Source organism: Rhinoderma darwinii, chromosome 7 (genome assembly GCF_050947455.1).
Source record: "Rhinoderma darwinii isolate aRhiDar2 chromosome 7, aRhiDar2.hap1, whole genome shotgun sequence".
Classification (NCBI taxonomy): domain Eukaryota; kingdom Metazoa; phylum Chordata; class Amphibia; order Anura; family Rhinodermatidae; genus Rhinoderma; species Rhinoderma darwinii.
In genome coordinates, this window is record NC_134693.1 from 37,875,907 (window position 1) to 38,006,131 (window position 130,225).

The 130,225-nt window shown below is 42.4% G+C and overlaps 2 protein-coding genes and 1 long non-coding RNA gene across 4 annotated transcripts; 2 read left to right on the plus strand and 1 right to left on the minus strand.

The window, feature by feature from the left end:
• Positions 1–6,930: 6,930 nt before the first annotated feature.
• F3 (coagulation factor III, tissue factor) lies at positions 6,931–20,237 on the plus strand. Of its 2 annotated transcripts, XM_075833182.1 has the most exons (7): positions 6,931–7,160; positions 11,666–11,777; positions 13,161–13,348; positions 14,023–14,210; positions 14,753–14,903; positions 15,884–15,927; positions 16,968–17,092. In XM_075833182.1, exons 1-7 carry the CDS (start codon positions 7,097–7,099, stop codon positions 16,995–16,997), a joined length of 777 nt encoding a protein of 258 aa, XP_075689297.1. In that variant the 5' UTR covers positions 6,931–7,096; the 3' UTR covers positions 16,998–17,092. The 2 variants fall into 2 exon arrangements, with proteins under 2 accessions (XP_075689297.1, XP_075689296.1); XM_075833181.1 differs by lacking the exon at positions 15,884–15,927 and having other exon boundaries at positions 16,968–20,237.
• A 22,384-nt stretch (positions 20,238–42,621) lies between these two features.
• ABCD3 (ATP binding cassette subfamily D member 3) lies at positions 42,622–87,252 on the minus strand. The gene is made up of 23 exons (XM_075833183.1): positions 87,100–87,252; positions 71,557–71,593; positions 67,545–67,643; positions 67,342–67,430; positions 65,489–65,558; positions 63,391–63,488; positions 62,401–62,524; positions 61,128–61,184; positions 60,900–61,042; positions 59,464–59,533; positions 59,056–59,125; positions 58,209–58,306; positions 58,032–58,123; positions 55,961–56,052; positions 55,804–55,876; positions 52,317–52,380; positions 51,333–51,410; positions 49,441–49,506; positions 49,242–49,331; positions 49,051–49,170; positions 48,468–48,572; positions 46,635–46,691; positions 42,622–43,622 (listed from the first exon to the last, which is right to left on the minus strand). Exons 1-23 carry the CDS (start codon positions 87,201–87,203, stop codon positions 43,545–43,547), a joined length of 1,974 nt encoding a protein of 657 aa, XP_075689298.1. The 5' UTR covers positions 87,204–87,252; the 3' UTR covers positions 42,622–43,544.
• An 81-nt stretch (positions 87,253–87,333) lies between these two features.
• On the plus strand, positions 87,334–105,454 carry LOC142657801 (uncharacterized). Its single transcript, XR_012849981.1, has 3 exons — positions 87,334–87,671; positions 103,277–103,356; positions 105,042–105,454. It is a non-coding gene; the product is annotated as an uncharacterized LOC142657801 (long non-coding RNA).
• Positions 105,455–130,225: the final 24,771 nt, after the last annotated feature.

Sequence of the window (130,225 nt, forward strand, 5' to 3'; positions counted from 1 at the left end):
CTGTGCCGATGGTCATTTTTTTTTACGCGCCGCTGTCGAAAGGCGGCGCGTAAAAAACTGCCTGTCACTTCTTCAGATGTAAATGGAGCCGTTTTCCATGGACTCCATGGAAAACCAGCTTCAATTACTTCCGTAGTGGACGCAGCAAAAGACGCCTGCACATGCCATTACGGCTGAAATTACGGTGCTGTTTTCTCCTGAAAACAGCACAGTAATTTCAGCCGTAACAGACGCTGCCGTGTGAACATACCCTCAGGGCTTAAAATGTCCGGGAAATAGCCCCAATACATATGTGTCCGCCCCAAAAAAAAGTGTGTGTATAGGAGACAGCATAGCATATCTATAGCACTACGACCCTATAAACTATGGATAGGATTAGATACAGTGGCTGAGCAGACAGTATCACACATGATAGGATTAGATACAGTGGCTCAGAAGGCAGTATCACACATGATAGGATTAGATACACAGCTCAGCAGACAGTATCACACATGATAGGATTAGATACAGTGGCCCAGCAGACAGTATCACACATGATAGGATTAGATACAGTGGCTCAGCAGACAGTACCACACATGATAGGATTAGATACAGTGGCTCAGCAGACAGTACCACACATGATAGGATTAGATACAGTGGCTCAGCAGACAGTATCACACATGATAGGATTAGATACAGTGGCTCAGCAGACAGTACCACACATTATAGGATTAGATACAGTGGCTCAGCAGACAGTATCACACATGATAGGATTAGATACAGTGGCTCAGCAGACAGTATCACACATGATCGGATTAGATATAGGGCCCAGCACAGTATCATACATGATTGGATTAGATACACAGCTCAGCAGACTGTATCACACATGATAGGATTAGATACAGGGCCCAGCTCGCTGACATTGCGGCTCCAGCGCTGGACCCAGGAAAGGTAAGAATAATAATTTTGCTTCTTTATGTGTTACTGATTATTTTTGTGTGTTTGTGTTTTTTTTACAGGTTCGGTTGTTGGACTTCGGATACGAGGACTTCAATGACGGCGTTTTTTTTATTCTCAATAAAATGGTTAATGAGGGTTGTGTTTTTATTTCAATAAAAAAAATTTCTATGTGCTTGTATCTTTTTAAACTTTATTATCACCGCCTTAGTAATGGCCGCTGGCTGATTGACAACCTCCATTACTAAGGCGAGGCTTAATGTTAGCCGGTGCAGAGTCTACACTAACCCCCATTATTACCCCGGTACCCACCGCCACCAGGGGTACTGGGAAGAGCCGGGTACAAACCAGTACCCGACCAGCTGTAGTGACGGGCAGGCACCGGGGTGGCCGCAGGCTGGTAGTATTAGGCTGGGGAAGGCCAAAAACAGTGGCCCTTCCCACCCTTGTAATGCTGCCTGCTGCTGCTGTGTTGTATCTGGCTGGTTATGAAAATTGGGGGGGACCCGACATCGTTCTTTCCAATTATTTTTTAAATGACGTGGCGTCCCCCCCATTTTCATAACCAGCCAGATACAATAAAGCAGCAGCAGCCTAGCATCACCAGGGTAGGAAGGGCCACTGTATCTGGCCTTTCCCCTCCTGATAATACCAGCCTGCGGCCACCCCAGTGGCCGACCATCACTACAGATGGTCAGGTACTGGATCGTACCCGGCTCTTCCCAGCACCCCTGGTGGCGGTGGGTACCGGGGTAATATAGGGGGTTAGTGTTAGCCTCTGCACCGGCTAACACTAAGCCCTGCCTTAGCAATGGATGCTGTCAATCAGCCGGCGGCCATTACTAAGGCGGTAGTAATATAGTTTAAAAAAAACCACAAAGACATAGAAAAAATATTTTATTGAAATAAAAAAAAAAAACACAACCCTCATTAACCATTTTATTAATAAAAAAAAAAGCTGTCATCGAAGTAGTCCTGGAATCCGCCGTAGTCCAACGACCGAACCTGTAAGAAAACACACAAAAAATGATTAGTAACACATGTGTTAGGGTATGTGCACACACACTAATTACGTCCGGAATTGACGGACGTATTTCGGCCGCAAGTACCGGACCGAACACACTGCAGGGAGCCGGGCTCCTAGCATCATAGTTATGTACGACGCTAGGAGTCCCTGCCTCGCTGCCGGACAACTGTCCGGTACTGAAAACATGATTACAGTACAGGACAGTTGTCCCACAGCGAGGCAGGGACTCCTAGCGTCGTACATAAGTACGACGCTAGGAGCCCGGCTCCCTGCAGTGTGTTCGGTCCGGTACTTGCGGCCGAAATACATCCGTCACTTACGGACGTAATTAGTGTCTGTGCACATACCCTAAGGCTTAGATACAGGGCCCATGTGTGATACTGTCTGTGGGACCCTGTATCTAAGCCTACCACAAGGTAGGCTTAGATACAGGGTCCAGCAGACAGTAATCTTATACAGTATAAGATTACTGTGTGCTGGGGCCCTGTATCTAAACCTACAGTGTGGTAGGCTTAGATACAGGGCCCAGCAGACAGGATCACGCATGGGCCATGTATCTAAGCCTACCATGTGATTGGCTTAGATACAGGGCCCAGCAGACAGCATCACACAATCTGTGATCCTGTCTCATGGGCCCCCTAAGCCTGCTACATCGTAGGCTTAGGGGTTGTGCAGTCCCTAAACATTGATGGCCTATCCTCAGGATAGGCCATCAATAGCTGATGTGTCGCCCGGGACCCGCAAATCAGCTGTTTTGAAGGGGCCGCAGCACTCGTACGAGAGCTGCTTCCCCTTCATTTCACTACTCGCCCACACTGTGAATCGCCGAAACCGATTCACAGTGTGACCGGAATGAAGTGACAGGAATGAAGGGGAGCAGCTCTCGTACGAGTGCTGCGGCCCCTTCAAAACAGCTGATTGGCGGGTCCCAGGAGTCGGACCCCGCCAGTCAGGGCTATCTTACCTTCCTCTTCGGCCGCGGCGGGAGTTCTGTAGTCTCGATGCTGTGCGCGGCGGCATAGCGCTGTGACGTCATGCGCTGCGCACAGCGCCTGACGTCAGGACCTCCGCTGCGATCCGGAACCAGGAAGGTAAGTAAAGTATGTTACTATAGTAACAGGGGCCCGCGGCCCGAGTTACTATAGTAACTTTTTATTGATGTGGTGCGGGGGGCCGTGGGCCCCCCTGGCTTCGGGGCCCGGTCGCAATTGCGACCGCTGCGACCCCTATAGCTACGCCAGTGGTCCACGGGCCTCTGTCTCAGTCCTCAGCATCGCGCAGCTGAGAACTGAGTCGGCCAGCAGAGGAACGGGCCCCCTTCCCACGCGGGGCCCTTGTGCAGCTGCACCGGCTGCACATGCGGTATGTCCGCCCCTGGTTGGTAGTTCCTGTGATTTGATTACTTATATTTTAGAAAGTATAAATGCTCCTTTTTAATGCAAGAGGAAATGTTTTTTTGTAAACTTACATATTATCCTACTCTAAACTGTTAGGAATATAGAAAAAATATAAAGTCTGGCTCTCTCAAAAAATATAAAATGTAATATAAATAACAATATATTTTAAAGATTCTTACTAATTTTGATTAAAAAAACCATAATGATTGTTATTTTTGGTGGTACTAGAACAAAAAAAAATGATATTCCAGTTTTCATACTAGCCACTGGAACACACAATGACTGACATATCCAGTTTACTGCAAATCCCTTTTCAGCTTTGCTGTCTAGACTGGGACAGAATCAGCAGAGTTATCTTCTTAGCATTAGAAGATGGTAAATATAAAAATAATAAACATTTAAAGAAAAAGCACATACAATTTGTGCAACATACAGTAGGGCATCATCTCACGTTAAATAGGAGAGACAGAAGAGTGAGGGTGTACACTTACCTGGTGTCTTCGTGCTGGAGGCACCACAACCTGGAAGTCAAAAAGATGTATATATAGTCCAAGTGCTGGTTCGGGAAACTTCTAGCCACGGGTCTTTCTGGGTTAAGAGTTTGTCCCAGACAGAGAGTAAGCAGTATCGAATGTTGAGATCCCCCAGGATATTCTGAGTGAAGACAGCGAAAAATGACCCTTTATAAAGGTGCTGTTTGTTCCCTTTGCGATATTAAGGATGATCCTCTAAAGTCATGCAAATGTTAACCTTTTATTAATACGCAGTGCATCTTATAATATTGATAAAAGGTTAACATTTACATGACTCCAGAGGATCATCCCTAATATCGCAAAGGGAACAGCGCTTTCGTTAAGGGTCATTTTTTTTTGTTGTCTTGCATGCAGAATATCATAGTGCATCTCGGCATTCGATACCGCTCCAAGATTAACATTTAACATTCATAGCATGGCTGTTCTCTTACCAGGCAGAGGGTTTTTAGGCCAACTTGGCCACTAATTGTACTAATTCAAGTTTAATTTTCTGTTTTTATAAGATGTTCATGGCTTATAAGCGGGAGAGCATGAAACCATCTTTAGCCATATTAGATCATCAACGTGCTCACATCAGTTCAAAGAATTTCAAGGGATGACTCCGCTCGTCTTGTGGGGGGTGATGACCAGTCACTCATAGTTGAGGGAAGGGATGAAGTAGAAACCAGCAATGCACTGGCAGGAACAAGGTCATCTGAAAGCAGGGAGTAGATATGAATAGATCCTTTTACATTGATGAGTCACAAGCAACAACATATATAACTATAATAACTGTACCAAAGAACTGTAGTGTAAGGAATAAAAACTACAATTTAATTGAATTTCAATCATTCTGCGTTATAGTCTTGTGGGCTAATATCTGTAAAAACCTATTCCCATTAAAATGTAATATAAAAGCCTAATTATAAAAGGGGTATGAGTAGTAAAGTAAACATTGGGACTCGGGAGTATGTCTCAACTGGTAAGCAAGTGCCCTGTTCATACCCATTTATAGGAAATATACCAGGAAGATTTCATGCAAACCACATAGGACCGTTACCAGCTAGAAGATATTGGTGCTGGAGTTCGGTCAGTATTGTTGTCTTGCAGCACTGGACTTCTAGGTTTAAATCTGCCCCAGGGCAAAATGGGCATGATGTTTGTATATTCTCTGTACTTGCATAGGTTTTTTCTGGGTATAAAATAGACATTTTATGATGCTAGGAGTCCCTGCCTCCCCGCGGAACTGCTGTTCCGTATTGTATCATTTTGTTCAGTATGGAACAGCAGTTCCATGAGTAGGCAGGGACTCCTAGCATCATAAAATGTCTATGATGCCAGGAGTCCCGTTCACCTGAACTGCGGTCGGGCCGGGAAATGGGTCTAAATTTTAATTCAGGGCATTTACAGATGTGTCCACCATTATATTTTCTTGATTAAAGCGGCTCTGTCACCAGATTATAGATGCCCTATCTCCTACATAATCTGATTGGCGCTGTAATGTAAATAACAGCAGTGGTTTTTATTTTGAAAAACGATACATTTTTTAGCAAGTTATGAGCAATTTTAGATTTATGCTAATTTGTTTCTTAATAGACAACTGGGCATGTTTTTACCTTTTACCAACTGGGCGTTGTGGAGAGAAGTGTATGACGCTGACCAATCAGCGACCAATCAGCGTCATACACTTCTCATTGTTCCAGCCCATTGTTACAGTGTGATTGTGCAGTGAAAGAAGCTGGGCTGGAACAATGAGAAGTGCAGGACACTGATTGGTCACTGATTGGTCAGCGTCATACACTACTCTGTACAACACCCAGTTGGTAAAAAGTAAAAACACGCCCAGTTGGTCATTAAGAAACGAATTAGCATAAATCTAAAATTGCTCATAACTTGCTAAAAAAAGATTATTTTTTTTCAAAATAAAAACCACTGCTGTTATCTACATTACAGCGCCGATCAGATTATGTAGGAGATAACAGGGCACTTATAATCTGGTGGCAGAGCCTCTTTAAGTTATACATTTTGTCATGACACCAATTCAATACAATGTTGCGCCATCCAGTAAAAAAAGTGTACGTTAAACGTATATACGTTTTTTAACATGGGAGTCTATAAGCGTCGAATGGCTGACGGATGGCATCCGTCACAGCCATCCAGTGGAAAGGTATAAAAGGTATACTTTTTTTTAACAAGGAATTCTATGTGTGACGGATGCCATCCAGCAGACATGTGTCGCCCATAGACTCCCATGTTAAACAAAAGTATATGTGTAACTAATACTTTTTATTACTGGATGGCAGCGAAGTATACATTTTTTTAATATGGGAGTTTATGGGTGACAGATGACTGAAGGATGGCATTCGTCGGAGTCATCCATTAGAGGTATACGTTTTCTTTTTACATGTTTGTTTACCATCTCGCGCCACACATTTTGGGTTATGTTGGACTTAGAAAGTAACAGAGAACATATCTGTGGATTCATGATACATCTCATTTTAATTGGCTTCCAAAATTGTTATTAATGTGTGTGGGGACAGGGACTATGTCTAGTAATGACAACCTATGTACAGTGCTGCAGAATATGTTGCCGCTATATAAACAAAAGGACATAAATAAATATCACCGGCAATATCCATTAACCACATATAGAACATTCACTTAATGGAATATGATAGATAGATAGATAGATAGATAGATAGATAGATAGATAGATAGATAGATAGATAGATAGATAGATAGATAGATAGATAGATAGATAGATAGATAGATAGATAGATAGAATATACAGTAGATAGACACATGAGGGTCAGATACATAGTCACAGTGAGGGCAGCGCAGACATATAATTCGCCCTGTTTCACCTCTGACCACTGTCTGTTGTGATTAATATAAAGCTGTTACAGACGACTCTGGTGAAACCTCAGCAATTTGGTTCAGTGATTAGGGCGGCCTCTAGCGGTACAGGGCAGTAATGACAGGGAGAGCAGTGCAGTGAGTCAGTGCAGGACTCCCCTCCCTCCCACTCACCTATGGTTCCGGCTCCCAGCGAGAGGTGACTATAAAGGAAGCTGCGGGACACAGCAAGTCACACACAGAGCACTGCACACAGGAACAGCCCGACATTATTTATTATTTATTCTGCACTGTAAACATCTGATCCCCGGATTACCAGAACACTAGTTACGGGAATACATCTCATTACCTCCGGATTATATCACATAATGCGCTGTCTACAGATTGTGCTGCTTGTTGCCGTCTGCTGCTGGCAGAGGAGCTCTGCACAAGGTAAGGCAGCCGTCCTCCTGTATTCACTTTTTATAATGGGAGAATTAAAACCCATTTGTGTTTGTTGGCTTTGGTATTTTTTTCAATATAATCTATGGTGATGACACTAATGTTTTTAGACCTGTTTACAACTCTTGGTATATTTTACATAATCTGTGTTTATCTGAGATTAGATCAGATGGATTTATTCATCATCAGAACATGTCCTCTACCAGAATCACCTACACAAACATTGCCCCATAATCTGAAAACGATTATTTGTAAGAAATCACTGCATTTAAATGGGGTTTATTCTCCATTAGAAAATCTCATCCAATAATTACATTCTATTAAATGATTGATCAAAGTTTACAAATTATTCAACAGATTGTCCTCAAGTGTTTGTCATGAAGGACACACAGATTATCAGGGATTATCAATTGTATTGGGAAAAAAATATCTGAATGTATGACCAGTTTCATATGACCAAGTGGGGTTTTTGGACTAAGCAAAACAAGAATAAATATATAAATGAGAGTGTAAACTGTGTTGGAAAGTTATAGGATTGTAAATAGTAAAGCTATTATAGAGTTATAATGTACAGAGTGCTGTGGATTATAAGAATATCTGAAGATCCTTATATAAAATCATGCGGCTGAAGACCTTGTATGTGACAGGACACATGGATGATGGGTGTATTCATGATAGAGATGGGTTCGGAATGCACTAGATCAGAGTAGGTGCACGAATAGGGTCCCAACCCAATCGTATTGTGAAAAAGTATTCGGCACACTGAGTCGTAAATATCAATTTCTTGAATTTTTATTATAATCGATGCCAAGGGTTGGTGCAACGTTTCGGTCAAATGACCTTCGTCAGGCACTCGTTGCCCTGGTTACTTGTGTCGGCGCTGTATGTCAGTATGGCGGGGTTCCGCTCCTTTTTGGCGCTCAACCCCGCCATACTGACATACAGCGCCGACACAAGTAACTAGGGTAACGAGTGCCTGACGAAGGTCCTTTGACCGAAACGTTGCACCAACCCTTGGCATCGATTATAATAAAAATTCAAGAAATTGATATTTACGACTCAGTGTGCCGAATACTTTTTCACAGTACGATGGGTATATTCAGCTATGACCTCGATATAATATAAATCATATGTAATAAATCTGTATTTAGTGGCATTTATATTACAATGTGGAGAGATATCCAGCAGTTATTATAGAAATCAGAAGTCCCCCACCCCCACAAACACCACTCCATCTTCAAGTGCCACCTGCCTTTTATGGTACTGCTGCCCCCCTATGTAGCAGAGGCGCTGTTGTGCCTCACAGACACCAGGGCAGGGGGCTACCACAATCTCTGCACTCCTATAGTTACACATATGCTCTGCAGAAAATTTACTTTTCTTATATGTTCATAGAATAATTATACACTAAGACTAAATAAGGCGAACTGCGTCAGGCAGCGTCCCCCGAGCTCCTGACCCAGAAATCAATGTGAAGAGCCCCATCCTGAAAGCTGTGAGCTTGGACGAGGCTGCAGCAAATTTAGGCTCCATCTCAGCTGCACCTCCCTCCTCTCCCCATTCATTTAGATCTGCTTCATAATGAATATTAAGGTCAGTGCTTTATATGCTCACATGGTTTAGCCCGGCGTAATATTGGGGTACAATCCCTTCCATCTTTATATCACAGGAAGTTTATAGCAGCACATTACATATAACAGGAGGTCACAACTTCTGTGATTTATTGCGGATACGGTAATTCGGGGTCATTTCTGCAATGTTAAACACATGCACATGGACTAAGATCCTGTAAAATGGTCTTTGAAGTCAGAGCCACATTCTCAGGAGAAGAGATTGGTTTTACTGCGACCCCCTAATTGACTCGGCATGTTTTACGTTTACAAGCGGAAGAGAAATCCATGGAGAGAACGTGACACAGACCATGGTATCCCAAGGTGCAAGCTGACGTGCACAATGATTCTATGAATAATATCCGCAGATGTTTACTCCTTTATATTTAACATTGCATTGACATTTGTTGTATAGCTATGGGCATGCTATTGTTCTGTGTTATCAGCTATTTCAGACCAGAGAGGCTGAGTTCTGCTTTCTTCTCTGGGATTACTGGAAGGCAAGTCTGTTGTTGTGTAAGAAAATATATCCCCTTCAAGATCAGATCCTCCTGTCATGAATAATTGTGAATACTACATTAAATTTTTTATATCGGTCATTCCCCTTTAAAAGCGTCTGTTGAACTTATCTGCGCTCTCCAATTGTACTTTGCCCTTAGTGGCCTATTTACTGTTCTTGGCTCTTGAAGAATGTTGACATGCAATTTGTCAGATTTTATCTGTTTGATTTAAAGGGGTTTTCCACTTTTTATAACTTTGGCGCAAATTAAGACAGCATCAAAAGTCATCATCATTGTAATGCTAAAAAAGTGATCCTTGAGCCAAGCTCTCCTGACCATTGCTGTATAAGATCTCCTGACCGTTGCTGTATAAGATCTGATCGTTGCTGTATAAGATCTCCTGACCGTTGCTGCATAAGATCTCCTGACCGTTGCTGCATAAGATCTCCTGACCGTTGGTGTATAAGATCTCCTGACCGTTGCTGTATAAGATCTCCTGACCGTTACTGCATAAGATCTCCTGACCGTTGCAGCATAAGATCTCCTGACCGTTGCCGCATAAGATCTCCTGACCGTTACCGCATAAGATCTCCTGACCGTTACCGCATAAGATCTCCTGACCGTTGCCGCATAAGATCTCCTGACCGTTGCCACATAAGATCTGACCGTTGCCGCATAAGATCTCCTGACCATTGCCACATAAGATCTCCTGACCATTGCCGCATAAGATCTCCTGACCATTGCCGCATAAGATCTCCTGACCATTGCCGCATAAAATCTCCTGACCATTGCCGTATAAGATCTCCAGACCATTGCTGCATAAGATCTCCTGACCATTGCTGCATAAGATCTCCTGACCATTGCTGCATAAGATCTCCTGAGCATTGCTGCATAAGATCTCCTGACCATTGCTGCATAAGATCTCCTGACCATTGCTGCATAAGATCTCCTGACCATTGCTGCATAAGATCTCCTGACCATTGCTGCATAAGATCTCCTGACCATTGCTACATAAGATCTCCTGACTATTGCTGTATAAGATCTCCTGACCATTGCTGTATAAGATCTCCTGACTATTGCTGTATAAGATCTCCTGACCATTGCTGCATAAGATCTCCTGACCATTGCTGCATAAGATCTCCTGACCATTGCTGTATAAGATCTCCTGACCATTGCTGCATAAGATCTCCTGACCATTGCTGTATAATGGCTTAATTTACTTACCTGTAGCAAAAATTAATATGTGTGTGTGTGTGTGTGTGTGTGTGTGTGTGTGTGTGTGTGTGTGTGTGTGTGTGTGTGTGTGTGTGTGTGTGTGTCTGTGTGTTGAGAAATCTGGCTAATTATTAATTCAGTTTAACCTTTTCTATTTAATAAATGAAATGAATGCTCGTTCCCGATTATTGGCTCGAGTGAACAGGGCAGCGATCAGCTGGCAAACGCTCGTTCATTGACTGATCACATCTTTCATGCAGCCTGTAAAATCATTGTAGTCGGCAGCACACCACCCCATCTAAACGGGGGATGTGCTGCCGACAATGATGGAAACAGATGGGGACCCAACGAGCATATTAATGATCGTTCGTCCCCATACAGCATACCATCATGTAAAAGGACCTGATAACGAGTGCCAATCAACTTGTAATATGATCGATCGGTGCTCGTTATGGGCAGAATCGTGTAATACAAAAACAAAGGTAATGTTAGAAAGGTCATGGCATTGTGTAGGATGACATTTTCTTTCTCTCACTGGTTGGAGTTGTAGTTCATAATTATTCTATTCTTACTGATTCTATTCTTGCTGTAGAGGGATATTCTCTAGATGTACTGACTTTCTGGTGTGGTTGTGCTCCTACACAGCAGCCAATCTGAAAAAACCGAGCTGCAGTATAAAACATTGAAAAGAGACAGAGCAGCATTAGCCTCTAATGAGAAAAAATGGTTGTTTCAGACTAATCCAGACCACAGTGGACAAGGCAGCTGAGCTGTAGTCACTGATCATACCTATGATTTGGGCATTTGTAATTATAAAGCAGGACAGCCATTTCCCTCCATAGTCCTGTATATACATCAAACAGTGCCTGTGTTTACTTAATGTTTGCTTCCTTTGAGGTGTTAAAGGGGTTGTCCATGATTAGAAAACATGGCAGTTTTCTTCCAAAACAGCACCACACCTGCCCATGTCTGGTATTACAGCTCAGTTCCATTGTAATAAATGGGGCTAAGCTGCAATATCACATACAACCTGTTCAAGGGGTGGTTCTGTTTTTGGAAAAAAGCAGCCATGTTTTTCTAATCACGAACAACCCATTTAATTAAAAATGAAGTATCCCTTGAGACAGAAGTTAGTGGTGCTAACCAATATAATGACATTTTTATTTTGTAGGTGTGAACGTTCCTACAGCAACTGACATAAAGTGGTCATCAATCAACTTTAAAACTATTTTAGACTGGAGTCCTAAACCTACAAACTATACATACACAGTGCTGTTAAGAAGGTGAGTGGTATATCCTCTATAGGTGATGGAACTAATTTTTCCCGTTTTTAAAAATCCTGTTTAGCTGGAAAGCTGGGAATCATTAGGATCGCCGTTACAGCTCCGAGGGGTTGTCAATCAGATTTCCCAGTTTCCTGACCTGAAGAGTTATCCAGTGATCCCCCTCTTGTACATCTGCATAACCAGGAACAGTGGTGTTTGGGAACGCTGGATGCCAACCTTTGTGGAGGCTGCAATGGTCACTTTGTCAACCACAGGGGCACCCCGGGGCACTATAAATTATATATTAAACACGGTTGCATATTTTTGCAGGCAGAATTAGCTGACAATATATGTAGTATTAAATATTATGCCCATGGTTTCCTGGAAAAGTTGGACTGCAGTTACTTAGATCTTTGCTGGGTTTGCTTCTTAGGGTGTGGAACATTTTTTCTTGCTTATTCTGTGTACAGACAGATTTGCTGATAGTGGAGGTATTGACATAGGGGATAGATCTGCACTTCGTCTGTTCTTGTTCCTGCATGTACTATGTGATCTATGTCGCATGCAGTTGTGAAATTTTACATTGCAAGGAATGAGAAGAGCTTCAAGGTAATAAGTTATCACATTCCACCTTTACTCCAGATTTATGACTTTAAGATTTATGAATTTAAGGCACAAAAAAAAACCTGAAAGAAAGTTGGTTCATATGGAATAAAGTAGGTGCAGTAATATATATATATATATATATATATATATATATATATATTACTCCTATTAGTTTATCATTTTAAGGCTACCTGTAATTATAAGGGGTATTCTGGTTACAACAAGTTACCCCCTCTCCGTAGGATAAGGGGTAACTTGCTGATCGGTGGGTGTCCGACAGCTTGGACCCCCACCGTTTACGAGAACGGGGAGCCCGAAGTTGCCCGAACCCCAAGTTTGAACAGAGCGGCAGGCCGCTCATGCGCACTGCCGCTCCATTCATTCTCTATGGGAGCGCCGGAGATAGCTGAGTGCAGTGTTCGGCTTTTTCCGGCGCTGCCATAGAGAATGAATGGAGCAGCAGTGCACATGAGCGACCTGCCGCTCTGTTCAAACTTGGGGTTCGGGCAACTTCCCGTTCTCGTAAACGGTGGGTGTCCGAGCTGTTGGACACCCGCTGATCAGCAACCCTTACCCTACGGATAGGTGGTAATTTGTTGTAACCGAAATACCCCTTTAAAGGGATCTTTTCTGGCGAAAAGTTCCTTTTAATATACTGATTAGGTATATTTAGCCTTAGAGAGGATGCCCGAGGGTGTCTGGCAGCCCCTATATACATAACTCAATAGTGGATGCAAACTGATTTCACCAACAAGGAGCTGGATGATAAAATCCACATATGTTTTGTCTTTTTAGTCCATTGTTTGAAGACTGGAAGAAGAAGTGTATCAACACCAAAGACACGACATGCGACGTTACAAATATTGTGCAGGACGCCCAAAGCACCTACGATGTTCGAATTGTTTCTGAAATAAAAAACACTGAAATTAGTGCTGAGGAATTTCCTTATGCGGAGGGCCCTACATTCACACCTTATGAGCAAAGTACGTGGCATTCTTTATATTCTCCTTACAGGGACATCATAGAGGTGGGGGCAGGGCAGAAAAATGGAAATGTATGAGAATAAAACCTCCTATGACAGAATTGTTTTAGTGAAATATTTGAAGGGTCTCTGTTCATCATTTTATTTAACTTGTGTTTTATGTCTTGTTTTAGTCCAAATCCTGAACCACTTGTCTGTTGGATGTCACAGATAAAACAGGGCAAATCATTATTGGAACACCAGCTTAAAGACTTGTCCAATTTTTTAAAATGTATTTTAAATGTTAGGTTCCCCTCTGATAAAAAGGGGGGTTACTTTTGGGATCTGCATATAATATGTTTTTGGTAGGACAGCTGGGATGTCTGTGCTCTTCTCTTTAGCCGCAGGGACTTCCATGTTGTCCATTGTTTACAATGTGTGAAGTTTTTGTCTTCTATTGCGGATCTCTATGGCTGTGCTTCCTAAGAAGGTCCTGTATGGGGATCCCACCTTTATTAGCTAAACATGTCCTAAAAAAAAGTGGCAACCCGATTTGCACCAGCAGTTCTATATCAGTGGTTCATTGGCATACTGGTGGACTGCCAAAACATGGAATGTATTTAGTAATTATCTGTATTCTATAATATTTTTAGTTTCCATTATTTATATTCTCTTTTATTTCCCCTTTATTTGTAGCAATAATTGGAAAACCGATTATCCAAAATTTCACACTCAACAAAGACCAGAACAGTCTCACAGTAGTTGTCAAAGATATCCCGACGCCCTACAAATATTCTAATAACACCCCGATTACTGTGCGGGATATATTTCAAAATGACTTCACCTATACGCTATTCTACAGGAAGGCTTCTAGCACTGGGAAGGTAAGCGCAGCCCCTTCTCTTCATATCACCATTTTTCTCTTGTTACGTCCTATTGGTCAGTTTTAAACCAGAATTTATTTTAATTTATATTTTTGACTCTGATTAAAATTCCAGTCCGCCAGTCTCATTCTTAGAAACTATGCAAGGCTTGTTATAGATAGTCGACTGCGCTATTGATTCCGTCAAAAAAACGGAAACCTGCCGTAATGGTGACAGACGGAAACCATTAGCAATGTTTCCATCACCATTGATATCAATGGTGATGCAAATGGAAGCTAAGGTTTCCGTTTGCCTTTCCGTTGAGGGGTTCTCCCGACGTAAACCTTCCGACGGAACCCCTTAACGGAAAGCCAACGCTGATGTGAACCGGCCCTTACATGTTGGCCTACAGTATGTAAATTGTTTTAGAAGATAGTTGTCGCACTGGTATTTTAATGAAGGCCATTTCTCTGCCTGTGACTTGCTGATAAGATATAAACTATAGATCGATGCATGTGAAAAGGGTCAAAATCTCACAGTTTATTTTTTAATTGTTTTTACAGAAACAAGAATCTTCTGCCACCAATGAAATTGTCATAAATACAGAGAAAGGAGAAAGTTACTGCTTCTTCGTTCAGGCATCAGTTCCATCTCGCAAACAAAACCGTGTGAGCCAAAACTCTGATGAACTGTGCATCTCATCTGACAGTGGAGGTATGTCTCCAAACATAACCGCTATCAAATCTTCCGCTCAAAAAGTAAAAAAAAAAAAAGTGTTATAATCATTCTATACTGATAGATGTTGCCTTTGCCAATGGTGTGCCATTCAGGTCTTTCCATTAGCCTTAGTAAAACGACTGCCATCAGCTTGGGTCACATGACTGACAATGAAAGTGATCCATAATGGAATGTGCCAATGAAACCAAGGCACCTGGGTATGGTATCAGGATCATGTTAGGAACTATTTTTTTTTTTTTTCAAGGCTAGACTTACAGGTGGAGTAGTATTATTTGCATTTTCTAGTTCCACCTAACTATATCATGTCAATTGAATAATTGGATATCAAATCTTTTCCATTGAAGAACAATAATCGTAAACCCAACCGGAAACAAGATATGATCTGGAAGGAATGTTTTTGTCAAAGTAGATTTTTTTTTTTTAAATAAAAATAAAAAAATGTACGTTTTTTTTTTATATAGCCCACATTAACTGTAAGTTCACCTTGATATTAGGGAATGGCTTCACTCACTTTATAAGCAGCACAGTTCAGATATACCTTTAAGGCCTCATGCACAAGGCAGAGTACTGTACGGAAGCACGGAAAAGTCCCCATGGTTCCGTACTAGGAAGCCATAAGCACTCCATGTGCCACCTTATGGTTCTTCCATATTGCCCTGTAATATGTAAATATGGCCCCGTATAAAATCGGACCCATACAGAGGTACAGTTTAAGCCTATAGACCTCAATGGGTGCTATATTACAACTTGGAACTTGTACGAAGCAGTGCCTGAGCCTAAATATAAACAATTGTAATTCCTTGTGACGATATTAAGCTACAAATGATGTAAAAATTCCTGAAAAGTGTTTTATAGTCCTTACAATTTCATGAATACTGGTTTTGGAGAAGCTCGTATACCTGTATTGTATAAGCCATATAAATATCATAGACTCTGAACTTGCTTTTGCTTTCCAGCTGCCAGTGGGTTTTTACCCTCCACTGGAGTTTTGTGCCTCAGTGTAAGTTGACTCCTCTCGTATGACTTCTGTAGACATGTGGGAGTTGGGTCTTTTTGCGTAACGCTATTAATTCTTTGCAGTCCATTCCCACGCTATTAGGTCAATAAGTCAAATGTACTTCCATATAGATTCCTATCTGTTCCCACAAGTCCTACTTTTTCACTGTCTCCTATTATACCAACACATTACTTGTAATGTGTTGTGACTTTCTATGTCGCTAACTTGTGAAGTTATTAACGGCGGTGTCAGATGATTAACACTGAGAAGGAGCAACAACTATGAACACAAGTGTCTTCCCATCACAGACAATTATGTCATATCCACAGGATATGCCATAAATATTTTATAGATAGGGTCCTCACCTACAAGTGCCAACCTATCTATGGAAAGGGAGTACCCTGCCACATCCCGCCTGGCAAAGTAGTCACATCCAGACAGAGAACGAATAGAAAGGTGGCGGTGAATGTGTGCAGCTCTCTCCATACAAGTTTTTAGTAGTGTTACAAGTTTTTTTTCCAGTAACTTCCATAGATATAAATGGAGATTGCCCCACACTTGCGCAGCCACCTCTGGATTTAGTCTGCACCTGGATTTGCTGTCTAGCCTGGCACGACATGGGTCAGGGGACCCCCTTTCTGATAGGTGACAGTCTCATAGGGGGACTCAGCCACTTTTTAGACTTTTATGACATATCCTGTGCATATCCCATAATTGTCTGGGATGGGTAGACCCCAATAATGGTTCCCACTTCATGAAGGTCATAAAATGTAAGGATTGCATTATGTCCAGGTATAGCTTTTCCTCAAGTGACAGAAGCTTCAAAATGCGTCTCTGGTGACTCAAACTATTTTAAGTGCTGCTTTATAGAGTATCTCCGACTAATAAGAGGTGGGGCTTTGGTGAAGAAGGAAATAACCCCCATATGTATCTTGACTGCACATGAGATACATATATTTACATGCTATATATAATGCATGCCTATATGATGAATTATTTTGTATTTCATTTAATTTCATTTCGTCTTGTTTTTATCTTTCCAGAATTTGATATTACTATATTGGTTGCTGTAGGAATATCCGTGGCACTTATTTTATTAATAATAGTGCTGTCGGTGATCCTTTGTAAATGCAGAAATGTGAAGAAAGAGAAGACAAAGGAGACAATGCCACTGAATGGTGTATAGAGGACTGCTGTGCGACGACTATATGCATCGACTACTGCAACCATTGACTCCAGTGCACACTACATTCTGCTCCTCCAGCAGCACAAGGCATTCCTGGTTTCTGTGAAACTTATCAATCTAATATTATCTCTTGATCACGTCAACATTTGACTGGGTACAAGTTTAAGTTGTTTGATTTTATAATGACAGTAGGCATTCCTATTATTTGTAACACTACATGATGGATGTTTTGTTGGTTGAGTCTATTGGGTATTGTCAGTGCTACTGGATTTTGCACTGAATAATGAATTCATAATAATAATAATATCTATAGAAATAATGTTATGTTCAAAGCACTACCAGCAAACACTAAGAAGGGTACGATGAATTTGAGTATACTATATATGCATTCATAAGCATTCCTGATTTCCTAATATGAGTAATGCAGCGCTATGCTGACCATAGACATTTTGTTAAGGCTGATTCAGTTATTTCTATGGAGGAGGTTACCAGTCATCCATGGCGATGCTCATCTCTAGGAAAACAAATCAGACAGGAAAAATTCACCAAGTACACTAATTTATTCTCCGAACATTGCCAATAGGGTGAGAATCTGGCAGCCCATTAGACTGTTATTGGACGCTGTGAATCATCACTAAGATATGTCACTCTTGATCTCATAATTTTTAACAAAGCATTCACAACTACAGATACATGGGAGCGAGTACAATGAAAGAGGACAATTGGGGTTGACATTTTTTGAAATAACCCTTTGGTTTGCCGTTATTCAGTACTGGGTGTAAAGAGATCATTCACAAAGAAGATCAATATAATGGGTTATGAGAGTGGAGTATGAATACTGGGAAGTTCAATCCAGCACTCAATTGAGAGTGACCTGAATATCTGAGACGGACTGGTTGCTAAGGAAGTCTTGCCACGCCCATATTAAAAATTAACGCTGTCAGGCAGTATGTCCCTAGGAACCAGACTCCTATGATAAGTGGTTCCTGAAGGGTTGGTGCATGTCATAGGAATTGAAGGACCTCCAGGGAGAATACTGGTACTTATGTCATCCACCGCCCCTTCAGGCCCTGCAAGAGACATAACACAGTGGGGCAGATTTACTGCTCAAATTGAGCCAGAATTCTGTTTTACTCTTTTTGCGTTTTTCTCGCCAGGGGGTGGGGCTTCTTAGGGAAATGGGCGTGCTCTAACAGAAAGCGGCGAGCTAAAATGCACCACAGTTCACCAAAATTACTGCAAAATTTTAGTACAAAAAAGTGTTGATATAAGAAGAGAAAAGTGTCTTACATGTCTAGCTAGATGCGCCAAATTTATCATACAGCATTCACCACTGTTATAAATTTTACACTGTCTAATGCAGGGGGCACACGGCTATGTCCGTAATCACGGCCCGTGTTTACAGGCATGGCCAGCCGTGGACAGTCATCTGCATTTTCGAGCCGTGCTCCCTTTATAAAGTATGTCCGTGGGCAATAGTATGGGTCCGTAAAATGCAAAAATAGGACTTTTCCTATTTTTTGCGGACACGGGAACATACGGGAAGGTGTCCGTGGGCAATAGTATGGGAGCATGGTCGGTAAAATCCAAAAATAGGACATGTCCTATTTTTTGCGGAGCCTTTCTGCTGCCCGGACACCTTCCTGTAAATATACGGGAAGGTGTCCGTGGGCAATAGAAATGAATGGGTCCATACTTTTGGTCCGTAACTCTGCCCCAATGTATCTGTCGTGGTGTGTTTGTTTAACATGTACAGCTTCACTTGTAAAATAATGATCAAAAAGTATACAGATGTTTCAGCCTTGTCAGTCCTCATCAGTGTATATATGGAAATCCTGGCTCTACGGAGTAGAGCTTGGGAAGCAACCAGACTTAGGGTATGTTCACACGCAGTGATCCAAAACGTCTGAAAATACGGACCTGTTTTCAGACGAAAACAGCACCTGATTTTCAGACGTTTTTGTAGCAACTAGCGTTTTTCACAGCGTATTTTATGGACGTTATTGGAGTCTTTTTACGTGCCATATTTTGACAGCGTCGCGTAAAATTACACCGCGTGGGAACAGAACACCGTAAAATCCATTGCAAGCAATGGTCAGATGTTTGTAGGCGTAATGGAGCCGTTTTTTCAGACGTAATTCGAGGTGTAAAACGCCCGACTTACGTCTGAAAACACTGCGTGTGAACATACCCTTAGGGCTCATGTATGTGGCAGAGCCCTGTGCAGGGCGCTTGTACTGTATGTACGGCAGTGCACTAGTGCTTCTAGAGGAGAACACCCCTATACATACGGAGTCCTATGGAGCATACCACCATTTTTTTTCTGTCGGATCCGTACAGAATCTGAAAGAAAAAAAACCTTTGTATGATTCCGTATGAAATCGGAGGCATAAGAAAGGTACAGTAAATGGCTATTTAAACCTCTATGTGAGCCCTATTACGGCTCCGTTCAACATAGAACCATAATATAGCCGTGTGCATGAGACCTGAGTCTTATTTGCTATCCTAACTTAGGTACTAATACTGAAAAATATGTGTATGAATATTACAAAGCTGCTTTAACAAGACTTTCTATTTGGGAAAGATATACTGTAAGAAACACACTACTGTGTATTACACTGCTCTTCTATAGATCCTCGATACACTACTCTAACTAAAAATTACTGCCTTCCGATGACGTAGTGCAGAATTTTATTTTGCTTGGGAGATGTACGTACGTACGTACGTACGTATGTATGTATGTATGTATGTATGTATGTATGCTAGAGACAAAGCACTTATCAGAAGAATTTTGTATTTTTATAAAGGGACGTCTGTAAAGATTAAGGTTTTGGATATTGTTATGTTTAGTGATTACTTTTATACATTGACAATCGGGTATTATTTATATAATATATGATTTTTTTATGAACATGGTTGTTATTATTAGATAATAAATGTATATGTATGTAAAAGGAATAACTTATTTTTATAGGATTTATTTTCATAATAAAGGTGAATGGGAAATAAAGTCTTGTAGTTGATTTGTGCTAGGTAACATGCTGTTCCATAAAGTGCTGTATTTTTATCAACATCCTGTGACCAATACTTTCCAATAAAGAAGAATCTGGTGCAAGCTTGGAAAGTGCAGCGGATTTTGTCGTTCTTCTTGGAGTGTATACGAAGCCTTGGCGCTGTTTCTGCAGAACACCGATATAGCACATCATATCTGATCATAAGGTTCTGCGTGGGACATTTGGGACAATGCCATCCTTCTTCTATCTCATTTTACGGCTGTTCATTAAAAAAGTTGTCGTATAAAGACAACTTATCTTTAAAATTAAGCCGGCAGCCTCCCTGAATTATAGCATTACATCAAGGACATTCATATGAATACAGAGCGGCTCTCCATTCTAGCACATTCTAGGCTACGTTCACATCTGCGCCAGGGCTCCGTTCCATCAGAGCTTTCCGTCGGAACGGAGCCCTGACTGACACAAACGGAAACCAGAGGTTTGATTTCAATGGTGACAGATCCGGTGCCAATGGTTTCAGTTTGTCTCCGTTGTGCAAGGGTTCCATCGTTTTGACAGGATGAATACTGTAGTTTGTGTCAGTCAGGGCCTGTTCACATCAGCGTTGGCTTTCCGTTCCGTTGGAGGTTTCCGTAGGGTGAACCCTGCAACAAAAAGTCAAACTGAAGCCACAGCTTCCGTTTCAGTCACCATTGATATCAATGGTGACGGAGACATTGCTAATGGTTTCCATTCATCACAATTCTGGCAGGTTTCTGTTTTTCCGACGGAATCAATAGCGCAGTCAACTCCTCTATTGATTCCGACGTTAAAACGGAAACCTGCCGGAATGGTGACGAACGGAAACCATTAGCAATGTTTCCGTCACCATTGATATCAATGGAATCGGAAGCTGTGGTTTCAGTTTGACTTTCCGTTGTGGGGTTCACCCGACGGAAACCTCCGACGGAACCCCGGAACGGAAAGCCAACGCTGATGTGAACAGGCCCTCAGGGCTCCGGTCCGACAGAAAGCTCAGACGGAACGGAGCCCTGACGCAGATATGAACATAGCCTTATTTTGCCATTTTCATTTATGATGCACTGGTTTCAACCCCATGCAGTGTAAAATAATCTCCTGTTACATGTAAACAAGATCCGTCAGCTGTTCTATAAGGCTTCCCTTTCTGTATGCCCTATTAGAGCATACAGGGGTCATAGAATGCAGTCCCGGGCGCGGCATCCTCTATTAGTCAGTGCAGCTAACCACAAACAAATTGCGTCTCTTGTTCCTGCGGAAGTATAGATTATGTATTTCATGATTGACCATTCATATGAATGGACGCTATGTATGGTCAGATACAAGTTTCCATGGCAATGACAACTGTTCTCCGTGGGTTTCAGAAGCCAAAACCACAGCATTCAGCTGAGCGCTTGGTCACTACGGCTATATGCATAACTGTAAAATAAATAAATAAAATCCAGAAACAACAGCCAGCCTGCTTGCTGATCGTTTCCATAGTGTACCATATTTTTCAGCTTTGTATGGAGCAAAAACACTGTCTGATTTTAGATTTTACATTTGCAAACTATATAGACAATGATAATTAAAGGAAGTTTGTCACCAGAAATTTACCTATTAAACTAGCAACAGGGTAATATAGAGTAGCTTCACCTTTGAACGCCATTGATATCATTGACTATAGCAAATTCTTAACTCATCTATATATGATGTACCAAGGCTATAACTTTCAAAATGAAAATCAACTAATGGTGACAAGAAACCTTAGAGGGGAATAGACAGAAATCTGACAATACACTTGAAATACAACATGCCCGATCCATCTTTCCTCTGATATCTGCCATCGGGGTCAAATCGGGAGGTTCCCACATACATGAGATTATCGGCCAATCCCAACAAACTCGGCGGGTTCGACTGACTTTTTTTATAAGTATGGCGAGCTTCAGACAATAACTTATTATCAACGCACGGCAAGTAAAGTTACTTAGCCGTAAATGTAGATTATGTGTAGAAAAGGTGTCCAAAGGTGAAACGCCACTTTAAGTTAATTCTTATGTCTTGTACTGTCATAATTCACTCTGTCCAGTCTTAGGCTATGTTCACACGGAGTATTTTGGGGGAGGAATATCTGCCTCAAAATTCAGTTTGGAAGTTTGAGGCAGATATTCCTCTCCCTGCACGCCGATTTTCGCGGCAATTATCGCACCGTTTTTCGCCCGCGGCCATTGAGCGCCGCGGGCATAAAACATAGAGAAATACGCTTTCTCCTGCCTCCCATTGAAGTCAATGGGAGGTCGGAGGCGGAAGCGCCCGAAGATAGGGCATGTCGCTTCTTTTTCCCGCGAGGCAGTTTTACTGCTCGCGGGAAAAAGACGCCGACGCCTCCCATTGAAATCAATGGGAGGCGTTCTTGGGCCGTTTCTGCCGAGTTTTGCGACGCGGTTTCCACGTCAAAAAACTCGGCAAAATACCCCGTGTGAACATAGCCTTAGTTCGGCACCATTATTTATTGACATAACCATGTTTAATAACAGCAATATTGACCAATAAGATTATAATTCCAGGTCCTTCATTTATTTAAAGAGGATCTGTCACTAGTTTAGTAATGCCCTATATCCTAGTTAATCTAATAGGCGCTGTCACACTGATAATGCTAGTGACAATTGTGTCCTAAAAAGTTTAATATTTAAAAGTTAAGAGCTTTTTTCTAAATATGCAAATGAGTCGTCTATACTAGACAAGTGGGTGTCAACACCAGCGCTTCCCCTGAGGTGGAGCTACCTCACAGTCGCTGTCCTATTAGCATGAAGCTGCTTCACACAGTGTGAGAGACTGAGGCTGGAGGGAAGGGGGATTACTTCAAATAGCCAAATCTCTGGCTGTGGACCACCTAGAACATATGAAAGAGGAGATTCTAATCTTTCATTAGACACAATGATTGCAGTTTTAGCAATCACCAGTGATATCACCAGTTGAATACACAGTCGGGAATGGACGCTGTAACTATATGATCACGCTGTGTTGCTGGGCAGGGAAGGGGGAAAAGCTGTATGCTGATTGGACAGCGTCATACAGAAAACATTACACTGAAAAGAAAGAGTCCCCTCCTATAGGTATAAGTAGTTTTTTAGGCATCATTTAGTCGTACTGCTATTCCACCAATTTTTTTTTCTGCCGTTCACCTTTTACCATAAATGTATAAAACATATTGAAATCTTTTTGTACGTGTTGTTATGGTTATGGGGATACCAAATGTGTAAATGTTTTTAACCATTTAGTAATTTAACTTAAATACTAAAACAGCTGAGCTGGGAGCTGGGAGTATTGGAAAAATCCTTTGTTCTATCAGGACAACCCCTGTCTACATAGGGCATATGGACGTCATATAGGGGGGTCTCCCGTTCGGCATTCCCTCTATGAGCCACTGGCGGACTCAGACCTTCCATGTTTTACATTAATCTGATAATTGTTGATGCCTGTTATTCAAAATGATCAGGCAATGACTAGTCCGCCCGGCAAAATTCCAATTCACACAGTTGCATATGTCTGGGGCATGGATTCAGCGGCACTTCTCAAAGTGCATGCCAGACCGTGGGAGTGAATTTTAGCATTATGTAGCTTATTGGAAGCACTGCATTCCCTAACGTCTCTTTAACCCTCTATTGCACAACTTAAGGAGCTGTTCACACGCCGCACAGCCTCTATTATGCATATCTCCCTTCAACCAGTTCTTCTTCTTCTTACAACCACAGTCCACTGGTTTTCAGTGAAATATTTCAGACATGGGCGATTGAACCCATCCTAGCAATTTCACAAGGACAGGTTTGGGCAGTTTGTGCATTGCCTGCCGGAAAGCTTGTCCTGTCATGTACCTCGTACACCAGAAAATCACAATGTAGAGGAATGGGACCAACTCCCCAGGGGCACTGACAGCTTCTGTTATGGCTCAACCAAGCAGGGGGAGGGTGATCAGCAGAGGACATTGCATTCATGTATTAGCAGATGTGTACTATAATATACATGATTTATCTATCAGCTACACAAGAAGTTTATCTTCTGCATTCCTATCATTTCTATTCTGCCACTACATTGCCTTTAACTACAGTGTCTTTTCCCATGATTTGTTTAATTGTTAATCCCGTAAAGCTGCATGTAAACATCTAGAAGTTATTTCTTGCCTCGTGTGAAGCAAAACTGATAAATTTGGGACATCAATATGGCCAGTTATTCTACACAATGTTATTACGCCCGCGGTCCGTGCTTTTTTAGACACAAACTCTGGTTGTGTTTTGGAGGATTGGTCGTTTTTTTTTTTTTTTCAGGTATGCCGTTTTTTTCGGATGTTTTTCTTGATAGGCTTCTCTATAGAACTTTAAAAACAATTGTACAAAATGACATTAGATTACAAACACCAACTAAAATGCAGGTAACAAAAAAACACTATAAAAAAATGCATGTTTCATTTAAAAACCCTGTGGTATTGTTTTGTGTAGTTTAAAACTCCAGACAAAAACTTTATGTGTAGGAGACCTGAAGTAAGTTTTGCAGTTTTTTGAACCATAGCTAGAAGTGGATCGAAAAGAAAGAAAGGGTTTTGAATTATTATTTATTTTTTTTCGTACACTCCTGTTTTTAGTACAGAAACTGCACCAAAACCTGCATCAAAACTGCATGTGTGATCCTGGCCTAATAGTGGTTGGAGATTCAAGTGAATGAGGCGAAACTGCAATACCAGATACATCCCATGAAAAAAAAGTGGTGCTATGTTTAGAAAAAATATAAAAGCCTTTAATCTAATCTCATACAACCCCTTAATACCGGCTTAAATGGTCAGCAAATGTAAAATCCTGCATCTTTGTCATTTATCTTCATTCATTTTTTTCATTCTTTAGGTCTCATTCACACATTGAAGATTTGGTCAGTATTTTGCATCAGTATTTGTAAGCCAAAATCAGTAGTGGATGCAAAGAATAGAAAAAGTATAAATCTTTCCTTTATATTTCCCCTGTGATTACGATACAAATACTGATGCAAAATACTGACGAAATCTGCAATGTGTGAATGAGGCCTTACATCTCTTTTGGTTGATTCACAGCTGGACACTATTATGCACTCTATTAAGTACTTAAAAGGGGTTATCCAACTTCTGAAAAATTATAACAACAGCAAATGTAACAATACTGTCCTCTCCAATTCCCTGCCAATCCAGCGCAGACGGCTCCAGTCTTTATTTACAAGTGGCCAGCACGTGACTGCTGCAGCCAATCAGTGGCCTCAGCAGTCATGTGCCGTACTACTATTAGCAATGGGAGCCATGATGGGAGCAATGATGCCAGTAATACGGCATGTGACTGCTGGGGCCACTGATTGGCTGCCAGGGTCATGTGTATGTGTTGTAAACAATTCTGCATTGGATTTGCTGCTCTTATTATTATCATCGGATAACCCCTTTAACCCCTTAATGACCAGCCTATTTTGGACCTTAATGACCAAGCTATTTTTTACGTTTTTCAATCGTCGCATTCCAAGAGCTATAACCTTTTTATTTTTGCGTCGACATAGCGTTATAAGGTCTTGTTTTTTGCGGGACAAGTTGTATTTTTTAATAGCACCATTTTTAGGTACGTATTATTTATTGATTAACTTTTATTAACTTTTTTTTGGGGGGGAATAGAAAAAAATCTGAAATTTCGCCACTCTTTTTTGCGTCCTAAATCTACGCCGTTTACCGTGTGGTATAAATAACACAATAACTTTATTCAGCGGGTTGTTACGATTGCAACGATACCAAATTTGTATAGTTTTTGTATGTTTTACTACTTTTACACAGTAAAAACGCTTTTTTTTCAAAATGATTTTGTTTTTGTGTCTCCATATTTGAAGAGCCGTAACGTTTTTATTTTTTCGCCGATGCAGTTGTATGAGGGCTTTTTTTTTGCGGGAAGACTTGTAGTTTTTATTGGTACCATTTTGGAGTAGATGCGACTTTTTGATCACTTTTTATCACATTTTTTTTAAGTCAGTATTCACAGAAAACAGCAATTTTTCTATAGTTTTTTTTTTGTTTTTTTTTTACGGCATTCACCGTGCGGGTTAAATAATGTAATAGATTTATAGTCGGGGTCGTTACGGACGCGGCGATACCAAATATGTGTAACTTTTTAACTTTATTTTGTTTTTTTAATAGTAAAGCATTTTGTAAGGGGAAAAGCTGGGTTTTTCATTTTTTTTCACATTTTTTTTTAAATTAACTTTATTAAACTTTTTTTTCACTTTTTTACTAGTCCCATTGGGGGACTATAATATGCGATTCTGCGATCGCATTTATAATACACTGCAATACATCTCTATTGCAGTGTATTACTGCCTGTCCGTTTAACACGGTCAGGCATCTGCTAGGTCATGCCTGCGGCATGATCTAGCAGGCATTCACTCCAGGCAGCCTGGGGGCCTTTATTAGACCCCCGGCTGCCATTAGAGACACAGACACTCGGCGATCGTATCGCCGGGTGTCGGTGGGAGAGAGAGGGAGCTCCCTCCCTCTCTCCAAAACCACTCAGATGCGGTGCTCGCTATTGAGCACCGCATCTGAGGGGTTAAACGTGTGAGATCGATACTAATATCGATCTCACACGGCAGAGCAGGGACGCTCCCAGCCCTCAGCTGCCTCTGCCAGCTGAGAGCAGGGAGATTTGACAGCTCCCTGCTCTGTTTACTTATTCCGATGCCGCGACGTAAAAAGTCTATGGCATCGGAATAAGGCCCGTTAGTGACCGACGTAGAAACACGATGGGCCGGTCACTAACGGGTTAATAGAGACACTTAATAAGATAAACAGATACATCAACAACAGCTTGCTGGTGGTTTCCATTTAGCAATGTGGAGTTTCTTCTGGTAAAAATTAATTTAAAAATAATTGAAAACTGGAAAAAATTTGGTGTAGATTACTAGATTTTTTTATTCATTGAATATGTTACTGATCTGCCAATTCTGTCTGGCATGTGAATGGTCAGATTATTTGTATGAACAATCCAAAATAGCACCCATCTTCAAAAATATACCAACGATCAGCAACTCTATTGCTTAAAGGGCCCCTAAACCTAAAGGACAAAATAAATCTTATAAAAAAAAAAAAGCTGCTATTATCTTACAACATATAATTATGTAAATGTTCTTGGAGGTGCTCAGAACGGGAGATATATTCTGTGAGATAAAGTAGTGACCACTGGGGAAGACATTTTTCTGGACTCCCATTGAAGAATATTACTGTCAGCCACTTCCCAGTTGAAAACGTGTATTTACAGTGAGCACTAGATTATATTCACCGTGCAAAAAATGATGATTGCTAACAATATTCGTTAGGGCCTGTTCACATCAGCGTTGCCTTTACGTTGATGGGTTCCATCTGAGGTTTCTGTTGGGTTAACCCTTCAACGGAAAGGCAATCGGAAACCTTAGCTTCCGTTTGCATCACCATTGATCTCAATGGTGACGGAAACGTGGCTGAAGGTATCCGTTTGTCACCGTTGTGACAGGGTTCTGTTGTTTTGACAGACTCAATATCGCAGTCAACTGCGGTGACAAGTGGAAACCATTAGCAACGTTTCCATCACCAGTGAGATCAATGGTTATGTAAACGGAAGGTAAGGTTTCCGTTTGCCTTTCCGTTGAGGGGTTAACCCGACGGAAACCTCCGATGGAACCCTCAACGTAACTGCAATGCTCATGTGAACACAGCCTATATCTACTGGTACTGAAAACATCAGTACTCAGTCCAACCAAGGGAAATTTGCTCTATTGGTCGAAAAAAAATAAAAATATTTAAACACTATTTAAATCAGGTGCAAATTTTTCCATCTATAGCCAGTTTTAGGTTAAGTTCCTATAACTTTAGTTTTGGGCTTTTTTCAATGGTAAAATAACATTTTGTGTCAGACCATTCTATAGTATCAGAATCAAGAACATGACTGCAAGCTCCTAATATCCTAATGCTGCCATGCGCTGGGACAACCCACCTTTTGTGTTGTTTACATTGGGCAGGTTGATGCAATTATATAGGTCCCAGGATGGTTGACTTTATCCAATAAATGAATGACTATATGCCAGTATTACCGGATTTATCACCAAATATGGCTGTATAAGCGTCAAGGGTTTGTTGTACTTTCAGTTCCAAAATAAAAAGATTAATAGGCATGTCATGGCGGCAGTTACCTCCTCTCCTGTTTTATCTGCTTTTTTTGAGATATTAGTAGTAATTGCACAGCATTATACTGTTGAAAGACATAACACGTGTGTGTGATCTCAGTGGAAAAAATCCAGCCAAGTGCAATAAATGTGAAGAAAATAATAATGTTTTCCTCATTTATCGGGCTAGACTTTTTTACTTTTTTCCATCATAAAGTATCAAAAACAATTGCATTCGGAGCTGGATATGGACCCTTCTGAGGAGACCCCCGGAACTGTCCCTATGACCATATTGATTTTATTTTATAAGTCACATATTGACTATGATGCCATCTCCATTAGATACCTTTTATAAATGAAGAGTGGATTGCGGCAAAGAAAATTGAAATCCCTCTAAGAATCTAAAGTAAAGAGTCATCTTAAAGTTTACCCACCATAGACATATTTCTAGAATGCCTAATGTTTTGGGGTCTGACTAACAAGAACTAAGGGGCACTCGCTACTTAACGAAGTTGTCAAGCCACATTTTTTTTAAAATAGATATATATATATATATATATATATATATATACTGTATATATAAAGAGCTTACAATGCTAAAAAACAAAAAAAGTACCGTAATACTCACCTTACCAATCCTGTACTGACGCTTAGCGCGTCCAGAACCAGTCTTTAAATTTTCCGCAGCAAATCCGCTATGTGTAACACAGTTTTGATACAGTTTTTGTGGTAGTTTTTGGCTCTGTCTTTTGAGCCTAGCACAGAAGTGGACACAAAGGACAGAAGATGTGCATCAGTCTTTTCTTTTTACTTTTCCTTCTTTTTGGATCCACTTCTGGCTTTGGCTTAAAAAACGGAGCCAAAAATTTCACAAAAACTGCATCAAAATTGTGTGTGTGCGTGCGTGCGTGTTTTCCTGGCCTAAAAGTACTCTGCCCTTACAAGTGTATTTTATATATACTTTTCTATGACCTTCTGATAATCCAGAATATATGATAATCCAGATCCTATCAAATCCCATTGATACTGCGTTAAATTAAAATGTATATATATATATTTTTTTTTTTTTTGCTCAAACGATCAAACTTTACATACTCGAATATTCCTCTTCTTAACATTTCAGTATTTCACGTACTATTAGAGTAGTATTTTGTGTATCGCAGCTGATCCTCAAGTCTATAATACATACACATCCTTCCCTGTCCATCAATTTTAAGTCCTATGTACAAATAACATTTCAATAGTGCATGAAGAAACATCTTTAGGAGACTCTTTGAAGAAATATCTGGAAATACAAAGTCTATTGTACTAGATGAAACTTAGAACATAGGAACCAGCCGGCTTTATACAATGCAGTTTTGGGTTATACATTACTACTCAGCTTTACATATGTTAATGTGGTTTACCATTTGGATTGTTTAAAGTTATCCAGGCTGAAAAGGGATATTTACAACCCTTCCTCTTATCACATCCCTTGTAACTTACATAGCCCTGGACTCAGGAATTTCAAGAATCCCAAACAAGAAGAGCTGTCATCATCCTTAGTTATTAAATAGATTAGACGGGAACTTTCTGCCCACCTCATCACAACACAATTCCTTCATCTGGGTAATGAATTCTCAGTTTGGGAGTGGGAATAAATACGACGCTGAGATAACATTAGAAAAGCTGCTCTATACATAGATCAAGGCAACGGTGGAGCAATGCAAGTGTTCAACCTCTGCCATTATCAGTGACCTACAGTCCTACATGACACATTAGCCCTAATACAGCAATATAGTAGTGGTGGATATATTGCTAGACGTCTTGTACATTAGGAAGCAAAATGAAGGCTGAATACACACTGCTTGGTGTATACGCTGAGAAAGCTCTCGGCATAAAGGTGAAACATATCCAAAAAAAAAGCCCAGACAGGACCGGTCACACACCACCGCCACGCTCCCGACGCGCGTTTCGCCATAGCTTCGTCAGGGAATGGCCTGACTAAGCTACGGCAAAACGCGCGTCAGGAGCACGGCGGTGGTGTGTGACCGGTCCTGTCTGGGCTTCTTTTTTGTCTCGGCTCAGCTGCATCTGCAGGTAATATATACATCAGGTTTCTCTCAACTTACCTTGTTCTGAGTGTTATATTTAAGATATTCATCTTTATGGCCTAGTATATCAATTAACTTACACTGTTATTTTGATTCATGTTATATCCTGTTGTACTGTGCTGGCTCTTTGTCTTGTTTGACTATATGTCTCAAATACCTGACTCAATATTGTATTTCACTGTGTACTGATTTCTGTATAGGACCTTGACACCGTCTATATAGTTGTTATGCCCACCGCACTTTTTTCTTTCTGTTTTATTGTGAAGGTTAAATATCCGATTTTATCTATTTGGATATGTTTGTATATTTTAATTGGATTAATTAATAAAATACGTGCTTTTTATTGTTCATTGAAGGTCGTGTCTTGTCCTCAATAGGTTCTATGCACTTTAACTTCGCTTGCACTGTCCGTATCGGAGCAGAGTATTTCATATGCTTCGTCAGCTGTGAAAACCCTTCTGGCCATATTAGGGGATTTTACAAATACGAACTAAAACCAAAACTAACTACGCTAATGTTTGAGTAATTTTTTTTAACCAAGAAAAAAAACCTGCTACTCCCAAGTGAGCAACGAGAATGGACCGGCGACCAGCGACCCTGATGTATTTGAAGAGTAAGGTAAGAATACCCTACTTACCAGGGGAAAGTCTAAATAAAAGGTGTCATTGCTACCTAATAGGGAACTCGGGCAGTGGGCAATCAAGGGATACCGCAGGGAGGATGGCGACCGGGTGCTGCGACAGGTGATGTGACAGTTGATGGCTGGGCACAGGTCACAGAAGGGCACTTTGGGTTGATGAATCAGATGACCAGTGGGCACCAAATGTGGTGATCACTGGTCAGTAGGCAGAAATTGGTCAGATCATAGGGTTTTATCAGTTCTCCACTTCTCTTATCTTCTCTTCACTACGACCGACTGACAAGCTCTCACACACAACAGAGCTTGTCAGAGCCAGCGATGCCTGTGAATCCTGCCTCCTATGCTATGATTGGCCAGTCAGTACTGACTGGCCAATCATAGTGCTTGACGACACGGACCATTCAGGGCAGGACTCACTGGCACTGGACCAGTCACTAACAGTTGCGGTCAGGACGCTGTCACCGTGTTACATAACACAGTGACAGTTTAAAGCCAAGACGTGACTGTATGCCCGTTTGCAGGAAGGGGTTAAAGAGGCTCTGTCACCAGATTATAAGTGTCCTATCTCCTACATGATGTGATCGGTGCTGTAATGTAGATAGCAGTGGTTTTTATTTTGAAAAACGTTCGTTTTTGAGCAAGTTATGAGCAATTTTAGATTTATGCTAATTCGTTTTTTAATGACCAACTGGGCGTGTTTTTACTTTTGACCAACAGCGCGTTGTACAGAGAAGTGTATGATGCTGACCAATCAGTGACCAATCAGCGTCATACACTTCTCATTGTTCCAGCCCAGCTATTTTCACTGCACAATCACACTGTGCTGTGGATCATGCTGGGCTGGAACAATGAGAAGTGTATGACGGTGATTGGTCACTGATTGGTCAGCATCATACACTCCTCTGTACAACGCCCAGTTGGTAAAAAGTAAAAACACGTCCAGATGGTCATTAAGAAAGTCATTAGCATAAATCTAAAATTGCTCATAACTTGTTCAAAAATTATTGTTTTTCAAAATAAAAACCACTGTTATCTACATTACAGCGCTTATGTAGGAGATAGAGCACTTCTAATCTGGTGACAGAGCCTCTTTAAAGATATGATGCCGCCTTCTAAATGATGAATCAACACTGGCATAGGACATTCATTCTGCTTACCCATCTGGAAAAGAACATAAGATTGTTTTTAATCCAAAAATCAATTGCCTCAAATCACCAACAATGGTGGGACGATAAGGACAAGTTTAGCAGCATCTGGAGCCGCATTCTTCATGTAGTACTTTGTGTTTCCCTTAAATCATAACCGGCGCTGTCACCAACTTCAGTGTCCCATAGATAAAACTTTGTATTGGGGATACTTTTTAAAGACGGAATCAACATCTTACTGTATGTCAATGAGACAGAGAAGATTACATATGTAAGAAAGATCCATTAGCCATAAGATAACAAGGGCAGACAGTAGAGCCAATTTTACCCATTCTAAATAATTCAGTGAAATTGTAAGATTTGCTGAAAATAATTTTACTTGGATAAGGCGGTCCCTGGCCAAAATCAATTTATGGTTATTTCGGCTTGGACTATTTGTAAATATAATTAAGATGTATTAAAAAAGCCGTCCATACAAAATAGAGCACTACCGCCTTTATTAGCCATTAAAGGGAAATATGTGTCTGTCTTTATACTCTTATTTAAGGCAATTTATAATCCAATGACCCCACCATATGATACCTTTTATGAGTTGTATAAATAAAATATATAAATTTAATGGGCCTTATACATATAAAAAACATCTAATTGTCAATGTTAGCCATACCAACCAATGAAATCTCTGCTTTAATTTTTTATTTTAAAACCTGCTATGAAAATATATAAGCACTTACCCAATTGGCTGTTGGTAGTAAAGCAACAAGCACAGTGATGTCACACTGCTTCTGGTGACATCATAATCTACCTCCTGAAACATGGTCATAGACAGAGTGCTGTTGCAATGTTTTTTTTTCTTTACATGTATAGTTTGCAGTCACTTGCATCTGTACTTTTTCCATTTCGCTAACATATGCTGACTAACTTTCTTGTGTTTCAAGTCAGGGACTAGACACAAACGCATCTCATACACCACTTGCTTGTACCAGACCTATCTATCAACTACAACAGAGAACAGGGGTATATCTAGACATATTTTGTACAATTTTGGGTAATTGGTAATGAAGGCCATATTTTCTAACACTAAAAGTAATAATACACGGCTAGATTATTTTGCCCGGTAACAAGCGCCGAACGTCAAAACAGCCGTTAAATCGGAGATAGCAGGAAAACAACGATTAGTCATAGATTAGAAGTCTTTCCCTGTTCACATTATGACATTTCTGGGTGTGGCGTTTGCTGACAAACATTATATTGAATTTATATTACTAAGGGGAGATACAGACGGACGTTGCGTTTTTGCACGCGCAAAAACCATTTGACAGCTGCGTGTGTCATCCGTGTCTGATGCGCGGCTGCGTGATTTTCGCGCAGCCGCCATCATAGAGATGAGGCTAGTCGACGCCCGGCACTGTCCAAGGTGCTGAAAGAGCTAACTCTTTCAGCACCCTCGACAGTGAATGCCGAACACAATATCGAAAAACCTGTAGAAAAAAAAGAAAAAGTTCGTACTTACCGAGAACTTCCCGGCCGTTGCCTTGGTGACGCGTCCTTGGTGACGCGCCTCTCGACATCGGGCCCCACCTCCCTGGATGACGCGCCAGTCCATGTGACCGCTGCAGCCTGTGCTTGGCCTGTGATTGGCTGGAACTGTCACTTGGACTGAATTGTCATCCCGGGAGGTCAGACTGGAGGAAGACGCCGGGAGTTATCGGTAAGTCAGAACTTCGTTTTTTTTTACAGGTTCATGTTTATTGGGATCGGTAGTCACTGTCCATGGTGCTGAAACAGTTTAACTCTTTCAGCACCATGGACAGTGACTATCTCCTGACGTCGCGTACCGATAATTTTTTTGCCGGGTTCGGCCAAAACGAGTTCGGCCGAACCCGGTGAAGTTCGGTTCGCTTGTCCGGTTTTGCTCATCGCAAAGACACTCCGTTTGGATGTTCGGAAACAGAAAAGCACGTGGTGCTTTTCTGTTTACATTCATCCTTTTGACAGCTGGTGCGCTGTTTCAGTCGGTTCGCACGGAAGTGCTTCCGTGCAACCTGCGTGGTTTTCACGCACCCATTGACTTCAATGGGTGCGTGATGCGCGAAATACGCAGTTATTGAACCTGTCGCGCTTTTTGCGCAGCAGACAAACGCTGCGCAAAATGCACGGACTGTCTGTACTGCCCCATAGACTTGTATTGGTCCATGCGTGCCGCGTGAAAACCACGCGGCCCGCACGGACCAAATACACGCTCGTGTGAATCCCCCCTAAGCTTTAGCCAGCTATAGGTGTCTTGCTCAATGTACTATTGTTTTTATAGCTGTAACATCCTTGCTTGTATTTAGATTTTATACAATTGCTCTAACACCAAGCTCATATTATATCTGTTGGCGGGGAGTTAAAGGGTTATTAGTGGAATGTTCACACACACACCCTGCTCTAAGGGTATGTTCACACGGCCTATTTTCGGACGTTTTTCGGGCCGTAAACGCCCGAAAAACGGCCGAAAAATCGGAAGCAGAATGCATCCAAACATCTGCCCATTGATTTCAATGGGAAAAATGGCGCTCTGTTCCGACGGGCCGTTTTTTTCGCGGCTGTTTTTCAAAAAACGGCCATGAAAAAGAAGTGCAGGTCACTTCTTGGGGCGTTTTTGGAGCCGTTTTTCATAGACTCTATTCAAAACAGCTCCAAAAACGGCCGTAAAAAATGCTTAGAAAATTGCCAGTGGCATAAAAAAAACGTCTGAAAATCAGGAGCTGTTTACCCTTGAAAACAGATCCGTATTTTGAGACGTTTTTGCGTTTGTGTGTGAACATGCCCTAACTCTTTTTAGTGCTGATCCACTTGAAATGGTATGTTGTTTCTTTGACCATGTGATATGACTAAGAACGCAGTTGGAGTTTGAAACGCATAAGCGTACTGGTCCTTTGTCTTTATGTGCTGCGTGGATTTTTAATTTTTATATAATAAAGTCCTGAGATTTCTTCATGAAGTGCTGGATCATACGTTTTGTTTGCTGCTTTATTCTGATATGCTTGGAGAATACGGATGTTGTCTTTATAATTGAGCACCTTGCATATAACCAGTAGTGGTCTTGTCACTCCAGATCTCTCTAGCCAATTCTATGCAAACATTCAATAACAAGAGTGGTTCCCGTCAAAGTTACTAATAATTCTCTTGGTAGCTATTGGGTAACAAATGAATTTAGGGTCTGGCCCTTAACTGATTCCGAATGGACACCAATCTGTTTTGAGATCTTCAACCTTTCCATTAAAGGATGGTATGGAAAGTACGGCTTAAATACTTTAGGCCCCGCTAATCTTGCCAAGGTTATCATTCCCGTCTTCAAAGTGGCAAATGTAGGTAGAGCCACAGGATAGCAAACGGGCATCTGATTGTGTTGTACAATCTCACTCAGCTAAGGTCCTGCAATGTGGAGATTTCGGCTCACCTGGCCTGCTTCTTCCAGATCGGGACACCCATATAAAATGCATGGTTTGTGTCATCTGTGTTAATAGTCAATAAATAGTAAGTTACACAGCAGGATGAGAAATATTGCGTTGGACTTGTGCCCTACATCTAGGCAGTTGCTTATTCTGCTTATCCCAGTCCAGCCTTGCCTATGAAATGTGGTGATAAAGGGCAGCTATTTCCCATCTTCTATGGGCAAATACAAATAAACTGAGAACACAAGAACTCCCCTTCTGTATATTTATCTCAGGAGAGCAGAGTACTCAGTGGCTGGAACAGTAAAGCCGGGCATGCTCAGTGACAATGGTTGTGATTAGAGAATTAAGAAAAATGCAGGTATCTGGGTCAATATCCTGTCGTTTGCCAATTAACATGTCCCCCAGCAAGACCTCTAGCATGAATTATTTTTTTTAATACCTCAGTAATACTAAAGTTGCATGTGCACCTGCCAACCAACCTCTAAAGTGCCCAAAAAGGTCTGAATAACAGTTTGTCACACACGCCATTTCCTCTGTGGACCTTCTCGGCCTTTCTGGGTTACATGACGCACTTCACCGCAGCCTTCAGCCCTTAGTCATATTTCTAAAGTGTCAATGTCCAAGGGGTTAGTAGGTGTGATTGTGCCTATTAGTGCAGATCTGTTTGGATGTCCTTATCTAAAAATAATGCAACCAAAGTTCAATTAATTGTCTTAATAGAGAAGCCCCATGTAGCTGAAACATTGTCATTCATTTTATGCTGCGTCCTATTGGAATGATAAACGTGAATATTTAACTTTATTATTGTGCCTCGTGGTATTGGCTGGATGAGACGTTGACTATTGACAGTGAAACACTAGATACCGCAAGCACAGGAGTTTATTGTACCCCCTTCTATTTTACAAACTGGATGTTATCACCTCATTATCATTAAAGAAAGTGCACTGCAGTGTGATTTTTCGAATCCACAGCATATCAAATTATACGGGCGTATTCTGCAGAGATGCTGCGTGTTTGGCCCATAGACTTCAATGGGGAGAATACATTTTGCACTAAAATTGGCAGGTTGAGTTTCGTTGCATTTTCTATAGCCTTTGCGCACTGGAAACGCATAAAAAGTGCTTGAAATCCACAGGTGCACATAAAGTTTGCTATAATCAAGGCTTGATAGTAAAGTCGTTGCGGAAAAGGGGCAGCGTTGCAATATAACCAGCAAAAAGGCAGTATTTGTTGCGGATTCCTGTCACTGAATTACCGGAGGTTTTTTTGTGATTCCGCTGCGTTTCCCGCCTATAAGAACATGCAGAAGCAGGGCGAAACACGTGTCGGAGTGTGTGTTACCCCTTCGTCTGTATGTTCCACTCCTGTATCTAAGTATTTGATTGGCTTATTGTATGCATTTTGCACTCTATACTTAACTCCTTACTGACCACCCACCATCTTTTGATGGCAGGCGGTTTGTCTACAGTGACGTCTTTTGGTGTGGCTGTAGAAGAGGCTGATGCGCGGTCCTGTGAGCGCTCATCCTTTAATCATGAGCTGTAACTTACAGCTGCCTCCTGAATACAGCTGGGATTGGAAAACATTCCGACCCCAGCTGTTTAACCCTTAGGCTGTGTTCACACTGAGTTTTTTGCTGGAGGAAAATTCCTCCTGCAAAAACTGCTCCAGTAGGTTTTTGCACAGTGGTTTGACAAAAACTCGTCAAAACACTCAAGGTTTTTTTTTCCTCTTTCTGACTGATTGAAATGGGGTTTTGGAGGCGGAAACCGCCTCAAGATGGGTCATGACGCTTCTTTTTACCGCGACTCATTTTTTTTACTCGCGGTAAAAAACTCGTCCAACTCCCATTGAAATCAATGGGAGGCATTTTCAGGCGGTTTTTGAGGAGTTTTTTGGTGCGGTTTCCGCGTAAAAAAACTCTGTGTGAACACAGCCTAAGATCGCAGCGGTCCATGACTGCAGCACGATCAAAGGGAACTCTCCTCTTTGATCGCATCACCGATGCCAATCCCTCATAGTCAGTCATAGAAAGGACCCTGGTGCTGTTTGTTCAGTTTGTTTGCTGTTAGGGCAGCACATAATGTGCCCTAACAACAGCCTGTGTCATAGTTAAACAGTGTAATGTATTAGTTTACAAGATTATGCTAATACATAAGTAAAAAATAAAAGTTATAAATAAAGTTATACCTTCATAGGATTAAAAGAAAAAAAGTAACAAAAATAAATTAAAAAAATGTCCTTAAAAAGTAATTATTTTGCAATAAATATACTTTATTGCCCACACATTATAGATAAAACCTACACATATTAGGTATCTACACGACCGTAATAACCTAAATAATTAATGGGTTACTAAGTGTGAAACATGAAAGAGATAAAAAATAAAAAAAACAGGGCCTCATACAGCCACATCAATAAAAAAAATATTAAAAAATTATTGCTGGTGAAAGGCAGGGAGGCAAAACCAACCAAAAAAAATGTAGCTGGTCATTAAAGAAAGAGTTTTCCCATCAGGGAAATTTATGACATATCCACAGGATATGTCAAATGTCGGATAGATGCGGGCCCCACCTCTGCGGCCTGCACCTATCTCTAGAACGGGGTCCCCTAAACCCCGTTCTACTCCTCTGTGTTGCGGCTGAAGCGTGCGATTTCCGACCACGAAGAAGAAAACCTCTGAGCTAAGCAGTTTCCCTAAGCCCCATTGAACTAAATGGTGGTTACGGAAACAGCATAGTTTAGTAGCGTAGGAGGTATATGATAAAATATATTATAAAAGTTAAAACATTGATGGTCTATCCTTAGGACAGGCCATGAATGTTTGATCAGTGGTTGTCCCACACTCGGGCCCCTTTCCGATCAGCAGAATGAAGGGAGAGACTCCCAGGACCCTTTCATTGCTCATACAGGCACAGAAGCTTGTCTGTACATGTGGTAGTTCCTGGTACTGCACCTCAGGCCCATATATATGATAAAAAGTATTTACACCCTTGGACGATAATATATAAATATATGAAATACGCTAATAGAACATGCACATTCATGACCAGTCCTACTACTGCCGTATACAAACCATTCCATCAGTAGCGTCTGTCCTAAATATAACTTAATCTGACTTTATTGAGATCATGTTTTTGCCTTCCACAAGTTCTCCTTGGTAGAGAAAGAAAAACAAGAAAGTGATCCAGTCATTAAAAACAGTGTCCTAGATACTAGCTGAGAAATAACCCCGGTCTGCTAATGGCCCGGACAGTCTGCTGTAGTGCGGGTAAACACGATCATAGCAGTACACACTGCTCTGTGTGTTTTTTAGGTGAAGCCTTTGTCCCAGCAACCTCTTGCATAGTTCAGAATGCCTCGCTGAAATACTCTAAATAGATGGCTACAGGGAGGCATGCAGCCAATAAGTCACTGTCCAATGACAGAGTATAATCCAGAAATGGCTTGATCAGTTTTGTATTCATATGAAAAGACTTTCTGAAGCTGCATAAAACCGGACATTAAAGAGAAACTCCAGCCACAAGTGATACTAACATCAGTGGTGCCGTGAAGATTGCAGATTTATAAACAGAAAAAAATTAAAAACAAACGATACGGAATATTTTTCGTCAATATCGGAGAACCTTAAATAGGTTATCTGGGACTTTTATAATGATGGCCTATTCTTAGGATAGGCTGCAAATACCAGAAATGTGGGGGGTTAAAGGCCCAGCACTCCCACCGGTCCGCCGAGTGAAGGTGCTGCGGTGACGAACGCCGCAGCCTCTTCAATGTTTACCAGACACAGAGCCGTACACTCCCATAGCGGCTGTGTAGCCCAGTGCCATTCACTTGGATGGGACCGGAACTGCAATCCTAGGCACAGCCGCTACGGGGGTATACAGTGCGGTGCCTGAAACTGGGAAGAGGCTGCGGCAACTAATGTCACAGCCCCTCCAGTCAGCTGATCGGTAGATGTGCCGGGACTTAGACCCCCACCGATCTGATATTTATGGCCTATCCTAATGATAGATCATCAATATAAAAGTCCCAGGGAACCCCTTAAAGAAGTGACTCATTTTGGTCTCAAGGACGCAGCATATTTTTTCAGTTTCCACCTCACTTCATTCCGAGAGCCAGTTGTTGCCACCGGCTATCAATCAAGCTCCGCGCGCTTTATGCCTGTGGCACCAAGGGGTTAACGATACTACTAACACCCACATGACATACGACGTACCATAATGATGAATCCTGTAAACAGAGGATTAAAATGGATAGAGGAACTTTTTTTTGTTATTATTATCTGTCTACAGGCTGTGATTTAAAAGGACTTGTCCAGGGTCTGCTTTTTTATTTTCCAGAAACAGCACCACTCATCTAGAAGTGGTCTCTGGATCTGAGCTGCAATGCAATGACATGTGCAAGGTGTCTACATTTAGAAAACATACAGGTATTAGGTTTAAAAAAAATGTAATTCAGAAATTTATTTACATTACAAAGTGTAAAAATTGTCCCGGAAGCAAAAGGGGTTAAGATTTCTAAGTTACTTATCTTCTCTCCACCCATATGAATCCGAAGCCATTAGCAGACTCCTTTTGATTTACTGGAGGAGAACAAGTAATATCATCTGCCACTTCAGAACTTTGGGTACGGACGCCGACAAAAGTTCAAATCCCAGGAATTGTGAGGCTCTCGTGCATTGGAAAGTCGATTTATAACATTTAGAAATTTGGGGGCAATTTATCAGAGGATTTACACCACTTTCATGGCATAGAAAAGTTGCAAATTATGACACGCCACATTTGAGCAATATTCTGTGACATTTCACACCTCTCGCCAGATTTCAAAAGTGAGCGGGCAAAACCTTCCAGTGATCAACAGATTTAATAAGAACTTACGCGAGAAATTGGTGCAAATTATGGCGCAAATCCACGGCTGCTCATAGCAGGGATAGATTTCAATTTCCAGCACATGGACGGTAAAATAATAAACTTGGGGCATTGTATTTCAGCACACTTCACTGTAAGACTGGGGGAAAGGAACTAAAGCAATGTGCTGAATCCCACAGCAAATAATGTATATATTATACACGTACATACATTAAATGACAAATGCACACTAAAATGAGAACTCCATGACATTGCTTAGAAGGAATGCTCCATCTAGTGGTTGTAATTGCATGTACACAAAAACAAATGTACCTTCAGCCCTGCTAATAATAATAATTATTATTATTGCTTCTTTGTGTTTATATTTTTTGTTTACGCTCAGTAACAAATTTTTTTGCTTATCGTTTCGCTGGAACAAAACTATATTTTAGCATTATGTTTTGTAAATTTCAATAAGTCTAACCATCAAAGGAGTTCTATGAGATTAGAAAAACATGGCCGTTTTCTTCCAGAAACTGCGGCTCCCTTGTCCTAAGCAGCGTCTAGTATTGTAGCTCAGCAACATTCAATTGAACAAGACTAGAGTGGTGTTTCTTTTAGAAAGCAGCCATTATTTTCTAATCTCATGCAACCCATTTAAATGCTATAGACCCCGTTCACATGGGAAAAATTATTTTAATGTATAATGCCACCGGATTAACAGCGTAAAGGGCCACTAAACCTGCAAACACAAACTGGATTACGGACAATAAATCCAGAAAGACCTCGTTCTCTATTTTCAGATTTGTCTGAGCTTCACGTATAGTGTCCATTGTTGTACTACAAAATGACACATTAAAAGGACGGGTGGCGCGAAAAAAAAATTTTTTAGAAAAATTTGCTTTTAGTGTTTCATTACAAAAACGTTTATTTATTTGTGTGTTTTACTTTTTTTTTTTAAAACTTTTTCTTCTCTATGGGGGCTGCCATTTTTTTTTTCATCTCTGTATGTGTCGATTAACGACACATACAGACATGGGATACGGCACATACATCCCCATAGTGAATGCGAACGGGAGCCGGTCCATTCACTATGCTGTACGCCGTCTTTGTGGGAACGGCGCATGCGTCGCTCCCACACAGTCCAAAAGGAAGGTCTTCGGCCGAGCGACATCCGGCGCCATTTTCTTGTGGACCGTAAGCCGTGGCCGGACAGTAAGAGGACTACTTCCGGTTGCGGCTTCTGGGCATGTGTTCAGAAGCAAGCGGAGGGAGCAGACGGAGCGGCCTCATTTACATTGTGTTGGAGGCTGTTAGGGTCTCCATTTCTGGTCCGGATGAAAACATGCTGCTTTATTGTTTCCAGTAAAACCACACACACTCAAACAGAAACCATTATAGTCAATGGGTTCCATCGGGCACCAATAGTATCTGTTGAACAAGTTTTCATACCTTTACAGAATTCATATATTTGTGTGTATTGGAATACACATTATTTTTGCCATTCATTCATCGGACTAAAACTGCTTAATGGCCACCTATGATGTGCAGACAATGTAACCGGAGAAGCTTCACTACAGCCCTTCCAGGACATTCCACACATCGTGATGTCACAGCTTAGCAGTTCATTGGACTTGGTGTTTGACAATCACACCATGACAGACAGAGCCGTGAGAGGGGATCTAGCGAGGTCCAGCTTAGGGACTGAAGGACAAAACAGCTTATCCATTAAGATCTTCATTATGACAAACACTTCTTGCTTCTAAATTACGAGGCTGGAGAAGTCTGTATAGAAAACCGCTGCATTTTTAACAACAACTTCACATTTACGGCAAAAAAAAAAAAAGTGCAGAAATACTGCAAAGTGTGAACTTGGCCTTAGTCACACATACTCGTTGGAATGATCTGTATGTAAGTCCCTTTGATAACCGTTTGTAGAACATTCGGCATGGCAGTGAGGACGTCCATATAAAATCTTACCTGGCACCGTGACCGTTGCATTGCAAAGACTCTCGGCCTCAGAACCTGTAACCGTAATGGAATTTATACCCAACACATTGTAATTGATCTCCCTAATAAAAAAAAAGGTCCAGCATGGAAAGTCAATGTAAATGAAAGAAAGGCTTCAGAAACACAGCAGAAGAGGATTTACACAGATCCCATTTATTGCATTACTCAGTGCATGCCATCGTGTATGATATTCCAATGTTAAAACTTTTCCAGTTAATGCCCTTACAGCCCAGTCACGTTCACAATAAATGGTCTGTTACCCAGCTCAGTGATCTCCTGCTAAACAGAAATAAATTCATCCTTAATTACAATCTTAAATTAATAGGTTATAATAAATCACATGGAAAATACACTGAAATCTGCACGAGGGACGTGTAAATCTGTTACATAGAAAATCAGAGACAGAAAGCATCGGTCCAGACATACCCTATGGAATACAAGTAGCCTACGTCTGCCTGCCGATCCTGGCCGAGTTCTCTGGGACGTGCGTAGCCTGCGTAGCAGACATTACAACCCGGCAAAGCAATAACCATCCAGTGTTTTTTCTCGGTGGTACCCCGGTCCTGCTTTTGGCATAATTATTACAAGAACCATCGTAAATCCTATGATTAAGTGCATATTATCCATTTTCTTCTGCATTATCTCAAACTATAACCTGAGATTAATTTAAAACAATAAAAAAAAAGGACGCTAAACGTGTTTTACTGCAATCACAAGAAACACCTCTAGTCCCAGGCTACAGAGCAGTCAATGCGGAGAGGGGAAGCTTAGGGACTTAATGTCAAAAACTAAGGGATAGACCAGACCTTTCACTCCTTCTTGGAAAACTGGACACATTATCCACTAGCCAAGCAAGTCTCAGTAGTTGATGTTTGTTTAGAGTAATCAGATCCGCTGATTTGAACCTCATGGAGGACTTCATTGTACCTTAGTGATGTAGTGTTAATAATTACATTAACATATTAGACTACAATTGCTTAAAATTAGGCATAAATCTGCTAAGAAAAATGGGTCAAAGTTTCGTTTTCCCACAAGTTGGTTCTGAATTAGAAGTTTTAAGATCCAAACTCAATTGTTTCATCTGTAATTGGCTTGAAGTCATAGTTGCCTCGTCCATCCATGTGGAGGTAATACTGCAAAGAGTAGAGAGATATTGTTAAAAAAAATTAAATCCAAACATCTTAGTCGTTTTACACATGAAGATACTTTTAAAACCGAGCGCAGACCGGCGATATAGCGAGTTGATAGCGGTCAAAAGACGTGGGCTTATATGTAATAATAACCGTATGTTCTTTGGAACTTCGATGGTTTGACATAGCTGGTCTTTCCTCCCGTTTCCTTTGCTTATGGCTAGCAGATGCCCAAGGAGATAGAACAGACATTTTTTATACTATCCAAAAAGGTCCTATCAACGAAAAACGAGACAATTCTTGCTGATCCTGAAATCGCTGAACATGTCTGCACTACCCAATGATTGGGAACATTCGCTTGATATAACAATTTTTTACATGATAATCATATAATGTAAAAGGTCCTTTATTATCATGATATGAACCGCGTAAAACCTTGTCTTAAAGGAGAACTAGCACAAGATCTACAGCACGGATCGGCATCACATTAGTAGTGGACAGGTGCCATGTAGATCGTGCGGGTGGTAATAAAATCAGTACTACAGAATTAAGTCTATTCTGCAGTATGGATTGAACACTGTCCGGTTAACTGGTTGCTATGGGGGCACCCTGGGGGAGCCCAATTACTCATGGGGGCACCGTGGGGGAGCCCAATTATTCATGGGGGAACTCTGGGGGAGCCCAATTATTCATGGGGGCACTCTGGGGGAGCCCAATTATTCATGGGGGCACTCTGGGGGAGCCCAATTATTCATGGGGGCACTCTGGGGGAGCCCAATTATTCATGGGGGCACTCTGGGGGAGCCCAATTATTCATGGGGGCACTCTGGGGGAGCCCAATTACTCATGGGGGCAGTATTGAGAAGAACTATTACTTATGATGGTGCTCTGGAGGCACCTTATTACTACAGGGAATATCCGGCGGACAACCCATACCAGTGATATCGTCTTACAGCGACCGTGACAAAGGCCGAGGTTCGGCCGAAACGTCTTTACCAAGTCGCTTTCCACCTCAACTTTACTATCTTTTGTTGCAATAAAACTTAAATTTGTTTGCATCTGGATCTTTTGCGTACCTCTGTGAGTGCTGGGGTTATATATTTTCAATATTGTGGGATTCTCGTCCCTACCTTACTAGCACCACGCCAATTGATTGAGGAGTGCATCCCAATATCTATTTTTTATTACTATTAGGGGTATTCTGGGAGCACTCTGCTTTACACAATTAGTTTTCAGAGCACTGCTTTCCAAAAGTATTTTTCGGGGCACATAGTAGGCATTATTACGGTCAGAACATTCATGACACCGGCCTACAACTATCAAGAAGGTTGAGTGACAACCTCCTTATGGGCATCCTTAGGATTGAGGACCAGCTGAAAAACAAATCGCAATGCTCTCCTTATCTTGAGGAAAGTATATTCATATAACACTTCTGTGAAAGCAATTTATACTTTTACCATATTTTTCAGACTATAAGACGCACCCAGGTTTTAGACAACACAAAATAGAAAAAAATTCCATATTTTAATACTTTTACAAAGAAAAAATAGTGGTTAAAAAAAATTATTCGTTCCGATTCTCCACATTCTGAGAGCCATAACTTTTATAATTTTTTCATCGTTTGAGCGGTGGGAGGGCTTATATTTTGCGGGACAAGCTGTAGTTTTTATTCGCACCATTTTTTGGTACATACGATTTTATCACTTTTTATTTCATGCTTTTTAGCGCTGTGGTGACCAAAAAACAAAGATTCTGGGGTTTTAAATAATTTTTTTCTTACGCCGTTCACCATGCAATTCAAATAATGCTATTTTGTAATAGTTTCGAACTTTTACGGACGCAGCGATACCATTTTTTAAAAAAAATATATATTTTTACATTGTGCTTGGGGAAAAAAAATGGGAAAAGGTGTTTTTTTTTTTTTTTTAAACTTGTAATATTTTTTCACACTTCAACACTATTTTTTTTCACATTTTATTAGTTCCCCTAGGGGACTTGAACCAGCGATCGTTAGATCGCTGGTACAATACATTGCAATACATGGATGAGTTACGGAAACAGCGTGACTCCCTGAGCTACACTGTTTCCGTAACTGAATAGCTGTTACAGAAGCAGCGTAGCATGCTATGCAGTTTCCGTAACTACTATTCAGTTCTATGGGAGTTATGGAAACAGCGTAGCTCAGCGAGTTATGCTGTTTCCGTAACTCGACCATGTACGCTGTTTTTGTAGCTACCGAGGTCCAGAAACAGCGTAGCTCGCTATGCTACGCTACGCTGATTCCATAACTCCCATTCACTTCTATGGGAGTTACGCAAACAGCGTAGCTCAGCGAGCACTCGGCTGTCTCTGTAACTCCCGACCACCTAACCAGAAAGTGGCCGGGAGACAGCGGAGCCAGGTAAGTTAGAACGGGGTTTAGGGGGCCCCGTTCTAGAGCTAGATGCTGGTCCCAGAGGTGGGACCCACATTTATGACATATCCTGTGGATAGGTCAAAACTGTCCTTCATGGGAAGACCCCTATAAATGCTGCGGTCGCTATTTACTGCGACATTTAACTAGTTAAACGGCCAGGAACAGCGCCATCGCTGTTCCTGGCTGCTAGAGCAGCGTGTCAGCTGTAAAACACAGCTGACACCTGCAGTGTATGGAGCAGGCTCAGCGCGTAAGACCGCTCCACTCCAAACATCATCCCCTCCCCGCTCCATTCATGTGCCGACACATCATGGGTCGGGAAGGCGTTAACTAAGAAGCGGTCAGGGGGCCAGGCGCTGCCATATCGGATGTCAGCTGTATATTACAGCTAATACCTCGCTCTAATGGCCGGATCGATGGGCAGAGGGCCCTCTGTGACTCCTTCGCTCCCTCAAGATGCGATCACGGGATGCTGATGGATCATCACAGCCAGGAACCAAATGAAGCCTCCAGGTCGGCTATATTGATCCTCCTACTAAGCCCTGTCAGAGACTGCTAAAAGCACAATACATTGCAATTCATAAATTACTTCTATATACCTCATGGTGTTTCCACAGGGACTTTCTATGGGACACAGTGAAAAGTGATATTCCAACCTAGAGAAAAAGAAGTGTTTATTAAGAACTATACAATGAGACAAAAAGAGGTTTCAGCTATTCAGTTAATTTAATGGTAAAAGTAGATTGAGTAGATAAAGTATTTAATCTTTCCATCTCCCAAAATCATTACTCTTCAATTGAAAATTGATTCTCTGACAAAGTTGCTGTTAAATTTCACATCGTATTGTAGGACAGAGTTAACTCGTAGTATTGTAGGACAGAGTAATATTGTGCCGATTTAATATGCCACCCTGTGGCCACTCTTATGGTGCCAGTCGACATGAAGCTACCGATGTGATGTCACTTGGCTGTAAGTGGTCGTTGTGCCAAGATGCCATGAGTGATCTGACCATTAGAACATCATCCCTTCTGAATTCATCATCTCCACAATTTGGAGTTTATGATTGTGGCAGTAGCTCCATCAACAGCTCATGAGACATTTAAGCTTAGTAATACTTATTCAAGGTGATTAAACATTATGATATACTCTCTTAGGACCTAAACCCTAACACTTGTAATTCCAAACCTAGTATGATGCAAGATGGGACTGGACAAAAAGTAAGCAGCAGGAAAACCATGACCAAACCTGACTAACACCTCACATACCATCACGGAAAGCTCATAACGGACAATGGACCACCCAGTTTCTCATAGACTATTCATTTTCAACATTACGATATCTTCTATTCAACCAAAAGAAAAAACGTAACCTAAAGTTGCATCTGAATAACAGAGGTTTATCTTATTTGTTCAGTGAAGAACATTAAAAGTTGTTGTCCGGTTTCAGCAAATTAATGTTATTTTTTGTGTAATTAAAAGTTATACAATTTTCCAATACAATCTCTGTATTAATTCCTCACGGTTTTTAAGATCTCTGCTTGTTGTCATTCAGTAGGAACATTATTTACTTCCAGTGGATGTAAGTCTGTCCATGGTCATGTGATGGACACACAGGTGCTGGGGTCGTTTTAAAGATACAGCTGTGATACACATACGGTGAGGCCTTATTTATACGAGCGCATTTCTTTATACGAACGCAATTCAATGGGACATCTGTTTATTTTCACGGAGCGTGTGTCCATTATGAGAAACTCACAGCATGTCCGATTATGGTCTGTTTTTGCGGACCAGACTCACCCATTAAGGGGTACGGGAAACAAAAAACGGACAGCACACAGACAACATCTGTGTGCGGTCTCTTTTTCACAGATCAGTTGCTAAAGAAGTGCAGGAAAAAAAAAAGCGAAACCAGGAAGTGCTTGGAGAGGAGAAAAACGTACGACACACGGAAACCACACTGACTTTCATATAAATAAAAAAATGGTGAGTTTTTATGGCTACAAATCGGACATGCTTGTGTGAATAGGGTTGTGCACCGGTCTGTCCATCACATGACCAGGACAGAATTTCATCCACTGGAAGTAAATAATAAAGGTCTGCATAAAAACAAGCAGAGATCTTGAAAACTGTGAAGTAGTAATTCAGAATGTTTATTGGAAAACAATAATTAGCAGAAAATCGGACAATCCCTTTAAAACAAATATCAGTATGATTTTGGAGTGGGGGGGGGGGAAACCAGGGTACCACCCGGAAGAACCTCACACAAACATGATGAGGATATACAAACTCCAGGCAGATTTTGCCCTTGGTTGGATTCAAACCCAGGACCACAGCACTGCCAGGCAACAGTGCCCCCACCGTGCTCTGGTCAGACCCCACCAATGTAATGTTTATCCCCTGTGATAAGTTTCTATATTCTGTATGTTCACTTACCTTCCTACAATGGCTGTAAATGTAACCTTCAACATCCACACTGACCGCGCTCGTGCACTCATCCAAGATCGCAAACTGGGGCTTGTGGTAAAATAACCGCGCCATCTGAAATGACAATTTGAATATTCTAGTGAAAAGACACCACATTATATTACCATATTCTTTTTTTACAACTAAAAAACACAGGACACGATGTCTATACGGGCCAGAAAGAGCGGTTAAAGTCCTGGATGTAGTTCTGGGACAGTGTGAACTTTTCTATAGAGGACTCCACTAGTAGAGAGAGGAAGGGAAGAGGCGGAACAAAAATCCATCTGGCCACACAATCCTACTAGACACAACCATGACCTCTTTGGGAAGACCCTGCTATTTGGTGACAAAGGTGAACTCCAAATTATTATTTTTTTGGGAATATATATCCGTGGTTCCATACTCCAGTCTGGTGGGGGAAATGAAGCCCCTAAAAAGGAAAAACTAGAGGACGGTTGATCATCATCCATGCTCCAGTGTTTGTCTATGACCACCAAGTTGGCCATACAAATAAAAAATAAAAGTACACATTAGACATGGACACATTACATACCGCCATCCTTTGCTTCTCTCCTCCACTGAGGACATCCATCCAATCCTGGACAATATCCCAGCCCCCCTCACGCTCAAGAATCTGCCCCAGCTGGACATTATCAAGGTATTCTTTCAGGACCTGCGTAAACATATAGAAGTTTAAGGAGGAGTCAAAAACACAAACAAGTTAATGCCGTGGAATGTTCTTACCTTATCGGATATGCCTTTGCTTTTCTGATCATCTTGTGTGTCTGGATAGATGACTTGGTCCCGTAATGTTCCAAGAGTCATATAAGGTCTCTACGTTAAGGAAATGATAGAAATAAAATCACCTTCTGCATAATGGAATGATTGTCACACAAAATACAAGATTTAAAGTAGTAAAGAATAAATGTGAACAAAAACTTACCTGAGGAACATAAAATAGTTTTCCCCGTTCAGGTTTTGTCAGAGATCCACCAAAAAGTGGCCATAGCTATGAGGGGGAAAAAAATTAACAGTTTTGCTAAGATTTGTATTTTCTTTGTGACTGACTCCTGAGGGTCACTTATTGTATAAATGAGAACAAACATAAGAAGTTTATAGTCCCACAAATAAATATAAATTTAGTCTTCGATCATGTACAACAAAACAAATTTTCAATTGCAATTATAAAAAAAAAAAAAAACTGTGTGTCTAGATATTGCTGTTACATGCCTGTTATTCCCTTTGTTGGGGTGTGTGAGGAAACCCACGCAAACACGGGGAGAACATACAAACTCCATGCAGATGTTGTCCTTGGTTGGATTTGAACCCAGGATGAAGTGTGACTACTATTGTGCAGGCCAGCCAATGCAGCTTTTTCTCACCAGCATTCGACACCTTAGATGGACAGTGTGAGAGGGAATCAAAAGAACACCAGGTGGCGCAATAACAAGTATCTAACAGCAATATCTAGACAAGAGCATCTTTTATATGATTCCAATTGAAAAAGTGTTCTGATTTGCATGATCTACCAAAGTAAAGATTTAATCTTGGGACAGCCCCTTAAAGAGGCTCTGTCACCACATTATAAGTGCCCTATCTCCTACATAATGAGATGGGCGCTGTAATGTAGGTGACAGTAATGCTTTTTATTAAAAAAAAACGATCTTTTTTCACAAAGTTAGAAGCGATTTAAGTTTATGCTAATGAGCTTTCTTAATGCCTAAGTGGGCGTACTTTTACTTTCGACCAAGTGGGCGTTGTACAGAGGAGTGTATGACGCTGACCAATCGGCATCATGCACTCCTCTCCATTCATTTACACTGCACTAGCGATATAGTTATATCGCTATGTGCAGCCTCATACACAAACCCTAACATTACTACAGTGTCCTGATAATGAATACACATGAAATCCAGCCTGGATGTCATGTGTACTCAGAATCCTGACACTTCTGACTCTTTTCTGTGAGATTCCGGCAAGTGACACCAAATCTCGTTTAGCTCCGAGATCTCGCGAGATTTCGTATCCGTTGCTGGAATCTCACAAAAAAGATTCAGAAGTGTCAGGATTCTGAGTACACATGACGTCCAGGCTGGATTTCATGTGTATTCATTATCAGGACACTGTAGTAATGTTAGGGCTTGTGTATGAGGCTGCACATAGTGATATAACTATATCGCTAGTGCAGTGTAAATGAATGGAGAGGAGTGCATGATGCTGATTGGTCAGCGTCATACACTCCTCTGTACAACGCCCACTTGGTCGAAAGTAAAAGTACGCCCACTTGGGCATTAAGAAAGCTCATTAGCATAAACTTAAATCGCTCCTAACTTTGTGAAAAAAGATCGTTTTTTTTAAAATAAAAAGCATTACTGACACCTACATTACAGCGCCCATCTCCTTATGTAGGAGATAGGGCACTTATAATGTGGTGACAGAGTCTCTTTAAAAGCCTCTTTAGTGTTTTTTAAAAATTAGATTTTTAGTTGGTTTTTTTTCTTTTCAAACCTTCTATTCCTGTATTAATTCATCTGAGGTTGTAGTTTGCAGGCCGCCCATGAGAATTAAAGATGCTCTTCTGAAAAGCAGCTTGTAACTAAAACTGCTAATAATTTGGCACATTACTGGGGTTTTCACACATTGCAGTCAAATCACGTTTTTGTGTAACCCGACGTTTTTGAAGGATGTATTCTCCCGTCAATTCTGCCATTCTTACTATTACAACTCACCTGAAAGTGTTACAAAAACTCAATATATGTGAGAAATGTATCTGTGTGAGCATGTGTGTTTATGGAGAGATACAATGAACTAAACCTTAATGATATGAAAACTCACCTCTCCTAAAACACGGAACAGGGAACTCTTCCCGCATCCATTTGGCCCACAGACAAGAACATTGGTACCAGATCTCACCTGTACGGAACAAGAAGTACAAACTTTTCGATAAAGTCAGGGACAAGTGTGTATATAATCAATATGACATTTATAATTTAAAAAAATACAACAAGTAAATGGTCACATTACAGGTGTCCTAGAGTGCGTTCACATCAGCGTTGGGCTTCCGTTCAAAGGTTTTGCTCTACCTTTCCGTCGGAGGAACCGGTGAACAGAAAGCCAAAACGGAGACCATAGCTTCTGTTTGCATTACCATTGATTTCAATGGTAATGCTTCCGCGTTGCAGTTGATTTCCGGTGGTTTCCGTTCTGTAAAGTTTCAGGTTTTTTTTTTAGCGGAAACAATAGCGGTCGACTGTGCTATGGTTTCCATGAAAAAAAATTAAATAATACTTTACAGGAACAAACTAAAACCAACTGCAATGGAAGCATTACCATTGAAATCAATGGTAATGCAAACAGAAGCTATGGTCTGCTTTTGGCTTCCCGTTCACCGGTTCCTCAGACGGAAAGGCTGTTCGAAATCGATGATCGGAAGCCCAACACTGATGTGAACAGGCCATTAGGTGAGCTTCCGGCTGTAGCACTTGCAAGGGGAAGAAACCCTTTAAGCCGGCAATAGACATTAAATTTTCTTGTCTAAAGGGTATGAGTCCCCCATTGTTGTCATTGGGGAAAATGGAGACAAAACAATTGTACCAAGATCAATTTTTTGTCTGTCCGATCATTTGATTTTCCCTGAAAGAAGCAGCACTAAGTGGTGTGGAGCCCCCCTATACCATCTGCTTTATTAAAGGGGTTGCCTCATGAAGACAACTATTGTCCATATGGAGGTCACAGGAGGAAGGGAGGGGGGGGGGGCGTTTAATATGAGATGGATGTACAGGTAACATTTCAGGGGTAAAAATAAGCAGCATTCTTTACCTCAAAGGTTAGGTCTCTGATTAGAATATCTCCATTTGGTGTTGCTAGCGGAACATGATCAAACCTAAAAATACAAAATATTTGCAAACACATAAGTACATCAAACTGATGAAACAAAAATATACCACTACATTATAGTACATGTGACTATACAATATAGTATAAAAAACCTGACGTGTGTGTTGCTCATTCCTGATCCATCATAGTGATGCAAGTTCTCCCTTTCTATTCTCACCACGCTGTAATCCCGTACTATGATCACATAACGCGATATTAAAACTTCTTGCACTTGGTCATTGACTATATTCAGGTTTCCCTACTTCTTTTAAATATTTTTAGGGATACAAATCTCTTAGATTGGATAAACGTGAAAAATTAAATGTAACCCCCTTATTAAAATGGAGGCATGGCGCAAACTGTACTTATTGGTGGTGGATAGAACCAATCTAATTAGGGTGGTTTGGACACCCCAAATATATCTACCAGATAATGCCCCCCATTTGGCACTTACAATGTTTTTACTACAAGGTTAATATCTTTCTTAGATCTATGACTTTATAATAAGAGCCTGGCAGTCCAAAATCCCTGGCTATATTATTTGGCAGCTCAACTACAACAGAGTTTTGGACAGGGATGATCACACAGATTTCTGTAGTTTGATTATTTAACATTATGTGGTCAGGCTTGTATGAGGCACCGGAAGATCACAAATTCAAGACATACCAAAAATGTGCCAGCCTTATATCTTATACATAGATTGTGGTGGCGTATCCGGTACATGCAGAGCTTGAAAAGTTGTACGCGATTTACAGCTATTTGGGACACTCCTTGGCTGCTCGGGTTGTAGGGCCTATCATGGTATGAAGACTGTAAGCAAGCTGGATTATGGCCATTAACTCTTGGTAGAGATCCAAGGGGTTAATTTGATCAGTTTCAAAAACAGAATATGGCCTGCCAGCTGCCCCATGCTTACACGGCTGAATCTCGAGCTCACGTTTTTACATTAGCCAAGAACATAATAGGCTTAAAGGGGTTGTCTGGTTTCAGAAAGTTAATGTTATTTTTGTATAATTATAAGTTATACAATTTTCTAATATACTTTCTGCGTTAAATCCTCACGGTTTTCAAGATCTCTGCCTGTTATTCAGTAGGAACATTCATTGCTTCGGGTGGATAAAATCCTGTCCGTGGTCATGTGATGGACACACAGGTGCTGGAATCAGTAAAAGACACAGCTCTGATACACGTAATGTAACGAGCCATTCACCTGTGTGTCCATCAGATGACCATGGACAGGATTTTATCCACTGGAAGTAAACAATTTCCTACTGAACAAGTAGTAGAGATCTTGAAAACGGTGAGGTTTGCTCCCGATGTAAAATTCACCCAGGAACTTTGCTCCTTATGATGTGGCACTGCCCCAAACGTCAGTGATATAGGAGGGTGGTATTGGATACGATAAACTCAATCTACAGTCTGTCGACAGTCCTAAGCCCTTTTTTCTGTATCTTAGATACATTGATTCCTGAGCATATCAGGCTAGCAGTAGCCATAATGCTTTACATGGCCAGAAAATTTATAGAACAAAAACGGGAGTGACAAAAACACACCTACCATACAAGAATTGAAAGCAAAAATTAATTGGCTGCTTAATATGGAAAAACATGTATACCTTAAATAGGGAATCAGGAATGTGTATGAAAAATGACGGGCCCTTTGGCTAGAGACACCTGGTTTGGTCGTCTCTTCACTCAATGGGGCAACATAGGTCCTTGATTAAGGGCCATTTGATTGCACTGGATGTTTTGCCTTTATGCCTTAAAAGGGTTTTCCCATGAGGGACATTTATGACATCCACAGGATGTGTCATAAATGTCAAATAGATGCGGTCCCACCCCTGGAACCCGCATCCATCTCTAGAACTGGGCCCCCTAAACCATGTTCTACCTTCTTCTGCTCTCGCTGCCATCCGGCCACTTCCTGACTATATGGTCAGGAATTACAAAAACAGCGTGGCTCGCTGAGCTACGCTGTTTCCGTAAGTCCCATAGTAGTGAATGGCAGTAGCATGCGAGCTACGCTCTTTCCGTAACTACTATTCAGTTCTATGGGACTTACGGAAACAGCGTAGCTCAGCGAGTTGTGTCTCCTCTTAATTTTTTGATTACCTTAAATAGCGTTGTGGACGTTTAAAACTAACTACAGACTATTAAAGGGAAGGTGTCGCAAAATTTTTTTATTTTATATAATATTGCTTTTAGTATGTTATTAAAATACATTTTATTTATTTGTGTTTTTGTGTTCTACTTTTTACTTTTTTCTCACTTTTACTTCTCTATGGGGGCTGCCTTTTTTTTTCATTTCTGTAAGTGTCGATTAACGACACATACAGAGATGGAATACGGCACATACAACCCCATAGAGAATGCGAATGGCAGCCGTTCCATTCACTATAGCGTACGCCGTCTGTGTGGGAACGGCGCATGCGCCGCTCCCACACAGACGAAAAGGAAGGTCTTCGGCAGAGCGAAATCCGGCGCCATTTTCATGTGGACCGGAAGCCGCGGCCGGACAGTAAGATGACGACTTCCGGTCCACAGCGAAAACGCAAGGTATAGGAGCGGAGGCGGCAGGAGCAGGTAAGTTATGTTCGTGTATGTGATGTGTGTATTATGTGCGTGTTATACTGTCTGATTACGACTGTATCTCATCCTCCTACACTGTGCATTCGCACTGAAAATGGCAGCACACAGTGTAGGTGGTTTGAAGATTCAACCACCTCCTTCTCCTGGCACTAGCCAGAATAAGGAAGGGGGGATTGTGTGAGGACACTAGAGCGAGTGTGTCTACCCCAAATTTGCAGCATAAAGCAATGAGGTTGCTTTACCACATTGCAATGCTGAAATTTTGGGAATTGCTCCCTCTAGTGACCAGCACATGGAAATGTTACAAATTAGAATCTAATTTATAATATTTCCTGACTTGTGAAAAAATTAAAACAATGTGTAATCACTTATATACTGTTTAACTGAAAAAAAAACAACTGAATATTAATGTTTTCAGAGATAACGAAGATAGCTTAGCAGCCAGTAATTCTCAAATAAAAGTAGATGAAGAAAGTGACAAAATAAATAAAAATGACCACCAACACATACAGTATTGCTGTATCTATATAGTTTATAACAGTGGAGGTACCCAGTTATGGCTGCGTTCACATCTGCGTTGCAGGTTCTGTTAGGAGTCTCTATCAGAGATTCCATCAAAAACGCCTGAAAAAATACTGTAGCTTAGCGAAAATGATGGACACCATGACGTTATGTTCCAATAAAAAAAAATCATAATCTGGCATTTCCTGTGTTGGTCTGAAAATATGGGCTTTTCTTCACCCTTGGTTTACCATGTGGTCCAATTAACATGCCCCACCATTCTCCTGGTAGAATTGCAGATACTCAGATGTACCTATGAAAACCCAACCCGCAAAACATACTTTATGATGTTGTCAGCGTTGATAACTTTTCCACTTCCAGGTATTAAGGTAATGCGGGGAAGACAATCAGACTCTGGAATTTCAAAGGAAATTTGTCATCACTGCAGGAGTCTATAGATTTGAGGACCTGTATTTATTACAACATTGGTTTATTTACCTTTATCCTGTTGAGTAACCATTGTTCGTTCATATTTCCCTTGATTTAGATCTTTTAGCACTTGCATGAATTCTGTGATCCTGGCTGTGAATCTATAAAGGGGCGACAGATACAATAATTACAGTTTATTCATCATTACAAGAAATATCTACTCTATTGTATATTCTAGAATAGAGCATATCATTTCTATAAAAGGGGACAGTAGGATAGCAGCACACGCAGTCACACATTAAGTGCACTCCAATGTGGAATCCATAACAAACCTTAGTATTCCTATTGAGATTTAATGTAAGTACAAATACCCGGCAATGCACTAAAAACTATTTTTGGAAATGTTAAATGGAGTTCTTCTGCGGAAAGTATTACAGATAAAGCAAAAAGCTGCCAGACTAAAGCTGGTCATACACATTAGATGAAATGGGCGATCATCATTTAAAAATTTTATACGACCGATGTCTCCGGAAAAAGTTATAAGTCAGATTTGATTTTTTCGACCATTTGTCAGTTAAAGCGGTGTGTATAGCCTGAAGCGGTGTGTATAGCCTGAAGCGGTGTGTATAGCCTGAAGCGGTGTGTATAGCCTGAAGCGGTGTGTATAGCCTGAAGCGGTGTGCATAGCCTGAAGCGGTGTGTATAGCCTGAAGCGGTGTGCATAGCCTGAAGCGGTGTGCATAGCCTGAAGCGGTGTGCATAGCCTGAAGCGGTGTGCATAGCGTGATCCGCCAGTTACAGGTGATTCTTCGCAACTTCCCGCAAACACTTTCTTAAAAAATTGTGGTTCTGGTTTGTCATTTTAGTCTGATATGTTGATGGTTGAACAGTTTGTAGAATTGCATCCGATACAAAATGTTTTTATTTTTTTTATTACATTTTCAAAAACCAAATCACAACGTTGTCCAGTCAGTACATAATATTGTGCAATAATGTAAAATCGGTGACAAAATCTCTAGATAAGACAACTACCGTAGTATTCCATTAATCATTTAGTAGTTCATTTGTTGCATGATCTTAGTGAAATTAAGAGTATGTGGTTTCAGCTTGGCTCAGGGGAACGCTGTCAATAGTTTTGTGGAGGGGGGCCCCCTTTGGGTTTCTGACAAGGTTAAGCCGAGTAACTTATACCAATAAGCCAATAAGTCCACCAGACGTGTAACATATCACCAGGGGTAATACCTCCAAAACAAGTTGAAGGGTAGCCGGGGGAGGACCGCATGAAATATGAGTTGGCACAAAGTACCAGCGCAATAACACTTTATAAGAGGTTTCTAGAACGAATGTATTTATGGGGCTACGATTAGTGCTTTCCCAAATCTGGAACCTTTGAGATTCAGGAAAACAAGGTCTTCTTCGCACCAGCGAGAATATGCAGGAAAGGTTAGAGACCAAGGTGCAAGGAGACATGAACAGAGGGTTAACATCAGCCCCGGGGCATATGGATCAGAATGACATCTTTATATAAAAGTAAAAAATAAAAAAGATTGGGAAGTATTTTTAACTAGTGTACCGAAGAAGCGTTTCAGTTGCAGATATTGAAACAGCTTATTGGCAGGTTGGTACTGCAGAACAGAAAATATTTTATTTTTGCATCGCCGCATTCCATGAGCCGTAACTTTTTTTTTTCCGTCAATGTGGCCATATGTAAGCTTTTTTTCTTGCGGGACGAGGTGTCGTTTTCACTGGTATTATTTTGGAGTACATGGGACCTAACAAAGGCCCCTGGCTGCCATAGCAACCCATTGGCAGTCGGCAATTGTGGGCTGCCGATGGGTGAAGGAGGGAGCCCCTCCCTCTGTCAAATCACTTAAAAATGCAGCGGTCATTTAAGGGGTTAAATGGCCGGGATTGGAGGTTTCTCTGATCCTAGCCGTTGCAGCGTGTGCCCCATTGGTCATTCGGGACAAAAGCCTGCATGATCACAATCGCTTACATGCACGACGGAATGCGCAAATGGTTACCGCTTAGGTGTTAAAGTAGTTCTGTGGACTTTAGCTGTCCTTTATTATGGCTGCTTTAGTGGAGACTTTAAGCTACACAGGATCATCCCTTACGTTTGTTATAAGGAAGATCTTACCCGGACAGCCTGGTCATTTCACGTCCTGCTAGTACAATCCTTCCGAGTGCCTGAGACATCCTTAGTAACATCCTCCCACTCTGGTAGTAATCCTTTCAGAGACAGACAAGTAATCAGACTCAGCAATCATCACACAGATGGAAAAGTCTCTCCTCATACTGATGACATTCATCTCACCTCCAGGAGCTCCGCATGTGTGCTGGTCAGATGTCGTGGGTGATTTGGTGTAAGGAATGGACGGCTGACAACCAGATAACCAACGACTGTTGCAAGATCTGCAGTAAAATGTATAAAGTGAATAACTAGAAAAATAGTAACTTTACGATTTTATAAATAACAGGTACAGAGGCAGCAAGCACTGCTTTTACGTGCATCAGTTGTCATGTCTGTGAACCTACAGACACAGTATAGTACGGATACCTAGATAAAGTAGCTATAGTGGTAACTTGCCACATGATAGCCATATTATACATTACACATCCAGTGTACCCTCACTTGTAATCTCTCGCCCGACCTGTGGAAAGATGCTCCTGCACGCTGGGTGGTACAGGTGTCGCGGAAACCATTCTACACTTTTGTGGACGGGTCTTATTTATTAGAATAGCACCCATGCATGATACTCTACGGGGTTGTTCAGATGTCATGTGTGTACCGCCAAGTGTGCAGGAGCATCTCTCCACACTCGATGCCGATGAAGGTAACATGCTGCCACAAGCGCGGGGTATCCCAACTTAGGTGGCCTGCATAATGGATTATAATCACAGAGTGATGTCAGTATTAGGGACAGGGCTGGGCTGCGACAACCGCTCACTCATTTTATTACAAAAACAAGAAAATGTCTATTGCTGTGCATACAAGGTGTGTGAATCTTGATCACTATCAAACCTTAAAGCAGCAATAACTGTAGTGCAGTATATATCAATACATTAGACTGTGCAGCGCAACTAACAAGTGTGTATTCTGGGTGAAGGTAGCCATTCAGTACAGTGGTAGATTACATAACCAGGTCCAGATTAGGACTTACATTTGGCAATAATGCTGTCTACAAAGCCCATGGAAAACCGGAAGAAAAGAAATTTATGCAAGTGCTCCACCTGTAGAATACAAAGTAAAAGTAATCCGATTATAAAACATTTGAGAATCTGCCACCCTTCAACTAAACACATACTAGTGTATGTACACCAAATAATCATTACCGTTTTCTACGGTTATCAGAACATGAATGTAAGCTTCCAGTTACCACCGCGGTTATTTCATAGATATATTTATTTAGCAGTCCTATAATCTTAAGAACTTAACCATTTTAATAACTGGATCTTTCTTGTAGTCAACAATGAGAGGTTCAATATCTATTACATAAAATCAGCAATGAAAGTTACCAATTTTCTCCAGTGAATCTAGAATTGGAAAGCCATGTTTGGTCAGTTCTTACCAATTTGTTAAAAGCAGAGTGAATGGTCAGTTTTTCCCTTTTGTTTCCATTGTAGAAGGCAATTTCTTCACTAGAACAAAAAATGAAAAAAAATATTGGAGATCTATATCCATGTATATATACCTCCATGTCTATCTAAAATCAAAAATAGGCAGCACTCCAAAAATGAGTGAAAAGGAGCTTTATTAGCCCTGGTGCTACGTTTCGGCTCAAAACGCTAGAGCCTCTCTCAAGAGCCTGAGAGAGGCGCGAGAAAGGCTCTAGCGTTTTGAGCCGAAACATAGCACCAGGGCTAATAAAGCTCCTTTTTCACTCATTTTTGGAGTGCTGCATATTTGATGTTTGTATCCAGAAGGGACATTAATCCGGTCCCTGGGATGTGCACCCAGGTCTGTTGTCGTACACTGGTCTTGGTGGACGGTGAATTTGTTATCTATAGATCTACCGACCCTCCCATATACCTCCAAACCCAAAGCTAGTCTAAATCTAAAACCATGCTGAGTAAGATGCTCACGCTAGGCGCAACTATGGCTGTCTGTGCGCCAGAAAGTCAAATCTACAACAGCCATGAGTTGGAGTAGATTTGCACTACCCCTTCGGCTAAGCTCGTCCCAAATTGCGTCATTTATACCGTATAGGACTTTTCTGTATCAGAAAACTGGTTTAGAACTAATCAATCCAACCCCATGTGTTTCATAAAAGTCAAACACAAAGGGCGGAATTTTATCAACCTTTCTACGCCACTGGCATATAAAAGTCGCAAGTTGCGAATTTTGCCCTTTTTACGTCAACCTTGCTACCTTAGTGGAAAGGGATCTGGTTTCCCAAAAAAGGCAGTACCAAAGCGATGCCAACAAATTTAGAATTGGCCAGAAAAATGGCATAAATTACAGTAGAAATATACCGTACTCTGCGGCCAAGGTAGTGGCCAGTGTTTGGTCTCGTACCGTAACCCCCCTATCCCTGATCAGAATACCCCCAACCCCCTTCAGATAATTAAATAAATGTAAAAAACTAAAATAAAAATAAATGTATGCTCAGCCCACGGACACTCTCTTCCCCTCAGCACAACGCACCTCATACAACGTATTGACGCCGGGCAGTGTCAGGACGTTGTATGCGATGCAGCACTGGATATATTTTGCGGTGCTGGGTCACCCTGCATCAGAACCTTGTATGAGCTGCAGCATGCAGAGGGGACCCAGAAGGAAAAAGCGAAAAGGAGCAGGGAGTATCTTTTTTAATTTACTATCCGATTCGGGGGAGAAAATGGATGCCACACGTCCGCGGTCATTGCACTACAATTATGGTGCATGGCTGCGGTCACAGCCAGCAGGGAAGATGAGACACATAAGACTGGCGAGAATATGGCAGTTTTAGTAAATTTGCCTTGAAGTCTTTACAGGGTTAACTACAGCAACAGAGACCAAGATTACCTATTGGTAATGAGCCGTGAGTTGACATATCTGTATTCGCCTTCATATCGCTGTTCGGTAACAGTCATTTTACCAATAGGTCTCCTGAGGCGTGTAAGGAAAAGTCCTGAGACGAGCAAATAAGTCAACATGCTTGCTGGACCCTGGGGACATAAAGCACCAGTCATGATTCGCAACGGAGAGTGCACATGTAAAGTAGTTCAGCAGGCAACACCCGGGCTTTCTTACCTGAGCTCCAATGGCACTTGTCAGCTTGAAGATGTACAAGACGATATCCAAAAATGGCTACAACACAGAATGATTTATTTATGAATTTTAAAGTGACAGATACATAAATTCTAAATGAATATTTAACATTTTGACATGCTACATAGCACATAACATAATATGTACAACTCAATAGTGTCCATTGAGGAGATACCGCAAGAGCAGAGGGGAGGGGGTGGCAGGGTACAGTGAGGGGAGCCCAGAGCACTTGAACATCAGAGGGCAGACTCCGTGGCACTTGTAATAGCGGCGCTGAGGGCATTATAACGGTGATTTGTCAGCAACTTGCATGACCGACACAACAGGTATTGTTACACTGACCTCCCCCTCCTCTACATATAGGGCTGTCAGCAGTATTGAGGGCTCAAAACTGCTGACAGATTCTCTTTGAAGAGGCACTGTCACCAGTTCATTAATTCAACGGTCGACTACGCTATTGATTCCGTCAAAACTACAGAACCCTTGCACAACGGAGACAAACGGAAACCATTGGCACCGGATCAGTCACCATTGAAATCAATGGTGATGGAAACGGAAACCTATGGTTTCCGTTTGTGTCTGTCAGTGCTCCGTTCTGACGGACAAAGCCTTAATCGTAGCCTGAAAAAAAAAAACTTTCCTACCAAGGACTATTATGATAGAGCATCACAGCTTCACATTGTCCAGTGTATGCTCACATATTCCAGTAGTCGTCTAGATTTTTATTTCTCTTTCTTTCTTAAAGAGAAAGCTCTAAGAAACCTGATCCTATGCAGAACCAAAATGTAAAATACAAAGAACAGGTCTTAATTACATGTCATTTTTTATGCTGCACTTTTCCTCCACTGAAGCAAATGGGGGAAAATCCTGTAAAAAAACGTAGAATCGGTCCTTACAAAAATAATCTTAATTTACCATAGATTTGAGCTCCACATAGATTTAAGACAATGGCAACCTTGGCTAAATAAAGGGCTGTGAAGTTGTAAGAATGCAAAGTCTGTTGTACAATTACTCACAGGAAATTACAGAAGTTTTTTGTTGAGAAATTGTATTCCAATAAAAAAATATTTTATGTTCTAAGTAGCCTGATTATTTACAGGATGGCGATAAAGCCTGATGTTATTTTATTAAGGAGTCAGACAATAGAAAAATAGGGGAGTGGGAAGTTTGGCTTCCCGACTCCACCGTCCTGGTTAAATAATGAAAATGTTTACAGCATTTTATCTGCAAAACTAAAATTAAAAATGTCATTTACCTTGCTCAGGTTGGAGTACAAGTCCACCACACTGTTGCAGAACTTCTCCACATCCTGTGTAAGAAGCTGATCAGCATTTGCTATCCGGTTATCCAAGTTACCCATTTTGTAATAAGTGAAGGATCTTTATAAAAAAAAATAAAACTAAATAGTACTAAATCATAATAATAATAATAATAGCAGCAATAATAATGGTAATAATATATATATATATACACATACATATATACACACACACACACTTCTGTTTATACAGAGCAGTACAGCTTTTGGCATTCGTGCAGAATTTTTTCCCTCTCTGACTACATGAAACAATGGATTTTTGCTATTAACTATACACCCAGGAGAGTCATCTCACTTTTCCAATGTTTTCCGTGCATTTTAAACACACTTTTAGGCCTCATTCACACGAGCGTGAATCACGTCCGTGTGACGGCCGTTCAAACAATGGCCGTCACACAGACTCATGCGTTTCAATGGGGCCGTTCAAATGACTGTTGCTTTAACGGAGCGTGTGAACGCTCCGTTGAAAAATAGGACATGTCTGTAGGGGATCCGTGACAGCGCGTGCCGCACGGGTCAACCTCGGACATGGAGAACGGCAGTTTTTCACGTCCGAGGTGGGCAACGTTCGTGTGAATGAGCCCTTACATAGAGAAACAACACCACCTAGTTTTTATAACGGTCTACTACTAAATATAGCGCATTTACTTTATTGTATACAGCATAATAGAAGTGAATATACAAATATATCTATATATATATATATTTATATAAAAAGTAGTAAATAGGCAGCACTCACAAAGGCTTATGGTGAAAAAAGTGGGTGCTTTATTCACCCCAAAAGTGCGAAGTTTCGGCTCACACAACCTGAGCCTCTCACCCACTTTCATTTAAGCCTGGGCTGATATACACACATATCTCAGTTTATGGCACACTACTCTTCTCTTTACACAGAATGTACTGAAACCAATTTAAGTAGGTACTCACTTCAGATATTCATCATAAAGGTGCTTGGTCAGCCTCTCTCGGAAACATAACTTCAGCTCATTCAGACCAAATTTTAAGAAGTTATTCACTAATGAGATCTGCGGACAAGCAGCACATACATTAATACACAGTAAAACCCCGCCGGACAGACATTTTGAATTTTTTAACGGCAAAGCTTTTTAGTCACAAAATTAGATCCACAATGCTAGGTCACAGGTTTACTTTTTTTCTAAGGTTTAGAACTTATATATCCCCCCCTTCATTGGATTCTGCCCCTATCATCACGTCCAAGCAGCCTCCCGCCGGACCGCATAGTCCTGGTCCAGTAAAAGGAAAAGCATGCGTGGATGCCAGGATCATGTCCCCTTAGTGAAATCGATAGCCTGCAAACCCTGTTTTACTTAGTTTTGCTTATGAACATGGTCTAGCACTATATATATATATATATATATATATATATATATATATATATATATATATATATAATTATTTATTTTTTTTAAACTGAAAAAAACAACTTTTCAAATCCAATACATTAGATCTTCAAGGGAATGCATCTTAAGAAAATGACATTTAAAATCAGGTTTTTCTTCACTTTTTTTTTTACTATTCACATAAATATATGAAAATAAAACTTAAATATATTTTCGTTTTTACACTGGCCATTAGAGCAGTCACAATAGGCGGACACCTCCTGTTTTCTGTTGCTCACTTGTAAGCTTTTCTGTATAGACTGGAGCAGAACGAGTAATCTCCTTATTAGACAGTGAACAAGTTAAGGGGGTTTTACACTGGGCGATTATCGTGCAGACAAGTGTTCAGATAACACTCGTTGCCGATAACTGCGCTGTGTAAACAGGGCAGCGATCAGCAGATGAACGAGCAAATGCTCGATCATTTGCTGATCGTATAGTTTTAAAAAAGTTAAATATCACTGTCGGCTGCACATCTCCCTGTGTAAACAGGGAGACGCGCTGCCGACATGATAATTGATGGGGATGAGCAATCGGTGTAACGACCGCTCGTCCCCATCCATAGCTCCGTGTGACAAGAGCAAACAAGCGCAGATCAACAATGTCTCGATCGGCGCTCGCTGCACCGTCCCAGTGTCTGCCGGTGTAAAAGGCCCTTTGATGGCAGCTCCATTACACTGCTGGTAGCCCACACAAGGCAGGATAATGACACTATACACACAGATAACGTTCTGCATGCATCTCCCGTTACGCTCGTCTCTGGGGGAGGCGCTGTACTCTATTACTTTCTGGAGACTAATAATCTATGAAATTTGTCACCTAACTCCCTATCACTTCAGTTGCCATAAAGCACACCCAGATGCATTGTCTATACAGACAACACAGGAATGAAGCGTGTCCCTCCAATATGGCTGCCCTATGGAAGTTTAAAAGATAGCTATGAAGTTTAAAAACCAGAACAGATTATTTATCTTCAACAGACTTATTGAATTAAGCCAAAATAAAATACATGAAAAAAATTCCCTTTAAAACAGAGATTTTTTTTTATCAACAATTTATTAGCAGTAAAGCCTTGAAAGTTATCTTTCAGCAAAGCAATTAAAGTAAATCACTTGAGTAGGATTAATGCAAGTTAAGCCAGGCACCGAGCAGTTCCTAAAGTCTAATCTACGATTATACAAAACGTGCCATGTACTAATCCTGCCGCTCATGTGAACTAAAGCACTGTTGTAAAGTGTCGCACAATAAGGTGGACTCTTCAATGAAATGGTCTCCTCTGTGTGAAGTGACTAGAAGGCCTTATTCACATGGCCGTGTTCGGTCCGTCAGATATGGATGTTGGCCACATTTCCCGTACCGAACACAGTTCAGGGAGCCGTAACCCGACGCCGTGAGTCACTACCGTCCCGCATTGAAAACAAGATTACAGTACGAGACTGCGTCCCGCGGGAATACGGTGAGTCCTAGCATCATAGATAAACTACAACCAATCCTAAAAATAACGCATATCCTAGCAATATGCCATTACATTAGAAGATGGGAATACCCCATTCATATTTCTTGTTTCTCAAACATCAATTTTTCTAACTGTGCAATTAAATAAAAACTCAAAAAATTAGACTTACGGCAGGCATGGTGGCGATAAAGTTCAATAGGTATTTCTTAAAATCCTTTCTGCTTCGACCAATGATTGCGCTGCAAACCATCACATGCACACAGTGTTAAAAACCAACGTTTCACAAAATGCAATACAGTGCTCTACATAGATATAATTGGCACAATGTCATTTATACCCTACACTTCAGAGATTTACAAGCAGCCAAATCTCACCGCAGTCAATTTGCCATATTCATTATTACATTATCAAGTATCACGAGTGCCTGGGAATAATGGCCTTAGTAGCAGCATAGAAGCTTAACGGCAGAAAATTGACGGCCCCGTTACATATAGCAACCAATTCAAGTTCAGCTTTTTCAGCGGAGATTATTGAACTCTGGTTACAGGTAGCAAGGCCACTTGTACTTAAAGTGGTTAATACATTAGACCCAATATATTATATTGGTCAAGGTACACTGGAGATTTTTAGCAGTTCGGTTAGGCACACGATTGCCGACAAAAGCGAATAAAGTCAAACCTGCTGTGTGTGGCTAATAGAGATGTGTAGTTTGTGGCCAACCGGGAAATTTTGAAAGCCTTTTTTTTCCCAAGTAGAGCGCCTTCACACTGGAAGACTTGTAGGGCAATTGCATGTAAAACCACATATTGTTATCATGCTACCAAAAATCACCCATGCTGCTGGGGTTTAGGATTATATTCACACACTGCCCCAAATGTTACAATTATTTAAACAGACAGTTTCGCTTTGCTTTTTCTCCTGGACCCGCACGTTCCGGAAGATTTGGCCCACTGTTGTGTTGGCTCCCGTTGTGCTAATTTGCTGTAGTTATCCAAATGGGTGGAGCTAGCTTCACCAATCAGCATGAGGCAGCTTGAGGGTAGTCCACGCCCTGTTGGCTAACTATAGCAAATTAGCATAGCGGGAGCAAACACAACAGGGGATCAAATCTCTGGATTGGGAAGTCCAGGAAATAAAAAATAAAAAAAAAACAGCACTGGAATCAGCGAGACAGCACTATTCAGGAGAGTAGAACAGTTCAATTTATATAATCTAATGACAGGTCCTCTGTGAACAAAGTGGAACTGTCCTTCAAAAGAAAATGCAACATTTTGCACTCCGCATGCTGCACAGTTCTGCAAAAGGTCACAAATCATGTGTCATGCTGTCAAAGCCTGGATATTTCCACAACGTGTTACCAGTGGAACTGCAGCTATATACTGGAAAAAGTACTCCTTGAAAATTGCTCTATTTCTGCTTATGATTCCGCTGCAACAAAAATAATATATTACAAGTTTAGAAGGAAAAAAAAAAAAAAAAGCAGCAAAAAAACGTTTACAGAAAAAAAAATACGTCTACAGCTACGGCGCCTGACTGAACCCATGGACTATATTGGGTTCAGTCTTGTCTCTGTCATGGTTTCCGTGATTTTAGGAGACAAAATTGTGCTGCATGCCGCACTGTTTTGTATGGGGTTTTTGACAGAATCGGCACAGATATGTGAACACAGTGTAAAGGTGGTGCTGGACAGATGACCTCCTGTGGGGTAAGCAATATTGGTTGATGACATTAGCGTTTGAACAGAAAAAAATATATATTTTTTAAATAAAAACGGTCCCTGAGTTTTGCAGCCAGTTCCCGGCTGATCGGCTGGGTGCGTCTCTAGCCCCCACATTTAAACTTCTGGCGGGAGACGTGAACGCTGACGTGACTGGTAGTACACTATTAGATGCTGCCAGGAATATCGGTGCTATTTAAATTCTCAACATTTTTAAAGATTGTAAGCATGAATATCGCAAAAGCCAAAAAAAGATCATCCAGCAACTGTGAAAAGTCCACATACTAATGTGGTTTCAGCCATACCTTTCAATAAAAGTGCCATTCTGAATCATCCAAATGTCACAGTATGTGCGTGCAACCAGTGTGATCGCGATCAGCAGGAGATATCCGCCCTGTAATACATAAAGAACATTGAATTCAGTGACCATCACAGCAAAATAAAACAACATTTTATTCCGTTTGTGGATCTGCTAGTGTTAGAAGGATATGAAACATCAAATACCCACCTCTTTAGAGAAAGTTTTGGGAACTAATATTTTCAGGATGTGGCCAATCCTGCCAAAGAACACTCGGTCCACCACTGCTTTTTCTTTTTTACTTTCTTTCTGCAAAAACACAAGATTGCGGAATTCAAAAAACAATTGAAGTTAGCAATTACTTCTATTTTCTAATAAGATAGGGTATTTCTTGTAGCCTGGCAGATAGGTAAAGAATTAAAACAGACACCTTATATAGAATTCTATCTACATATTATGTATACACTAAGGCCTCACGCACGTATTACCGCTCCGTTTTGTACGAAGCTGTATCAGGACAACTTTAAAGGAACAGTGTCATCACAAATAATTTTTTTATATGTTAAAGATGTTAGTGCTTTAATAAAAACGTTTATTTTCATTTGTGTGTTTGTGTTTTACTGTTTCTTATTTTTACACTTTTTCTTCCCTATGGGGGCTGCCATTTTTTGTTCCATTTCTGTGTGTGTCGATTAACGACACACACAGACATGGAACACGGCAGCCACAGTCCCATAGGGACTGTGAACGGCTCCCGTCCCATTGACTGCCGTGTACGGCGTCTGTGTGGGAACTGCGCATGCGCCGCTCCCACACAGTCCTATTCGAAATTGGCGCCGTCCGGCGCCATTTTCCTGTGGACCGGAAGTCGCGGCCGGACAGTAATATTACTACTTCCGGTCGCGGCTTCCGGACTTGTGCACATGGAACAGCGGCAGCAAAGTGAGCGGACGGGCCGGAGGGAGCCGCGGCGGCAGGAGCAGGTAAGAGATTTCAATGTATGTTAGTGTTTGTGTGTGTTCACTACTGTATGTAAACCTACTACACTGTGGGTTACCTCAAAAAATGGCGACACACAGTGTAGGAGGTTAAACCTTTCAAACCCCTCGTTTATCCCGGCACTAGCCAGGATAAAGGAGGGGGGGATGCTGAGAGCTCACTAGAGCGAGGGCTTTTAACCCAATGTTGCAATGCTGCAATTTTGGGAACAGCTCCATCTAGTGACCAAAAATGGGTAGTATTATAAATTAGAAATAATTTATAATATTACATGGACTCGTGCAAAAAAATAAAAAAAATTTGAACAATGTTTAATCACCCACACACTAAATGTTTAATTTTTAAAAAAAAAACATGTTTTTCTGGCAACACATTCCCTTTAAAGGCGCATGGGGCCTTTACTGTACCGCTGTAGGACTTTATATAGAAGCAAACAGATCTATTTTATTTTTTTCCTTGGAATCTGTATCAATTTGAAAAGCAAATGTGGCATTCTCTATATTGGATGCCATATTATAGAGGTATTCTCCATAAGGGGCATTGGTTCTGGGGGCAAACATCTCTCTCATACAGCACGTGACGGAGCATGGTATGGCAGCATCCCGCACATACAGTATTTTGCACACTTCTCTGCATTGTGCAGGGCATTTAAGGGGTTGTATGAGATTAGGAAAACATGGCTGTTTATTTCACAATCCGCTCCACACTTGTCTATGGGTTGTATGTGGCATTTCACTATTACAGAGTGGTGTTTCTGGAAGAGAGCAGCCATATTTTCCTAATCTCATACAACGTCTTTAATTAGTCCAACGTACTTTAAAATACTACCAGAAACGGCATCCTGGGTAACATCCCGTAGGGTTGCCGCTCATCTTGGAGGCATGCTTATTTTTTTTCATCTTTATTTTTTATAATGATTTTATTTTTGTTATTTCTCTTCTCTATTTATGGAACATGCACACACTTTTTTTTTGTCGTCAAAACTGAATAATCTCTAAGGTAAACATGAATTTTTGCAGATCCCGTCTTTTTTCAGCAGGAATCATTGACAATCCAATATCTTAAGGAATCTTCCATTTGTCCCTTGATGGCAGATATCAGGGGAAAAAAGGAACGGGCATTCTGAATTTCAACATGCATGATCCTTTGTTCTGCCAGGAGATAAACCACTGCCAGAAATATCAACTTATGCCCCTCCGCTTTTTTGAATATTTATGGGAAGGTCACATTTTTTGTGTATAACCAGCTTGAGACCAAATTATGCTTTTATATAAGTGAATAACATGCTTTTACATTAGCACAAATTTATTTTCCGTGTTGCAGCCAGTGGCGGATCCTCATATGGGCGGTTCAGGCGGCCGCCCGGGGGGCACAAGGCTCCCAGGGGGCCCATGGCCGCCCAAACCGCACATAAGTTAAAAAAAAACTATCCAGGGCTGTTGCCTGCCGCATTCTCGCAGTTCTCAGTCCCCCCTGCTGATCAAGAGGTGGGGGTTGGCATGTGCAGAGGGAGTCAATTGCAGCCAGGGAACAGGGGGTGGGCGGCACAGAACACCAGCTGTAGAGAGCAGACTGTCAGAGATTGTGATGGGCAGGTGCTGGAGTCTCTCTCCCTGACAGTCTGCTCCTCTGTGCTGCTGTGCACTGTCCGGACTGTCTATACCTCCAGCAGCTGCTTGATAACGGCAAGGCTGCAACTAGGTGTTGAAGGACCTGTAGTGACATCACAGTCACATGATTAAGGTCCTGTAGGCTGTACTGTACCCATACACAAGCAACGCAAAGGAAGAGGCTCTGGTTTGTGTGCTGTGTATATAGTGAACAGAGGGTAAGTCTATATAGTGTGTGTGTGTGTATATATATAGTGTTTATAGTGAGCATAATGTAAGTACATATAGTGTGCGGTGTGTGTGTGTGTGTGTGTGTGTGTGTGTGTGTGTGTGTGTGTGTGTGTGTGTGTATAACGCAAGTCAAAGAGCATCTAAATGACTGCTGAGGTCTCTATGGGGGGGGGGATTACTCCTTCCCCCCAGAGCCATAAGAGTCAGACGCTCAGACCCTCCCATGAGGCGCACTAACCCCCCCCCCCCCCTTCTCATATAGCCCTCAGGAGTTATTTTACTGCAAGGGTGTCTGACTGCTTAAAGGGTAACTAAACTTTTTTTTTTTTTTTTTTAAATTACGTCATAGTGACATGTCAAAAGTTCTGATCAGTGGGGGTCCGAGCACTGAGACCCCCTTTAATCACTGAAACAAAGTGGCAGAAGCGCTCAGGTGAGTGCTGTGCCACTTTGTTTCTGATCGTATTTCCTCTGATAGCCGAGCAAGCGGCGTACGGGCTCAATAGAAAGTCTATGAGTTCGCACACCGCTCCGAGGAAAGACGATCAGAAATAAAAGTGGAACAGTGCTCACCCGAGCAATTCTGCCACTTTGTCTTAGCGATCGGTGGGGGTCTCAGTGCTCGGACCCCCATCGATCAAAACTCTGACATATCACTATGACACGCCAAATCTTTTTTAAATGTTTAGTTATCCCTTGAGGACTGAATTTATTGGTCTGAGTTAATGTATGGGTCTGGGGTCTTAATTTGCTTAGGAGTCTGGGGTATAAAACAATTTAGAGTGTTTAGTTTCTGGATTTTTGCGTTGCTATCGACGCTGAAAATGGCTGCAGAATTGAGGGACAAAAATTTCTCATCAGGAGACTCTGCAGTCATCAGGAGAAGTCGCCATAACGGTCTTTGTCAGATGGAGAAGAAAAGAGAACGACTCCCACCAGAGAAGAAATCACTTGTGAGTCATTGGATTTATAGATCTGTCCCCTCCCCTGACATGTCTGTTATAGGATATCCTTATATTTTACATAAAGTCTTGGTGTACTCAGGACTAATAGACAAATGCGTGTTACGATTCCCATTGTCAAGAGGATGTGTGATACGGTCAGCGATGTTTGGAGACTGTCAGTATGTAGGGACACAACCCTTTGACAAGGGGAATCGTAACACTCATGTGTCAATGCTCACACAGAAAGGTGGTGTTTAATATAGACACGGCGTGGCAGGGCGGTGGTGATGAAGGGGGGGCCCAAGCTTGTGGAACAGCCCAGGGATTATGGTCTTCTTAATCCGCCACTTGTTGCAGCAACTGATAATTTTTCACAAGGGCCACCATTCAGCTAAACCATAAGAAATAAAACTTCCCTCATTGACAAAAAGCAGTCACCTCATTGTTTTGCACTGGCGTCCTTCCGCTTTTCTTCCTGAAAAAAAAAGAAGCAGCAGAGATCAATACACAGGTTCACTGTACATATCACATCTAAGTTCTAAAAAAGAAAAAAAAAATTCCGCTAGTGACATGAAGATGCTTTCATCTATTCAGAGCAAGATCCCAATAATTAATTGTTGTGATGATCCGAATTGTCCATTCACATGCAGAAATGGTGAAATGACGCCATCTACATAGGAAGATAAATCCATACAACTACTCCACAAAACAAGCCAGTAGGGCCCATGCATGCAGCATTACAAGGTTATCTGGCCTTATTAAAACCCTGTACACAGAGTCCCTATAGGTCCACATTACGGGCCCGTAGGCACTTTATGTGCCAGAGTATGGTGGCATTATATTCTCCCATAGAAGCAATGCTGAACGCAGTGCATAACAGAGGCACCATACCACTGCACATGGCGTGCCTACGGGGCCGTAACATAGACCCTTAGCGACGGTGTGTACTGGGTTTTAGATAGGCCAGATAACCATGCCCTGAATGGATCCAATTAATACTTATTTATGCAAAGTGAACGTTGCGACAAGCAACTATTATGAATAAATGTGAAAGTTGATGCGCATACTCTCAGCAAATATTGGTTAAATAAAATTGTACATAGAGATCCACAGAATTCACACTGCAGATATGCCATATACACTCGTACGCTCATCCAGATGGTTAACTTTCTCCACCCTTCCTCCTCCTTTCAGTGGACTAGAAAGCTGACCACTAATATGTCAGCTACTAAATGGCATCGAAACATTCCGCTTTTCGACTCCGCTTTCCCTTAGAAGGGCCATACAGTCACAAAACATGACATTTGGTAGCAGCTGTTGGAGCAAATCTTCCTAGAACTGCTTATCGCGATTGTAGACAGCCAGAATACAGTGATTTAACTCGGTGGCTGTATGAAAGGAAGCAGCGGATTGGGAGCTCTGCAACAGAAGAACAGAACTCCAACCCCTATAAAAAGATTTATTATGAAGTCCTTCAGTCTGAAATCATGATTTAGGTTCACTGTAAATCAATGGAGAAAAAGGCTGCCAAAGATGTCACAAAGAGGCCACCAAAAGAGCATGACAGAGTGACTATAACTAAAAGAAGACGAAAAGGTCACGTCACACTTGCATTCTAGGAAACACTTGTAATCCACCTTTGCCGTTTATGTTCTTTCACCTAGTTTCACATCAACCTGTTGCAGAACCTTTGGCCTACTGTGAACACATCCGACACTGATCAAAGTTTATCTAACGTGAAGATTGTACAATCTGCTGCTTCTCTCAATCTAATGCGGTGCCCTACGGAGGCATCAGAACTCACGAACACGACCATATTACCGCCTCCCGCTCAAGTGCATGGGGCCTCTACTCTACCTCTTATATGGAGGTTTTTCGCCAGTCGAATTCCGTACGAATCCGACAGAAAAACATTATGTCATGCCGTATGTATAAACATTGCTTCTGGGGAAGAATAGCTCCGTACATACAGCACCCAGCGTACAGGATCTGTTCACACGGATCTTCCTAGTCACAAGTGATATTATGTCCCTGATTTACAATAACGCCTCCACAGCGTGTTTAACCTGCAACTCCCCAGTGACCATCATCCAATGTTATGTGCGCACACACATACTTGATTTTTGAGTAGAATTAGATTTGAAACACGACATGAACATACAGGACTAGGAATAAGAAAATATAATCTTTCATTAGGTGTGGCTAGGAAATACAGGTTTATCACAAAGATAAACCGATAACTCGTTAAGGTTTCAATAATAGTTACCACTACTGCACAATGGCTACAAGGAAATCCCGAACATGAACTCTCTACAAAATAAAAGCCACCAAACCATTTCTTTTCTATGCAGGTGCAAAAAGTACGCTACTACCTACGGCACGGCGTATATGTGTAAATGCTATCTGCGGTTTATTATGGAAACCGTGACAGTACAGAAGTCAAGAGGCTTTTGACCCACTCAAATTTGAAAGTGTCATGCCAGTGTGATGGTATTGTGGCAGAAAACCAAGCAAACAATGTACAACAAAGGTTACACTTATCCAACCTAAATGATAACCAGTAATAGGAGCCAAGTGTGAAGCCGCACCTAACAGTGATTCACACCATGTTCATCCATAATCCGCTTAGTATGACTTGTGAAAACCGTGGTATAGATCTGCATAATAAACAGTACAGCATGTACTTTATGAAACCTTCACCCGTCAGAAGGTCCTACTACATGGAATTTGTTTATATACAGTGCAGAATAACCTGTGAGGATAACAATATATTTTGAGCGTATTACAATAGACATTTTCAGTCTGGATTTTCTTTTTAAATGGCCTATTAGAGCATCTCGACACCTTATCTGGATTCCACCTGGTAAACCACAGGTCAAGACCGGCGTAAAACTAAACAGCTCCTTTAAAAAGATTTTACAGGATTAGAAAAATCTTGGGCAACCCTTTAACTGAAGAGGAGATTGCATTGCTGGGTAGCAGATAAATATGAGCTAAGGAGTCTCAAATTCAAAAGGTATCACTCCAAGTATTTATGCATTAGTACCGTATATATCTTTTATTCCACCTGTTCGTGAACCATAATACATAAATTGCAACATTTTGGCCGTCACAGAAAGCCATTTCTCAAGCTGCAATGGTGCCCATGTCTGCCACTTGGCCAGTGCACCAAATCAGCGTGAGAAAGGGCTTTTTTGAGATAGCACGAAATGTCGCAACTTATGTATTATGGAGCAGATGGGGAAAAAAAAAAGAAATACACTAAAAAATAAAATATATGAAGTGCTTTCTTTGAATTTAAGGGTCTATTGTTGCTACCTGGTTGCGGGAAAGGTCTAGAGAGTTGTGCACCCAAATAAAAATTAGGGAATTTGGTTGTTACCTGGCGTAGATTGAACAACTTTTGAGTAAGGGCTCATACAAATGGCAATATAGCGTTTTTTTCTGTTGGATTTATACAATATCTTACAGAAACAATTAATGGCATGCTCCATTAGATGCCATGGTACATAGATATTCTCCCACGTGAAGCAACAGCTCCACAAAACGTCCATAAGACTAGCACAACAGAATGGCCACAGCTCAGTAGTACGGAGCTAGAGACAACATGCGCCACCAGACAGGCTCCGTGTACATGGTTCCGTCACGTGCATGAGGCCTAGCATGTGCGAGAATAAAAGACATGGAGAAACTAGAAGGAGAAGGAGAAGAGTTTCCTGTAACCTGCAACCAAGTGACCAAAGACAGATGTCCATAACCACCAATATGGCTGACAATGGCTTTAACTTCGTTTACAAGCTAATATTAAATGCTCTTTTACACCGATAAATCGGCAGGTGCAGCGAGCGCCGATCAACGAGACATCGTTTATCGGCGCTCGTTTTCCCCTTTCACATGGAGCTATGGATGGGGACGAGTGGTCGTTACTCTTATTGCTCGTCCCCATACATTATTATGTTGGCTGCGCTTCTTCCTGTTTACACGATATGATCAGCAGATGATCGAGTATTTGCTTGTTCATCTGCTGATCGCTGCCCTGTTTACACAGGGAAATTACCAGCAACGAGCGTTATCTGAACGCTCGTCTGCCCGATAATCGCCCAGTGTAAAACCCCCTTAAGAGCATCAGATCTGAACAAAATATCCCCATTGTGAGGCAATTTATTGAGAATATAAAGAAATACAACAATTCACCTACCAAGCACTCCTGAACGTATAAAGGGGGAATAAATTTAGGAAGGACGCACTCTACGGCTGGGTCCAGATTGTGCGTTTTTTTTTTTTTAAATGGAAAGAAAAATTGATCTGAACGCATACAATTTGGTTTTGAGTTTAATAGTCATAGGCTTACAGCAGTAGACCTTATAAAAATGTGCAGCTATTTAAAATCTCATAAATTTTTTTAGATGCTTTTGTTATGGCAGCATTTAAAACACAACAAAAACGCAGTGTAAACGCAGCCTTAAATGGATTTTCCCATGAGAGACATATCGACAGGATATGTCATAAATGTCAGATAGATGTGGGTCCCACGTATCTCTAGAAAGGGGCCCCCTAAACCCCGTTCTGCCTCTCTGTGTTGCGGCAGAAGCAGGTGAATTCCAACCATAAATTACCAGAGTAGCTACGCTGCTTCTGTAACTGCCTTCACTACTATGGGAGTTATAGAAACAGCCTAGCTCAGCAAGCTATGCTGTTTTCTTAACTCCCAACAATATAGTCTGGAAGTGGCCGGGGAGGCAGAGGGAGCAGAAAAAGGTAGAACGGGGTTTAGGGGGCACCAATCTAGAGATAGGTGCGTATACTAGAGGTGGGACCCGCATCTATCTTACATATCCTCTGGATATGTCATAAATGTCTCTAATGGGAAAACCCCTTTAAGTTTTATTTTATTCTCCCATAAAATAAGCTGCTTTTCAAATATGTACGGTAAATGGTCCTGCATGTATTGCCCCCGTTATCTGGACACATTGCTGGAAGAAGCTCATGTAGTGTGACCTAAAGCTGTAGATCAGGACAGAGTTTAAATATTTATCTCCAGCTCGTTGCTAAGTAAAAAATTATTTCAAGTAGAAATTTAGATTTGGCGAGCCTCCAAAAATACATTAGGTAAATGCGCAAAAAACAATTCCCTCAAAGTTTTCGCAGAATTCTGTTTAGAAATTGGAATATTCTGATAAGATTTAGTGTCATGGGTTTATTTATTTATTTTCTTCTTTTCAACTCCAATACCATTAGCGTATGTGCACACACGCTAATTATGTCCGTAATTGACGGACGTATTTCGGCCGCAAGTACCGGACCGAACACAGTGCAGGGAGCCGGGCTCCTAGCTTCATACTTATGTACGATGCTAGGAGTCCCTGCCTCACTGTGGGACAACTGTCCCGTACTGTAATCATGTTTTCAGTACGGGACAGTAGTTCCACGAAGAGGCAGGGACTCCTAGCATTGTACATAACTATGATGCTAGGAGCCCGGCTCCCTGCACTGTGTTCGGTCCGGGACTTGCGGCCAAAATACGTCCGTCAATTACGGACGTAATTAGTGTGTGTGCACATACCCTTACTCAACAAACCTAAACCGGTTTAGATTCCAGCAGACTTTAGTCTGGGAATGGTACACAGGTTAGACCAGGGGTGGGCAAACTTTTTGACTCGCGGGCCACAATGGGTTCTAAAATTTGACAGAGGGGCCGGGCCAGGAGCATTTGGAGGGAGTGTTTGGGCCGGATATACTAAAGCATTAAATGTAGTGTGTGCAAACCTCATAGCACAGTAAGAACACTACAACCCAATTTATTAACTGTCTTTCAAATGTGAAAAATAGCCCTTATCAGTTAATAAATTTGTCTCAAGGAATATGCAAGATATGGCATTTACATACTATTTCGCAGATACTGGGAGGAGGAAATGTAAATAGATTAAAATAACATACGCACTGTGATTTATCAAGAAAAAAGTTCTGTTGACTCTGTAAATTAGCTGCCAACCTCTGAGCAGTAGCCGCCCGTTCTTGTGTTGACTGCTTGCTAGCATAGTTTGCATGCTTCGTGGCAAAGTGACGGCTGATATTGTACTCTTTGAAAACCGAAGGGCTTAATGGTGACGTGAAACGAAGTGAAAATTAAAGTGAAATAAAGAGAAATACGCGCCACATTAACCCCTTAATGACCGGGCCATTTTGCACGTTAATGACCAAGGATTATTTTTTGTTTTTTCATGGTCGCATTCCAAGAGTCGTAACTTTTTTTTTATTACGTCGACATAGCCGTATAAGGGCTTGTTTTTTGCGGGACGAGTTGTATTTTGTAATTGTACCATTTTTAGATGCTTACAATATATTGATTAACTTTTATTAACTTTATTTTAGGAGAGAATTAAAAATTAGCAGCTATTCCAGCATTAATTTTCACGTTATAAATTTATGCCCTTTACTATGCAGCATAAATAACATGTTCACTTTATTCTATGGGTCGGCACGATTACGAGGATACCAAATATGTAAAGGTTTTATATGTTTTTTCTACGTTTGCACAATAAAAACCCTTTTAGAAAAAAATTACTTGTTTTTGCATCGCCGCGTTCCAAGTGCCGTCATTTTTTTATTTTTCCGTCGATGTGACCGTATGTGGGCTTGATTTTTGCGGGCCAATGCGTAGTTTTCATTAGTACTATTTTGGGGTACATAGGACTTATAGATTAACTTTTATTTTATTTTTTATGGGGGGAATGGGAGAAAAGAGAGAATTTTGCCGTTGTTTTTTGCGGGTTTTTTGGACGCCGTTCATCCGGCGGTTTAATTAATGTGTTCATTTTATTGGTCAAGTTGTTACGATCGCGGGGATACCATATATGTGTATGTGTGATTTGTTTTGACACTTTTACTGAAAAAGTTTTATTTGATTTTGACTGTAATTATTTTATTTTTTTTCAACAAACTTTATTTAACTGATTGACATTTTTTTTTTAAGTCCCACCAGGGGACTTCACTATGCGATGTGCCGATCGCATATATAATGCTTTGGTATACTTAGTATACCAAAGCATTATTGCCTGTCAGTGTAAAACTGACAGGCAACCTGTTAGGTCATGCCTCCGGCATCGCCAAACAGGCAGTTGCGGAAGACAGACCTGGGGGTCTTTGTTAGACCCCCAGCTGTCATGGAAACCCGACGGCGACCCGCGATTTGTTTGCGGGGGCGCCGATCGGGTGACAGAGGGAGCTCCCTCCCTCTGTCAAACACATTAGATGCCGCTGTCACTATTGACAGCGGCATTTAATGGGTTAAACTGCCGGAATCGGAGCGCGCTTCGATTCCGGCAGTTGCAGCAGGAGCCAGGCTGTGTATAACAGCCGTGCTCCTGCCGCTGATCGCGTGGGTACACTGGCAGTACCCGCGCCATCACAGGACGGATATATCCGTCCTCCTGCGCGAACTAGCAGCTGCTGAGGACGGATATATCCGTCCTTCGGCGTTAAGGACAACGGTCAATGTGTTTTGAGTGCGCCATCTATTGGGAAAACGTGGGCATTGCAGGGAAAGGGGAAAAAAAAAGGAGGTTTTTACTATGATTTGGACAAGTTCGGCGGGCCGGATTAAAAAGCCTAACGGGCCGTATGTGGCCCGCGGGCCGTAGTTTGCCCATGTCTGGGTTAGACGCAAAAAAAAAAAAAAATTTACTTAAAGGGTTATTCCGAACGCCGACATCTATGGCATAGCCACAGGACATTCCACAAATGTCTGATAGGTGCGGGACCCGCACCTATCTCCAGAACAAGGGTCCCTTGGACCCTCGTCTCACCTGTTCAGGTGGCTGCCGCATCTAGGCGGAGAGTCAACAGAGACGTAGCTACGTGGCTCTCTTCATTTCTATGGGAGTTACGGAAACCGTCAAGCAAGTTGTTTGTTTTGTTCAGTCCAATGTCTGCCGAGACTCTTGAAACATGGCACTTCTATGTAAAACATGGGCAGCTTAACGGAATGTCCGCTTCAATGTATCGTTTTGGGTTGATTTATTTAAACCCTATAACATTGGACTTACCAACTAACCTTTACAAAAACGCCCTAGTCTCCAAATGTTTGTATTCCGCTGGTATGAATGTTCGTTCAGTTCTAACCTTTGCCTTACTAATGCAGCATCTCTGATACACACCTAGTTAATAAGAAAACATCAGCACATCCAACAGTCTTAAAGATACACAGATAAAAAAGTAGTCGATAAGGTTTGGTCTATGGTTGCGAAAGAAAGGCAATAATAAAAGACTTCTGCTGTGTGAAGGATGGCTGGGATAACCCACCAGAGTATCAGTGGTCACCAGCCTAGACCCTGTAGAAACCATTTAGACCATGTTAGGCCCTGTACACAGGTTGTTGTTTTTTTAAACGTTTTTTTTGCCACGGAAGCTGCGGCAAAAACCCCATAAAAAAAAAAAACGGTCGAAATTGCCTCCCATCGATTTCAATGGGAGCTGGAGGAGTTTTTTTCCCGCGTGCAGGAATAACCGCTCGTAGGAAAAAAACAACGACATGGCCTATCTTAAGGCGTTTTCCGCCTCATAAACCCCGTTGAAATAAATGGGAGACGCAAAATAAAAACGCTCACTGATTTTTCCTTGGCCTGTTGAAGACACAGATCAAAAAAAAAAAAAAAAACGCAGCAGAAAACACCTGTGGTGCAAACCCACTTAAAAAAAAAAATGGAGCTGAGTTTTACAGGCAGAATTTTCTGCCTGCAAAAAACTCAGGTGTGAACAGGGCCTTATACAAATTTAAGACATAGATGGAAAAGCCATTTCGAGAACCAAAATCGTATGTAAATAAAAAAACAATTACATTTACCCTTTTCACAGTGACTGCTTAGTTTAAAGGGGTTGTCCAGTTTAGAAAACCCAGTTTCAGATAAAGTATTAGGGAATTCTGAGTTAATCGAGGGGCAGACACTATTCAGGATGATAGAAAGCGGTTACAAATAGCGTCCATCATTCTGGAGGACCTGTATTTCACAGACAACCCATCGATTTGAATGGGCACCGTGTAATGCTTAATTTACTCTGTGGTCGCGCAGACCTAACCCTTTTTTGCAGAATACTATTTTAGGCTATGTTCACACTGAGTATTTTGCCGAGTTCTTTGACACGGAAACCGCGTCGCAAAACTCGGCAAAAACGGTCCTAAAATGCCTTCCATTGATTTCAATGGGAGGCGTCGGCGTCTTTTTTCCGCGAGCAGTAAAACTGCCTCGCGGGGAAAAGAAGCGACATGCCCTATCTCCGGGCGTTTACGCCTCTGACCTCCCATTGACTTCAATGGGAGGCAGAGAAAGCGTATTTCGCGGTGTTTTATGCCCGCGGCGCTCAATGGCCGCGGGCGAAAAACGGCGCGAAACTCGGCGTGCAGGGAGAGGAAAATCTGCCTCAAACATCCAAACGGAATTTTGAGGCAGATATTCCTCCTGCAAAATACTCCGTGTGAACATAGCCTAAGACACCTTTTCAACAAACGCTTAAAACTCAGGGCCTGTTCACATCTGCGTTGGAGGCTCCGTCAAGGGCCTCTGTAGCAGATCCTGGCAGAGATTACCAGAAACAATAGAGCAGCATGCTGCAATATGGTTTCCGGTAAAACCACGGACACCTCAACGTAACCCATTAAAGTCAATGGGTTACCTCAGTCGCTGGTGTCTGTGTTGCAACAGAACTGATGAGTCTGGCATTCCCTTGTTCGGCTTCTGTCACGGAGCAGAACAACAGAACGCCCAGACGCAGATGTGAACAGAGCCGTACAATGATCAAATGGGGCCACATGTAGATTATAAAAATCATGGACATAAAGATAATCTAAACCACATCTCAAGGGAGACATCCATACAATCACACAAAGGAGGAATATATGTTAATAGAACCCTATTAATATCTCTCCAGTGTGGGTCAGACATAAGCAAAGCTGGATTTATATTGCGGCCACAACACCCAGACTCCCCAAGTTTAAAACAAGTGGATCGGAAGTTGCTGCTGCGAAAGGGACCCTAAAATGCCATTGTATTATGGTAATGTAATATGTGCTTAAAAGAACCCCAGCCCCGTCCTTGAGCGTTAAAAGAAAAAAACATATTCCCTTTATTTACCAACAGATAGAAGAAAAACAGTCCATAAAAGAGGCCGCATCCAATCACGTTCATCATTACAAAGAAAGAAGTGTCATTAAAACATAATAGATGGTACTGTATGTCAATCTTTTATTGGGGTGACCTATACCTATAGTCAAGCCCAAATTTAGGCTGAAACCTTGACAAGGAGAGGGTCTTGGGAATAATTGGCAAGTCCTCCGATTTTGCGACTCAAAACAAAATTGTAACTGTTCTTTTTCACATAGTGGATCCTTTGTCCCATTCTCCAGCATTGGGTTAGGAATTCTACTCTTTGTAAAGCAGCTTATTTTAGTTCTTAGAGGGACATGAATGACCTATTATCTACAATGTCAAAGAAAAATCCACCCCGCTATAGAATTCAAAAGCGGAATCAGAATTAATTTCCTACCAAGAAATTATCTAACTTTTCTAATGAGCCTTGAGGCCCTTTTTTATGGGCCAATGATCAGGCAAATGAGCGTTCATAAGGGCACAGGGCAACGATCATCGGCTGATCTGATCTTTTATGTGGCCAATAAAAGTCGCTAGTGGGCAGCACATCTCCCCGAGATGTGCTGCTGACATGACGCAAATGCATAGGGACAAACGATTGTAGTAACGATCATTCGACCCCATACATTACTGATCATTGCTCCTTGTGACAGAGCAATCCAGCACCGATCATTGTGCTGCATCGCCGATTATTTTCACGGCCAATATCAGACTGTCTAAAAGGACCTTTAGGCTCTGTTCATACTCGCGTTGGATTTTCTGTTCTCTCCACCATAGGAGCAGAACAACAAAAAAAGGGAAACAACGGACACCAGTGGCACCCGACCGAACCAATTGACTTTAATGTGTTCTGTTAGATTTTGTCAAGGCTTTGCCTCACCCTAACACTATAAAAAAATAGAGAGATACAATTAGTAATGCTTAAGAAACCTGTACGCCAGCTTATATTTATGTATGGTATCAGGTCCCCTTTAACCCTTAACGACTGCCCCCCGTCTTGACGGCAGGTGCTTGTCTACAGCGATGTCTTTTGGCGTCGTGGTAGAAGAGGCTGACGAGCGCTCGTGTGAGCGCTCATCCTCTAAGCAGGAGCTGTAACTTACAGCTCCTGATCTCAGAGCAGCCTGCTAAATACAACTGGGATCGCAAAACATTCCAACCCCAGCTGTTTAACTCTTTGATCGCCACAGTCCGTGACATGATCAAAGAAAACTCCCCTCTTTCATCTAGTTATCGGAAACCCGGAAAGGACCCCAGGACTGTCTGTTCAATTTGCCTGCTGTTAGGGCACCCTATGTACTGCCCTAACAGCAGCCTGTGTCATAGTGACAGAGTGTAATGTATTAGCATACAGGAGTATGCTAACACATTGTAAGTAAAAAATAAAAAAATAATTTATAAATAAAGTTATCCCTTAATGGGATTAAAAAAAGTAACAAAAAGATATAAAAAAGTCCCCCAAAAAACTGCCATTATTTTGCATAAAATATATTCTATTGCCCCTACATTACATAAAAACAAAAAACCTACACATATTCGTTATCTACACGACCGTAATAATCTGAAGAATTAAACAGGTTATTTAGTGTGAAACATGAAAAATACAAATTCTCCCGAATAAAACAAGGCCTCATACAGCCACGTCAATGAAAAAATAAAAAAAAGTTAAGGTTGCTGAAATGCAGAGAGGCAAAAACAGAAAAATGTATCTGGTCATTGAGGGGTTAAAAGATGACCCAATTTATCACCCGACAGCCTGCATTTATAACTTCAGGTTTCCTCAAGTCAACTGAAATGTTAGCACATAGTTCCTGCGTTACAATGTATTAGTGACGTCACACGCACAGGATTGGAAGTGTGTTGACAGTGACAGTTCCTCATGGTTGTTGGTAGATGACACTTTGGCCCTTTTCAGGTGAACGTTGGAAAACTCATCTGTTTCATCAGGAAAAAACTGATCATTTTCCATCCGAGTGGTAACAGTATGGTCCCTAAATGCGTTCCGTTTGTCCACTTTTTAGGTTCGGTCCTGGTTTCTTTTCAGCATATCTTAGCAACCCATCCAAGAAAAACAGACCGCATTCGGATGGCTTCTGGGTGCTGCCTGATTTTTTTTCACTGACCCATTGATTGGAATGGGTGAGTATAGTGCGAGAGTGAGACCAAAGAAGTGCATGCTGGGACTTTTTCAGCATGGACCAATGGTATGTGCGGAAAAAGTTGGCCCATTGATCTTAATGTCCGTGAGCTGTCAGTTCATGAACAACGCTTGTCTGAATAAGCCCTTAATGGTATGTTCACGGACCACACACTGAAATCCTCATCAAATCCACTGACATTCTGCATCCATTGCAAGTGAATAGGTTATTTTCTACCCGATTCACATGCAACAGAAAAGACCCCTGTGAAATAACGGCCACACTGCGAATATTAAAATCTGCTCATTATTTGCGCAGATTATGCATGGAAAAGCTGCAGATTATCCCCACTGGACTACAATAGGGCTAATCCTCATGCGGATCCGCTGGCACATCCACGATATCTGGCGAGGATTCTTTTAAAAATCCACGTCAGATTTGCCCAGGTCAAGTCTTGAATGCGTGAACATAGCCTAAGGGTTCTGTCCACTCAGAATCAGTTGTGATCATAAAAAGGAGCGCCTCATGTTAAGCAAGTCTCTATTTAGGGTCTGTTCACACTTACGTCATGCTTTCTGTTTTTACAGGAGCCGTGTCGAATACGTAGGATCCGCTGTGATCGGTTATGACAGATCTGTCTTTTCTCCTTTGACTTATAATGGATCAGTCATTTTTCCGTCAGGTAATAGGATTTTTTTTTTTTTGCTGGATACAATACTGCAGCATGCCAAGTTATTTTGACCGTCAAAAAGCAACTAAAGCTTGACAGAAAAGAAGGGAAGTGTGAACAGAGCTGTATATGTGGCCCCCGTAGTGAGATCTTTGGTACGGTGTTGAGATGCTGTGCATTGTTCACACACACATTGCCATACCACAATCTATATATTGCTTGTATAGACATGTTCAGTACATGCACATAGACTGCAATATGGAGGTAGGTGCAGCTATTTCACATACAGGTGTCCAGGCAGGGCACTTTAATACACATTTGTAAGGAAGTATTTTTATTTTTAGACCAGTCAACATTTTATTTTATGTTGGGCACAGAACTACCGTCCAGTCAGTGCCGGAAGTACAGAGTGTCGTTCGGCACCTTTGTCGTTTCGTACTAACATATACTCGGTAGGTCAGCAAGACGTAGGGGACCAAAGGAAGGCAATAGGTCTGCAGGATCAGACGACTTGGTATGTTTAGGGTCTGTTACCATGAAAACATATGGGCTTGTTTGGGAACTTGCGGCTGGTCACACATCATGAGCAATGTATCATTTATACCGCGTCACTCGGAAAATCGTAGCAAATTATGCAAATTGAACGAGACCTGTAAACACAAAATATATATATATATATATATATATATATATATATATATATATAGTGTTTAACTGACAACATTTGCGTGTCGTTATACCAGCCCCTTTGCATATTGGAGGATGACAATATCGGTCACCACTGTGCCATAGTCGCAGGGCAACACATTCAGGCCATATACATGAAATACACATCGTCCAAAAAGCAAATATTTTACGTCTAATATCAGCAATAGAGAAGAATCGCGCACAAACATACACTGAACAGGTGGAAATCACGGATTTTCACAATCGTATACATCTAGTTGAGCAGCCATAGAGTCGAGGGCCTTAGTGGACTGTTTCCATGAAATAATATTATGATCCATTCGGTTCTGAGCCATCGTAGCAATTATTGTAATTAATTATAAACTCACAAATAAATGAAACTACATCATAAATATGTTCTACACGACTAGACGTCTCCATGAGAATCGGGGTACATGGGGTCAAGTGGGGCCATCTTAACACACGCTACAGAAGGACAATTACAAACGTTGTCCGGTTCCAGCAAATGAATGTTGTTTTTTGCATAATTAAAGGTTATACAATTTTCCAATATCCTTTCTGCATTAATTCCACACAGTTTTCAAGATTTCTGCTTGTCTTTATTCGGTAGAAACATTCATTGTTTACTTCCAGTGGATAAAATTCTGTCCTGGTCATGTGATAGAAAAACAGGTGCACGGATCGTTACAGTTATAGTAAGTGTATCAGAGCTGTGTCTTCTAATGATCCCAGCACCTGTGTGTCCATCACATGACCGTGGACAGGATTTTATTAGTTGGAAGTAAACAATGAAGATTCTTACAGAATAACAACAAGCAGAGATCTTGAAAACCATGAGGAATTAATGCAGAAAGTGTATTGGAAAATTGTCTAACTTTTATTTATACAAAAAAATAACTAACTTTCTAAATCTAGAACAGCCCCTTTAGGTTGTCCGGAGGATGTAGAAGCGGTTTCATAAAAGGTTTTCCGGTTTTATGTAAATAAAGCTTAGTAATTGTACAAAACAATTTGTGATGAAATTCCACACCATTGTCAAGCTCTGCTTGCCATCAATGAATGGGAACCTACTTGTCCACATCCAGATTTTAAAAACCTATACACTATGGACTGTTGAAAGTTTGTTACAAATGTATCCAGTCTAGGAAATACTCGGAGCTAATCTGCCTGCATTGCACATGGATACATTCTACTCACATGGATACTGATAGCAATCCCAACAAAAGTGAGAGGTGCCTAGTCGGGATGCCATTCCATTCACTGACAGGAAGCACACATTTTTAAAAATAGTTAGAAATTGAAGGACAAAAGTATAATAGAGAGTTGCATTACTCTATTATACAATGACGATGTTTTATTAACATTAAACCGGAAAACTTCTCTAAGGCGCACAAAGATAAGTAGGACACCGTACACGATGCAAGATTATTGGATACAGGAGGCTAAAAGATACAAAGGTCACAATGATGAATTATTCACGACTCATCGAACCAGGGGAGGAAGGGCCTCATTGTAAAGTCAGAGGCGGCCGGCCCTCCCTGTAAATGGCCCTACACTATGCAGATGTCCCCAGTCCTCAACTGGCAACCACCCTGTATACCCTGTGCCACTTTACCAACACCTAATTACAGTTAGGCTAGGATCACATGGTGCGGTTTGTTTGTTTGTTTTTTTCCTGCTTTGTTTTGGTAAATACAATCCCATGTCTCAATGGAAGTTCAACCAAAACAAGAAAACACAACAAAAACGCACCATGTGAACCCAGCCTCCAAGTCATCCTCTTCTGTCAAGTCTTTACAAATTCTACTCCTTTTACGAGTTGCATCTGTTTCTTGGAAAGCTGGGTGACAATTAATATATACGTCCACCATCAGCTCGGTTATTAGACATCTCAGTTATGGAGCGCTCTATCACCCACTACGATATCGCTGCAGATATAGACTGATTTGCCGTTCCGGATACTAGGAAAGCTGGATGAACTGTCATGGCAGCCATATTGATTACTACAGGATTTATGAGAAACAAATATAACTAAAGCAGCTGAAAAGTACAAACAAGTAGACAACAGATGAGAACAAAAAGGACGTATATTTACTGCAGGGGGGGGGGGGTTCAAGTATAGGGAGTACTACATTTATACACTATAGATCAGAGATGGTGCAGGAGAACCATATATATATATATATATATATATATATATATGCAGCCGCGGAGGAGCAGCATGGGTCTCAGGTGTCTCAATGACACAGGCAAAACACACTGTTCGGCCTGAGCCGGCTTTGTGCCCCTGGCTGTCAGTCACCCTGCACCTCCTCTCACACCTCCCCTTCCCCGGTGCTCTCACCCGCTCGCTCCCCTCCGCTTGTTGAGCAGGTACAGCAGGACGAGCGCCGCCCCGGCCGCCGAGGAGTTGCGGACAGTCAGGTACTTGCTGTACACCGGCGCCATGGTCGCTGTCAGGAGAGGAGGAGGAGGGGCTGCCGGCCGAGGAGCTGCAGCATGCCGGGAACGTCGCTAGGCTCCGCCCCCGTCTCGCCCACCGTGTCATCACCATGGTAACAGCGTGGCGCCGCCATCGTTCAGGCCGGGCACTGCGGCCTATACATTGTTGTGTATTGTGAATTCTTCTCGGCCTGTCATTTATAGTACAACAACATGCAGTGTCTCCTAATATAGAGCAGCGCTCTGCAACCTGTGCCAGGCCTTCTCTTGTGGAACTACATATTCCAGCATGCTGTCAGGGCTGGATGGGAGTTGTAGTAGAGAGCTAGTTGTTGGATACCTCTGCTATGGAGGTACTAGAAATTTAAAATCTGCTTTACGGAGATATGGAAGCTGCAGTGTGATACCTACATGACACCCGGACATTGGATTTACTGTGGCTGTAGATACTCCATAAGTGCCACATACAACGACGTAAGTGCCACAGATACCCCAACAGTGCCACATGCTCCCATAAGTGTCACATGCTCCAATAAGTGCCACAGATACTCCATAAGTACCACCAATACCCATATAAGTGCCACAGATACCCCTTAAATGGAACAGATACCCCATAAATGCAACAGATAACCACATAAGTTCCACAGATACCCACATAAGCGACTCATGTAACCCCATAAATGCTACAGATGTTCCCCTTTCCAAATCTCCCCGGGTACTCAACAAAACCTCTGTTCTCAGTAAAGAGGTGGCTACGCATGCCTGGTCACTCTCCATTAGGGCTAATGCCCTGTGCACACAACCTGTATGGCTCCTTTAATAATACAGTAAAGCCGTACAGCTTCCGTGTACAGCCGCACACTTTTTTTTAACGTAGCAAAATTATTAAAACATTAAAAAACTATATCAATTTGCTATTGTAACAACCCGAGTTATTATGTTATTTATACCAGACGGTAAACAGTAAATTTAGGACGCAAAAAAAGATTGGTGGAATTTCTGGGGTTTATTTTCCATTAAGACCTCATGCACACGACCGTAGACATGTGCACAGCCGTGATTTTCGGGTCGGCCGGCCACGGAGTGTCACCCGCGAGCCGCCCGCAAATCGCGGGCCGCGCACATGGTCACGTCCATTATTTTCTATGAGCCTGGACCGCAGAACACGGCCGTAATAAGACATGCCCGTTCTTTCTGCAGTTCAGGCTCCTGGGCCATGCACGGACCATGGAAACCACGGTCGTGTGCCTGGCTCCATAGAAATGAATGTGGCCGCAATTCTCCCGTGGATTTTCGGGGGAATTGCGGCCGCAAAAGCACGTTCATGTGCATGGTAACTAACCCTTCAAAAAAAAGGGAATAAAAGTTATTCAATAAATGATATTTACCCCAATAGTGTGCCATTAAAAAAAAATACAACCTGTCCCGCAAAAAACAAACCCTCCTATGGCTATGTCTAAGAAAAAATATAAAAGTTATGGCTTTTGTAATATGACATTGAAAAAATGGAAACAAAATCGCTTGGTTAATTAGGCTGTCACTAAAGGGTTAAAAAGAAACATTCATTGTAGGCCCACATGCGTATAGCTGCTGGGCCTGTGGCAGCTTTAGAGTTAAATTTATTAGGGCTCGGCAAAGGATTGTTTGTTAGGGTATGTTCACACGCATTATTTACGGACGTAATTCTGGCGTTTTACGCCTGGAATTACGGCCGAAAATACGGCTTGAAAGCGTCAGCAAACATCTGCCCATTCATTTGAATGGGTTTTACGATGTTCTGTGCAGACGGCATTTTTTTTACGCGCCGCTGTCAAAAGTCGGCGCGTAAAAAAGACGCCCGCGTCAAAGAAGTGCCTGTCACTTCTTGGGGCGGAATTGGAGCCGTTTCCATTGACTCCATAGAAAAACAGCTATTGCGTCCGTAATGGACGCTGCGAAAAACGCCTGCACATGCCATTACGGCTGAAATTCAGGAGCTGTTTTCGCCTGAAAACAGCTCCGTAATTTCAGGTGTATCGGACGTGTAAGTGTGAACATACCCTAAGAGCCTCACAGTAAATAGCCAATGGCATCTGCCTTATCCCCTTCCCGACCACCCCACGTAGATTAACGGGCTGCAATACTGGTCCTTGTGTCTGCAGCCCGTTAATCTACGTGTGTTCCTAACGGAGCGCACAAGCACTCCCCGCAGCCCGGCATCTCCCAGTACAGGCTGCTACTAGCAGCCTTACCACTGGGGGAAAACATCGGTTCGTAATTACAGCCCGTAATTACGGGCCCATAGACTTCTATTGGCCACGGGTACCTCCCCGTATGCTTACGGGAAGGTGCCCGTGCTGTTGAAAAATATAGAACATGTCCTATTTTAGGCCGTACGGCACGGGCAGGCCCATAGAAGTCTATGGGGCTCCTATAATTACGGGAGCGTTGCTAGGCGACGTCAGTATATAGTCACTGTCCAGGGTGCTAAAAGAGTTAAACGATCGGCAGTAACTCTTTCAGCACCCTGGACAGTGACTTCCGATCACAATATAGATCAACCTGTAAAAAAAAAAAGAAGTTCATACTTACCCAGAATTCCCTGCTTCTTCCTTCAGTCCGGCCTCCCGGGATGACGTTTCAGCCCATGTGACCGCTGCAGCCAATCACAGGCCAATCACAGGCTGCAGCGGTCACATGGACTGCCGCGTCATCCAGGGAGTTCGGACTGGATGTCAAGAGAGGGACTCGTCACCAAGACAACGGCCGGGTAAGTATGAATTTCTTTTACTTTTACCTCGGAAAGGGCTGCCCCTTCTCTCTATCCTGCACTGATAGAGAGAAGGGGCTGCCGATTAGTGCAGTGCAATTTTGCAGAGAAAACGTGCCCGTAAATAGGGGTGGAATACTGGTGACGCCGGACCCGTATTTACGGGCACGGGTCCGTAAATACTGGTGCAATACGGGTCGAATACGTGTGACCAAGGACCCGTATTTACGCCAGTATTTACAGGAGGAAAAAAATACGTTTGTGTGCATGAGGCCTCAGTGTGAAACTGACAGGCATAATACCCTGCAATACATAAGTATTGCAGGGTATTATAACAACGATCCAACAGTTGGATCTTTAAGTCCCTAGAGGGACTAAAAAAAAAAGTTTAAAAAAGTTACACAAAAATGTACAAAAGTAAAAAAGTTACATTTCAAAATAATAAAATTTAAAAATCGCCCTTTTTGCCTTATAAAGTCCTTTATCATTAGAAAAAAATGAACTATGTATAATTGGTATCGCCACGTCCGTAACGGCCTGAACTATAAAAATATTATGAAATTCATCCCGCACGGTGACCGCCATAAAAAAATAATAAAAAAACAATACCGGAATCGCTATTTTTAGTCACTTCAGCTCCCAAAAAATTGCATAAATAGGGATCAAAAAGTCGCATGTACCCAAAAATGGTACCAATAAAAACTACAGTTGTTCCGCAAAAAACAAAGCCCTCACTCGTCTTTCTTGATGGAAAAATAAAAATGTTGTGGCTCTTAGAATATGGCGACACAAAAACGAAATAATTTTTTTAAAACCGTGCAAACTCTGTAAAACCTAAAAAACCTATATACATATGGTATCGCTGTTATCGCATCGACCCGCAGAATAAATTAAATATGTCATTTATAGCGCACGGTGAACGCTGAAAAAAAAGCAATATACGTTTTGACGGCCTAATTACACTGAATTCAGAAAAAAACCCATGGGATCAAAATGCTCACTATACCCCTAGACAAATTATTTTTAGGGCTGTAGTTTCCAAAATGGGGTCACTTCAGGGGGGTGTCCACTGTTTTGGTCCCTCAGGGGCTTTGCAAATGCGACATGACACCCAAAAACCAATCCAGCAAACTTGAGCTCCAAAAGCCAAATAGCGCTCCTTCCCTTCTGAGCTCTGCTGTGTGTCCAAACAGCCATTTATAAATTTATAATTTCTAAGTTTTATTGGAAAAAATGTCGATTTTCATTTTTACGGACTAATTCCACAAAATTCAGCAAAAAACCTGTGGGGTTAAAATGCTCACTATAACCCTTGATGCATTCCTTGAGTGGTGTAGTTTGCCAAATGGTGTCTTTTTGGGTGTGCTTCCACTGTTTTGGCACTACAAGACCTCTTCAAACCTGACATGGTGCCTAAAATATATTCTAATAAAAAGGAGGCCTCAAAATTCTGTAGGTGCTCCTTTGCTTCTGAGGCCTGTGTATCAGTCCAGTAGCACACTAGGGCCACATGTGGGATATTTCTAAAAACTGCAGAATCTGGGCAATAAATATTGAGTTGCGTTTCTCTGGTAAAACCTTTTGTGTTACAGAAAAAATGGATTAAAATGGATTTTGCGACAAAATACATAAATTTGTACATTTCCCCTCCACTTTGCTTTTATTCCTGTGAAACACCTAAAGGGTTAAGAAACTTTCTAAATGCTGTTTTGAAAACTTTGAGGGGTGCAGTTTTTAAAATCGGGTGACTTATGTGGGTTTCTAATATATAAGGCACTCAAAGCCACTTCAGAACTGAACTGGTACCTATAAAAATAGGTTTTGGAAATTTGAGAAATTGCTGCTAAAGTTCTAAGCCGTGTAACGTCCTAGAAAAATAAAAGGATGTTCAAAAAATGATGGCAATCTAAAGTAGACATATGGGGGATGTTAACTAGTAACTATTTTGTGTGGTATTACCATCTGTTTTACAAGCAGATACATTTAAATTTAGAAAAATGCAAATTTTTGCAAATTTTCTCTAAAGTTTGGTGTTTTTCACAAACAAATACTGGTTTTATTGATCAAATTTTTCCACTAAGATAAAGTACAATATGTCACGAGAAAACAATCTCAGAATCGATTGCATGTCAGATTTGAAAAAATTGGCTGCGTCCACAGGGCCAAAACAGGCTCAGTCCTGATGGGGTTAAGCTGCAAAGCTATTGGCTGGGGGTATCAAAGGGGGGTCATGCAGTGACGCCTATGGGGCATAAAACCGGAGCTTCCTGCTATTTCTTGCTCTTTTGGCGGTAATCTGTCCTTCCCACCCAGCCCTTTTTGTATGGGTTGTTTCATACAAGTGTTATTCTACTTTTCTTTTTAACCCCTTCCCGACATTTGCCGTACATGTACGTCATGGAAAGTACTGACTTCCCGCATCTTGCCGTACATGTACGCCAAATGTTTGGGACCGGCTCAGAAGCTGAGCCGGTCCCATCATCACCGGATCTCAGCTGTATCTTACAGCTGACATCCGGCTGTAACGGCGGGGACCGAAATTAGCTTCGATCCCCGCCATTAACCCCTTAAGTGCAGCGCTCAAACGCGATCGCTGCACTTAAGGTGTTTGCAGCTCATCGGAACCCCAGTAATGAAATTGCCGGGGTTCCGGTGGCTGCAATGGCAACCGGAGGCCTAATACTGGCCTCCCGGTCTGCCTAGCACCGAAGCCGGTCAAGATCCGCCCGGCGGCGGAGCCTGATCGGCTTCCGTAGCTGTCGGCAAGATGGCGCCGGGTCAGGAGCTGATCCGGCGTCATCAGCGGTGGAAGTCAGCTGTACTGTACAGCTGACATCCACCTGTAACGGCAGGAACCGGAGCTAGCTCCGATCCCTGCCATTAACCCCTTCGATGCAGCAATCGAAAGCGATTGCTGCATCGTAGCGGTTACTAGCAGATCGCCAGCCCTGACAGGCAATCGGGACTGGCGACTGCTGTTATGGCAACAGGAGACACAATGGTCTCCTGCTCTGCCATTACGGAAGCCGATTTAGGCCCCGCCGGGAGGCGAAGCCTAATCGGCTTGCTGTCAGTGAATGACTGACAGATCTAATACATTGCACTACATAGGTAGTGCAATGTATTAGAAAAAAAAAAATCTGACCGTTGGAACTTCAAGTCCCCTAGTGGGACTTGAGAAAAAGTGTAAAAAAAGTATAAAAAAGTGTAAAAAAAAGTGCACAAAATAAAAGTTTGAAAACAGTAAAAGTTTCAAGTAATCAAATAAAACACAATCCCCCTTTTACTCTTATCAAGTCCTTTATTATTGAAAAATAATAATAAACCATATGTATTTGGTATCGCCACGACCGTAACGACCGGAGGTATCAAAATATTATATTATTTATTGCACGCGGTGAACAGCGTAAAAAAAAAACGTAAAAAACTTTACCAGAGTTTCTGTTTTTTGGTCACTTTGCCCTACAAATATTACAATAAAAAGTGATCAAAAAGTCGCACGTATCCAAAAATGGTACCTATAAAAACTATAGCTCGTCCCGCAAAAAACAAGCCCTAGTTTTTTTTTACCCCGTTATTATACCACCTGACTATGCCCCTTATATACTCCGCCCGGCTTACATATGCCCTACATTATAAACGGAAACACCAGTAAGACTCCAAACAAAACTACTACCAAGCAAAATCCACACTCCAAAAGCCAAATGGCATTTCCTCCCATCTGAACCCTATAGCGTCCCCAAACAGCAGTTTCCTTCCACATATATGGCATCGTCATACCCGGGAGAACCCTTTTAGCAATTTTTGGGGTGTGTGTCTCCAGTGGCATAAGCTGGGCACGACATATTTGCTACTGAATGGCATATCTAAGGAAAAATATAAATTTTTAATTTGCACCATCCACAGCGCATTCATTTATGGAAAAGATCTGTGGGGTGAAAATGCTCACTACACCCCTTAAAAATGCCTTGAGGGGTGCAGTTCCATAATGGGGTCACTTCCCAGGGGTTTATTTTTATTATTTCACATCTGAGCCTCTGCAGTTGTGAACCAATACTTTGTAAATCGCCAAATTAGGCCTCAATTTTACATGGTACCCCTTCACTCCTGAGCCTGGTTGAATGTCCAGGCAAGAGATTAGGGCCACATGTAGGGTGTTTCTAAAACCAGGAAACCTAGCATAATAATTAGAGAGCTGTCTTGTTATGGTGGCACAAGCCGGGCACCACATATTGTCCACATATCTGTGGAAAAAATCCAATTTTCACTCTGCAACATCAAGTTCACACTAATTTCTACAAAACACCTGCAGGGTTAACATGCTCACTACACCCGTAGGTAAAAGCATTGAGGGGTGTAGTTTCCAAAATGGGGTCACTTCTGGGGGGTTTCCACTGTTTTGGGCCCACAGGCGCCCAAAAACCAATCCAGCAACATCTGCACTCCAAATGGCGGTCCTTCCCTTCTGAGCCCTGCCGTGTGCCCAAACAGCAGTTTATGACCACATATGGGGTATTGCCGTACTCGGTAGAAATTGCTTTACAAATGTTGGGTTCTTTTTTTCCTTTATTTGTTGCGAAAATGAAAAAATTTGCGCTAAAGCTATGTCTTATTGAAGAAAAAGTATTGTTTTTATTTTCACTGCCCAATTCTAATAAATTCTATGAAACATCTGTGGGGTCAAAATGCTCACTACGCCCCTAGATGAATTCCTCAAGAGGTGTAGTTTCCTAAATGGTGTCACTTTTTGGGCGTTTTCATTGTTTTTTCCCCTCAGGGGCTTTGCAAATGTGACATGGCCGCCGCAAACCATTCCTGTTCAATGTGATCTCCAAAAGCCAAATAGCGCTCTTTCCCTTCTAAGCCAAGCCGTGTCTCCAAACAGCCGTTTATTACCACATGTGGGGTATTGTTTTACTCGGGAAAAATTGCTTTACAAATTTTGTGGTGCTTTTTCTCCTTCAGTCCTTGTGGAAATGAGTAAAAATAAGCTAAACCTACATTTTCTTTGAAAAAATGTTGATTTTTATTTTCAGGGCCTACTTCCAATAATTTCTGCAAAAAACCTGTGGGGTCAAAGAGCTCACTATACCCCTAGATAATTTCCTCAATGGGTGTAGTCTCCAAAATGGGGTCACTTGTGGGGGGTTTCCACTGTTTTGTCTCCTCAGGGACTTCGTAAATGTGACCTGGCCTCCGCAAACCATTCCTGCTAAACTTGAGCTCCAAAAGCCAAATAGCGCTCTTTCCCTTCTCAGCCCTGCCGTGTCTCCAAACAACCGTTTATTACCACATGTGGGGCATTGTTTTACTCGGGAGAGATTGGTTTACAAATTTTACGGTGCTTTTTCTCCTTCAGTCTTTGTGGAAATGAGAAAAAATTAGCTAAACCTACATTTTCTTTGAAAAAATTTAGATTGTCATTTTCAGGGCCTATTTCCAATAATTTATGCAAAAAACCTGTTGGGTCAAAACGCTCACTATACCCCTAGATAATTTCCTCAATGGGCGTAGTTTCCGAAATGGGGTCACTTGTGGGGGGTTTCCACTGTTTTGTCCCCTCAGGGGCTTTGTAAATGTGACATGGCCTCCGCAAACCATTCCTGCTAAATGTGAACTCCAAAAGCCAAATAGCGCTCTTTCCCTTCTCAGCCTCGCCGTGTCTCCAAACAACCGGTTATTACCACATGTGGGGTATTGTTTTACTCGGGAGAAATTGCTTTACAAATTTTACGGTGCTTTTTCTCCTTTTGTCTTTGTGAAAATGAGAAAAAAAATCGCTAAACCTACATTTTCTTTGAAGAAATGTTGATTTTAATTTTCACGGCCTACTTCTAATAATTTCTGTAAAAAAGCTGTGCGGTCAAAATGCTCACTGTACCCCTAGATAATTTCCTTGAGGTGTGTAGTTTCCCAGATGGGGTCACTTTTGGGGGATTTTGACTGTTTTGGCACCGCAAGAGCCCTTCAAACCTGACATGGTGCCTAAAATATATTCTAACAAAAATAAGGCCCCAAAATCCACTAGGTGCTCCTTTGCTTCTGAGGCCGGTGCTTCAGTCCAGTAGCACGCTACGGCCACATGTGGGATATTTCCTAAAACTGCAGAAACTGGGCAACAAATATTGAGTTGCATTTCTCTGGTAAAACCTTCTGTGTTATAAAAAAAATTGTACTAAAAATTTATTTCTGCAAAAAAATATGAAATTTTTAAAATTCACCTCTACATTGCTTTAATTCCTGTGACATGTGTAAAGGGTTAAGACATTTTCTAAATGCTGTTTTGAATACTTTGAGGGGTGAAGTTTTTAAAATGGGGTGACTTTTTGGGGGTTTCTAATATATAAGGCCCTCAAAGCCACTTCACAACTGAACTGGCCCCTGTAAAAATGGCCTTTTGAAATTTTCTTGAAAATGTGAGAAATTGCTGCTAAAGTTCTAAGCCTTGTGAGGTCATAGAAAAATAAAAGGATGTTCAAAAAACGATGCCAATCTAAAGTAGACATATGGGTGATGTTAATTAGAAACAATTTTGGGTGGTATAACTGCCTGTCTTACAAGCAGATACATTTAAATTGAGAAAAATGCTAATTTTTGCAATTTTTCGCTAAATTTTGGTGTTTTTCACAATTAAATACTGAACATATCGAGCAAATTTTGCCAGTAACATAAAGTCCAATGTGTCACGAGAAAACAATCTCAGAATCGCTTGGATAGGTGAAAGCATTCCGGAGTTATTACCACATAAAGTGACACATGTCAGATTTGAAAAGTGGCTAAAGAGGGAAGGGGTTAAAAGAAAGCCAAAAAAACAACACATAATAATAGAGATGATGTTACAAGAATTTTACACTTTTCCGATGTGCTTGTATTTGTTTGTTGTTTGTATATTGATTGTCACAGCTGGCGTTTTGTAAAGGAGGTCTATACCTACATGCCCACTTCTGTTAGTAGCCGGCATCCGGGTTATCCAACATCGGTTATACCAATCCTGTTTAAAAGTTGGAAGATGAAATGAATAATAAAAGCTGTGGCCGACCCCGAGTCAACCCACGTTGACTTGTTAACATTTAGGCCTGATTCACATGAACGTGTTAAACGTCCGTGGGACGGCCGTTGAAACAGCGGCGGTCCCACGGACCTATGTAATTCAATGTGGCCGTTCACACAGCCATTGTTTCAACAGATCGTGTGAAGGGTCCGTGCGAAAATAGGACATGTCCGTTCTTTTGACGCATCACGCATCCCTCCATAGACTCTCAACTATGGTGGATGCGTGACATCGCATCCCGCAGCGCTGAGCACGGATGCACCTCGGACGTGAAAAACTGCAGTTTGATGCGCAGCGCTCGTGTGAATCAGGCCTTGGGCTGAAAACCTGTCCTGATAATGTGCAGCTCACACAGGTACAGAGGTTATTTCAAGAGTGAGCTTTATTACAGAGTAATGAATGTAAGGGTATGTTCACACTCAGTGATTTCAGACGTAATTCAAGCGTTTTACGCTTCGAATTACGCCTGAAAAAACAGCTCCATTACACCTACAAACATCTGCGCATTGCTTGCAATGGGTTTAACGGTGTTCTGTTCCCACGAGGTGTAATTTTAGAAAGACGCCCGCAAAAAAGAAGTGCATGTCACTTCTTGGGACGTTTTTGGAGCCGTTTTTCATTGACTCCATTGAAAAACAGCTCCAATAACGTCTGTAAAATACGCAGCGAAAAACACGAGTTGCTACAATAACGTCTGAAAATCAGGAGCTGTTTTCGCCTGAAAACAGCTCCGTGTTTTCAGATGTTTTTGGTCAATGCGTGTGAACATACCCTAACTGTGTGAACAGCACAGCACTCAGAACAGGTTTTCAGACTCTGATTCACTGACAGCAATCAGAGATATTCAAAATTGTCATGTACTGATGCTGAATGTATACAAGTAAGTCTCAATTTTATAATAAGCTGCTTGAGCCAAAAAGTCACATTGTTTTCCCCATTAGGCCAAGTTCACACAGGGCGGATACGCTGCATACGCAGCGTATCCACCCTGGACCCCGCAGGGAATTCCACCTGAAAACCCGCACCAAGTTGTTGTACAGTCCTTTTGGGCAGAATGTCCGCTGCGGAAAACAGCATGTTAAAAAAACAAACAAAAAAACCTGTATACTTACCCATAGTCATGATGACGCGTCCCTCTAATGTCCTGCAGCCCTACCTGCTGGGATGAAGTTTTATTCCATGTAACCGCTGCAGCTTGTGATTTAAATGTCATCTCAGGAGGCTGGCTTGGAGGGAGAAGCATAGAGATCTGGGTAAGTATAATCTTTTTTTCTTCTTTTTTTCTGAATTGCGATTTTTGCGGCGGAATCGCAGCTTTTTCGCCACAGAAATTGCAAAACCACTGATATTTGTTGTGGGTTTTACCTCCCCATTGAATTCAGTGGGGAAAACCAACAACAGAAAAGCAGAGATTCCGAAGCATAATTTGACATGCTGCGAATCTTAAAAAAAAAAAAAGCGCCACAGGTCAATTTATGAACGTTACTTAGCTACTGTATTACGCTGCAGATTTTCTGCAATTAAATCCGTTGCGTAAAAATCTCAGTGTCTACGCCTAGTGTAGACATACCCTTACAGTCTGTTTACTCTACACCAGGGGTCCACAACCTTTTTTGGTTCAAGGGCCACATTGTCAGACTCCCAGACTACCACTCCCATGGGCCGCAATACAACTTATCGGCGGGTGTTCTGGCCTGAGACATAGCGACAGTATATACCATAAATGTCTAATAGCTGGGGTTCCACTTCTAGGACTACCACTTACTGAAAGAATGGGGATCCCCTGCACCGCTGTTTGGCACTCTAGAGAGGAAGCGTCAAAGTGGGAACTCATAAGTACAGCTATCTCCACTGTAGTTTATAGGAGCTACTCCCATAAACTACAATGGAGAGATCCACATTCATGTGTAGCCACCTCTCTACCTCATCCTTTTCTTCTGAACAGAGAGGGGTCCACAAATATGAGGTTGCCAGAGGGGTTGCTAGTGGACTGCGCAGAATGGCATTGTGGGACACATGCGGCAATTGGGCTGCTGTCTGTGTACCCATGCTCTAGACCAGGGGTCTCAAGCACGCGGCCCCTGAGGCTGTTATCTGCAGCCCGCAGGACACGGAGCCGCTAGTATCGGCTCTGCTCCGGTACTCGGTGAAATCCATAACATCGCTGTCCATGAATGGACACGCGATGTCAGGGTCTTCCCCAGAGTGGAGTCCCAAGCATTGCGCTAGTATAGACTCTGCTCCGGGGCTCTGTGAAATCCCCGACACCGCTGTCCATATATGGACAGTTTTGTCAGGGTCTTCCCCAGCGCGGAGTCCCGGGAAGAGCGCTAGTATTGGCTCTGCTCCGGGACTCTGTGGAATTCCCTGACATCGCTGTCCATATATGGACAGTGTCACGGACACAGGGTATGTGGACCCACTAGGCCGCTCCGCCGTAGCGGGGAGGCAGCTGACCAGGTCACAGTCTATACGAAAGTCAATAGCAGACAGTAACGCTTGGGTACCTGAAATAGTCCGGACGGTGGCTGTGGCTTCAGCACGGATGGAGGCTGGTGCGGCAGGTCGCGCCAGACGTGGCGGGCAGTATCCGATGAAGCAGAAGACACTGGACGTGGCAGAAGGCACTGGACGTGGCAGAAGGCACTGGACGTGGCAGAAGACACTGGACGTGGCAGAAGACACTGGACGTGGCAGACGACACTGGACGTGGCAGACGACACTTGATGTGGCAGAAGACACTGGACGTGGCAGACGACACTTGACGTGGCAGAAGACACTTGACGTGGCAGAAGACACTACTCCAACGCAGGTAGGCACAGGAACTAGAACAATACGGAATACAGGAATGGGTAACAGGGCACGGGTAACAGCTGGAACGGGAAACACTAAGGGACCATTTGCGAGACAGACTGGGATAGACTAACAACACTCAGGCAAGGATCAGAAGGCCTGGGGCCTTCTTATAGACCAGGAAATCAGGGCAGTTGATGATGATGATGATGATGACGAATAATTTGTGCGCGCGCTGGCCCTTTGAGGCCGTGCGCGAGCGAGCGCGCGCACCCTACGGGACACCGCAGGACGGAGCGGAAGTGAGCGCTGGCGTCTCCTGGGAAGCAGACAGGGACCAGCGCTCACGGATCCATGGCTGCGGGCGTCGGGGGGGGGGGGGTGAGTAAACCCGACAGCCCGCGGCCATGGACGTTACAGACAGTTTTTGTCAGGGTCTTCCCCAGAGCGGAGTCCCGGGCAGAGCGCTAGCATAGGCTCTGCTCCGGGACTCTGTGGAATCCCTTGACAACGCTGTCCATGAATGGACACACGATGTCTGGGGCTTCCCCAGAGCCTGAGTCCCGGGCAGGGCGCTAGTATAGGTTCTGCTCTGGGACTCTGTGGAATTCCCTGACATCGCTGTCCATATATACTGTGCTCTAACCTAAAAAGTGTACAGATGACAAAACTGAATTGGGTGGTTTTCTATGATTTCTGGGACTATAGTAAAGATTTTTTTTTTTACGGTTATTTTAGTGTAATGGATTGTAGAAGTGTTGCATATTTGCTAGCAGTTAATTACCAATTATTTTTTTACATACAATATTTTTTAGGGGAATGATTGCAATATCGCGGGTAGCGTAGGTAAAAAAATAAATTTTATATTTTTAAATAACATATGGTATTTTAATGCAATGGTGAACAGAGCTTCATGCTGTTAAATTGATAAAATGTTATACCCATAATTCACTTCAGGGGGCGATGTTGTCCTGCAAAAAAATTACAGTAAATTCCCTCATGTCAGCAAACATGCACAATTAGAAAGCATTACTGTGTTTCACTTGCTAAAAGGTTTCTACGCACAGCAGGTTTTTATGATTATTAGTATTATAATTATAGTAATAAAAAACATAAATAATATGTTTCAATTTATGACATATTAGGGGTATTAGAGAGATATAAGAATTAGATCATTACATTAACCGGTTCAGGACCTGGCTATTTTGAATCTTAAAGGGGTTTTCCCATCAGGGACATTTATGAGATATCCACAGGCTACGTCATAAATGTCAGATAGATGCAGGTCCCAGCACCTATCTCTAGTACTGGGCCGCTTATACCCTGTTCTATCGCTCTGTTTTGCGGCTGAAGCGTGTGATTTCCAACCATGATGAAGAAAACAGCGTAGCTCGCTGAGCTATGCTGTTTCCGTAACTCCTATAGTAGTGAATGGCAGTTACGGAAGCAGCGTTATGTTTCCCTAACTACCATTCAGTTTTATGGGACATACGGAAACAGCGTAGCACAGTGAGCTACGCTGTTTTCTTCATGGTCGGTAATCACAAGCTTTAGCCGCAACACAGAGCGGTAGAACAGGGTTTAGGGGGCCCTGTCCCAGAGGTAGGTGCTGGTCCCAGAGGACCCGCATCTATCTGACATTTATGACATATCCTGCGGATATGTCATAAATGTCCCTGATGGGAAAACCCAGCATTGTTTAGCTATTTTTAGCACGCGTTAGTTATACGGCTATAACATTTTTACTTGTTGGGCTAGCCACGTGATTTTTGCAATGTATTTTTACTGTAGGCAATGCAGGTTTCTTTTTTCATCATTTTTATACAAATGCTTTTTGCTATTCTAGAATTTTTAGGTTTCAAGTTTGAAAATAATAGTTAAAATAAAGATGCTTTTTCACATTTTAGCTAATTTTTTTCTAGTAATAATATAGTTTTAACTTAAAATAGACCTTTTATTTGTGATCGTCATTGTCTACAGCAAATTTTGATATATTACATGTCTATTTTATGGGTAATTGGGTCAGGGCTAGCGTTACAACAATGATTGGCGTGGGTAACATTGTTTTTGGGTGGGTAATTTATGTGTATTTATAATTTAGTTTATTTGCACCTTATTTTACTGTTATTTTTTTTTATTATTATGTCCTGTCAATCAAAGCTCAAAAAAGACCTTTGGGGAACTTTATTTAAAAAAATTTTCCTTTTATACCATGTTTTTTTCACTGTGCAGCCCCAGTTACAGGGGAAATCAGCCCTGTTATAATGACTATTGTCACTGATAGGACTGTGCTGGATCTAGTTAGATCGAGCAGCAGACTGCCACTAACGGAATCCCGGCGATCATGTGAGCAGTCGCTACCTCTAATCTGTTCTCTATTCTCATTGATAGCTGTGTACAAGAAAACAGTAGACAGAAGCAGTCTCGGACTGCCGGGCATCAACATTTAGCTGCCGATCACTCGGGCAGCCAGTTACAGCCTGCACTGCAGATATACTATGGCGCGGGTTTTAAGGACATGGAACCGGGCGGTCCGGAACCAGTTTATGAAGTTAGATTCATTGTTTTCTAATTACTTGTAAGGCTGTGGCCACACTTGGCTGTCAATTTTCGCTTTGTCACGATTTTTACAAAAAAACACAAATTGACTGTGATGTGTGAACAAAGCCATGTCAGGCAAAGAAGAACCATGACCATCAATACTTCATCTCACATATATCCAGCTTTGAGAACCTCCAGAACCATTTACATAAATAATTAATTTTATAAGCTGAAAGTGTATCGTTGCAAAAAAATCACAATCACTCCTTATGATTATATTAGATGTAGCACAGCCAAAAATGGTGTGTCTAACTTGCGTTTTGAGGGTTTTTGTCCAACCTTACCCATACCTTTTGAACATGTTTCTTTTCGGTTTCCATGCCCGTCGAGTTGTAGTGCTCCCTTCTCACAGCATGCTGTCTCGCAGGCACAGAGCAAGAGAAACTCTGCAGCTGCATCCCCCTCCTCTGTGTTTTCTACTTGCTGTATTACTACTATATAGATTTTGTTTTAGGAACTAAGGAGACTTATAAAAATTTACAGAGTGCCTGAAAGGAGAATTACAGGCAGCTGGAAGGTGAGTAAAATGCCACTTTCCGTTGATGAGATATATTATAAAGTTTCATATATTCACATGAATTACTCAATTATATATATATATATATATATATATATATATATATATATATATATATATATATGCACTGTGTATATGTATATTTTATATATATATATATATATATATATTTCACATTTACTATACTTTAATCTTTTCCAATTCCTATTTTAACATATTCCATTTCTTAATCTGCGGTATGTTTATGGTTTGAGGGCAACTGATGCCCAGTGCATTGAGATTGCGCCCTGGCATTATGCTATTAAAGCCACTAGCTCGTTTTTTTGTAAACATTAAAATCTCCAGCCTACTGTTCTCTGCATCCACAGGACTAACAGTTCACCACACAGACTAGATTGGACAGAGTAGAAATACTCCAGTGAAAATTGCTGACAAGCCACTAGCCATGGTATCCTTTTCATATATATTGGCCCAAACAGTTAAAACACAATCCAGCAGCTTGCATTTCAAATGCCAGCACCATGTTGTATGGAGCCAGTGTTGAAACAAATTCTTTCTTTTCTGAGGGGTTTATAGCAGCTCTGAAACTCAGTACCATACAACAGGCATGAGGCCATTTCTGATTCTGTAGCTGCTGAATTGTACAAAAATAAGGGCCCGGGGTGTGTGTTGAGTTGAATCTGCTGATGCATCACACGGCAGCCTACAACAGTGGCTTTGCAGCAGTGGACAATACTATAATCCCTTTATAATATTAATCAAAGTGGAATAGGAAGTTTATCTATGTACTGGATAAACCAAACCATAAAAGTTTACTGTCTCATCAGCTGCTTCGGGCAAGTTATAGTTAAATGGCCAAGGATAATATGCTCAGGGAAGAGAGTATAAAAGCAGAAACCATGGAGCAGAAATCTAGCGTACATGTCATCTCTCTGGAGTATAATTAACTGGAGGTTATATCAGGTAATTACACTCACATACTATCATAACACAGCTTTATTGTCCCCTCAACAAACAAATATCTCTTTTTCCCATGGGCTCTTCCAGACAAGAACTTTTGCCGCATTCCGACTGTCCTTATGCAGAATAGAGCAAAGCCGGCCATAGATTTGAGTTCTGCTGACAATCTTATGTCTATGAAGCTGTCAAACAGGATTGGACAGGATGGATTTGTACCTGTCTGTACCAGTCTGCTTGTCAGTCCTGGAGATAAGTGGCACCAGGGGTGTCTGGCAGCTTATTATCTTCCTCTACTAAAATAAAGCTAACCATACATGCATCAGTTTGCCTCCAATTTGTCAAGTGTTCTAATACTTTATACCAGTGGGACACTAGTCATTAAAGAGCCATACGTTGCAATATATCTGCAAGGATTGGATGATTTTCACCATGGAAAATAATCTAAATTCTGATTAAAATGAAAGCTTTATAAATATGCTCGGCCAGAAGGGGTCCAGCACACCCTGGGCCCCTAGACTGAGCCCCAACTGCTACAGTATTTGCAGCATTGTTTTCTACTAATGCCTTCAGGCCCTTTTACTTGAGACAATGATGAGGCAGGCGAGCGTTCATATGAAAGCTCGTTCCCGATCATTGTACTGTGGAAACATGACAGCTATCATCCGATGAACGAGCAAACACTCGTTCATCAACTGATCTGCTAGTTTATGCAGCAATAAATATTATCGCTGTCGGCAGCACATCTCCCTATGTAAACAGGGAGCTGTGCTGCCAACATGATAGAAATGTATGGGGACAAACGATCGTAGTAACGATCACTCGTCCCCATACATAACCAAGCTTTGCTCCTTTTGAAAGGAGCAAATGAGCGCCGATCAATAAGCTGTCTCGTTAATCGGCCCTCGTTTTCCTGGCCCATATCGGGCTGTTTAATAGGACCTTTAGTCACCTTCAGCAGTAACAGACTGGTTGATGGTCACGACAAGGTCAGCATTTGTGCAAGGACTTGTTCACATATATCGGTCCTCCAGTCTCTTTTATGCACCATGCTGGAGGAAAATTCATGACAATGCTGACCCCATAGCTTTTTATGGGGTCAGTATTGTGTCCAGTGGCATCAATTGTAATGATGGACATTTTCCTGAACTTGAATTAAACGTTTCTCTTCATCAGACAGGTACACAGTTATAACCTGGGTTGTGTAAGGCTCAAGCAAATGATGAACTGAGGACCAATATGTTTATAACTACAGTCATTGTGCCTGGGTGTCTGCTGTCCTGTGCGTTCCAGTAAGAATATTTGTAGTGGAGTATCATCCCGCTCCCAGTATACTCGTGTACTGCAGATGGGACTTTCTACAAATGCCTATTAAAGAACATGTTCTATTATTCCACAGACTTTTACGACACAGAAACGTGTCTGTCAGCAGCATCCATCCTGATCCTAAATTAGTCTGTGTTATGTAATTATAGTAGGCAGTGATTATAAGGTAAGGAGTAATGCTATAAAATAATGTAATACAAGGCTTTAATCTTATCATGAGCCGCATTACGGGTATTTTCACAATGCATATTACATTCATTGGTTGGCAGTGTTTGTGTTAAAAAGATGGATCTATACTCATTAAGAACACAGATAAAAGGATTAATTTTACTGGCTTATAACACTAATGATTTAATATGCTGCAGTACACAGTTAATGATGCCATTTTCAATCAGTTCACACCTCAAAAAACATCCGGATTTTAATTATTACTTTGGTTATACAAGGTCTGATTCTCCATATGTAGGAGTGGCAACAATGAAAGGGTCACTAAAGTTAAAATACAACTTAGAGAAGTTGGATCAATTTTGTCATCAGTCATGGACGTGGACGGTCATCCGGCTCCTTATTCAAGTTTGACACTTGTTCGACCTCCCTTGAACTTCTCTATCCATTCATACATACTTCTTTGTGACAAAACAGTTTCTCCAAACTGTGCACAAAGTCTTCGATAAATACCGGCACCAGACACACCATCACTCCACAAAAAAACAAATCACTGCACGCTGCTCTTCTTTCGTGCAGATCACAAGTGGGGCAGCCATTGTTTCTCACACCGCAGTCACAAATAAACAGACGTAACACGTTCAAACCTGCACAGGGGACTGGGGAGTGCAGATCACTTTTGACTCACCCTCGTATTTACTATACAATAAACAGCCTCTTCATTGCCTTCTCTTTCACTGTCAGCAAATGGCCCCTTGGCAAATTTTATGAGCCGGACTAGATCTATTTGCTGATGTGGGTCTCACACACTCCCTGATAGCTAGGACACATCCCACCATGAATTGGAGAAGCTGAGCGTCCCTTTTGTAATACTATACAGGCAGGGCCTGCTGCCTCTCTGAGGGGGCAGCGGCGCCCCTGAAACCAGCCGCCGCCACCCCCTCCTGCACTATAATTGTACCTGCGTCTACAGGACGCAGATACAATTACATGCATATGCGCTGCCCTGCCATTCAGTGCCTTTTAATGACGCAGGCGACACAATGACGTCATCACGCCGCTCGCATCGTTGACTAGCAGGGCAAAGCACCCTGCCAATCTGCGCCTTTCAATAACGCAAGTGGCACATTGATGTCATCACGCCACTTGCGTCGTTGAAAAGCGCTGATTGGCAGGGCAGAATGCCTTGCTCTGCCATTCAGCACCTTTCAACGACGCAAGCAGCGCGATGATGTCATCGCGCCGCTTGCATCTTTTAGCCCACGCAGACCTGCTAAGAAGAGAGCAGCTCTGCATTGCAAGAGGATGGCGCAGGAACAGGATCAAAGAGTATGTGAAGGTTATTTTCTGTTAAAAGCATGTGGGGCACTATCTACAGGGGGTCTATATGTTGGGCACTATCTACAATGGGGGCTATATGTGTGGCACTATCTACAGGAGGGGCTATATGTGGGGCACTATCTACAGGGGGTTTATATGTGGAGCACTATCTACAGGGGGGCTATATTTGTGGCACTATCTACAGGGATCTATATGTAGGGCACTATATACAGGAGGGGCTATATGTGGGGCACTATCTACAGTGGGGGCTATATGTGGGGCACTATCTACAGGGGGGCTATATGTGGGGCACTATCTACAGGGGTGCCATATGTGGAGCACTATCTGCAGGGGGCTATATGTGGGTACTATCTACAAGAGGCTGTATGTGGGGCACTATCTACAGGGGCTACTATCTGCAGGGGACTCTATGGGGGCACTATCTACAGAAGGCTCTATGGGGGCACTATGTATGTGGGGCACTGTCTACAGGGGGCTCTATGTGGGGTACTGTCTACAGTGGGCTCTATGTGGGGCACTGTCTACAGGGGGCTCTATGGGGGGCACTGTCTATGGGGAGCACTATCTACAAAAGGCTCTATGGGGCACTATATACAAGGGGCACTGTGTGTAGGGGGAGCACAGTGTTTGGTGCTATTATAATCAGGGACACAGTGTATGGTGCTATTATAATCAGGGACACAGTATATGGTGCTATTATAATCAGGGACACAGTGTATGGTGCTATTATATTTAGGGGTGTAGTGTGTGGCACCATGAGAATTTTATCTTCGTTTATAGGTGCAGAAATGTTTTGAAAAGTGAGAAGCTGAAGACATCTGAGCGGCAAACTTCAGAAATGGGCTGTGGCCTGGAGAAGTTATCATAGAGGTCTGGACCGGATGGAGAAGAAAAGAGAAAACGAATAACTAGAATCTGAGGAGATGTCACCTGTGAGTCACTTAATATAAAAGTTTTTCCAGCTTCTTATCAGTACTGTAGTCACTGTATGATCTGCAGTGAGATGACGCGTGCTATGATATTTTTTTTGTGAAACAGCAATTCCCAGCTTATACTTACCATTGTTCGGGCCATGCTGGGAGCTGTATATATGTACTGAGCTTGGTTCTGGTGTTGTATTTATGTACTAATCTTGGTTCTGGTGTTGTATATATATACTGAGCTTGGTTCTGGTACTGTATTTATGTACTGAGCTTGGTTCTGTTGCTGTATTTATGTCTGAGCTTTGTTCTGGTGTTGTATATATGTACTGAGCTTGGTTCTGGTACTGTATTTATGTACTGAGCTTGGTCCTGTTGCTGTATTTATGTGCTGAGCTTGGTTCTGGTACTGTATTTATGTACTGAGCTTTGTTCTGGTGTTGTATTTATATATTGAGTTTTGTTCTGGTGTTGTATGTATGTACTGAGCTTTGTTCTGGTGCTGTATAAATGTACTGAGCTTGGTTCTGGTGTTGTATTTATGTACTGAGCTTGGGTCTGGTGCTGTATTTGTGTTCTGAGCTTTGTTCTGGTGCTGTATTTATGTACTGAGCTTTGTTCTGTTCCGTATATATATATGTAACTAGCTTGGTTCTGGTGCTATATATATATATATGTACTGAGCTTGATTCTAGTACTGTATTTATGTGCTGAGCTTGATTATAGTACTGTATTTATGTGCTGAGATTGGTTCTGGTACACTGTATTTATGTACTGAGCTTTGTTCTGGTGTTGTATATATGTACTGAGCTTTTTTCTGGTGCTGCATATATGTACTGAGCATGGTTCTGGTGTTGTATTTATGTACTGAGCTTGGTTCTGTTGCTGTATTTATGTGCTGAGCTTGGTTTTGGTACTGTATTTATGTACTGAGCTTGGTTCTGGTGTTGTATTTATCTATTGAGTTTTGTTCTGTTGTTGTATTTATGTACTGAGCTTGGGTCTGGTGCTGTATTTGTGTTCTGAGCTTTGTTCTGGTGCTGTATTTATGTACTGAGCTTTGTTCTGTTCCGTATATATATGTAACTAGCTTGGTTCTGGTGCTATATATATATATATATGTACTGAGCTTGATTCTAGTACTGTATTTATGTGCTGAGCTTGATTATAGTACTGTATTTATGTGCTGAGATTGGTTCTGGTACACTGTATTTATGTACTGAGCTTTGTTCTGGTGTTGTATATATGTACTGAGCTTTTTTCTGGTGCTGCATATATGTACTGAGCATGGTTCTGGTGTTGTATTTATGTACTGAGCTTGGTTCTGTTGCTGTATTTATGTGCTGAGCTTGGTTTTGGTACTGTATTTATGTACTGAGCTTGGTTCTGGTGTTGTATTTATCTATTGAGTTTTGTTCTGTTGTTGTATTTATGTACTGAGCTTTGTTCTGGGACTGTATAAATGTACTGAGCTCAGTTCTGTTGTATTTATGTACTGATCTTTGTTCTGGTGCTGTATATATGTATGTGATTGGTTCTGATACTGTATATATGTCAGAGCTTGGTTCTGGAGCTGTAATTATATAGGATATATTTATAATAACAAAATTGCAGGGCAGATAGAATTGTTTTCAATTCATTGTATATTTAATGGGAACCTGTCTGGTAGTTTTAACCCCTTGAACGACCACCATGCAGTAATACATGACCTGACAATATTTCCAAACATTCCCTTTTACGTTTTTTTCAGATGCAGCAAAATAAACTTTTAAAACGGCGCACACTATTTGCTAATTACTCATTAAAAGGTCATGGGACGGTGCCGCTATCCTGAAGAGTCACATAGTCCTGCCTCCAAACCCACCTTTCCATGCTTGATTGACATCCCCCTGGCTTTTATACATCACTACCAGTCTCCTCCAACTTTCTCAGATGCGTCATTGCATGGGCACACACCATGCAGCGAGGTGTATTCTGCCAGGCTTCATCGCTGCACTGCGCATGCCTGTGGAGTACAAGGCAACAGCGCATCTGCAAGAGTTGGAGGAGGCTGCTAGTGATGTAGAACAGCCAGGGGAATGTCAAGACCTGGGGGACGCCATTTAAATTTTCACTTCAGGCAGCAGAAAAGCTAGAATTGGCCCTGTACACGAGGGAGGGGGGCATGTGCGGGCATACCTTTTTTTCTGCTGTACTAAAAAGTTAATTATACTTTTTAGCACAGAGGCAGCCTATGGGTGACGTATGCAGCTGTATTTATTCCTCGAAGGTAAACCAGTAGCGTGATGTGTACAGAACCTTAAAAAAGTCGCCTTTTGAATATACAGATTTTTCTGAATTTACTAGTATAATTAGGATGACTATAATAGCTAGTAGATCACCTAACTCAGACTCAAATGGTAATTTCCATACCAAAAGTGTCTGGCAGCCCATCATCAATAAAAAAAAAAAAAGATTCTTGGTGATATACAGAACCTCATGGGTCAAAACTGTGTAAGTTGTCACTTTTAGTGCCTACTGTTAAAATCACATACTGCCGCAATCCAATTGGCACTGGCTAGACTAGGGTGCAGAGTCTAAGGGATCCCCTGGTCTTCACCCTTGAACCCCTATACAGGGATCTGGATTTGCTGCAGGGGAATCCCCAGGTCGCGGTCTCCAGAATAGCCTCGGATTGCCAACAGAAATGCACAGGGCAATGGCGAGTTCAGGAACAGGCCAATGTCAAATCCAGAAGATCCACAGATACCAGGCAGACTAAACATGAGGTCTAGGCAGAGACATGGTCAGAAACAGAGCTGAGGTCAGAATCAATATTGATATACAAATCACAAAATGAAAGAAAGAAACCAGGAAGGATGTAACTTATTCACCAGACGATGTCCTTTTAGCGCAGCTACAGTTTAAATAAACCGCCCACTGATGTCACTCCAAGGCGCCGTCACCTAGGCAACTTGACCAGTCCGCTTTCTAGAAGCAGGGAGACCTCGGCCTGGAACTAAGGCGCCACTGCCAAGCACTGGAGATACAGCAGGGGAAGAGGAAACGGGTGGCGCCAATGCGGCTAGAGACCCAGACTGCACACAGGGGAGTGAGTAACACCTACATCATAATGCCTCCAAGTGCTATCCACAGTGCCCCCACAAGAGTGCCAGCCACAGGATCCTCATAAGAGTGTTAGCCACATTACCCCTATAAAAGGGCCAGCTATAGTTTCTCTATAATACATCCAGCCACAGGGCCTCCACAACAGTGCCAACTATAGTGCCTCCTATAACAGTGCCACACACTTTGTCCATAACTGCGTCCGCCATAAGCCCCTTTAAGGCTAAGGCTACACAGCAACTTTGACTGAAACAGATTGCGAGGCCAAAGATCGCTGTGTCACCCTGCCTGCAGCGCAGGTAATGAAATTCAATGCGACACCACTGTCGAAAGAAGTCCAGCAGATTGGGATTTCTTGAAACCGTGGAGTCGCAGTCGTGGCAGTCTGCGGGTCGCAAAGCGATCACAATGATTTTTATTACCTGCAGTGCAGGTAGGGCAACACAGCAATCTGCGTCACGTCCAAAGTCGCTGTATAGCCCTAGCCTAACACTGCCCTAGCCTAACACTGCCCTAGCCTAACACTGCCCTAGCCTAACAATTTGACAGAATCCTGTTTGGTCCCATGATTAAAAAAAAGTGTATACATTACGATACAAAGCCACCTCTATAGTGACCCTCTCTGGTATGGTTACATTGTTATGAATTAAAAGTCACTGGACCATTGCAATCACGCCAGCTTTTTTATAATCCTGCTTATATATTTGGCTCAGTGCAATTGCTCTCAGCCCCTGCAGCTACACAACTGGCTAGTGAGAATATATCAGGGTATTGCAAATAATGCAACACTGAAATACATGAGCCCAGACAACTCTATGGCCCCATGCACAGGACCGTGCATCTGTGTCCGCATACTATAAATTATTGCGGAGCCGCAATTGCAGACATTATTGGGCACATTATATACTATGGGCCAATGAACACGACCGTGGTTTCTTATGTGTGCATGGTCCGTGTTTGCGGACGGCCCACGGATGACACTCTTGGGGCCGTCTTTGCCATAATCACGGACTCTGCACACAGCTACGGTGGTGTGCATGAGGCCTAAACCAGTCATACCTGTTAAGTTTATACACATGATGCACGTGTATTTGTAATAACCTCTTTCACACATTCCACTACATTCATACAAGTCGGGTTTAAATTTATATACAGTGCTGGAGTTTATAAGTTTGTCAAGTTTTACATAAGATACGTTATCTTTTCATTTTAATTGATGTTCATGTGCTGTTAATGAGACATACATAGCAGAGTATTGTTGTATTCATGCCTGGACGGTGGACAATTCCATGGTGGATTTGCACCTTAATAATATATTGACTAGTGACCTATGCTGACTTCCACCTTATAGTCGGGACCTATTGTCCCATTTCTTCCCGCACTCTACCACCTGACAATAAATTGACTTGACAACGTGCATTGCTTGCTTGTTACTTCCAGCCTCATCCAGCATTTCTCACATTTACACTCCTTCTCGAAGTCATTCCGTCATCACTCATCTGTTTGTTTATCTGTTTTGTTGTGGGGTTGAACAACTGAGCCGACACCAATGACAATGACTTAACTCTATATCTAGTTCATGTCATAGCAACAATAAAGGAAGTCATTAAGAAAAGTACAATAATTTCAGACCCAAGTGACTATTTTTAACGCATTTGTACTTTCTTCAGTTCATGCGTAGATAAATGAGATTTTATTCCATGCCAGGAGAATATTTAAAGAGTAACTTCATTTTCATCAAACTTTTCATATGTCATAGAGACATATCAAAAGTTTGGATCGGTGGGGCTCCGGGGGCTGACACCCACACAGTTGCTGAAACAAAGGTGCAGAATTGCTGAGCTGAGCGCTTTGCTCCTTCGGCTTTGATCGGCGTTCCTTGTAAGGCTGAAGACAAAATCACCCACCGCTGCTCACACGCACGGACACCAGACAATGGGGGCATCCTATTCTTACCCACCGCTCGCTCATCACGACCTCTGCCACACAGGCCCAACAATAAGCGCCGTCTTCCTTCTCACAGTACTCCAACAGATCCTCCTCAGCAGCTTTCCTCCTTCCAGCAACAGTCTGCTCAGTAGCTTTCTCCACACACACTCTCCGAAACAGTAACAGAGCCCAGGTCACCCCATTTCCTCCGGACATTGACCGGCATTTGGCGGGTTCACTATAATTTTATTAAAAAATTGCCACCCCCAGTGTGATGACACAGCGCACGTGCTTGTGTCATCACCCTGTTTCAGAGCAACTGAACGCTACCAAAATGGCGTCTGGGCCATGAATCCTGGCGCCTATACATTTACACAGCAAGCTAAGCATCTCACCATGCCTGCAAATAAACAAAGAAAACAACGCAATATATACAGAATATGTACACAATATATACACAATGTAGTACAGTGGCCGGACATGACCATTCCTCCTCCGGTTCTGTCATCTGTATAGCCGAACTGATCACTTACTTCAATACCACCTAGTTTGGAAACAAAACAGCAGAAAAAAGCACAACTAAAAGGAGCAGTACATATAGTATACTGTCATATATACACTGCCATGAAGGGTCCAAAATAAAATTTGCATGTCAAAAAAACCTTTCTCCTTTTAATTGAGGATTTATCCCCCACACTTTGCAAATATAACAGGAATATGTTGGTAATTGATCCTAGTTTCCCCCTGTAGATTTTAGGTTTTGAGTCTTTTGAACTTGTTAATGAAAGGTAAAGATACAATTGTTCAAACTTTAATATTGTGTCGTGTGAAAATGTTTTATTATCTATTGTTTTCTGAAACTCCCTTTAGGAAAACTTAGTAACAGTGTATGATGGTGATAAGCAGCCTTGTTGGATCAGGGATTTTTCTGCTCTGTACACAGGATTATTTGTTGATGCCCTTGAAAGTTCTAGATGTGTAATAAGTCCATTCTGCCATGTCAGCCTTTTCATTGCCATGGGCAGTTGTGAATGTTGGACTATATTGGAAATATTCCTGTATGTTTAAAAGGGTATGTTCACACGCAGTGTTTTCAGACGTAATTCGGGCGTTTTACGGCTCGATATACGCCTGAAAAAACGGCTCCATTACGCCTACAAACATCTGCCCATTGCTTTCAATGGGTTTTACGATATTCTGTTCCCACGAGGTGTAATTTTACGCATGTCACTTCTTGGCACGTTTTTGGAGCCGTTTTTCATTGACTCCATTGAAATACAGCTCCAATAACGTCCGTAAAATACGCCGCGAAATACGCGAGTAGTTACAAAAACGTCTGAAAATCAGGAGCTGTTTTAAGGCAAAAACAGCTCCGTAATTTCAGACGTATTTTGCTACTGCGTGTGAACATACCCTTACATTTATTGGAGACAACTAATGAGTGGTAGTAGACAGAGAGGCAGATTCCCTATTTGTAATATAAGATTTAGACCAGGTAGCCAGAAGATGCGCCAAATTTATCACAGTGGCCCTTTTAATTTGGCACATCCTGCTAGACTATACTGTATTAGACACTTTTCTCGTCCTTATCCTACCGCCTGGTTAGCTTTGTTTGCGCCAGGTTTTTATGCCAAAATTTTAGATGCTCCCTTTCTACTAGACCACATCTCCTTTTTATAAGCCACGCCCCCCAAAAAACCTTGAAACTGTTAATGAATGCAAATTTATGGGTCAATTTGAGCCAGAATTCTGGCACTTCTTGAATAGTAAATCTGCCCCAGAGTTCTGTCTATATCTATATAGACAGGAGGGAGTGACCACACAGGTGTTGACATTTCAGGCCTCATACACGGGTCTGTGCTGAACAGATCTGTAATATGTCACTTATTGAAATCTATGCTCCCATACCGTACCTCCATAAGCCTCCATATAGCTCACACATTGAATTGTAGGGACTCTATGTGCTACCGTACATGTTCCATACAGACAGCTTCGCAGTGTGCATGAGGCCTTAGGCAAGCACTTGCCTGAGGAAAAGACCTGTTCAGTGTTGAAATGGATAGACCTATGAAATAAAAAAAATCTTTTAAACGGATTACAGTCTATGTCCTTCACTCAGCAGCGCCCAGATATCCTTGTTTTTTTTAACTTTATTAATTCTATAGGCACTAAAATGACATTGAAATAATAAAAGATTAATTGAATGTTTTTTGCATAAAAATCTTTGGATACTGCAATGTTAATGTCTATGTGAAAATAAAGTGTGAAATGTAGGTATATTGATAATAAAGTGTTGTGTAGTTGTGAAGATAAAATCCTTGGAAGAACATTGCTAGAGCTTGAACCTGTCTATTACACTCTTCACCCAAACAGGTCCTGCCGGTACAAATTAAGATTAACTCTCAGATACACTTTATAGGGGCTAGTCGCTCCACCTGTCTGGATGATTAAAAGATTGCTGAAGGTTTTAACAATTATTTTAAAATCTATGTGAACCCCCAAGGCTGAGATCTCAACCAGTTTTACCTTGTGAGCTACACTCAAATACAACAAGTACTGATCTGCCAGAAAAGTGTTCTCCAGGTGCACAGACCCACTGCCTTTAGAAGTAGCAGTTCACAAGGAAACACCATGGGGCAGATTTATTAATAATGTCTTAAAGATAGATAGCCAAAAGGCCCTTTTACATGGGTTTATGATTGAGCGAACGAGTGTTCAAAGGAACGCTCGTTCACGATCATTGCCCTGTTTAAGTAGGGCAACGATCAGCTGATAAACTTGCAAATGCTTAGTCATTAACTGATTGGATCTTTTATATGGCCAAAAAAATTGCTAGGCGCTAGTCGGCAACATATCTCCCTGTATAAATTGGGAGATGTTCTGCAGACATGATGGAAATGTATGGGTACAAAAGTATTAACCATCATTGTTCCTTGTGAATGGAGCTAACGAGCGCCAATCTACATTCTTTATCATCGATCGGTGCTCGTTTTAAGGCTGTATTTGGACCATGTAAAAGTACCAGAGGTGTTGGGTGTTTGGCTGAAGATTCGCCAATTTTTTTTTAGAGCATGTTAGACTTGCTTCCCTTTTTTGCACCCCCTATTGGGTGGTATATTTTAGACCAGTATTCCAGTCCACAAAACTGGCCCACGCCAGTGATAAATCTGATGCATTTCATGATCTCTAAAAATTCACAGCCATATTCTAAGTATGCGACCCGACGTGATGAGCATTTTGCAAATCAATGTTCTTTCTTTGCCAACAATATATGCGCCAAGAAAACAGGTTACATTAAACACCGGAGACGAGCAGCAAAAACAATAAAAATCTGCCCCATGTCAGTGCAATGCTGAGTATCATTTCTTATATATCATTTATCAAACAAAGTTTCCAATACTTGAACACCTCTGCTGTCCGTAGGACGCAGATACTATTGAACACTATGGCAGACAGGGAGGTATCGCCCTGCTCTGCCATTTACTAGGCTACAGGCCACATTCGCACTGCAGCCTATCAGGTGCAGGGACAGGATCCCTGCGCAGGCTGGCGTGATGACATCACTGGATCACGCCGGCCTACGCAAAGATCTTGTCAGCGTTGAGGATGCACAATCCACACAGGGGGTTGTATGGCACAATCTACTGGGGGGGGGGCTGAATAGCACAATCTACAGGGGGCACTATCTACAGGGGGCACTATATGCAGGGAGGGGCTGTATGGCAGAATTTTACAGGGGTGCTGTATGGCACAATCTACTGTAGGGCAGTATGGTACAATCTACAGGGGGCATTATCTACAAGGAGGGGCTGTATGGCAGAAACAACAGGGGGGCTGTATGGCAGAATCTACAGAGGGGGCTGTGTGGCACAATCTACAGGGGGCACTATCTACAAGGGGGGGCTGTGCATGGCACCCAGGAGAGGGGGGCCCAGTCAAAAGTTTGCTATGGGCCCAGTCTTTCCTAGTTACGCCCATGGTAACAGTCATACATTGCTGGAGGAAAGTTCAGCTGACTATCGTGTACCACTGAGAATAGTATAAAGCAGTTCTCCCCAACATGTGGGTTTCCACCTGCTGCAAAACTACAGCCTATAGCTACAGTTAAGCTCTGTTCACATCTGCGTTGGAGGCTCCGTTAGGGTCCTTTGTCACGGATCCAGCAGAAATTACCAGAAACTATAGCGCAGCATGCTGCTCTAATGTTTTCCGTAAATCGACGGACACCGTGAAGGAAAGCCGACAGAACCCATTAAAGTCAATGGGTTCTGTCGGCCGATGGCAGTGTCCATGTTGCAACGGAACCGATGCAACCGACCAGTGGCGGATTATCATATGGGCGATTCGGGCGGCCGCCCTGGGCCCGAGTCTTCCAGGGGGCCCATGGCAGCCCGAACCGCACATCATTTTACAAACCTATTCAGCGCGCTAGCGCTGCTACAAGCCGAAGATGAGAAGGGGAGGAGCAGGGAATTGGCCGGGATCCAGGGGTAGGACACGCCTCCCTGACAAGTGCGAGCGCCGCCATTGAGTAACAGAACAGCGACGGACGGCTGTTCTGTTACTCCAAAGCTGCAAGAAGAGCCGGGCGGGCGGTCACAGGCGCTGAGGTTAGTTGGCTTATCCTCCTGCCCAACTGGTTCCCGACCGCTGGGTGTATTTTTACGGCCAGCGGTCAGGGACGGGTCCTTAAAACCCGAGCCATAGACTTTCTACGGCTCGGGTTTTAACTTGCTGCCCGCGCGATCGGGCAGCTGAATGTCGGGTCTCCGGCTGTCAGTGACTGCCGGGGACCCTGAGGAGAAGACAGAAGCAGCTATTCTGCTTCTGTCTTCTCCGATGTCTTCTTACACAGCGTTCAATGAACGCTGTGTATAGGAATAGAGACAGCAGCGGCGCTGTCTCTATTCCTCCCGGTGATCATGTGACTGGTCACATGATCGCCGGGTGCCGTTAGTGGCAGACTGTTGCTGGGTCTAACTAGACCCAGCACAGCCCTATTAGTGACAATCGTCACTATGAGAGGGCTGATTTCCCCTGTAACTGGGGCTGCTGTGCAGCTCCAGTTACAGTGGAAAAACATGGTGTAAAAGAAAGAAAAAAAATATATAAAGTTCCCCAAAGGTCTTTTTTGACCTTTGAGGATCAGACCACAGTAATAAAAAAATAATAAAGTAAAGTGCAAAAAAAAATTAAATAATAAATACACATAAAATACCCACCCCAAAAAAAACGTTCCCCCCGCCAATCATTGTTGTAACGCTAGCGCTGACCCAATTACCCTAATATAGACATGTAATATATAAAAATTTCCGGTAGACAATGACGATCACAAATAAAAGGTCTATTTTAGGGTAAAACTATGTTATTACCAAAAAAAATAGCTGAAACGTAAAAAAGCGTATTTTTTTACTATTATTTTCAAACTTTATGAATAAAAATTCTAAAATAGCAAAAAAGGTGTGCATAAAAAGGATAAAAAACGAAACCTGCATTGTCTACGGAAAAAACGTCGCAAAAATCACATCATTTTTATTTATTTTTTATAAAAATGTGTGTTTGGTGCAACTTTGTAATTACGTTTTATAAAAAAATATTTTCACTTTTTGAGATACAGCTGCTTTGTATCCTGTATCCGTCAGGTCAGCTGCTTTGTATCCTGTATCCGTCAGGTCAGCAGGACTGACGGGATCAGTGAAACGGGCCCTGCGCTAAATTATAATCTTAGATGTGATAGATTTGAGGTGGATCCTGCGTGTCACTGATCCTGTCAGTCCTGCTGACCTGACGGATACAGGATACAAAGCAGCTGTATCTCAAAAAGTGAAAATATTTTTTAATAAAATCAATCAATCACACACATACTAATATATATATATATATATATATATATATATATATATATATATATATATATATAAAATGATGATATAAAGTTTTTAAATGTGTACATAACCTTGTGGCACTATATACAAGGGGGGGCGCTGTGTGGCACTATATACAAGGGGGAGCGCTGTGTTCCACTATATACAAGGGGGAGCGCTGTGTGGCACTATATACAAGGGGAGTGCTGTGTGGCACTATATACAAGGGGGCGCTGTGTGGCACTATATACAAGGGGGAGCACTGTGTGGCACTATATACAAAGGGGGGCTGTGTAGTGCTATCCACAGTGGTATGTGTGTGGCGCTCTTTATAGGGGGGGCTTTTTGGTGCTATTTACAAGAGGGGGAGGGCTGTGTGGCGCTCTCTACAGGGGGCTGTATGGCACTATCTATATGGGGCTGTGTGTAACGCTCTCTACGGGGGGGATGTGTGATATATAGAGGGGGCTGTGTATGGCGATATCTATGGGGGTGTGTAATATCTACAGGGGCTGTGTGTGGCACTATGTACAGGGGGCTGTGTGTATGTGGTGTTTTACAGTGTGTGGTATTATTATATTCAGGCACGCAGTGTTTGGTGCTATTATATTTAGGGGCAGAGTATGTGGCACCATGATAACTTTATTTTCGTTTATAGGTGTGGAAATGTTGGAAAAGTGAGGAGACGTCTGAGTGGCAAATTCTGCAGAAATGAGTCATGGCCGGGAGAAGTCGTCATGAGCGCTGGACCGGATGGAGAAGAAAAGAGGAAAAAAACGACTAGAATCTGAGACGTCGTCACCTGTGAGTCACTAGATTTATAGAGAATCTGTCACCTCTCCTGACATGTTTATTATAGGAATCCTTGTATTTCACAAAAAGTCTTTCTGCAGTCCAGGACTGATAGACAATTCCCCTTGTCAGGAGGTTGTGTCCCTGCACAGTGTGATACTCTCAGTATGTATGGACACAGCCCTGTGACAAGGGAAATCGTAACACTGTTAATGCTTGCCCAAAAAGGTAGTGTTAAAAATAGTTACGGCGCGGCAGGGCGGCGGTGAGGAAGGGAGGCCCAAGTTTGGGTAACAGCCCAGGGCCCATGGTCTACTTAATCCGCCACTGCAACCGACATTCCCTTGTTCTGCTCCTCTGACGGAGCAGAACAATGGAATGCCCTGATGCAGATGGGAACGAAGCATAACAGGTACTCTTTAAATACCAGTGGTGCTATTTTCTCACCCTGGTAACAAATATAATTATTACTACCAGATCATAATAATTCAGTTATATACACCAGTCAGCAATCAGGTATCTTCATACACTTTCTTACTTCCTACTTGCTGTCTAAGCAAGAAAAAATGTTAAAGGGAAAATCTGAGTAATCTTATTAACATATCTTACTCATACTTTCAATGTTTATAATGAACTTCTTATCCTAAACTTGTATTACCATCCCGTCTGCATGGCAACGCTGTACGTCCATGTAGGATAACTTACTATGAAGTGCGTAAAACCATTGCAGAGTTGTTCACCTGATCTACACACAGTTGTGTAGCTATAGGGGTATACAGGTTGCAGTTGCCTCCAGGCCCAGAAGTCTACAACATAACACAACAGCAATGCCATGTGATGGTTGTAGCGCCCATGGCCGCGAGCCGTCGGGTTTACTCACCTCCCGATGCCCGCAGCCATGGATCTGTGAACGCTGGCCTCCGTCTCCCTCCTAGGAGATGTCAGCGCTCACTTCCGCTCCGTTCGGCTGGGTCCCTTAAAGGGCCAGCGCGCGCAATTAGGAAATCGTCATCACCATCAACTGCCACGATTTCCTGGTCTATAAGAAGGCCCCTGGCCCCTGGCCTTCTAATCCTTGCCTGAGCATTGTTAGTCTTTCCCAGTCTGTCTCGCAAATGGTCCCTTAGTGTCTCCCGTTCCAGCTGTTACCCGTGCCCTGTTACCGTTCCTGTATTCCGTATTGTTCCTGTGCCTACCCGCGTTCTAGTGTCATCTGCCACGTCAAGTGCCATCTGCCACGTCAAGTGCCATCTGCCACATCAAGTGTCTTCTGCCACGTCAAGTGCCATCTGCCACGTCAAGTGCCATCTGCCACGCCAAGTGTCATCTGCCACGTCAAGTGTCTACCGCTTCATCGGATACTGCCCGCCACGTCTGGCGCCACTTGCCGCACCTGCCTCCATCCGTGCTGAAGCCACAGCCACCGCTCGGACTATTTCAGGTACCCAAGCATTACTGTCTACCATTTACTTCTGCTTAGACTGCGACCTGGTCAGCTGCCTCCCCGCTGCGGCGGAGCGGCCTAGTGGGTCCACAAACCCTTGCCCGTGATAGTACGCTCAGGCCATGGAACCCGCTGGCCAGCCCAAGACCCCAGTACAGAAGATTCAGACAGAGATGCATGACCTACGCACACGTCAGGATCAACTCCTTGAGGCGGTGAATTCTATCCTGGTCCGCCTGGATCTACTCGCTGTTCCACCCCCGGTTCTTCCTCCTGAAGCTGTTGCCGTGCCACTGCCTGTTGCTCCCCCTGTTTATTCCGGATCCTCAGTTCCTCTGCCTCTTCCTCCTCGACGGTGACCCCAGAGAATGTAGAGGATTTCTCAATCAATGCACGGTGCATTTTAGGCTACGGCCTCATCTCTTCCCCTCCGAGGAGGCCAAAGTGGCATTTATTATCTCCCTCCTCGCTGGCAAGGCCCTCGCATGGGCGTACCCAATCTTGGAGCAACAAGGACCTGTATCCTCGGACCTAGCCTTGTTCCTGCAGTCCTTTCATGCCGTGTTCGAGGAGCCGGGTCGAACATCCTCTGCCGCAGCCACTCAAGCCACTGTTGACCCTCAAGCAAGAAAGCTCCACAGTAGGGGAGTATGCTATCTCCTTCCGTACCCTAGCAGCCGAGCTAGCATGGAACAATGAGGCACTGGTGGCGACCTTCTGGCAGGGACTATCCTCTCACATCAAGGACGAACTGGCAGCTTGCGACCTTCCTTCTACCTTGGATGCCCTCATCCTGTTAGCCACCCGGGTTGATATGAGAATCCGGGAGCGCTCTCTAGAGGTTCGTCAGGAGAGCCGGGCCCACAGACCAGCACCCTCTGCCCAGAGACCACTATTGTCCACTCCTAGTGCGCTACCTGAGGAACCCATGCAGGTAGACAGAGTCCGGTTATCTGAACAGGAGAAGCAGCGCAGACGCTCCTCTGGACTTTGTATGTATTGTGGCCTCAAGGGTCATTTTGTGCGCCAATGCCCACAGAAACCGGGAAACTCCCGTACCTAGGGTTGGTTGGAGAGGCAACTCTAGGTGGAACGTCTCCAAACGTTAAAACCTCTTCTAAATTATCGATACCTGTGGCCATCGTCACCGGACAGACATCACATCCTTCCTCCGCCTATCTTGACTCTGGAGCGGCTGCTAATTTTATCCACCAGGATCTAGTGGATCGGTTTCAACTACCCACAGTCCGTCTGGAGAGGCCCCTGGCAGTTGCTTCTGTGAATGTTCTACCGTTGCCTGATCCGATCATGCTCATCACTGAGCCGTTGACATTACGGGTCGGAGATCTTCACTCAGAACAGATCTCCTTCCTGGTACTACCCAAGGCTATCAATCCTATCCTGCTGGGTCTGCCATGGCTCCGTCTACACGCCCCGACACTCTACTGGAGTTCTGGAGAAGTTCTTCAATTGGGTTCCAGATGCCATAGCCATTGCCTGTCACAAGTCCGTCCTGTTGTGCCCCCTCTGCCTCAGTCACTCTCCGATCTACCTTCTCAGTATGCCAGTTTTGCGGATGTCTTTTGCAAACGAGAGGCTGAGACGTTGCCTCCACATCGCAATTATGACTGTCCCATTGAACTGGTTCCCAATGGTTCTCTCCCCCGTGGACGAGTATATCCTCTCTCCTTGCCAGAGACTTTATCGATGTCAGCCTATATCAAGGAGAACTTGGAGAGGGGTTTTATTCGAAAATCTTCCTCCCCGGCCGGGGCAGGATTCTTCTTCGTTAAAAAGAGAGATGGATCTCTCCGACCCTGCATTGACTACCGTGGTCTCAATCAGATCACGGTCAAGAACAAATACCCGTTGCCACTCATTTCCGAGCTGTTTGATCGCATACAAGGAGCCAAAAAATTTTCCAAGCTAGATCAGCGGGGGCCCTATAATCTAATCCGGATTCGCCGGGGTGACGAATGGAAGACGGCATTTAACACCCGCGATGGGCACTACGAATACCTAGTGATGCCCTTCGGACTGTGTAGCGCTCCCACAGTATTTCAGGAGTTCTTTAATGACATCTTCCGAGATCTCCTCTATATGTGTGTTGTAGTTTATCTCGATGATATTCTAATCTTCTCCCCAGATCTGATGACCCATCGGAGGCATGTTCGTCAAGTTCTTCTGCGACTAAGAGAGAATCGCTTGTATGCCAAGTTAGAGAAATGCACCTTTGAAACAAGGTCTTTGCCCTTCCTGGGCTATGTCATCTCGGATCAAGGCCTTAAGATGGACCCTGAGAAGTTAAAGTCTGTCCTGGAATGGCCACGTCCTCAAGGCCTAAGCGCCATACAACGGTTCCTGGCTTTCGCCAATTTCTACCGGCAGTTTATTCCGAACTTTTCTTCTCTGACGGCCCCCATCTCTACCCTTACCAAGAAGGGTGTGAACGCCAAGGTGTGGACTCCAGAGGCAGAGTCCGCATTCATTAGCCTCAAGAAAGCCTTCACTTCAGCTTCAATCCTCCATCACCCTGACGTATCTCGGCAGTTCTCACTGGAAGTGGACGCTTCCTCTGTTGGTGCAGGCGCACTTCTGTTCCAGAGGAGCTCCAAAGGAAATGCAGTTGTATGTGGCTACTACTCACTCAAGACTGTTTTCCTCTGCTGAGCGCAATTATTCCATTGGAGATCGGGAGCTACTGGCTATCAAATTGGCCCTGGAGGAGTGGAGACATCTTTTGGAGGGCGCTGCTCACCCCATCCTGATCTTCACCGACCACAAGAATCTTACTTACCTTCAGTCCGCTCAAAGACTGAATCCTCGTCAAGCCAGGTGGTCACTGTTCTTCACCCGTTTCCAATTTCTGCTCCACTACCGTCCCGCTGACAAGAATGTGAGGGCCGATGCCCTGTCCAGATCATTTGAGACGGAAGACACGGTGGAGTCCCTTCAGACGATCATAGACCCATCCTGCGTCGTCACCGCCAATCCTCTGCAGCTTAGAAATATCCCTCCGGGGAGAACTTTTGTTCGGTTGGCAGACAGAAAAAGAATTCTCCGCTGGGGACACAGTTCTAAACTGGCTGGGCACGCCGGTGTCCGTAAAACCCAAGACCTGATCGCTCGTCACTTCTGGTGGTCCACGCTACCTAAGGATGTTCTGGACTTTGTCTCTGCTTGCACGGTCTGTGCCTCTAACAAAGTGACTCACAGCAAGCCTGCCGGCCTGCTCCAACCTCTGCCTGTACCCAGTGCCCCCTGGCAGCACATCGCTATGGACTTCGTCACGGACCTTCCTCTCTCAGCAGGATGCAACACCATCTGGGCGGTGGTGGACCGGTTCTCTAAGATGGCACATTTTATCCCGCTGACCGGCCTACCCTCTGCTCCTCGACTGGCAAGTCTCTTCATTCAGCACATCTTCCGCTTGCATGGCTTGCCTCTTCACATTGTGTCCGATCGGGGGGTTCAGTTTACCTCTAAGTTCTGGAGAGCCCTCTGTAAACTCCTGGATGTGAGTTTGGACTTTTCCTGTGCCTATCACCCCCAGTCCAATGGGCAAGTTGAGAGGATCAACCAGATCATGGAAAATTATCTCCACCACTTCATCTCTTCGCAGCACGATAACTGGGTACAGCTTCTTCCATGGGCCGAGTTTTCTTACAACAACCACACAAGTGAGTCCACCACTTCCACTCCGTTTCACATCGTGTACAGTCAACATCCCAGAGTCCCTCTTCCTGTGTCAACTTCATCTCAGGTACCCGCTGCTGACTCTGCATATGGGGACTTCCTGCAAATCTGGCAACAGACCCGGTCCTCTATTTTGCTGGCGGTCGATCTCATGAAGCGAAAGGCAGATACCAAGAGAAGAGAGCCGCCTCAGTATCTTCCGGGGACTAAAGTCTGGCTGTCCTCTCTGAACATTCGCTTGAGGGTGCCTTCATACAAGTTCGCTCCCAGGTTCCTTGGTCCTTTCGAGATCCTGCAACAAATTAATCCTGTCTCCTATAAGCTGCGGCTGCCTCCTACCCTCAGAATCCCTAACTCCTTCCATGTGTCCCTCCTGAAACCAGTGGTCCTGAACCGCTACAGCAAGACCTCTAGTTCCACAGTTGCTCCCAGCGGTACTTCTGATGTATTCGAGGTAAAAGAGATCCTGGACCGCAAGAGGGTAGGAGGAAGGACTTTCTATTTGGTGGACTGGAAAGGGTTTGGTCCTGAGGAGAGGTCCTGGGAGCCAGAAGAGAACCTCAGCGCCCCTACTCTTATTAAAAAGTTCCTATCTCACTCTGGCCCCAAGAAGAGGGGGCGTAAGAGGGGGGATACTGTAGCGCCCATGGCCGCGGGCCGTCGTGTTTACTCACCTCCCGACGCCCGCAGCCATGGATCTGTGAGCGCTGGCCTCCGTCTCCCTCCTAGGAGATGCCAGCGCTCACTTCCGCTCCGTTCGGCTGGGTCCCGTAGGGTGCGCGCGCACGCTCGCGCCCGGCCTTAAAGGGCCAGCGCGCGTAATTAGGAAATCGTCATCACCATCAACTGCCACGATTTCCTGGTCTATAAGAAGGCCCCTGGCCTTCTAATCCTTGCCTGAGCGTTGTTAGTATTTCCCAGTCTGTCTCGCAAATGGTCCCTTAGTGTCTCCCGTTCCAGCTGTTACCCGTGCCCTGTTACCGTTCCTGTATTCCGTATTGTTCCTGTGCCTACCCGCGTTCAAGTGTCATCTGTCACGTCAAGTGCCATCTGCCACGTCAAGTGCCATCTGCCACGTCCAGTGCCATCTGCCACGTCAAGTGTCTTCTGCCACGTCAAGTGCCATCTGCCACGTCAAGTGCCATCTGCCACACCAAGTGTCATCTGCCACGTCAAGTGTCTACCGCTTCATCGGATACTGCCCGCCACGTCTGGCGCCACTTGCCGCACCTGCCTCCATCCGTGCTGAAGCCACAGCCACCGCCCGGACTATTTCAGGTACCCAAGCATTACTGTCTACCATTTACTTCTGCTTAGACTGTGACCTGGTCAGCTGCCTCCCGAGTGGCCTAGTGGGTCCACAAACCCTTGCCCGTGACAATGGTCTTAAAGGAACCTGATACAGAATTTGCATTGGGTCTTAGGAACTCTAAAGAGGCTCTGTCACCAGATTATCAAATCCCTATCTCCTATTGCATGTGATTGGCGCTGCAATGTAGATAACAGTAACGTTTTTGTTTTTATAAAAACGATCATTTTTGGCCAAGTTATGAGCAATTTTATATTTATGCAAATGAGCTTTGAAATGGACAACTGGGCGTGTTTTTCTTCATATTTCCAACTGGGCGTGTATTGTGTTTTTAACAACTGGGCGTGTTTACTTGTTTTACTAACTGGGCGTTGTGAATAGAAGTGTATGATGCTGACAAATCAGCATCATGCACTTCTCATCGTTCCCACCCAGCTTCTTTCACTAAAGACACACAGCGTGACGTCACCCACAGGTCCTTCAACCTTGGCGTCGGACAAAGAAGATACATCGGCTGAAAGGCGTTCAAAAAGTTAATATGGTCATCTCTAGGGAGTTTGCTATGCTTACCTGCACATGGTGATGCTGCTGCAAATTCAACTGTACGCCTGGAGCTGTGGTATCTTCTCTCTTCCGACGCCAAGGTTGAAGGACCTGTGGGTGACGTCACGCTGTGTCTGCAGTGAAAGAAGCTGGCTGGGAGTGTTTGAAAAAACAAAACTTTACTGTTATCTATATTGCAACGCCGATCACATGCAATAGGAGATAGGGATTTGATAATCTGGTGACAGAGCCTCTTTAAACTAAACCTCTGACTCTTTACTTCTTTGGTAGTCAGACTACATTGTCTATATTCTGCACTGGCCAGCCTAAGCATCCATTAACTGATACAAGGATTTACGGGAAATGGAAGTTCAGAAAGGCAAGCAAGATAAATTTAGGGTAGGCAGCAGGAACATAGCATATGTTAGGACAGTGACCTTTCATACATATAATCTTGCGTGTCAAGTAATCTCTGACCCAGGTAACACTATAGTGCAGATTAACCAAGACTGGCATTTCATATGCCAGTGCTAGTATAAAGCCTGCTGTCAATGTGGCAGAAAATATATGCATTCGGAAAGTCTTCAGGCCCTTTCGTTTTTTCCACATTTTGTTATGTTGAGGTCTTGTGTGTTTCCCCATTGTTCTGCATTCAATACCCCGTAAGGACAAAGTGAAAACAGAATGTTTGTAATCTTTGCTAATTTATAAATTAAAAATGTTTCATTGACATAGGTATTCAGACCCTTCGCTATGACACTTGAAATTTAGATCTGGGGGGCCTCCAATTTCTCTGCAAAATTTGAGTTTCTTATTTTTCATAATTTTTACAAAAATTTCTAAAATTCTGTTTTCACTTTGTCATTATGGGGTATTGAGTGCAGAATTATGGGGGAAAACGTAATTTTTATTTTATTTTAAGCACAAGGCCTCAACATAACAAAATGTGAAAAAAGTGAAAGGGTCTGAAAACTCATATACATAAGTTTAACTCTATATACATAAAAAAATTAATATATATAAATATATACAGTAATAGATTTCCACTATGCACCAGTTTCAGGCATAAATAATACAAACGTTTTCTGGCTGTTGTGGCCCTGTTCCCTTTCGCAAAGCTCCGCCTACTCTTTTAAACAAGTGCTGTGAATGCAGAAAAACTGTAAAAAGGTGCAATTTATTGTGCAAATATTCCATACGTCCATGTGGAAAATGTATTGTCAAAACTCAGTTTACATAGAGTAGTTTGCATTCCAAAAATTGTCTCTAACATAGAATTTGTATGTGTTTTTTAACTGAACATTGTAAAGGCTATCACTTCCTGAATTTGCTGTTACAGAGTGGTTTCTCCATTGTATCAGCTCACGGTTATATATATATGGCAAATTTTCCTACACCAGGCAATGTAATATCTTCCTTACGCAGTAGTCAATTAATATTTTCATCCGGTATCTTACAAGGGTTTCATCTGTGTAAAATGATGTAATCACTGAAGTGTTTCTTCCAATAAAACTGTTCATTTCATATAAACCTTTATTTCCATGGCACCATAATGACGGACGTAACACTATAATAGTCAACACCCCACTATAATAAATTCTTGTCGGAAGGCATCAACAATAGACTTTTAACAGTAAGCCCAGAAAGAAGCCTTTTGGTGAAACTCTGAGCCGTATGCTGAACATTGGCGTTCTACCGTAATCTTCTTTATATGCCTTTATTTGTTGGATGATTGGGAGTACAATTAAAACCTCTTTTACATCTTATTGGAGCCGTTATGTTATTACACCATTGGAGGACGGATCTCTTCTTTCTCTTTCCCTCGTATAGCGATTTGGGAAGATGTGTTCTGGTGATGGCCATAGCTTCTAATGTTGAACAGGAGTCCTGCAACTGCAACGTGTTCCTCCACATGAAGAATCTACAGCTGACTTCAAAAAGAAAAAACCCTGTGGACGATCTAAGATTTTCACTTTTATCCATGAGTTGTGCAAACCTTTATTGTTTAATGTGTTATTTTTCAGATGCAAACACATGGTTCCCAGTCACATAACTTCACTTCCTCAAGCAAAATATTCTCAGAATTTGTCTGAATTTAAAAAAAAAAAAAAAAAGTAGTATGAGTTATTGTATGTGCAGTATGAGTCAATTTCCTTTTTTTGTTATAACTCACGCCTGTTAAACGGTCTTATCAGGCTTTAACCACAAAATAATAGCAGATATGATTTAATAAGAACAAGATTACATATACCCCACCTTTAAATTCCATTTGAACCAGACATTTTTAGCAAAGTGATTTTCCAGGAAGGCAAAAAACGAAGGCATTTCACTATAGACTTCCATTTGAGTAAGTGTACAGTGGGTGCGCTTTACAGCATGCTGAACTGATTATATGCAGCACGCTATTCTGTATCTACTCTTTGACTAACGTGTTATTGCTAAGGATATTGACCAAAATATTTTAGAAGGCAAGAGCGGCGAGGAATAACATGGACCACCTGAGAAAATGACCTCCAACTAATGTTTACCTGGTGAGAAGCTCTATCAGTCAGTGGCAAGCTTATCAGATCTTCTAACTCAATTTTTTATAGAATTTGACCAATAAATATTCAATGTTGGCATTAAAAGAGGAACCAACTTGTTCATAAGTGAAAAAAAACAAACACTTTTTGCCTTACAGGATTTGTTTTTCTGCCTAGAATCTGACACCATATAAACATGGCATTGGTTGCTGGTAGAAGATTTATCAATGTAAAGTATCAGTGTAGAGCTCAGTTCCTTCTTCCCATGTGCAATTTCCATATACAGTCGTTTCCAAGAAAGTTTTTTTGTTGTTGTTGCAAAGGACGGTAATATCCCTGTTGTCCGGTGGAGAAGGGGTTTAATATCCCTGTTGTCCAGTGGAGAATGTTTAATTGACATAGGAGGATTCATATTTCAGGTAACCATTGTGTGGGGGGATGTTTTAACATACATGGCAGAGGCATAATCAGAATGCCAAAATGAGATGGACCACCCCTATTACCTAGCGGCAGAAAACCAAAATGGCAGCATAAGTAGCAATAATTAAAAGATATGGATAATAGCGCCATATATAAAAAAAACTCATGTAGTAGTGCTAGATATCAGAAAGTCACCAATGTGTTATGCCCCCCAAATTGAAACAATGTTCTTGCTCGACTTATAGGCCACTGGGTCCCTAAGCTGATACAGCTGCTCTGACTATAGTTATGTCCATGATACATGGTATCTGTAACAAACAGCGGGTTGTGGAGCCAGTGTGCTACTCAACCGTTTTGACGTAGGGCCACCTCTAAGGGCGTTGTTTGAGCAGCCTCCCTGGTATTTACTCTTTAACCCATGTATGGGGATTTGGACTTCTCTGTGTGGAGGCTACCAGGTCGCTACCTCTTGTGGTGGTCCCGGTATGAGTAGCAGCTGGTCCAGTAGACCAGCAGCAATGGTTTAGTACACTGTGGATACAGGTACTGGTAGATCATACCTTGGCAGATGGGTTCAGATCTGAAGTCACAGTTAGAAACACGTAGTGGGTCTCCAGGCTTGCAGCAGGACATGGCTTGCCACTGGGTAGTAGGACTCCGTTTCGTCTCAGGTAGCAGAATACAGACAGGTAGCAGGTAGCGTGATACTGTCTGGTAGCGGGTAGCAGGATATGGACTGACAGTAGGTAGCAGGATGCAGACTGGTATTGGATAGCTGAATACAGGCTGGTAGCAGGTAGCTGGATACAGACTGGTAGTGGGTAGCTGGATACAGACTTGTAGCTGGATATGGACTGATAGCAGGTAGCGAGATCCGGACTGGTTTCAGATAGCAGGATGCAAACGGGAGCCTTCGCAGGAAACAACTAAGTTGCACCAAAGTTGCATTACATAAGCCTGGAGCTACATGGATTGTTAGGGAAG

What these genes read in the sequence shown, in the direction of transcription:
- F3 (XM_075833181.1), top strand. Translation starts at nt 7,097, where the DNA reads ATGCGCTGTCTACAGATTGTGCTGCTTGTTGCCGTCTGCTGCTGGCAG. An exon ending in AGGCTTCTAGCACTGGGAAG is followed by an intron (nt 14,211 to 14,752) that starts GTAAGCGCAGCC and finishes TTGTTTTTACAG; the next exon opens with AAACAAGAATCTTCTGCCAC. An exon ending in CATCTCATCTGACAGTGGAG is followed by an intron (nt 14,904 to 16,967) that starts GTATGTCTCCAA and finishes TTATCTTTCCAG; the next exon opens with AATTTGATATTACTATATTG.
- ABCD3 (XM_075833183.1), bottom strand. Translation starts at nt 87,203, where the DNA reads ATGGCGCCGGTGTACAGCAAGTACCTGACTGTCCGCAACTCCTCGGCG. An exon ending in CCAAAACTTTCTCTAAAGAG is followed by an intron (nt 67,431 to 67,544) that starts GTGGGTATTTGA and finishes TATGTATTACAG; the next exon opens with GGCGGATATCTCCTGCTGAT. An exon ending in GAGAGAAGCAAAGGATGGCG is followed by an intron (nt 48,573 to 49,050) that starts GTATGTAATGTG and finishes TTGTCATTTCAG; the next exon opens with ATGGCGCGGTTATTTTACCA.